Genomic DNA, 144,179 nt, shown 5'->3' on the forward strand with positions numbered 1-144,179 from the left:
TTTTATTGTTTTATTTCTGAAGTGGTAGCGCTGGTCCTTTCAAAGTCGTAACATTATGTTCTAAATATTGGCCAAGCAGACCCTAAATAGCAAAAAAAAAAAAAAAAAAAAAAAAAAAAAGGCTTTGCTGTTAGCCAAAGGAAGAAATTTTTTTTCCAGTTTTTGCTTTAACCAAAATGAAAACTCGTGATTCTGCTCATAACTTTTAAAGAACATTCCAGTAATGAAAATAATAATAATGGAGGAGCTTCCAAGGAGAGAGATCATTAACTTGTAAGACACTCCATTCATTGCTGGGCAACTGGAGTCGTTATCTTAAGCTAAAGTCTATCTGCAAATGACTTCCCTCCACTCATACTTTTATCGTCTCGAGCTTTCTTCTGCATGACAGCTCGTCAGATGTATTTGGACAGATTTTGTATCTTCTATAAGTCTTCAGTCCTCTTTTCTCTAGAGTAAGTGCTCCATCAACTTTTCTACAAGAAGATTATATTCCAACCCTATCATCATACTAGTCACCTTCTTGATTTTCCCTCGTTTCATATCCTTCTACAGAACTTCACCGAGAGATGAACACAATACACTGGGAATATTTTATTCTGGAGAACTGTTCCTTTTCATGACTTGTGAACTATATTTTCATTAATTCATTTGATCACTTTTGCCTTATAAGTGTGGTATCAAATAAAACCTCCATGTAGTTTTCATAGGACTTTCACTTCTGCCTGACCGTCATTCCCTGTACTAACATACCTGCAGGACTCTTCACTTAGCACTTATAGTGTGTTTTTCTTAGTTTGGGCCTAGTGATTCAAACTGCCAAAGTCACCTTCAGGATTTATTTTATTCATCATACTTTTGTGTCATGGTAAAAACTACAATCATATTTCATTTCCTCTGTCCAAACCATTAACAGATCTCTAGGAGGACATCACGGATGCAGCATCGATGGTAATCCTCTTTGGGAACTGTTGTCCAACCAGGGAGAAATCTGCTCAGTTAATACCATCTCTAGTACATTGTCACCGTTATGACTCCCCTCGCAACCCTGGGATCCCATCTCCTTGTATTCACGCCTTTAGGTGATCTCCTCCCCCCATGGCTCCATGACTAGCTTTGGACAACAGGACATTAGCAGATGTGTTGCAAGCAGAAGCTTACACTCACCCTTTGGTGCCTGTCCTCTCTTGGTGTCCTAAGTCTGGCACACAAAGAAGCCGAGGCGAGGATGACACCCTGTGGAGCAAAGATAAGCCATCAAGTTGAGGCTCCCCCCACCAACTCCCATCAGTCCATCAGAGGACTGCAGCCACACCGGGGCCCCCGGTAAGACCAGCTGAAGAACTGCCCTGTGAGCTAGCCCAAAATGCTGACCCACAGAAACACAGGCCAATAAAATGAGTGATATTTTAAGCCACTGCATTTGAAAGAGTTTATTTTGTAGCAAATAAATAAATTAATTCACCAGCCAATCTACAATAAAGCTTCTATCCAAGAAGGATATCATGGGAAGCATATCCTACAATCAAAATATACCACAGTACTTGTATAAACTTTAAACATTTAGAAGCCTTCTTTTAAAAGTGAGATATACATGGCATGACTTACCTTAGGTCACTTCATGTGGGCTCTTAGTGATCACCAGGCTTTTCAAAATGCTTACATATAATCTATTCAATCATGCATTTCCAGACTTTCACTAGGAATTGGCATTAAAATGACTATCTTATTGTTTTGAAGCCCAACTGGTACTTTGTAATTTTTTTCATATCTGTAGCGTCATCTGGGTGAAGAAACATTTTGATAGTTGTACTTTGCAAATGGAGCATGTGTCATTCATCTCTGAATTCCCAGTTCTAGTACAGTGGGCAACATTTGTTAGATGCATTGATTCACAATCACGAGATACCTTATATCTAGGGAGGGTGTCTTATGTGTTCTTTGTACAAAGCAATTGTGTTTCATCCTTTTTTCTATCTTTTATAGTATTTACTACTCCTTTCACAGAGATAGTACTCCATAAACATTTGTGGAATCAAATAGGAATTTCTTTGGAGGTAAGTTTTTTCTGGTTTTCAGATTTTTTTTAATGTCACGAATAAATGTACATTTTCATTAAAAACTTTTAAAAACTTTTATTGTCACTACTAATTTTTAATGTTTTAGTTGTTTCTATGTCTGTAAATCCTATGTTCCCTAAGAATTACAGAGGATGAAAAAATATAAATGGGAACCATAAAATATCCATTTGAAGGAAATGGATTGTTACTATTATTGCATATTAAAGGAAGATTGTATACTTTGCTATACTTAACCCAATTTTAGCAAGGATAATTTTAAACTTCAATCACTCATAGAAAAGTTTGAGAATTTGGACTTTTTCAGTTGCTGCACAGCATGAGGCTATTGACGTTGCTCCACTTTAACAATTCTAGAAAGCTGGTAGACCAGAGAACTCCGCAATTACACCCAGGAAAAAAAAAATCCCAGGCAGACTCCCACTTTTCTTGTTATGCTTTCATGGTCCTGCAGTGTTTAGAAACAGAGGAAACAGGAGTTCTATTAGCCAGAGTGGAGAAGGGATAATGAAGAAAAGGTGAGTCAGAAGACACACAAAAAAATCAGGTGAGGATATGGGGATAGGGCTGACAGCGGAAAACAGGACATTTGGGGACTTGCTGGGAGGGTGAAAAGATGAGAGGCATTATGGGTTATTGCTACAGAGAGCAGGGAATGGAGCGGTCACCGGAGCACTGACCATCGCTTCTCTGGAAGGAACACCAGGGGACTGAGACCCAGGAGACATGTTTTCTAGAAGCTGTAAATTTGAAAAGTCAAGCCTCAGTCTCAGTATCTAGAAAAGCAGAGGATTAAACTTGTTAATATCTTCAGGCACTGACTTTGACTCATTACTCCCACTTTGTATTTACTTCTGTCAATGCTCTGGCCGGTTTTTCTCCCTTTGGACAGGCTGCTGTGGTGCCGTCCAACTCTGGCGGTGGCAGTTTCTTAGCTGCTTCCAGATCAGCAAGAGAAATAGAGCAGCCTGGGCATGAATAAATGGGACAACAGCTACCCTTGTCTTCTCCCAAGTAGGACAGACTGAGGATGCTGTGGGCATCTGATTTGGGAAACAGCCCACCCCAAAGTGGTTCCATCCCGAGGTCTTTTGAAAGTCAGATGTTGCTGTGTGGCTTTCTCACCACTTAAAAGAAATAAGTGCTCACTTCACAACACATATACTAAAACTGGAACAAGACTGGTAAGATTAGCATGGTCCCTGGGCAAAGAGGACGTGCATGTTCATGAATTGTTCCATACTTGTAAAACCAGAAAACGGAGCCCACAGATACAGAGAACAGACTGGTGGCAGCAGGGGTGGCAGGTAATGGGCAGGTGAAATGGGTGAAGGGGGTCAAAAGGCACAAACTTCCAGTTATAAAATAAGTAAGTCATGGGGATGTAATGTACAGTTTGGTGACTACAGTTAACAATACTATATTGTACATTTGAAAGTTGCTAAGAGAGGAGATCTTAAAGTTTACATCACGAGGAAAAAATTTTATAACTATGTGTGGCAACAGATGTTAACTGGACTTGTGATGATTGCTTTGCATATGTACAAATATTGAATCATTATGTCATACACTTGAAACTAATATAATGTTATATGTCAATTATACTGCAATATAAACAAATAAATAAACGAAATGAGCATAGCAGTGGGTACAGCAGATAACCAGCTAGTTGGTGTGTGTGCGTGCGTGCGTATGTGCACCTGTGTGCATGTGTCTGTGTGTAATTATAAATTACAAATTTGAATATTCTCCATATGTTTGAATGGTGTGGGGCAATTTTCTGACCTGTAATTTGCCAATACAATTAGACGACCCACCTATCGAGGCCTATGGTACTCGATGGTCTTCGCCATCTGAGATCAGTGCACAATGTGTGGAGAATATGGCAACTTGGTGGTACATAGTCTATTCCAAACACCATCTGGTGAGCCCTCACATGCCTCAGAACCTAAAAAGCTAAAGACTACCAGACACCCTAGCAACTGAGGGTGTCATTTCGTTTCCACCAATCAAATGCACTCCCTCAAGACATGAATCAAAACGGAGTAACCTGGAGAGAGAGGTGGCCTGGGTGTGAGGCCTCCGTTTTCCTGCAGGGAGTCTAGCAGATGACGTTGTCGCTCTGGAACCAAAAATTCCATCAGTGGGGACTCCCTGACTCCCCCGACTCTCAGATAAGGGTAGGAGTTCCTCTCGGTGCCCAATTCTGGGCTGTGGAGGGAAGTCTAGAGCCTACTTCTCCATTCCTCTTAATGACTTGATAAGCACCTATCTCACTGCTTTCAATCTTTACTGTTTCGAATAAGGAGGATGGTTAAAACGTGAATGATATGCCACCAGTTCTTTTCTATTACATATCTTTTAAGGAGATGTATTTTTATGGAACTATTCAATTCAGTAACACTTCCTCCAAAAAGGCTTTCCTGACCACCCTACCCATGTCAGGGAAAGTGACCACACTGTCCCTCGTGTTCTCGCTGTGCTTTCTATATAACCCCATCACGGCCGCTGTAACCTGTATGGCCCTTATTTATCTCCCTTAAGTACATGTGACTGACCTCTTTGGAAGAAAAAATAACGATTTCTGTTAGCTTGGTACCTAGGGATTTCAAATATATTGAATTAATTTATTAGTCATTAATTCAGGCATCTTTTCAGGGTTAGCTCAGTTTTCCCCTCCACCGTGAAGCCTTCCCTGACCCTTTTTTCCCTCCCTCCTCAAACTATGATATATCCCTTTCAAGGGACAGTCTCACATGGGACTTTATTAATAGGGAATCATTTCATGCCTATGTGTTTCATCTCCCAGATCAGATGCTGACCTCGCTGATGGCAGAGACCATGTCCATCTTGGAGTATTTCATAAAGCTTGCCACAACCAATGGGTGATACTCAAACAAACAAAAATCGTCTGGAGAAGTACAGGTTAAGTAAGCTAATGGAAGAAACTGAACACACCAATTAAAGCACAGAAATACTTCAAAGACTAACCCAGACCACATAAAATACTGTCTTTCTTAGCTGCCCCCACTGCTCCTCATTACACATGTGGGCAGATGCACTATGCCCAGGGCCTAACAGTCAACTATTCTTCTATGACTGTCTTTCAGGTTTTCCCAGCTGCTTTCTCAGGACGTGGGAAGGCCCCAGCTGTGCTGAGAGGGAGACTCCCTGGATCCTTAGCAGCCAGGTGCTTCTAGCTCAGTGACACTCTCTTCGGAGACAAAGTCTGAGTCCCTATGGTGTACATCTGTGATAATATGTGTTTCTTCCAGTTGATGTAATTAAGGAACGAAAAGTGAGGAACTTCCTTACATGGACAAATGAACATTAGCACTCTTACCTACACATCTTCCAGGAAGAAACTCCAGGCAATATCATGTTCCTCATACTTCACAGGATGCTTCAGAGATTATTCTTTTTATTAAAGAGAGAGAGAGATTGAAGAAGGAAGGGAGAGAGAAGGGAAGAGGAAGAGGAAGCACAGGGGGAAGAGGAAAGGAGAAAAAGGAGAAGGAGAAGAAGAAAAGGAAGGAAAGGAGGAAGGATGACATGGAGCCCAGATCAAGGGCACTTTCTCTACTACCTCTCTTTAGAGAAGCATGAAGTATGGTCTATTTATAATGTAATGTAATGAGTACATTCTGCTCCAGTTGCAGTGGTCCTACAAGTCTTGGTTACAACTATCAACAATTCATTTATTCATTCAGCGGTTCTTTATTGAGTATCTACTGTGTGTGGCAATCTGGAACATACTGGGAATGAGCAGTGAATGAACAGAGATCGTTGCCGTCATGTAGTTTACAATTCTAATGGGAGAGACATACAGTAAACAAATAAAAAAGGTAATTTTAGCCTGCAGTAATTGCTATGAAGGCAATAAACATGGTAACTCAACAGGACGTAATTGAGCGGAGAATAGCTACTTTAGATAAGACTGGATGTGTATACACTGTTCTCAGTTTCCCCATCATTAACTTATTATCCTAAGTGTATTGATTTTTCCAAGGGATCAAGAATCCGAGGGATAACCGAGATGCTATGGCTTTGTAAGACAGGAGGAAGAAGAATGTAAAATTGTGCAGAGTCTTAAAAATGAGTTGTGCCAATGCATTAAACAAGAAAATATCTCTGAACTATTGACCCCAACATTTGGGAACTGGCATTCTTTAGGTAGATATGTAGTGAGTCTTTGTTTCCAGTTATTATCTAAGTTCTCTTGGGTAGAGTTAATTTAATACAAATTCAACTTTATTCTTGAGCCTGATGATTATGCCTTAAGGTCACATAGTGTCATTAGAGAATTATTACAGCATGCCCACAGGTGTATCCCTGAAGGTCCTAACTTCATGTAATAAGGCCCAGGGTGATGAGTCTGGAGAGTGGGTGCTTATTAAACTGAAGCCGGGGTCTCCTGACAAACCTCTTGCTCCAGTGTCAACATTCAAAACTCCAGCTTCCATTTCTGGTTCGTGTCCAGGTTTTGAAACTAATTATTTCTTTTACATCTTTTATTTTTTTCATGTCCATGGCCTTTGATTATTCCCTTCCCCAGTTTCATTCATTAAGATGAGTGAAAACAGGCAATGTTCTATATTTAGATGACTCACCCCTTTGAATGTCAGAGCCATTACATGTATATAGTACTTTTCTATGTACAAAGTTCTTCCAAGAATATCATTTTGATTCTTTGAACAGAATCCCTGTGAAACTGAATGTTCTGTCTGCTAACCCCTCTGGCCTAGGTTGGGTGTAGCACCCCTCCCTTGGGCATGGTGTTGTGAGGGGCTCTCACTGGCTCCCCTTTTATTTCAAGAGTGGGAAGTGCAACCTCCTCTCAGCCAGGTCCATTTATTTAATATGGGTGAATATTTCCTATGTGGGTTCATATACGGACTCCGGTAGTGATAAAGGCACATGAAATTACAATTTTTATGCAATGTGGACATGTCTTGCTTTTGTAAATATTGCACATGGTTGCTATGATTTCAGAATTAATATAAGTAGTGAATCAGTTTTTGCCTCGCGTGCTCTCCCCAGTGTCCAGTGTGGCACCTGGAAAGTGGTTTACCCCTTAGTTCAGGTCTCAGTCTTCAGTATGCTGTTTGGAATCATTTCCACCAGTAGATGGCTCTGAAGTGAGCCCCGGAGTTCCAAAACAACTTGATTGGATCACTTTCCAGAGCTCCCTCCTCTCCTGAGTCTCCCTGGTTCCTTCCCTGACGTTCTCCTTTTGGTCAGAAGGCTGAGACTTTATTTACCCTCCTTAGAAAGAAGTTTTTCAGGACTACATCATGTCTGAGTCCAGGTATCAGGAAGACAGGGCAGAGAAAAAAATAAACAGGGGTTCACCCTACCTTCTAGAAACAACAGTTCCTTTGGAGAAGGTACCCTCCCAACGAGTTTTAGGTGCCAGTAGGAACCACCGCCGCCATCGTCACCAGCAGGAGATCCCTGTCTCCATCTTCAAGTCTGAACTACAGGGTTCCTCTTGGAGCCCTGTCTATCCGTGGCAATGCCCACTGCTGGGTTTCCGGCTGCCTTGAGTCCAGGCCCAGGGATACTGGAGAGGGAACCAAAAAAGGGGGTAAACCAACCACCACTGCAGTTGTAGTTCTAATTCTGGTCTTCTTCCCCAAACTGTCTGTTACTGTTTGCTTTTCCGAGTCCTCGCATGGCTGCTCTTTGCTTTCTGTTCAAGTTTGACAACGGCATTCAGTGGGAGGGACAGAGGAGATTCTGCTTACTTCATTTTACCTACAGCCAGAACCAATCTAGACATTCCATTCTCATTGTACTAAAAGCTATCTCTCTCAGTTCAATTCTTCTTCTTGGCTTTTGTTTTACATCCTGGGGTCTCACAAAATCTTTTCTTCTTCCTGAAAGTCCCTATACATCTGCAAGTGTCCTGTTCTCAAGGCTAAAATTAAAAGTGTAGAGGTTTAATAGAGCTTGGATTTCTCATAGTCAAACCACAGATTGACCTGGTGGATACAACTTATGGAGTATGCGACTTTAGTTGTTTTTTTCATCTTTATCTGAAGTTGATAAGTCGACATTGCATGGTTTCTTTTCTATCATGAGATACATCAGGACTGGCAGAACTCCCACATTTGGAGATAGTCTTAGTCCCGCCCTCCTCCCCTCTCCTTCCACCTCCACCACCCCAATCTGCTCCTTGTCTTGGTTTAGAGATGATCATTCACTGTGGTCTCAGTCTTTCTCCACAAAGCTTCTGCAACAGCTCTGGTCCCTGGTTCTTAGTCTCCTGGAGAAAAAGACAGTGTGCATTCTTCATGGCTTTTGGCAATTCTGTATTGACCTTTTACTGATTTTTATCTCTACTGGAAGCTTCAATGGATCTGGGCTCCATGTAGTCCAATTCTTATGCCTGATTTGTTCAATTTGCCTGACATGTATTTACTACCTGTTTTGTTGAGTTGTTCTAATTCTCACTGTCATTTGCCATGTTCATCTTTGGCTCTTCTACAGTATCTACACCTAGTCTCCCTAGATTTTCCTATTGTCTCTAATTTTCTCATTAATTGATGCCATTTCCCCATAAAGTTTACTTCTTTTAAAATGTCTGCTCTACCAAGAGTAGTCCCCAATCTTTTTCTGTTTCAAAGCCCTGTTGCTTGGGGGACAGTACCTCTAGGTCCCTGTTTATTGTGTCTACTTCTCTGTTCAACTGCAAACTTAAATGCTAATACATCATCTGGCACAAAGAAAACACTCAAAACAGATATTCATTGAACAAATATCAACTGTGAGTCTCATGAATAATCAAGGCTTTCTAAAGTAGCTCTTCCCATATCTCCTGACCTTCTTTGATGTCTCACCATTTATGTGTCCGAGAAGACTGACTTAAGTTAACTCAAAGAATATCTATCAAGTAACTGTAAGTGCAGAATTAAAAAAAAATAAGTTTACCATTGTACTTGCCCTTAATCAGACATGTAGTGTAATAATTTTTAAGTACACAATTAATAATTTTTAAGTACATGATTACCTGTAAAACAGAATGCCATGAGAAAGGTTTATATAAAGAACTATAAAAGTTTAAAGAAGAGCCTATTCCTAATTACGCTATTGGGAGAGACCTTATCGAGAAAATACACCTTTAAGTAAGAATTTTATGATAGGTGAGTATTTGACAGGAAGAGATCATAGGGTATGTTCTAGCAGGATAGAATAAGATGAGCAAAGGCACGGGGGTGGGAAAGTGTGGACTTATTTAGGAAATGGCTTGATTAAAATGCAGAGTAAAATTGAGATTCTACCGGGAAACGAAATGAAACTTAAGAAGCAAGAAAAGAACTTATAGCGTGTCTTGAATGGCAATTAAGGATTTTGTTCTTAAACAATCAGATAACAGTGAACCATGGGACAGAAAAATAACATGAACAATTACTATTTAACATATAACAAATCAGAATATGGAGAGATTTTATGATTGGATAATTAGAGGTACTATTTTTTTTGAGGATCTACCACATAATAGACGTTGTGCTAGATGCTCTAAGTGGACATTAGCTTTCTTTCATTTCTTTTCTTTTTTTTTTTTTGTCTGCCAAAAAGACCTAACTCTAGATAAAAATAATTTGAGTGGATGTGATTGATATATGACAATGGTACAATTTGTGTGGAATACGTAATAGATTGAAGATCCTCTAAACATTCCAGATCGTTCTATAGTGAGCAATGTAGCAAAATTCTCTTTTGATACCAGTGAACTTCATATCATCCAAAAGATATACAACTATTTTTCAATTCCAACAAAATCCTAGAACCTACTGGGGACACATTTACCAAATATAAATTTGGAGCTTTGTCAAATATGTAATAGAAAAGTTGAGTTTGTCATCATGCTTCTAAAAACGCTGTAAAGCGGGGAGCTTATGAGATCTTGCTTCCTGGCAATTGTTGTCAATTTGGACTCAAATAAACTCATAAAAATTCTCAAATAAATAAATAAATAAATAAATACACAGTAAAGGAAGTATGCAATGCTCTTTAGAAAATTGCTGATGTTATAAATAAGGATATAGTTTCTAGAATGCAAGCCAAAGGTATACTTTAGAGAGTATCTACTTTTGAATTTACTTTTCCAAGTTATAATTTGGTACAATGTTTTATATAAATTAGTCTTTTAAGCAATACGATGCAAACACCAAAATTCATTACACATAATGCCCTTGGAAACAATTAAAGGAACGAATAAGTTCTTTTAAAAAAAAGTGACATTGACAAAATATATTGTTGATGCCAAGTGAATTTTTCAGTCTCCAAGTCTGATGGCAACTTCTCCAACCTAGAAAATTAAAAGAAAGAGCAACACTCATTTCAACTGTGATTTATGAATCCTATATCAGCTCATTTCCTATCTAAATGTAGTTTCAAATCAAGTTTTTTCTTTTTCTCTATTGATACAACAATATTATCTTTCAAAAAAAGGTTTATACTACTGAGAATTCTGTGGTCTTTTCAGTATCCTAGTTCACACGTATAATTTAAAGAATTATGAATAAAATACACTTGTATAGTCAGATGTAAAAATTTATAATTGAAATTAAGTGATGAACACAATAAGGAATGTGACATTGACATAAACTAAGTTATAGAGAATTAAAAACCTTAAGTAGTTTTCTAAACTGTAGTATGAGATTCCTGTTTTAATAGTGTAATATATTTACAGTAATAATTTACTAGATGCATTTTCAAATACTATCTAGTTCTCAGGATTTTTTAACTCCTATTTTTAATTTTGCCAGTATCAGTTACTAGAAGAGAACGTAGCTTCTCAAACTTAATATTAAAAACTTAAGATCTACAACAGCATTTGACAGATGACTGTCAAATCTAGTGATAATGTCTATACAAAATGACAATATTAGAACTAGTTAGCATTAAAATATTCATAAAAGTTTCATTTCCATGAAAGCAAGATGTGTAATATTTTATAAGAAATTATTATATCCCAGTAACTTTGAGTACATATTTATTGTAATTAAAAATCCAATTTTTCTCTTATTTGTCTTTAATAATTTGATCTGTATACTTTTATACAGAAGGAATTCATGTTTGTTCTAAATGTTATTGACAAATGATTTGCTGAGTTTAATTTTTTAACTTGAAAAAAAATCTTTTTTAAATTCAAAGATGGTTTATGAGCCAGGTGACCGTGAAAATAATCCTCTTCTATGGTTTATATGACCAAGAGAAATATGGAATTAAAAACACAACAGGTAGAAGGAGAAAAGATCACTAGAAAGAAGTGTCAATAGAATTAAACTTATAGAGCTTAATATCAAAAACAAGTAGGAACAATTATTACAGCCACACTAATACAGACTAAAGGCAACTCTATATAATAAAAGAAAGGGGACTTCGCATTATGCAACCTGGATTTCTGCCTTGCCTCAAGCACTGCACATTAATTAGCCTGGGTGAGTGTCTATTGATGCATCTGTAAAATGGGAATGATAATCTCAACCTCACAAGATTGTGTTAGTATAAAAGAGGAATGCAAAAGCACTTAGAAAACATTATATTTTACATATTCTGATATATGCACATTCTACATTATTTTTAAATGAGTATTTTTTAAAATCCACAAGAATTTGTTCTCCTATTTTTCTCCAACTTCTCCCTCTATAATAAAGGAAATTTTCAGTCCCTTGAAAATAGTGGTGGCATTCCCCTGTGGTGATAGCTATATCAAGCCAATTTTAAAACGAAGAAATAATGATTTCAGACGTTTAAAGACATACCCTAGAGTTGTGGCTACATAGCTTCATAAATATCTGAACAGCAATGAAATCATCAGTTAACCCCAAATTTTTCCTTCATCACATAAAATTTCAAGGTGCTTGCATCAAAATAATCATGTGTTTGACTCAATCTCTCAACCTTTACTTAGGTAATATCATATTATTTAATATGTTTTGTGAAAATGACACTAGTGATCTTACTCCAGAAGCACAAACCATTCGGGTTGTTGTTTTCTGGCTTAATGACACTATCATAGAAAATAACAGAGAAAGGGGATGACATCCTCAACAGAAAGGAAGGCTACTCTTTAAAAGCTACTAAACAGTAAGGGGGTGGGGGGAGGGAGATGAGGGTAAGGGGGATCAAATATATGGTGATGGAAGGAGAACTGACTCTGGGTGGTGAACACACAATGGGATTTATAGATGATGTAATACAGAATTGTACACCTGAAATCTATGTAATTTCACTAACAAATGTCACCCCAATAAATTGGGGGGGGAAAGCTACTAAACAGTGGCTAATAAGGTTTTTTGTTTGTCCTGCTTTGAATTTCTAAGGGCTCTAAACTACTGTTGGAGATGTAACTTCACCTGTGGGTTGTGAAACAATTCCTAGTGACCAGGTTCTGAAAGGTAACTGCCTCACGTCAAATAAAAGAGAGCAAGATGCAAAACTCCTGAAAAGACACTTTGACTGACAGAAATTCCTGGAGGTGAGTCTGACGTCAGAGAAGGAGCAGCAGTGACAAGGTGTAGGCCACGACCTGGCACTTGGTTGGAGGCAGGGATCTAGGAACAACTGCAAGGCTGCAGGAGTTGCAGAGGCTTTAGGACTGGGGAAAATCTTCAGAGATAACACTTGGATTAGAAGATAGGGTCGTCCCTCCTGAAGACGGTAAGTGCTCAGCCAATTCCAGCCTCTCTCTTAGCTGCCTTTTAGGGTGTCAGATTCCTTACCTCTGTACTCAAGAGCTAACTGGATGCAGATTGTAGGAAAGGAAATATACCATCAGAGTTCTTGATAATAACAAAGTGATCCTAATTATCCCTTAGGATAATAAAAAATTCAGTCTTTGTCTTTGATTTTGTGTAAAATCTGCAAAAATCTGGAAGATAGGCAGCACCACAGAAGTTTGATCTACATTTTGACTTTCTATCCAGATAATCAGTGACTTGTAGACCTGCCTGTTATCATGGGACCTTGTTCTCACAATTTAGTCCAAGTGAAGACAGACAAAGGGGATCAGAAAAGTTTTACTGTATACTGAACAATTTCCAGTTTGGGTTCACAGCAAAAAAAAAAAAAAAGGAACATCTCATAACTTCAAAATGAAGAAAACTGAGAGACCATGCATCTAGTCACAAGGAGAGCAATGATCATTTATTTCATGGGTAAAGAGGCTGACTCCTCAACCTCCCATTATTTAACACAAACCTGTGTGGTCCGAAGGAATCAGATGAAAATTATTTTGGCTTTACCTCCAAGATTCAGGATGTTCTACATAAGGTGCCTACTATTTTTCATTTCTTACGAGGATCAGAATAAGACCCTACATTGCACTAGTCTTTATAAGAACCTCAAAGTCTCCCAAACTATACTGTATATTCTTCCTCTTCCTGACATACACTCTAAGAAATCATTCATTCATTCATTCATTCATTCATTCATTCATGCATGCATGCATTCTTATGTGATTTCCTGTACTCTGCTGTATGATAGATGCTGTGTGTACAATGGTACACAAGATACGACAGCCATGAAGCCCTCCTTCTTGGGAGAATGTGAAATAAGAAAAAATATAAACAGCCTAAGCTATCAATTACAGTCATTAAAATCCAGAAAGGTAAAGATATACTAGAGACGTCTGACAGAGTACTTTTATGGTCACTGGAGTCCCTCATGGGACTAGACTGTCCTGGTTCAAATTGGAGCAGTAACAATGTCACACCAACATACTTTTATTTTCTCCTGTGAAGATAACCAGGTGCAGAAAGACACAAGATTGTACATGGAGAACTGGAAGCCGGAAAAATGATCATCAGGAATGTTACATCAGAATGAGAACTCATGTTGTCTATGGCAAGACTCACAAAGCACCATTAATACAGTTTTTGAAAAATCAATTATGGTAACAGCCAGCTTGTAATAATAATACCACCAGACACTGCACAAGTCACTTTATAGGCATTAGCCCATTTAATCTTCACAATAACTTTAAAGGATAGATGTTAATATTATTTGTACTTTGAATATGAAGAAACTGAAGTGTATAGAGACAAAGTTGTCAAGGTCACACAGCTGGTAAATAGCTAGGTGATGGTCCCAGGTCTGCTCGACTCCAGCACTCAAGTTCTTAATCCTACTAGGCTTTACTGCCAATTTTGTGGGCCAATCAGTATGATTGTGTTTTCAGAAACCAGAGATCGGTGCTTTTGGTGTCTGTAACCACAGCTTTAATTCTGAGCATACCTGAACTCTATATAGGATAAGCCAAGTCTCACCCATGTAATTTTTATTTGAATCAGCAGAATTGTTAGAGTTGTCCCAACCACAGAAACCTGGTAGATTCAGAGAATTAGCTAGAAATTATTCTGAGTGGAATTCTCTTTTTTCTTGTGGTATCATTGAAGTCATTCTTCCATATACCGAGGATGCCCAAAAAATGTATACAAGTGGACACTTTGGTCAACGTTGGTCACGCAGTAGTTCACCGTAATCAGAAGTGTCTGGATGCTGTTCGGAACCACTTTCAGCATCTCTTGTCATTGCAGAAGTCAAACGTGACTAGTAGTCATCTTTTGTTATTGGTATATATTAATAGTTTTTTCCTTTCTTAAAATGTGTATACATTTTTTGGCACCCTCTGTATATAAGAAGCTTGACCTGAGAAAAGTCATTTACTGGTTTGTCCACTGGGTTCACTGGGATTGTCGGTGACAAGATCACAACTGGTTCACCGTCCTGTGACAAGAAGCAAGCCGAGACTTATGTGATCACTGATAAGTACAAGGAGATCTAAGTGCTAGCCTCTCTTCCCTGCAAGATAAAGACACAGTTAGTTCCCTTTTCTGTGCTTTAGCCACATCATGGAGGAATTAATAGCTATATTCCTACCGACTAAAGATTTTAAGAAAATTAAATGAGATTGTGGAACATAAATACATTGAAAAAGCATAAAATGGTCGATAACAAATTGTCCCTGAGTTGCTATAAGACATTTAGTCATTCCCCAAGGTTTATGACTGGGTTATGTCACTCTCTCCTCTCACATGCAAAGTACTCTAAAATGTTCCCTCTTTCCAGGGCCTGAAACAGAAGCTGCTTCTACTTTTAAAATAACATTTTCCAATTTTAAATATAGTGCATATCCATTTAATAAAATAGTGAAAAACAAAAAAGTAGATAGAAAAAAAGTAAAAAATCAATTTTAACCCGACCAATTAAAACAAACCTCAGATAATATTTGGGCACTTTATACATTATATATATTATATTGTTAGAAGCTTTTATACCCTGTTTCATTCACTAACTTGTGATATAAACATCTGCCTTGCTGAACTAGCCTTCTAAAACATGATTGTCACAATGCATCCATTTATCTTTATTGATATTTAGATGGCTACCAATTTTTCACCATTGTAAGTATCACTGTGATAAACATGCTTACATATAATTCATTGTGTGTAACTGATTACTTCTTTAGGGTTAAAATATTTTAAACCCCTACTTACCCATTGCCAGACTGCATTCCAGACAGAAAGCCTTCTAATTTATACTCGCACAAACTACTTACAAAAGTATTCACCTTATAATGTCACGGTCAACACTGGACTGTCTTCCTTCCTTTCTTCTTTCCCTTCCTTCTTCCCTCCCTCCCTCCTTCCATTTCTTTCTTCCTTTCTCTCTTTTGTTCTTTTTCTTTCTTTCTTATTACTTGTCAATTTGATAGTTTTACAACAGCAACTATTTGTTTACATTTAATTAAATAGATCTTTTTCTGTATTTTATAGCCATTTGAAATTTTTGTGTTTTTCTGAGTCTTTGTATTTTTTTTAAAAGATTTTATTGGGGAAGGGGAACAGGATTTTATTGGGGAACAGTGTGTACTTCCAGGGCTTTTTTCCAAGTCAAGTTGTTGTCCTTTCAATCTTAGTTGTGGAGGGTGCCATTCAGCTTCAACTTGTTGTCCTTTCAGTCTTAGTTGTGGAGGGCACAGCTCAGCTCCAGGTCTAGTTGCCGTTGCTAGTTGCAGGGGGCACAGCCCACCATCCCTTGCGGGAGTTGAAACCACCGGCAACCTTGTGGTTGAGAGGACGTGCTCCATCGGGGAGCTCAGCGGCAGCTCAGCTCAAGGTGCCGTGTTCAATCTTAGTGGAAGGGGGTGCTGCCCACCATCCCTTGTGGGAGTCGAGGAGTTGAACTGGCAACCTTGTGGTTGAGAGCCCCCTGGCTCATGTGGGAATCGAACCGGCAGCTTTCGGAGTTAGGAGCATGGAGCTCTAACTGCCTGAGCCACGGGGCTGGCCCCTGAGTCTTTGTATTTTATGTCAACACTTTCTCTCTATAACGTGTAGAAAATATTTTTTCTAGTGTGTCAATGATACTATACACATATATTTGTTATCATTATGAAATTCAGTATTAAAAGTTTTGCTTTGTGATTTTTCCATTTTCATTTAAATTCTGAGGTTTTACGCTGAGATCACACAGTCACCCATGTTCTGTTCTTGCAGCTTTATGTTTAAAATTTTACATGAACTTATTTACCATGCTGGATTTTATTCTGGTGTATGCTGTGCTATAGGGCTGTAACTTTTCTCCCAATTGCTTCAGCATAATTTTCAAATCCTATTCCCTTTATCCATTGAATTGAGATGTTACCTTTATCATATTCTAAGTGCACATTTATGCTAAGTTCTGTTTCTTGGCTGCTTACTCTGTTCCGTAAATCAGTCTGTATATTCCTGCACCAATACCACCTTATTTGCATCACTGGTATTTAATACTCTCTTCCATCAGAAATTTGCCATGGTTAAAAGGTTTCGAGTTTACCTTCAAACAGGCTGTGGTGGTTTTAAAATATGTCTATAATTCTTTGATACTCCTCCTTTTATAAGGCTCCCCTAAACTCCCTCTTTTTCTGTATGGACTGTACTTAGAAACTTATTTCTAGCAAATAGAATGTGGCAGAAGTGATAACATATGATTATTGAGGCTGGGCCATAAAAGATACTGTGGCTGCAGCCTCTCCCTCTGATTACTCACTCTAAGACAAGGTGCCATCTCCTGAGAACAATCAAGAAACCCCATAGAAAGCTCCATGTGGGAAAAAGGAACTCTCATCCACTGTTGGTGGGAATGCAGACTGGTGCAGCCGCTATGGAAGGCAGTGTGGAAGTTCCTCAAAAAATTAAGAATAGAATTACCATATGACCCAGCAATCCCACTCCTAGGTATCCACCTCAAAAATCTGAAAACATTTATCCATAAAGATACGTGTGCTCCAATGTTCATTGCAGCTTTATTTACGGTGGCGAAGACATGGAAACAACCAAAGCGTCCTTTGCGTAGATGATTGGATAAAGAAGCTGTGGTGTATATACACAATGGAATACTATTGCCATAAGAAAAGATGAAATAGTGCCATTTGTGACAACATGGATGGATCTTGAGATCATAATGCTGAGCGAAACAAGTCAGACAGAAAAAGTAGAGAACCATATGATTTCACTGATATGCAGTACATAAAACTGAAAACAACAAAGGAACAAGACAAATGAAGAAACAAAAACTCATAGACATAGACAATAGTTTAGTGGTTACCAGAGGGTCGGGGGGAGGAGGTTGGTAGATGAGGGTAAAAGGGATCAAATATATGGTGATGGAAAGACAACTGACTCTAGGTGGTGAACACACAATGTGATATATAGATGATGTATTACAGAATTGTACACCTGAAACTTATGTGAATTTACTAACAATTGTCACCCCAATAAACTTCAATTTTTAAAAAAAGGTCCATGTGGGGAGGAATTGATGCCTCTTGCCAACAGCCATGTAAGCGAACCATTGTGGGCACAGATCCTCCAGCCCCAGTCAAGCCTTCAGATGACTGGAGCCCTAGGTGACATTTTGACTGCAACCTCCTGAAACACTCAGAGTGAGAAACACACAACGAAACTGTTCCTAGATGCCTGATCCTCCAATGCTTTGTGAGATAAATGATTTTTGTTTTTAGCTGTGTTTTGGGGTAATTTTTTGTGCAGGAACAGATAATAAACACAAGATGTTAGTGAACATAGCCACATTACCTTAGGAGGGATTGGAATGAACATAGCGACCACCAACAAGCTGATTTTTTTGGGGGGGGGGGGCTTCACATGCACATAGCTTATACTCCACCATGGAAATCAGGGCATGTCCTTACCAAAGATTTCATACACCCCAACATTACAAAGATTTCCCAGGTCTCCTCTAATTCTGTCCCGTCCTCACACACCATTATATAAACATAGGTAGTGGTGGTGGTGGTGGTGACTTTTTAAGGGGAGAGAGATATTTACCTTGCAAGATCTGACTTTGGTTTCAAGAGGTTTCTTGGCCTGTCTTATCCAAAAAGTCTAGTCTTCCACTCTTTGGCTCCTATGGCAGATGTATGTTCCAAAACTGACTGCAATGACATATCCCTTCCCATACGCTCTCCTCACATTGTGATGCTGACAGTCCGGAGGTGGGGTCCACCTTCTCTCCCCTTGAGTTTGGGTGGACCTGTAACTCCAGCAGAAGTGATGCTATGTCACTTTCGAGACTATGTCATAAAGGGGATACACCTCCAACCGGCCCTTCTGGGATACTTGCTCTTGGAACCCAGCCACCACGTTGTGAAGAAAGAAACCACATAGAAAGCCCACATGTAAGTAAGTGCTCTGGCTGAAAACCCACCAGGTCCCAGACAACAACGAGAACCAACTGCTAGATAATGAGTAAAACTTCAGATGATTCCAGCAACCAACCATGGAGTCATGGAGTCACTCCCAGGCTTCAAGCAGTCCCAGCTAAAGCCACTTGCAGCTGAGAAGAGTTGTTCCCATGGTGTCCCGGCCAAATTAGAGATTCACTAGAGAAATAAATTATTACTGTTATTTTAGTTCAGTAAATTCAGGACGGTTTGTTATATGCATTTGACAACTGCAACATCCCAAATTAACCAGCGAAATCCTAAATGCCTTGTGTTTTACATTATAGGTATCCTAACTCACCTAGTAGGAAAGAAACAGAAGAAACCCTTCATGCAGACATCCCCTCAATCAACATTTTCCTGTCTTAAATATCAGTTCATAGGTGAGGGAAGCAAGTATGCCTGAGTTCCTAAATATCCTTGTACTTTTTTACATCTGGCTTCTGTATGATTTGTTAATAGAATGCCTCAAGACTTTTAACAGAGTTCATGGAATTTTGACTAAGTTTCAGACTTTGTTGAACAAGCCTCTCTTCCCTTTGCAAGGTTTGTCCAAAGAGATACAGCCAAGGTCCCTCCAGTATAGAAGTCTCAGTGAACAGTCTGATCTCTCTTTGCTTTCCCTAGTTGCCCCAGGAAAAGACCAGAAGCTAGAAGCTAACCTCCCTTCCCTCACTTGGGTGTGGGGAAATACAGAAGTCCAACTAATGCCAGAAACACACCACCAGTAAGCTCTTAGACACAGGGAATGCCAAGGTATTAAACGGGGAGTTAGGCAGAGAGGCTGTTTAGGCTTTTATAGGATTTCTTCCCTTACTTCCTACCCTTCTTAGTGTTTCCCGTCACCTTCCATTTCTTTTTTTTATTTTTCCCCATTCTCCATTTCTTTAGGACCAGCTATTGCCAGTAAAATGGGCAAGGATATATTTTGAATGGGATGCTGCCACCCAACCCTGTTCTGGTGACTCTACAGCAACTACAAGAAACCAAGGCAGGGAGATACGAAGGATACTTGAGGAGGACCTGGGCCTACAAGGTGTAGTGTATGAAGACATTTCCTGCGAACTAGTAGGTCATTTTTTATTCTGCCATTTCTTTTCTATATATTGGTTTATGATTTAAAAAAACTCAGAAATGTTTGAACAATTAACATTAAGTGTGGAAGTAGATGATGAGGTGAGAAAATGTGGAATAAGAAATACTAGTTTCTGCCCTCCATCACTTCTTCTCAGTGGGACTGGCCCAGGAAGGAGGGAATCATCATCCCTTTCCTCGGTAATACAGATAAATGATGAGAGGAATAGTTCCTTATGCCCCTATCCCAGCCCTGCAATGCCAGAGAATCAAAAGGAAATAATGGAAGTCATGGCATTATAAGAACTACCCCCCACCCAGCAGCTCCTCTTACCAGTTCAGTAACAAAAATATGTGCTGAAAACTGTCTTTCTGCTTTTGTCTTCCAATGCCATGATCTACCCTGAAAAACCACATTTCCTCACCTCTAAGTGACAACCAATCAAATACTAACACAAGAGGGAAGTCCCACAACCTGTTCTTACGATCAAGGCCTGGTCAGCACTGGGCTGCCCTTTCTGGGATCTATGGCAGCAGGGTGGGCCTCCATGTTCTCATTCATTCGTGATTCTCCTTTTATGACCTTTCATAGTTTCACCTAGTGACATCTTCTATTTTTCTTCTTTAAATAATACACAAAACAAATAAACTTTAAAATATTTTCTCACTATACTACCAAAAATCATTTTGGATATCCCCCAATAATTAACACATACAGATACTAGCTGAAAAATGCCCCCAACGATATCCATGTCCAAATCCCAGAAACTGTGAAGACCACTTTATCTGGTAAAAGGGATTTTGCACGTGATTAAGGATCCTGAGATGGAGAAACTACCCTGAATTATCAGAGGCTTTATAAGAGGGAGGTAGAAGGGTGGGAGAGAAAAATATGACAACAGGAGAGTGAGATAGGGAGAGGGAGAGAGTTTGGAAGATGCTATGCTGCTGGCTTTGAAGATGGAAGATGCAGCCAGAAGTAAGCAACCTCTAGAAGCTAAAAAAAAAAAAAAAAGGTAAGAAAACAGATTCTCTCTCCAGAGGGAACCTAGTACTGCAACCCACTTTAGACACCAACCGACCTCCCGAACTTTAAGAGAACAAGTCTTTAAGCCACTAAGTTTGCAGTAATTTGTTACAACAGCAATAGAAAACTGACATACTACAGTTCAGCACTAATTCAGACCTTATAAACAACTTAGGTCTTGCTCATGACTTTTTGCATAACAGATTCTCAACATTTTACATAATAGATTTTCAACAAATACATACTGAATTGAATCCCCTAAAAAACCTTAATGTTCAATAGAAATAAGTTTGCCAAAATAAATAAAGTTTCCAAGTTAAAAACATGACTCAACTATATTATGGGCATGTGTCACTTACTTATCACATTAATAAGAGAACGAGCAGGATGATAAAGCTGGTTCTTATATTTTCAAGAAAGAATACAAGAAACTATGAACTATACACAGAGAAAAAAATGCTGTAATAACACTCAAAAATTATATATAATGCAAGTGAAAGTCTGGCAGGGCAATAAAATGTCCCCTTTGGGATTATCCTTTCTACCAAAATGAAATTATTTCCACTGGACAAAAGAATTCACAATTTATCAATCGTCGACAAATTAACATCTAACTTTAATGAGTCTGGAACCTCATTAATAATAAATACTAAGTTTAAATCACCTCCCCTAGAACGTCAACAAAAGGCCCTGCAGACTTGTTAGGTAATGCTGAAAGGGCACAAAATAATCCTTTTTCCTTATTTTCAAATTCTGTCGTTTTTCTAAACAGATTTATTCTTAGTGAGTAATAAACTACTCTAAAATTGTGTGGCTTAAAACCACAACTATTCTATTATCACGATTTTACGGGTCAGCAATTTGGAAAAGACTCAGTTGAGTAATTCTTCTTCTGATCTATATGGTGTAGAAAGGAATCACTTGATACTTGGCTGGTAGCTGAGCTGGTCTAGAGGGTCTAAGACGGCTTCATTCACACATCTAGTGTCTTGAATGGGATGTCTGGTAAGCTGGATACAGTTGGACTCCTCCTTCTCTCCATGAGTCTTAGGGCCTTTCCATGTGATCTTCAGCAAGGCAATTGAGCATCTTGCAAGGACTTATATAGTAGTCCTCATTTACCCGGTTTCACTTTCCACAGTTTCAGTTACCCACGGTCAACAGTGGTCCAAAAATATTAAATGGAAAATTCCAGAAATAAACAATTCATAAGTTTTAAATTGTGCACCATTCTGAGTAGCTCCGACATCAATCATAACTTTGTCCAGTCTCCACATTGTATGTGCCTCCCCACCCATGAGTCACGTATCAGCCAATCCAGTTTTCGGATCAACTGTTGCAGTATCGCAGTGCTTGTGTTGAAGTCAGCCTTATGTTACTTAACGATGGCCCCAAAACGCAAGAGCCGTGCTGCTGGCAATTCAAATATGCCAAAAAGAGGCCGCAAAGCACTTCCTTTAAGTGTAAAAGTGAGTACAGTACAATAAGATATTTTGAAAGAGACAGAGAGACCATATTCACACAACTTTTATTACAGTAAATGTATTAGTATAATTGTCCTATTTTATTACTACTTATTGTTAATCTCTTACTGCACCTAATTTATGAATTAAACTTGATCATAGGTATGTATACATAGGAAAAAAAATAGAATATATAGGGTTCAGCACTGTGTAGTTTCAGGCATCCACTGGGGGTCTTGGAACATACGCCCTTGGAGAAGAGGGGACTGCTGTACTGCCAATCTTCTTAAAGACTAGAGCCAGAACTGGCATAGCATCGCCTTGCCCATACTCCACTGGTCAAAGCAGTCACAGTCTAGTACAGATTCAAAGAGAAGGAGAAATAGAACCCACCTTGATAGGATTCTTTAGCGTTAAGAATCTGTGGCCATGTTTAATGCACCCCAAGTTTTGCCTTGTAAATTTTTATTTTTGTTACATTACTAATCCTTGTGTCCTAAGATTTGTTGCACCAATGGTTCCCATAACTGTCTGGGATGTCTGTCAGGACTACGTGAGAAAGGACCCTTTGGGCAGCCCACCATTCTCGCTCTCCCTCTCTATAACCCTCTGCAAGCACTTGAGGAAAATGTCTTGAAGCGACTGCTTTCCAAGTATAGTCCCAGAACCAGCAGCATCAGCACCATCTGGGACCTTGCAATTCTCAGGTCCTACTTCAGACCTACTGAATCAGAAACGGGATGAAACTCATCAGTCTGTGTTTTAACAAGCCCTCTGGGTGATGCTGAGAACCACTGTTGTAGAGCTGTATGTTACTTAATGAAAATTAATACTATCTTAAACTAGTCTCACAGGAAAGTAAAATTTATGTGGTTTTTACCATAATTTAAAAAAACAGAAAGATGTATCCAGTCTGTAAATACCACAATGGATTACTTGCAGCTTCCAGAGCAAGGACAGGCAATGTCAAAGAAAACCCAGTGGCTCTGATATCCTCTCTCAGCTGTCAAAAGCCTCTTCCACCTACCCAGCATACAGGAGAGATTTTCTTCCACCCACAGAAGGGATACTCTCCAGAGACATCATACCATATTTCTAATGAATCACTTGTGAAAAGAACTCTTACCTACTCCATCTTAATAATGGGCCTATTATACAGCTAAAAAAAAAAAGGTAATTTTGTTGATCCTCTCTGACATCTTGTTTTCCGTCTCTTTCATATTTGCTCTCCATTATTTCTTTCCTTCTACTTTCTTTGAGTTTATCCTATAGATCACTTATATTCAGGCTTTCCTACTTTCTTATATAAACTTATACGTGCATCCTAAAAACATTTTCTGCCTTCCACTATGTGTTTTTTTTAAGTAGCCCGTGGCTTATAGGTGTGTTTTCTTGTAAACTTCTGACTTCTAACAATAATGATCAGAAAACATGACCTGCACCAGCAAGGGTCAGCTAACTCTTTCTGTAAAGGGCCAGGTAGTAAACATTTTAGGCTATGCTAGCCCAATGGTCTCCAAGGTAAGAACTCAACTCTGCCTTTGTTGCCCTATAATAAACAAAGGCAGTATGTAAATAAATGAGGGTGGCTGTACCCAACAAAACTTTTCTTACAAAAACAGGGAACTGGCCAATCCAGCCAAGGGGCATAGTTTGCCAACCCTTGGTCTATATGGCAACAATCCTTTGGTCACTGTTAAGACGTGCTGTTCCCTAGCATAAGACGTTTTATAATATTCCATAAATGCTTGAAAATGAATTATCATCTTATCCTTGGCCTGCTCTACTTCTTTAAGGTTCAGATCTGGCCTGTGTAAATATTTGCTTTTGTTAAATTGTCACAGTGATTAAGAGATTGGGTGTTTGGAATCAGACCTCAGTTGCCAGCTTTGCCACTTATCATTGAGTGGTTGGAGGGAAATTATTTAACATCTCTAATCCTCAGGTTCCTCATCTATAAAGTGGAAAAAATAATAGTACCTACTTCATGTGGTTGGCATAAGGAAGGATTTGATGAACTAATCCATATAAAGCCCCTAGCAGATTGCCAGGCAGCCTTCCATTATCATTATTAGTAGTATTGGCATGATCAGGCCATTGAACTACTAGTCTGTGAGGCAGGTTTCATTAACCCGTTTAAAAAAGAAAATTAAGGCTCAGACATATTTAGATAGCTTGCCCAAAATGAAAGCCCGTGACACAAAGCACTGCTTCCCACCCGGAATGTCTACTTCCAAATCCAAAGTTTCCAGCACGGAGACTCGGATTAATCCAATCACACTAACATGAAAGGCATTTGCTGTCTACCATTCTAAGGCGAGGCTGCATTTTAAGACACCGGGAATGAGGAGTTGCTGCGAAAGGCACAGTAATTCGTTCTTCCCGGTGGAAGTGTAGTCCCTGGGGGGGGGAAAGAGATAATTCCGTGAGCTCAACGGTCTGAAAGGGCAGGAGAGGACCCGCGCGGACGTTAACAAACCATCAAACAGACTTCTGGAATCAGGATGCCCAGGCTGATCACCCGGGCAGTTTTCTGCGCTTGATCCACTAAGGAAGTGGTGTCACCCAGCGGCGCACTCAGGCTGGCGCTTCTCAGCCTCCGTGACCTTGCTGCCCAGGGCTGTGCTGCCCTTTTTGGCTCTCCGGCTCCACGTGCCTTGAGCTCCTGGCGCCTAAAAATATCATCCTTGGTCGAACCTTCCGGAATAAGCCTTCGACTTTTTTTTTAAAAAAAAACGGACGCCGTCGCCACTTTGAGACACATAAATCACAGCTCCGACCCGCTGGTGATGCAGCGGGTGGCGTGCCGCTGAAAGTGGCCACGCAGCCAGCCCCTTTGGATGCCCCGACCTTTAAAATTATTTTTCCCTCCACTTGGCGTGTATTATTTATCGTGAGGACCGCCGAACAGCCCGAAGACCGTGCTCGACGTTGGAAAAAGCGCCCAGGAATCTCCACGTCTCCTAGCCCAGACGAAGCCCGGGACTCTTCAAAGCCATATCCTGTGACAATCACAAGGGTTTCCTCCACCCCGACGGTGACGGAAAACTCGTGACTCCAACCTGAACGCTGGGGCGGGCACAGAGACACCGGGGGCGGAGCCGCAAGGCCGACCGCGAAGGAGCCCCCGACGGGCAGCGCGTGCGCAGTCTCCCGCCACGGGACCTCCTTCCCGCCGCTGAGACTAGGAAGCGGGACGCCAAATCTGTCCTAGCGCAGACGCCGCGCCGGGCGCCGAAAGAGGCGGACGCCCTCCCCTAGGCGCGCCTGCGCACGTTCCCACGCACGCTCCGGCGTACGGCGGCGGCCAGGGGTCGCGAGCCGGTGGAGGACCCACGCGCGGAGGAGCCCGGGGAGTCAACGCTTCTTCCCTCCCTCCCCCATTCCCCTCCCCGCTCCCTCCCCCCCTCCCCAAGAATGTTCCGCTACGAGGTGAGCTGTGGCGACCGGAAGTGGCCCCTCCCTCCTTCACGCGTCCCTTTTCCTCTCTCATCCCCCGCGCGTTTTTCCCGTGCTCCCGGGGAGGCTGGGGGCAGGCGGGGAGACCCCGGGGGCCAAGAGGAGTGTATTGGGCCTAGGCTCGTGGGTTTCATCCGAGAGCTGCGGGCCGGCTTCAGGGGGCGGGACTGTTGTAGCAGTTGCCGCTGGGGAGAGTTGGCCTCCGCTTGGGGGGGGGGGGAGGACCCGTTAAGAGCCGTAACCCGACCACCCGCCAGCCCCACCCCGGCAGGAGCGGCGGAGGGGACCCCATGGCACCCATCCCGGGGCTCTGCTTGAGGAAGAGTCCCCCGGGAAAGCCCAGGACGTTTCCCGCCCGGGACCCGGAACCACCTCCCTTCCAGTCACAGCCACACACACCGGCGACCGTCGGGTCCAGGGGGCCCGGACTTGCCCTTGGACGGGGGCCGTGGGCTGTTTACGGACTTGGGCCCCGAGTTGGGAGGGGGCGTGTCCAGCAGAAGTTCCTGCTGAGCGAGTGGGGGGGAGATGAGAGTTTGGTGACGGTCCCGGTAACGTAGCAATAGTTGCGAGTCCTGACCCTGTCCCTAATTCGCTGTATGACCTTGAGCGACTCCTAGTCCCTGCACATACACTGTTTGGATTTGTAGAGTAAAAGAGCTGGCCTGGTTTATCCCTAAGAGTCTTCCCAGTTTAAAAACCAGTGATTTGTTTAAGTCGATGGATGTGATTTGGGAAGGAGTGCTGCTGCGTGCTGCCTTTTATGTGGAGGCAGTTGCATGCCTGCTTTGTGTAAATTTGGACTTCAGCGGGGGAAGAATGGCCCTTCGGTCTAACCTTTCCTCCGGGAACAGCCTCGCTAAGAGGTAGCTTGGCAAAGGAGATCACGCTCTGCCTGCTGAGAGTGTGCGGTGCCGATTCGGAGTCTTTGAAAATTGCGGCCACGTGTACTTGATAGGACATGGTTTAAGACCCAACTAGCTTCATGTAAACGTGGATAGAGATGATGAGATGCGGTAGGCAGTTGCCAAAAAAGAAAAAAGAAAAAAGAAAAAAAATTCCTTGGCAAATAAATCAAATTGAAGTGGAGGGGAGGGGAATGTTTAAAATAGAACCCACCTAAATTGTGAGGGTCATATCTAGCATTGTTCAGCAGTCCACACTCTGCCTAAATGTGTTCCTCATTTGATCCTGGCAACGATGAGGTAGGTGGTATTGTTCCTGTATGAGGACTTAAGAGACTGAGGCTGAGAGCCTACCAAAGCCTGAGACACAAGAGGTGCTCCAGAGGTAATATTTAATGCATTAATCTCAAAGAGTGACTTGCCCAAGTTCACACCACTTGTAAGAGGGGAGCCAGAACTTGAACTTGCCATATCACAACTTTTTGAGGGTTCACTTAATTGTGGTTGAAATTTTACCTTTCTGTTTTATAACCAGAGTTTGGGCCTATAGGAAACAGAAGGGAAGAAAGATGGAAAATGAAGAGAAAGCTTTAAAAGGGAATAATAAAATACTTGAAAAGATGACATGAATATGGGGAAGATGAGAATTTTGTTGAAAAATACACATAAAACTGAAATAAAATAATAAAGTGTTCATTTTCTGTTGTCATTACTATTCTAACCAGTGATGTAAAGAAGTTGGCAGGCCATCAGGCCATAAAGAAATGCTCTTGTTAGATACCTGTTAAATAGAGAAATGGTATATTTTAGGGAAAAGGTTAAATGAAATAAGGTATAGGAAAGAGAAACTGAAAGAAGATACTGAAATTTTAAAATGTTGGAGAAATTGGGGGATAGAAAAAAATGCCATCTTTACAGAAAGTCATAATGGAACTATTATGTTGTTTGGGAAGGTAAGATGAACATTTTTAAAACATTTTCAAATGAGGTTGTGAACTTTATGAACAGCTAAATCTCTTTCTTTAGTCTTTGGAGGATTGTCCTCTGGATGAAGATGAGGATGCATTTCAGGGCCTGGGAGAAGAAGATGAAGAGATTGATCAATTCAATGATGATACATTTGGGTCAGGTGCAGTTGGTAAGTGACATCTTTCTCTTATAATATCATCTTGGTCTCTTGCACTTTTCAAATGTTCTCTTTTATAAGTGCTTTGTCTTATTAGAAGTAATCTTAGTCACTGATTTAGCAAAATATTCTATTCTTGGTTTTAGAATAGTCTAGTCTTGACTGGGAGCATGTACCGTTTTCCTCTGGGCCTCTTTTTGCCTCACTTATAAAACCAGGTGTTCTCTAAGCCCTGTCTCTTCCAGCTATGTGATCTATTGCTGTAGATTGACACTGTAAGGAATTCAAATGGTTATAGCAGTAGACATTTTACAAAGGTTAATATAATCCTTGAAGAAGAAAATTTTTATTTGTGGATCATGTAACTTAAGGAAAACTAGTGGACTAGGAGAAAACTCAGATGCGGATATGTATGTGTTAAAATTCAGTTGATCAATGTATATCGTATGACCCTACTATTATAGTATCTTCAATAAAATAAAAATCTTTTTATTCCAAGAATTTTGCTTATAAAAAGTCTTCATAAGTTAGAAAAGTGCTATGCACAGATGAAATTTTCCCACCCTGAATATAGATAAATATTCTAGGAATTGGAAAAGATTATAAAAAGTTAAAGAGCCAAACTATACTTAAGAGGCCATAGAGTTATCACAGAGTTATGATTACTGAGATGGGAAATTTAGAGAGCAAGCTTATATGATCAAGTTTGAAAATTAGAGATCCTAGAACAAGTACACTAATAAGTTAAACTTAAACTGTGCTTTTAAAAAAATGAATAGGTAAGACTCAATGCAAATATTTTTCCCGTGACTGTTGATATTGAAAATAGCAACAGCTCTTTTGGTTGGGATGTGTAAATATGTATGATTTCTTTAGAATCAAGCACTCTGTCTATGCAACAAATATTCAAAGTTAAGTAATAAGAAGAGGAAATTTAGCAGTAGTGGGTAATCCCCAAAAAAAGAGGTCTTAAAACAGTTATAATGGTTACTGGTTTTATAGTGGCTGAAACAGCTTAAACTTATTAAAACTTGACTGAGTTGAATGAACTGGCAAAAATGAAAGAGTATACTATTGTTAATCGGAGTTTACATAATTCAGCAGTGAGCTTGAAACTGCCACTACAGGGAGCAGCAAGAGAAGTGTTTAAGGTAGAAGATAGACCCATACAGAAGGGGAACCAACGACCTTTTGTATTATAGCCATTGTTTAAGACATAAGATTGTCCAAGAGGATGATATGATCTAAGATGCTGCTCTCTCTATGGAGATCACAGGGCAAAGCAATAGAATCGAGTGAGGAAAGCAGGGAACCGATGTGAGCTGCAAATTGTTTTTGGAAGTTAGTAATAACCTATAGAATACAATAGAAGCGGCAAGCATTCTGTGCTTGTTTCTAGAACTCTTTTTCTTTTAAAATATTGTACTGAATGTTACCATTTCTAAGAAAATTCCTCGGTATTAAGATGAAGTTGATGGAATTGCTTTGTAGATATTAAGGTGAGGCAGCGTAGTAATATGTCCTCAGTTTTGAACATGGATGGAGGAGGAATAGTCTTTCCTTCTCACTGATTTCCAGAGTTCTGTAGACAGTCTTTTTTCCCTGAGTTTCTGTGTTCCCCACAAGATGGGGGAAATATTGCCTTAAAAGGATGCTAGAGTGTGCAGAATTGTGTTTTATATGATAGAAAGAAAGAAAAGTCCACATGCATTGAAAAGCCCCTGGAGTTACACAGCAAAGGACAGGTAGTAGAAAGCAAAGGCAGTGAAGTAGTATGTGGTTAGCCCACTTTGTACCCTGGAGCATGAAGGTAATTAAGAAGGACTTCTTGGTCAACAAAGTTTATAATGCAGAAAAGACTTCCAAATGTGATCCCTTTACAATTCAATATACTTGAATTGTAAAGTTAAAACCTTAATTCCTGGTGACATCTTGATCTAAATACTATAAGAGTTTGTGAAAGGGAAATTGCTTTTGAAGTCAACCCTTGACTTGTTTAATACACCTCTACAAGTAGCCATACAGCGGGTATCAAGAGTTTAAACCAGGAGATAAAATGTCAGGCCTTTGACACATGCTTTGGTTTGATGGTTTCTAATTCAAGGAGTGACCGTCTTGAATGAATCCCGTTAGTACAGTAGTTATTTTAAGTCACTGGCTACAGATGCTCTGATGTCACCTTTCCTTAAGAAACTAGTCACTGTCTTCTGCATGGATAAATGTTTGCATCATCTTAGAGCAATAAGTGGACCACAGTAATCTCAGCTCATTCTCTAAAAATAAAAGCTTACACTTACAAAGTGCTTACTACTTACTAGGCATTACTCTAAATGTTTTACATGTAATACTCACAGCAACTTTGTGAGAGGTAGGTATTATCATTATCCTCATTTTAACAAATGAGGAAGGAAAGTGATAGAGAGGTTAAGTAAGTATAAACACAGTGTCAACTTCCAGTTATGTTAAAACAGTCTTTAAGGAATCTTGGGGAATGTCTTGCCTCCGTGTGGCATGGAAGGACTCCCCATTTGATCTACTTCCCTTTTGTTGATAGCTGCTGTAATCTTTAGGGACTGAGATTACTTTAAAGTTAAATCACTTCTACCACCTTATCATTTTGTTCTTATTCAAAAATATCCCTAGACTTGAGGAAAATTATTACAAGTGTGAAATGATAGGAGCAACCAGGAATTCAGTAACCCACGTAAATGTATGGATTAATGAGTTGAAGGAAAACAGTTATTCCTTGCCCTTCGTTTCTGTTATTCTTTTTCCTACCCTTTATTTATCATTTTAACCAATGTGGCTTGAGATCCAGCATTGGCATATCTAAGTCCTATATTTTTAGGTCATTTGAAAAAGATAGAGTGAAGGAAGTATTCTCTTGCAGTAAGGGCTTGCAGTCTCTGACATTGACTTTTCACAAAAGCAAGAAAAGCCTGAACCGATGATGATGGTATTGTGTGGCACAGATTTCTTTGCTTTCATATTTGAAACAGTAACACTTCGCAGCAGAGCCATTCTCACAGAATGTAGCTATTTAACCAGTGTTTTTAAAATGTAGACAAATAGACGGTTGATCTTTGGTAGGAGCTGGTAAAGTTAGTAAAGGTGAGCTTGGGAAGTGGTGAATGAAAACAATGCAAATCAGAACTCTTCTACATTAGAATCAATCCATTAACAAATTAACTTCTTAAATTTGGAACATAAATGTAAAAATATTCCTTACTCGGGATTGTAGACTCCCATTTTTTGGTATTGCTGAGTTAGTAAAATTACAAAAAAGTAATTCGTCTTTTAAAAACTTTCTCAGTTTACTCTTCCTTAGCAAACATGACACAAATATTAATCTCACACTTGATTTTTAATTACACTATTCTTTAAGAATTTTTTCAGATAACTGATAATTTAAATTAATATTATAATTTTCATCTAAGGTGGATTTTTCCCTTTACCACAAGTAATACATTCAAATCTACCACAGTGCCCAAAGACTACACAGTGGTTCTGAACACACCAAACCATAAATGTGGAAGTCCCCCTTCCCTTACGTTTTGGACCACTAGGTTGTGTGATGTGATACATTGTTATGTAATCAAAATAGCAAATGTTAAATGTTTATGGTCTGACCTTGAAAGGGACTTAGCCTACTTAAATATTTACTTAAGAGGTTAAGATGTGTGTAATATTCGTTACAGTTATTAATTGAAAATTTGCAAATAATCCAAGTGTCCATCAGTAGGGGATAAGTTAAATTAGTTTTATCTTATCAATAGAATAGAATCTTATATAGATATTGAAAAGAATGAGATATTCTCAGTAGTTACGCATGTGTGAAATGATGTCCAAGGTATATTGCTTAAGTAAAAAAGAAACAAGTTAAACTTTATAGTTTGCAATTTAAAAATTTTAACATGGAATTATAGGAAACTCACTTTCTTCTAAGTTACACATTTGTGTGATGTAACGTTGTTGTTGTTTTTTTAAGTATAACCATTTATTATACTCTTAGTATATACCACGCATTTTTTTTTCTTGTCATGGTGCCTCCAGTTCTTCCTTCTCCTTTCTTCTAATGAGGTACATGGGAAATGTTTCTGTGTTATAAAGGGAATCACCTGTTGCCGCTCTGTTGAAATTTATAAGACATAAGAAACAAAACAACTCAGGATACAATATATAACATACAAAAGAATACATGGGGTTTTTTTGTGTGGATTAGAAAGTAGTGTGTGTTTAGATGAGGTGAAGGTAGAATTAAAATGGAAAGATTATTTAGGGAAAGCTTTGGTGAAGAGGGAAAGGTGTCTGAATTTGAATACTGAGAGGAGCAAAATAGTAGAGCTTTTATGATGGAAGCAGAATGGTATGATGAGATTGAGGAACCCTGGAATAAGAGAAGTGATGGAAGTAAGGTCAGGTTCTAGAGAAACTGGTGAAGATACTCATCTATGCTATAGCGGGACTCAAAAATAATGCTGTGTCAGCATAAAAATGAGCCAGCAACCTAGTGCCAGTGCTACAGACTATATAGTAGTGTGCAGGAATAGCAGTGACATCATTACAACAGAAGAGGAGCTGACCCAGGGCCAACTCCCTATCACCTTTACCCTGGCGTACTTCAGTAGCCACCTGTCTGGCCTCCGAGCTTGCAGTATTGCTGCCCTCCCCTACCCCACTCCAATCTGTTTTCAGCACAGCAACCAGAGTGATTCTCTCAAAAAGTCAAGCCACATCAAAACCTCCAGTGACCTCTCATTTCAATCCATGTTGTCCCAAGAGGCCCTGAAGGAGCTGCCTCCTACTGCCTCTTTGACCTCTTTTTCTTTTCCTCTCCTCCCTTGATCATTCCAATCTAAACACGGTCCTTTATGTTTCTCAAAATTGTCAGCCTCTCATCGTTAGGCCTTTATACTGACTCCCTCTGCCTGGAACGTGGCTAACTATTTTACTCTTCAATCTTTTGCTCAGATGTCACCCTCCCAATGAAATGTACCTGTGACCATCCTATTTAAAGTTTTCAGTCTACCTGTCTTCATATTTCTGTAGCATTTCATCTTCAAATATAGTATCTAATTATTCATTAGGTTTACTGTGTATTATCTGTCTCTTCCCTGCTTGAAGGAAAGGTGTAGGAGGGCAGGGATCCTTGTTTGTTGTGTGCACTTATGTATCCTATGCAAATAAAACAGTGCTTGTCACATAATAGATGCTCAAAAAATATTAATTGAAATGAATGGATTCACGAGCTTGTAAAGAAGATGGCAGTTTTAATCTTAAGAGAAAGTTGTGTGCTAGTGCAATGAGCTTTAACTTTAAAATCTTTGCCTGAAATGTCATAGAAATTCAAAATGAACAGTTTAGAAATGGGTTTTAGAATATAGTTTGGACACCGTTGATAATGTATTAAGGTATTACTCTAAATGCTTGAATTTTATTCCTGGTATGATGTTATTTGCTCTTAATAATGAAAAGCTCACTTTAACGTGCCCCTTAGTTTAAACCTTATTTCATATCTCTAAGTGGAAATTTAACCTTCTACCTATCTTCTGGAATTGGAATTATTCACTTGGTTAACAGAAGAATTTTATATAACTTCTTGTTCCAATATGGACTATATTTCTTTTTTATGATTTCCTTATAGATGATGATTGGCAGGAAGCACATGAGCGACTAGCTGAATTGGAAGAGAAGCTACCAGTGACAGTCAACGAACAAACAGGCAATGGAGAAAGGGATGAAATAGATTTGTTGGGTGACCATGAGGAGAATCTGGCAGAAAGGCTGAGTAAGATGGTGATTGAAAATGAACTAGAAGATCCAGCTATCATGAGGGCAGTGCAGACCAGGCCAGTTTTGCAAGTAAGTTACTCTGGTTTGAGCCCTGTAGCAGACTAATAGTAATTAAAGTGAAGTATTGAGCTTTGCCATTTTATTTCATCTCCTATAATGAGAGAATTACATATGCCATAGAAAATTGTTAATATAATTCCTGGTAGCAGTTCTAGAGACGAAGTTGGGAAATAGTGTATATCCTGGAACACTATAATTTCTTATTCTTAAGCAGTTGAAGCTCTTTTGGAGCCTTACTCACCTTTTAAAAGCACGTAAGTCACCCAGAGAGGGCCCACAGTATTCCAGACTTTGTATATGTTTTCCTTTTTTGTTAGTCCCAACCAGGAAGTCTCAATTCCAGCATCTGGGATGGATCTGAAGTTCTGAGGCGAATCCGAGGACCGCTGCTTGCTCAGGTATCAAACATTTTATATAAAATTCTTACTGTGCGAATATTTCAAGTTTGCCCCTGTTGTCATCCTTTCCTTACAGAAACATAGAATTGGATATCATTAGCCAGTCTTATGTGGATTACTTTACCCAGCACTCAGTGTGCCGGTTGGTTGTACCTTTCCGGCCTCCATGGTAGTGCTTACTTGACTGTGCTTTACTTTGAATTGGTTGAAAAGAAGCTATTGGAACTCGCATTTTTCAGCTTATGATTCGAATTACTTCAAAAGTCATTTCTAGGCAAAACTGTAAGGATGGAGAACAGATCAGTGTTTGCCAGTGGTTGGGGTGATAGGAGAGGTGGACTACAATAAGGTGGTCACAATACGAAGGAAGTCTGGGGAGTGATAAAATGTTCTGTATCTTGATTGTGCAAGACTGAACTTATTAAAACTTGGAGAACTGTACAGGGCAAATTTTACTGGATATGAAATAAAAATAAATAAAATTTAAAAAAATAATTTCTTGGTATTTGTGGCCACTGTAGAGATTATTAAAACATTTCAAGTTAGCTAATGTGTTTCCTATTGCTTCAATTAGGAGATGCCTGCAGTGTCTGTATTAGAATATGCCTTGCCTCAGAGGCCCCCCCAGGGCCCAGAAGATGATCGGGACCTTTCTGAACGTGCATTACCAAGGCGGTCCACTTCACCTATCATCGGGAGTCCTCCTGTTAGAGCTGTCCCCATAGGCACCCCACCTAAGCAGATGGCTGTCCCCAGCTTCAACCAACAGGTACCTCTCATTAACAGGCACTCAGCCCAGGATATTGGGAATCTGGGCAAAATTATTTGGGAAATTGGTGATGCTGGGAGGAGGGTGGAAGTTTGGGTAGGCATTAGATTAGAAAGCAAACTAGCCAATTAGAGGAGAAGTTAGTGCCAATAAGAGACACATTCCCTAGTGCCCTTTGCTGGTGCTGCTCCTGTTGCTGCTGCTTTTTAATTGGGGGAAAAAGGGTAGTTAACCACATTTAGTGTATATGTCCTTTTAAAAGTGTTTTGCTGGCTGCCCAAAACATTGGCAGAGAGGTAACTGAAAGCTGGGGGGAGTGGGAACACACAGCATTGTCCACATCCCTTTTTACCTTTAAGATATCCCTGCTTTCCCTAGAGCCTGTGCAGTCCTGTTCCATAGACTTTCCTCCACCTGAAACCAGCAGCTGAAAAGGAAGGCCAATTTGGAAGGTATGGGGGGAGGGTGGTGTTGGTATGGCCTAGTTAGGCTCAGTATCCTATGAAATGGTGGAGTCACAATGTATCACACAAGAGCTGAGCATGGCGGCCATATCACAGGGGCTTCAGAATAGGACTTAGTTAATCCTCCAGCTTTCTTATCATTCCTTCTCCCTCACTGCTACCAAAATATATCCTCTTGGAGAGAATTTGCAAGTCCGAATATCTGCTGGTACCTCCCTCAGATAGCATGGAAGGGTGGGGATAACTGGAGAATTAGCTAAATCTTCCTCAGTTAAAAGTGGCACGTTGCTTGATATTTGTGAGAGGAAGTAACCAGAGGTTGTGTATGTGAGCCCATAGCCATAGCAATTTGCTTAGAAGTAGGGCTTTGCATTGAGTTCTGTGTCTGCCAGTACTCGAGGGGAGGGACTGTAGGTGGAGGAAAAACTGACCTCATTGAGTGTAGTTGTACGTATGTTTGTCCTGATAGATTCTGTGTCCGAAGCCTGTCCATGTTCGGCCCCCAATGCCACCACGGTATCCTGCTCCCTATGGTGAGAGGATGTCTCCAAACCAGCTCTGCAATGTCCCGGTATGTCACTCTACAACCTGATTACAATATGCAGTCTGTATTTTCTCATCACTACCTGTGTGATCACTATATTAGTATATTGACATTTCCTAAATTATACATATTTTTTCTATCTCCCTTCTTGAATTTCTGGATCTTCTGGTCCCCAGGTCGGAGACATGGTTTATCATGTTCAGTTGTTTCTTACCTCAGTTCTTTAAAAAATCTAAATTCAGCATGGTCATCTGGTTTCCTGCTTTTCTGTCCTTCATCCTCCTGCTTTCTTTTTCATGTAACATTATCATAGTACTTCATAATTTCATAATTACTCTCTTGTATTTTTTCAGTGGACAGCTTGACTGTACAATTTAAGAGCTTTTATATCCAAGTTTATTCTGCATTTCTGCTGAGTTCCTTTATTATATTGATTTACCTGTTTCATGGTGTGAGTATAATTTTTTCCTTTTTTTTTTTTTTTTCTAGAACTCTTCCCTCCTGGGTCACCCCTTTCCTCCTAGCGTTCCTCCTGTGCTCAGCCCCCTCCAGAGAGCACAGCTTCTTGGAGGAGCACAGGTAAGCCTGTGATTAGCCCAGCCCATAAAGAGCTCTCTTACTTTCCAAGGTTCGATACAAAGCTTTTCTTTGCTCTTTGATCAACCACTACTGCCTCGTATATTTTCCTTTACCTTTTCAAACAAAATTATAGATGGATACAGTTTTAATGTTTCTGTGGATAAAAGTAAGGGCACTTGCTGATTAACTAAATCTAAGATTTTGTCCTTCTGTATAGCTACAGCCTGGACGGATGTCTCCCAGCCAGTTTGCACGGGTCCCAGGATTTGTTGGTAGTCCGCTTGCTGCCATGAATCCTAAGTTGCTGCAAGGGCGAGTTGGGCAGATGCTTCCCCCAGCACCAGGCTTCCGTGCCTTCTTTAGTGCTCCACCCCCTGCTACACCACCTCCTCCACAGCAGCACCCCCCTGGCCCAGGACCTCACCTGCAAAACCTAAGGTATGCAAAGCAAATACCACTGTTTGTTTGTCCATTGTCGGCCAAGTCTCTTGATATTTGCAAGTGACATGTTTTGAGCTGTTACTAGATCCTTAAGTTGCCAAACACAGAAATGTCTGACAGTCTCCAAGTTCTCTTATGACTCACACTTCCCTCAAGTCACATGCTTCCTATGTACACTTGCACATTACTGGTTAATCACCTCCATTTCCTCTCAGGTTTTATGTCTCACTTTATATTCATTTTACAAACACACAAGTACCATACATACACGTATATGTATATGTAGTATATAAATTAGTTATATATACATGCAGAATATATATATATGTATATACATATATGTGCAAGTAAGTACTCATCCTTCTCCTTTGGTTTCATTCAGCTTTTTTTAAAAGATTTTATTGGGGAAGGGGAACAGGACTTTATTGGGGAACAGTGTGTACTTCCAGGGCTTTTTCCAAGTCAAGTTGTTGTCCTTTCAATTTTAGTTGTGGAGGGTGCTGTTTTCAGCTTCAAGTTGTTGTCCTTTCAGTCTTAGTTGTGAAGGGTGCATCTCAGCTCCAGGTCCAGTTGCTGTTGCTAGTTGCAGGGGACGCAGCCCACCATCCCTTGCGGGAATCAAACCAGCAACCTTGTGGTTGAGAGGACGCGCTCCAACCAACTGAGCTGGGAGCCCCGTGGCAGCTCAGCTCAAAGTGCTGTGTTCAATCTTAGTTGCAGGGGGTGGAGCCCACCATCCCCTGCGGGAGTTGAGGAGTTGAACCGGCAACCTTGTGGTTGAGAGCCCACTGACCCATGTAGGAATTGAATCGGCAGCCCTCGGCGTTAGGAGCATGGGGCTCCAACAGTCTGGGCCAGCCCCTAATTCAGCTTTCAATTTTGACAGTGTAACAAGGTGCTTTTAATTTATATATTGAAGTATAAGTCTTTAGTCTGAAGTTTGTAGGGTAGGCTGGCAGGCTGAAAGCTCAGACAGGGCTTCTGTGTTCCAGTCTTGTGGCAAAATTCCTTTTTCTCTAGAAAACCAGTTTTTGTTCTCAATGCCTTCGACTGATTGGGTGAGGCCCACCCACATCATCAAGGGACATCTCTTTTAAAGTCATCCAATTGTGAATTAGTCTCATCTACAAAATACCTTCACAGCAACATCTAGACTAGTGTTTGACCAAACAACGGGACCATAGCCTAGTCAAGATGACACATAAAATTAACCATACATGCATATTTTCCATGTTATTCGCAAATAGTTGAAATTAATTACATTAAATCTATGTAGAGACTTCTGTTTAACAGGAGCAAAAAGAATTATACTCTTTTACTCAAATTTTTTGATCATCATCTTCAGAGTTGAGAATTGGCCTTTGTGGAAGACATGAAAATATGACTATCTTTTCCTTCTACATGGTTTCCTTAGAATAGTTTTAACAGTCTCTTGGATGAGCCTGTATGTATCTTCTACTGACAACATTTTTGAAAACTTCAAATCATCAAGACAGCAGAATTGAAAATCTCTTCCCTTTTTTCTTAGATCTCAGGCCCCAATGTTTAGACCCGACACCACTCACCTCCATCCACAGCACCGTCGACTCCTGCATCAGAGACAGCAACAGAATAGAAAGTAAGTTCTCATCCTTCTCCTTTGTGGTTTCTTAATTCAGCTTTTCTTTTTGACAGTGTACCAAGGTACTACTAATTGAGTTTACTTTTTAAAGTAAATTTAATTAGTATTGAGCTTGTTTTATTGGTAAAGTCAGATCATATGTGCTGTCGTTTTATGTTTTTGATACACTAGCTTTAAATGACAAGATTTTATCAACTAATTTCCCAGAATTGCTATAAATCTTTTGATCCTAAATCAGAAGTAAGTTTAGGTCTGATCTTTTTTTTAGTTAATATTTTATACTCACTCATTACCGAGTTCATACTCTTAACTACCTTTTGTCTACCATCTCAACTCTGAGGTAATCTTGAAACACAGTGGATAGCCTTACATTAGGTTCTTAAGTAAAGCCAACAGTCACTCTTTAATCTTACCTATAATTATTTAATCGTCATGCAACAAATACAAGTATATATTTATATATGTGACCCCAACTGTACACCAGGTACTGTGGTAGATTTTGGGAATTGAAAGAACCAGACATACGAGTAGAAAACCGATGCCTTCGTGGAGCAGATATTTTATAATCATTCATATATATACACATATATATATAAATTCATATATATGTGTATATATATAATAAGAAAATAAAACTTTGGGGTTTCTTCAACCTTCCGTTTTACAGTTCTCAATGTGTAATTCCTTCTTTCAAAGAAGTTCTAGAATATTTTTTACAGGGAAAAAGCGGTATGGGCTCTTAAAATATTAATTTTAAAAATATTGTATTAAAATACTAAAATTCTAGTACCTATCATTAGCGGCATGGGATTGTTTACTTCAGAATTTGTTAAGAGGATAGATTTCATGATAACTGTTCTGTATAATAAAAAACATCATGCACAAACATACAATTCCCAATAGATCCTACATGGCTCATAAAAAGGAAGAGAATTTCAATGTCACTTGTAATCAGAAAAATGCAGATTAAAATTAGACAACCATTTTATATCATCAGACAGGCAAAATTTGAAGTGTCTCATCATCATTGTTGGCAAGAATGAAGTATATAGCCTCTTAAGAGAGAATTTGGCAATAAATCATAAGGTTGAAAATGTGAATGCACCCACATCTTAGCAGTTCTACCTTTTAGTATATATCTTGGTATATTATCAACATGGGTAAATATGAAAAACATGGTATGAATAAGAAACAAGGAGAATTACATGTCTAGTACCATTTATGTAAAACTGAAAGGCACACAGAATAATACTATATAAAATTCAAAGATGGACACACAATTAATATAAGTATAAAGACATTTCACGGAGGTTACCACAGTCGCTCCTCTGGGAAGGGAAGCTGGAAACTGGGATCCAGAGCAGTGTAAGAGGGCCTTCAGCCTTAACTGTAACACTGTGTTACTCTGATACTACTTTTTAAAGATAAAGCGAATTTGGTCAAATACGTTTTTTTCATTATGTCTAGGTGTAGGTAAATGGACGTTTATTACAGTATTTTCTGGGTTTTTGAAATGTTTCATGATTTTTCAACAAGTTTTTAAAAAAAGTATATTGATGAGGAGTCAAATTGGCCTGTGTTCAAATCTCTTACTCTGCCACCAGGTGTATGGCTTTGGGCAAATTGCTGATTTCATTTGGCCTTGGTTTGTTGTCTTAGGTGGAGAAAATAAAACCACCTACCTCATAGGATTATTACAGGGCTTGTGCAGAAGTCCACAGGGGAAAAGTACTTAGCATATGCTAAGGAAGTCAGATCTTAGTTTTATTTCCTTGATTATTGTGTTGCATAGCACTTTACTGTCAAATTCTATTAAGATTTAGCTCTTTTTCACTTCTCTTTTAATAAAAGCAAAGGGGAATATTTTTTTTTTAGTTGTCCTGGTTTATCCCTGTGTTATAAGGCATAATTAATGCACCCGCTTGGAGTGAATGTGGCATATGTTTGTTTCTCAGTCAGCATCGGAATCTCAATGGTGCAGGGGACAGAGGAAGTCACCGGAGCAGTCATCAGGACCATCTCCGAAAGGACCCATATGCCAATCTCATGTTGCAGCGAGAAAAGGATTGGGTCTCTAAAATCCAGATGATGCAACTGCAGAGCACTGATCCCTACCTGGATGATTTTTATTACCAGGTGAGTAAACACTGCTAGTTTTCAGGATAACAGTTTAGTCCCTTATTCTGGTAAAGGCGCTCGTTTAAATAGTGGTAGGATTAAATATTGATAGAAGTTCTTTGAGGTAGTCTTCAAGTGGATAAGAATTAACTCAGCAAGTTCTGTCCTCTTTTCTAGCTGGAGAGCCTCTCACACCGTTCACTAAAAGTTTTGCATATGTGCCTTTTATTTTTCACATGTAGAAGCTCTCAGACAAATGTTTTCAAATTCCTTTGGCGTCAATAATGTGGTTCTTTCGATTAAGAATAATAGCAGTCTAACTATAAAGATATTTCCATGGATGATTAGCTTTTTGGAAGGCTGGCATTTTTTGATAAAGTAAATTTATAGCAGTTTAACAAAAATTAGAGATCAATATATTTGTAAGAGTGCAAGTTGTTACAGACACTAGTGCAAGTATTTATTGCTAATTATTTAACGATAAAGAGCTGCCATATTCTGTGCTTGCGTTGCAACTGAAATCATCTTCCCACACTGCAGAATTACTTTGAAAAACTGGAGAAATTGTCAGCTGCTGAAGAAGTGCAAGGTGATGGCCCCAAAAAGGAGCGCACCAAGCTCATTACCCCTCAGGTGGCCAAACTGGAGCACGCCTATAAGCCAGGTGAGGTCCTCACCACAGGTCCTAGTAAAGGGAATTTGACAGGTTGCTGGTGTGATACAATATAAATAAATTGTAGAGATGAGTGGACAGAGATGTTTGGAACTGATTTGTAAAGTACCATTGTCCTTATTCAGTGCAGAGACCGGCCTTATTGAAGCACGGAATTAATGGTTTGACAGATGACCTTTTAGATCATTTTCTACTTGAGAACCCATAACTTAAAACCTGTTGCAATTTCTAGGATCCCTAAAATAGACAAGGGCGAAACACTTCAGATTTTTATTTGACTATTATTGCAACAAAAAAAATGGGCAAGGATAGATTTTGATAAGATTGCTTTAGATGATACATGGATTTTTGTAGTAAATTGTTAGCCTATAAATAAAGAATAGAGAATAAAACTCTCTGAAAGCTGCCTGCGTCTTCATTGCTAAGTTTTTGTTTGTTGGAAATTTTTTGTCCTTGCAGTGCAGTTTGAGGGCTCTTTGGGAAAGCTTACTGTCTCTAGTGTGAATAATCCCCGGAAAATGATTGATGCTGTTGTGACATCTCGGAGTGAAGATGATGTAAGTGTCAGCAGAACTGCATGGTTAAGAAATTCTGGGTCATCACTAGTGATTTGGGGGTCATTGTGGAAGGATTGGGCATAATGGAGCCGGGTGTAGTCTAAACTTACCTGGAGCTTCTGAGTCGGCTGATCATGCATTCTCATTCTCTTCAGGTATGCTGACACTAACACCTTCATCCCTAAGGCAGCCAGGCAGGACCCGGGGTGGCAAGAGTCTGTCACTAGATAGCTGGCTGTAAACAGTGTCAGCTATTTACTCTAGTTCTCTAAATTACCATTTTCTATGTGTTTTGAGATGTTTCTATGATATCTTTATCTTCTGCATTCTACGATTGCCTTTTGCTTATCTGTGAGGTTCAGTTCAGTAGTTTGTGTGTGGGTTGATTCAGTCAGCTCTATGACCTCTATCCACATTAGTGTTTTTAGGTTAACTTTCAAAGAGTCAAGATTCTATCCTCAAATTATTGTCACAAATGAAATTACATATGCACTTAGAAACTTGTTTTTACAAAGCTAAAGAGTTCACACTAAATAGTCTTTTCTATTTTTAGGAGACAAAAGAAAAACAGGTTCGGGACAAGAGACGAAAAACCCTTGTCATAATTGAGAAAGTAAGTTATAGAACTTGTTGCTATAGTTAGTTTCAAATAAGGAACTTTCAAGTGTGTATGTACCCAAGAAGTGGAAAAGTAAGCAATCAACCAGTGTTCTGTGATTTTAATTAAAGGATATATTCTGTTTAGGTGCCTATCATGTACTGGAGCACAGTAGGAAGGAGTGTTGTATACTTCACATATGGCCTCATGGGAAGAGCACTGCAGTTATGGTTAGAAGTGCTGAGGTTTTGTCCAAGACGAACAAACAAAAACTCATAGACAGAGACAAGAGTTTAGTGGTTACCAGAGGGAAAGGGAAGTGGGGTTGAGGTACAAGATGGTAAAGGGGTCAAATGTATGGTGATGGAAGGAGATTTGACTTTGGTTGGTGAACAAACAATGGAATATATAAGTGATGTATTACACAACTGTACACTTGTAACCTATAGAATTTTACCAGCCAATGTCAAACCAATCAATTTAATTTTTTTTTCTTCCCCCTTTCTTCCGCCTCCCCCCACTCCGGTTCAAGCCATTGTTTCTCAGTCTAGTTGTGTAAGACACAGCTCTGTGGCCCATGCTGGTGTTATGAGCCTTGCGCTCCCCCTGCCTGAGGCGGTCAGTCTGTCAGCCGCTCACAACAGCTCACAGCAGCTCTCACCAGCCTCCGGCCACTCACGCTGGCCACCGGCCACTCATGGCAGCCCACGGCAGCATAGCAGCCCAGCAGCCCACAGCAGCTCACGCCAACCTCCAGCTGCTCACGCCAACCTCCGGCTGCTCACGCCAAACTCTGGCTGCTCATAGCAGCCCAGCTCCAGGGAGAGCTGTTGTTCACAATCTTAGCTGTAGAGGGCACAGCTCACTGGCCCATGTGGGAATCGAACGGCAGCCGAGCATGGCGCTCCAACTGCCTGAGCCACCGGGCTGGACCTATCAATTTAATTTTGGAAAAGATTAAATTAAAAAGAAGTACTGGGGTTTTGTCCAAACTTGTTCAGGTCACAGCTGAATGCTTTGGGTAGGTCACCTTTCTAAGAAAAATGAGAATAAAAATTAGATTGTTCTACTTATGAATTAATTTAATCAGTTTAGTCTGTTCACATATATTGGGCACTCCCTGGGCGCTGGACACTGTGCTGGCTCCTAAGAAAAACAAGGTAATATACAGGCAGTTACTTTGTAAAGCATAAATCCCATGTGGCAGGTCCATAGAGCATAGTGGTTAAGAGCACAGATTCTGCAACCGCCTACAAATCATGTCTTTTTCATTTTTGAATCAATGACTTGAGGCAAGTTAGTTAACCTTTCTGTGGTGTCCTCAGTTTCTCCATGTGTAGAAATGGTGATGTCTCTTTCTCACTGGGCTGTAGTGAGTATTCAGTGAGTGAATGCGTATGTGCAAAGTGCTTAGAACAGTGGCTGACACACAGTAGGAAAATGATTCCCATTTTTCTAAATGTAAGGCAGAACTTGGAGGGGTGATACAGACTGTTTATATTACAGTGCTGTTGCTGCTGGAAATTTTAGAAAGTGTGTAATCATTTCGCTGTCGTTACCTTCTGGATCAGAGGTCAAGGGGGGACAAAGAACGGTTTTTGAAGAATTGTTTAAGTTCTTTCACCATGTTTGATTGGATTTAAAAGAACACCTTTTTTTTCTCTCTGTCTTACTCCAATGAGTTTTCACTTGATCTTTATCAGTAGTCCTAAACTGTGAACTTGTTGATCTGATACTCTGACCCTGACCTACCTTGCTGTGTCCTGCTTTATTCACGTAGACCTACAGCTTACTCCTTGACGTGGAGGATTATGAAAGGCGTTATCTCCTAAGTCTGGAAGAAGAGCGACCTGCCCTGATGGAAGAAAGAAAGCACAAAATCTGTAGCATGTATGAAAACTTAAGGGGGAAATTGCCTGGACAAGAGAGGTAGGAATTGTGTACTTCGAGGAAAACATGGGACTGCCTGGACTCCTTACTCTGCGAAACAACTTTATACATTGCTGCCTTATAAATAGTCTTCCTTACCATCTCAGTAAGCTCTGAGTCTTTCCTTTTGTCCTTACTCAAGTGCCACTTCATATAAAACATTTCAGAATCTGTCCAGCCAGGGAAAAAAACCTCTTCATTCTGAATTTATTTTTCAACAAATACCTATTCAGTATCTGCTAGGGAGATGCAGTGGAGAACATTATTTCTGTTTTTGAGCTTACAGATTTTACCTGGTTTATGCTTACTAGCATGTGCAACCTTAAAATCTTTATGTACCTTCTTTCCTACTAAGCTGAAAAGTATAAACATTTAAACTTCCTTGGGATTCTGTAGAATACTCAATATGCTATGGAAACCAGTCACTTTCCAGTGGAGACTGAGCTCCTTAATATATCTTTTTTTCTATATCGCTGTCATCTCTCTCCCACCCAGCATCTGGAATAGAGTCTTGCTAATGATCAATGTTCTGTAAATCCCAAATATTTATTTGCTGAGTGTAAGAGGACATCCACTGATAACTCCCTTTTTTTTTTGCCCCTTCAAGAGAACTGATGATTCTTCAAAGCCAGGACATACACAAAACAGAATGTAAAATAAGCACCTTCTTTTCAACACGCCTTTTCTGGAGTTGGGCTGGCAGGGAACTGGTTAAATAAATGTGGGTTTTTCCATAGATTGCATATGTTTATGTCATTAAAATGTATATCCTTGAAGTATATTTATTGATGTGGGAAAAGGGTTCACAAGAAGCTGTTGGAAAAAGTGGAATAAAGCCATCTGAATTCTATAGGCCCTTTTTTTTTTTTAATGAAAGATAAAAATACACAGCAAAAATTTCTTCAAAATGGTACCACTAATAAGTCTGAGATTATGAATATTTTTATTTCCTTTTTGCTTATATATTTTTTTCAGATTTTGCTGTATTAACCATGCTATTTGTATTGTTACTTAAAAGCTGTAAAGGGAATTAGTGCATATGTAGTTTGACCAAGTTTTTTTGGCATACAATTTTTGAGATGATGTTCTACATTTGTGAAACTTGAAAAATTACGTTTTATTACTTGGTTGAGAGTTGAAGTAGTAGTTCTCACTATTTTGGAGTACAGATAATTGTAGAGTGCAAATGAATGCAGTATATTCATTCAATAAATGTAAGATTCAATAAATTCAGTAAATTGTTCTTGCTGACCTAAGTTAGCATTTTTCTTCTCCTGCAGGCCAAGTGATGACCACTTTGTACAGATCATGTGTATCCGGAAAGGGAAGCGAATGGTCGCCCGTATTCTTCCTTTCCTCCCCACAGAGCAAGCAGTTGACATTGTCCTGACAACAGTCAGGAACCTCCCTTTCCTTATCAAGAAGGATGTACAAGATGAGGTGACCGAGCACGTGGGACACCCTTCCTTTGGGTCTTCATAGTTATTAATATTTCTAGGGTCCAAATTTCCTTTCCTTCCCTCTTCCTTTTCGTGTTGTGTTGTCTAACCTTTGGCAGTATGATTTGATTATTTAAAGCCAAACTTGACTCCAGGCCTATATTTTTAAGCCCATGTTTTGTCCAACAGACTGTGTTCCTAAACATAAGGAAAGCAGTAATTCCATTTTATTTGACATAGTTGTAAAGCTGTGGTCTCTATTCAAATTATTTGGGAAGCAATAATTCAGTCCTACCCCAAGCATGCTGAATCAGAATTTACAGAGGAAGGATCGGGGCTTCTGTATCTATAACAGGGCCCCCAACTGAATCTGATGCTCACTAACATTTGCAAATTTGTGCTCTTGGTTAATTTTCTGCATATAAAGCATCACTCACTGGGTTGTTGTCAGTAGCTTCATGTTCACCTGTAGACTTAGTTGAATGGTATCCTGCCCACAGGAATCGGGCCAGTGCTTTTAAATAACTTTTATCATGATCTGAACTAGGCTGGAATTTGAAACATGGCTATCAAGTTTACAAGTTAACTCTTGGTAACAATTGCTCTCTGCTTGTCTCTGTCATAACACTTGAAAGAATAGCAAAATTCAGAACAGGCTTAGAAGTTCAAAGCAAGAAATTTATAAAGGTAGCACAAAAAGCTAGTATTAAGGGCGAGATTCAAAAAAATAGAATTAATGAGAGTGAATCTGTTAGACTGCAAGTTGAACATTAACCATCTGGTAATAGTCCCCAGGAAACAAACGATCCCAAGATGTCTTATCAGTGACTTGAAAATTATTCCTTCTGAAATATGAGTTGAAAAAATTCCATCTTGTAATTTTAGCATCTACAGAAGTGAATGGAAGTGTAGGCCTCATCATTGGAAAAAGTGAAGTGGGACAAGACAAGTACATTGTTTTAAACATGTCAAGAATGGAAAATGGGTTGGAGGAAATATGTTGGAGGTTAAGGATTTAAGGTTTATCCTAGTAAATAGAAGACAAGACTGAAAGGAACAGTTACCTTACAGCATATAAATTGTTGTAAGCAATGAGACAGGCGCTCACTCATCATGATCTCAGAGGAACTCATCAGTGGAAACAAGTTTGGGAAAGCTTTATTCATTCAGCAAATGTTTACTGAACAATTCTATGTACCAGGCACTGTTCTCAGTTCTCAAAATACAGCACCCAATTCTGAAAGCTAGGAGTTAGGGATCCAAACAAAATGCCTGCCGTAGCGAGCTTACCTGCTAGTGAGGAAAACTTGGTTAGATACAGAGGCCAAGTTTTTAACCACTATGTATTAATGAGTACTAGACCACATCTTTACCATTTCCTTGAAGTAATAGCTAGTTCCAGGTCTGAGGCATAAAATGTACAAGATAACCCTGGAATATCTTGTGCCAGAAAGCAAGGAAGCTAAAAGATTACTAGGGTCCTCTGTAAAAGATGCACAAACCGACTTGAAGGGACTTCTATTGGTAAAAATGAGATTATTTGCATCTTAAAGAAAAATTACAGCAGTGGATGGAAATATATGAGATATATTTAACGAGCTTATGATGATACCAAAAATATTTTAATCACCTTGAGAGATTGCTAGGCCATCAACAGATTATTCTGAAAACGTAAATAAAGGAAAAGAGTCAAGCATTTATTCTGTTTTTCCATTACAACCAAATGTCATGGTGACCAGAGAGTTGATAATATAAAGTTCTTTAGAGAAGAATTTCAGAAAACTGCTAAATGCAAAAAAATATGATAAAATTAGGAAATCATTTCATAGCCCCTAATGGAAAAGCAGTTAATCTGGACAGCAGTCATCACTGGTGCTAAAAGCATTACATCAAAGGTGGGTGGGGAACTTGACAATGGTTGGAGCAGCTAACAACATCTGGACCCACTAATCCCTGTTAACACCACTAGGAGGACAACCAGACACTATGTGCATCTTGGTGTGATACAGAAGAAAGCACGCAGTTCTACCCATCAAGTTGTCTTGCTCCCTGTCAGCCTCTACCAACCCCCCGCACATTGAACTTGAATCTAATCAAACCTCTAATTCTAACTATCAGTTTTTATGGGGAACAAAAGAGGACAGAGGAACCTGTTAAATGACACCACAGAGGTGCAGTTAGCCAGATCCAAACTATGGGACAAATGACCCAGTTTCTTCAAATAGAAAGTATGAGAAAAGGCGATGGACAGTGACAAAGGACCTGTAAACGGATTTTAAAAGCCTTACCAGCCAAGTACAATTAATGTGTGGATCTTACTTGAATCATCATGAGACATTTTTAAGACAATTGGAGAAATTTAAATTTGGAGTAGATATTAGATCTTAAGGAATTAAATTTTGTTAGGCGTGACAATATTGTTAGAGATACAAAGTTTTTATAGATGAAATGATACAGGAGGAACATAGATTTAATGAGATTGGCAAAATATTGATTAATTGTTGAAGTTCGGTGATGGGTACATGGACTTTGTTATACTGTTCTTTATAGTTTTGTGTATGTTTAAAAACACTTTAGTTTTTAGAGCTTTTTTTATTTAGAGTAGTGAATCATAAAAAGTAGTCTACTCTCCATCCTTGGATGCTATTTAAAGTAAAAGCAATCAATCATTTTTTATACCATGGGCACTGAGTGCTGGAAGCACGTATGATTTCCTTTCATGTGTTATTACAACCTCATTATATTGGTAGCTCTGCATTTTAACTGTCCTATCTGGGCCTTACAGCAAAAAGGAATGAATGACAAGCAGGCTAGAATCCAACAGCCTTGGATTCTGGTTCTAGCTACTACCTTTGTAACTGAACACTGAGCCTCTGATGATTTGGATTTAAATTGGTTAATCAGTGCTCCATTTCCTCATTGAGATTTTGTAAAGATAAAACAAGTTAGAATTAAGCCTGAAAATACTTCTCAGTAATTCTGTGGTACTCAGAACTTACCTATCTTAGAGTGCTGCTCATAGTATATTGAAATTGCCAATTTACTCATCTTCCCCACTGTTTTAGATCCCTGAGGGGCTCTCCTTTTAACTTTTGTTTTTAGCCTACAATGCCTGGCACATTGTAGGCATTTAAATATTTGTAGAATAAATTAAAATACTGGTGTTTGGTCATGATACTTGTGTATTTGAGAAGTGATTTTATACCCTTGGTTCACACAAGTCATGATGTTTCCTATGCACATGGAGTTGAAAAAGTTCTCAGTAGATACCTTAGAATTCATTAAGACTCTGGTAGTGCCTGCTAGACTTGTCAGCCCTTTTTTTGTTAAAGCTTGCCTCAGGCAGTTGCATGTGACAGCTGATCATCCTTTCATCTGCGCCCACTGATGTAGGGTCACTGGAGTAACAGTTGCCAGGATCTAATGCCTTTATTTCTTTTTTGTAGGTGCTGCCGTGTTTATTGAGTCCCTTCTCTCTGCTCCTCTATCATCTTCCATCAGTGACCGTCACTGGCCTTCTGCAGCAGCTGATGAACCTACCTCAGAGTGCAGCCGCACCAGCCCCCTCTAACCCCCACCTCGCTGCTGTGCTCCAGAACAAGGTGGGTTTGCCCTTCCATGGCCCTGAGCTGCTGTGGCCTTGGCAGCTTGTAAATAAGGTTTCCTTCAGTCAGGAGGTACATTGAGCTGCTTAGGCTAGAAAGAACAGTGGTTTCAACAAAGTAGAATTTGATGTATTTCGTGTGAAATAAACCTGGTCCAGTGGCTCCACAGCGTTGTCAGGCACGCGGGCTCCTTCGGTTTGCTCTCTCTGCCACCTTAGCAGGTCCTGACACGCTCAGGACTCCTCAGGATCCATGATGGTCGTAGAATTCAAGGCCTCACCTTGCATCAGAAGAGAGGTGCGTGTGGGAGGCCAGCGGGTGTGGATTAGCTGTCTGTCTTCGTTATTTGGACCTTTTCCAGGAGTTCTAACCAACAACTACTTAATCTCAATAGCCACACTTAGCTGGCAGGGCAGGCTGGAAACATCTTTCAGTTCACACCATTGTCACCACAAATAAAATCAGAGTCCTGATAGGAGGAGGAAAGCATGTTAAGTGGATAAGTAGCGGTCTCTGTTTTAAGACTGTAAATAGTAGAACATCCCATTTCATATTTCATTTGCATCAAGCTAAAGAGCCAGAGACTCAGGGGGAGCATAATACGGGAGAAAGAATATGAACTTTTAGAGTGAGTTTTCATTCCTTGCCTGCCACTTTCTAGGGTTGTGACCCTGACCAGATTATTTCACTTTGCTCAGCCACCGTTTCCTGATCTATAAAGTGGGGGCGATGATGTCGATGTCAAACAGTTTTCCTATCAGATGATAGGACAGCTGTGAACTATTCATTATAATGCCTGGGACCCAGAGGGCTCTCATTAGGGGCCACCTGTTAGCAGCAGTGAGCAAGTAGTCTCCTTCCTTGCCCCTGAAAACCTGCCAAATCATGACTCTGAAGGGCAGTACATCAGCAGCTGACAGAGGTGGGTTCTGGAGTGATCAGTTAGTACCTTCCATGTAGTTTGGGCTCCTGGTATTAATTTGGATAAAGGCAGAAATTCATGAGGTCAAACGAGATTATATAGCCCAGTGTTTTCTGACGCGAAGGGAACTTTTAGGAAAAGGCAAGATCACCCTGTATGAGGGGAACTCAGAAAGGTGGGATAGAATCCTAAAATATCCCCATCTTCTCTTTGTGATCCATTATAACTGTGACTCAGACATGAACCTAGTAGTTTTTGTCCCATTTTGTATTTTCATTCTATGCCCCCTTTAACTTTTGCTACCCACTAAATGAAACAAATGTAATAAAGCAAATCTTTATCTATTTCAGTCTCTAAAGCATGTTGCTACATATAATCCTAGATATGATTATTATCTGTTTATCCTTTCTCACTTTTAATTTTTTTTAGACTCTTACTAACATCCTATACATGCCTTCATATTTCTAGATGGGTGTGTCCTTTTTTAAGGAATTTTTTTCTTTGTATTCTGATCATTCCAGTTATTTTTCTTTGTACATTTTCTCACGGGTCTAAACCCCTTTTTTCTTAATTCAAAATATCTTATTCTATTGAACGTTTTTTATTTTTTCCATGAACCTTAATTTTCTATAAGTCTTCACTTAACTTTCGTTTTTTAATCTATTTCTGTTCTCATAAATAGGAGAAAAACTAAATCCCACATTGTCCATGGCAGGGAACAATTATCTTTTTATCACAGGGTGGGCTGGGGAGCGGAGGGGACTGTTGGACACTGGGACTTCCCGTTTCCACTGATTGTGCTTTTTGCTGCTGTGCAAGGAGACAGACAGCCTCCCTACTCGTGGTTGTCTGATCTTTGCCCAGTTGCACAAAGAAGCACAGCAGTGGCGTCGTTTGGATTCGATGCCACGCCCCATCCAATGCTGGGATCCCTTCAGCCATGCTGGAGGAGGATGAGATGCAGTGTTGAGTTTGACTCCTTCTGTCCACTCTTGTAGTTTGGCCTGTCACTGCTCCTCCTCGTCCTGAGCCGTGGGGAAGACCTTCAGAGTTCAGACCATGCTGCAGAATCAACGGAAAACAGCCAGTGGTCAGTCTAGGCTGTATTTCTTCTTTTGTTTTAAGTTCTTTCTGGTAAAGTTTCCATTCATTTTCTTACATTGTTCTTACCGGTTTTCCCTGTCAGGGCGGAGGTGATGTTCATGGCCACCCGAGAACTCCTGCGGATTCCCCAAGCAGCCCTGGCCAAGCCAGTCTCTACCCCCACAAACCTAGTATCCCTCTTTTCTCGCTATGTTGACCGACAGAAACTGAACTTGCTGGAGACAAAACTGCAGTAAGTTTGTAACAGGAGAGTTCCCCATCTCACTAATGTTGGCACTTTAGAAGTTGTGATGAGGAGGTCTGGGGGCATGAAACGGAATTATGGTGGAAGAGATTAAAGACTTGTATCAAATATATGTGTATCTGCTAGATATAAAACACTGTCCTGGGTGCAGCAACACCCTCATAGCTGACTGAATGCTAAGGGTAGAAATATCTTAGTAGTTTTGTTATAAAATTCTTACAAAGATGTGATTTTAATGCAAAAGATTGCCTTCTGTTTTAACTCACTTATACAAACAAGTTTCCTTTCTCTCTTTCTTTACACCTGTAGGCTAGTTCAGGGGATACGATAAAAGATCTGCACATGTGTCCTGTACCTCCTTTTGGCTGTCACCTGCACTGCTGCCATCATCAATGGAATGTTTTTAATGAGGGAGGGAAGGTAGCTTATTCCCCAAAGCATCTGTGGGACCGATTCCTGTTCACAGGGGTTGTCTCTAAATGCCAGGTATTTCCTCACTGCTCTGTGAAATTGGCTGGGTGATACTTCTGTTGGTTTCTTCTTACTGTCTGTTACAAGTTACAATTCTGCATGTCCTATTTTTATTCAATTCTCAATTTTGCATTTTCTTTGCCCTAGAGCCACAAATATAATCTCTCCCTTTATCCCACCACCACTACTCCAATTCAGAGTAGATTGTAGCCTGCCAAAGTGTTTCTTCCCTCGTCCTATTGAAGTCATCTTCATTGCCCCGTATTAATATGACTATAGGAGAACCAGTTATATACAATTAATATATATGTATATGCGCGCACACACCCCTCTACATATGTTTATGTGGTCTCCAGAGGATCCTTAAAGAATAGGTTAGATTAAGAAATCTTAGGTTGACGCATCCCTCCTATGGACACAAACCAGCTGATGTATTTTTAATGTTTCTGGTCCATTTTGTAATTAATTTGGTGGGTTCTACTTGTTTTAATATAAACACAGGATATGCAGCACATTTAAGTAAATCAGAACTCTTAATTGGCTGATGCCCAGCTCTAGGCTGGGAAGTCGTTTTTCTTCTCCCCACTTGACTTTCCTTTGTTTCTGTCCACCTCAATGGAAACAGCACACAGTTAAACCTTTTTCCTGCTACGACTACGGTGTACTTGAGCCTCTCCCCTCGAGTGCATGGAAGATTGCCCAAGATGATTCTAACATAGAGTCTGTTTCCACAGTGTAGCTTTTGTCTTCCTGAGACCACTTCAGTAAGCCGTGCTTTTACTTCTCTCTTCCCGTTTTTATTTGGTGTCATGGTAGAAACCTCCAGATGTGACCATGGAAGCTGCGTTTGCTTGCTTTCCTCTTCGGGGCGGAACTGCTGCCCTTGCTACTTCATCCCACCCAAGTCCTGTCTCAGGAGCCAAGGGCCTGGGTGTGAATCCCAGCGGGCACAGCCACGACCCTTTTCACTTGTCCCTCCCCCACCCAGCACTCAACCAGGATGAGGGGTTCTGATCCCTAGTGATTACAGAAAATTAAATCTGAATTCATTTTACATGACTGTCCTGATATACTTTCTACTGTTCTCACCTTTGCGAATGTAGTGGGGGGGGGGGACACAGACTATGATATTTAAAGAGAATAAACATTTTGCACATACAAGCATTGTACAACAGTGAAGTCCTCCATTATAACCAGCTGTCGTCGTTCTCCATTTCTTCCCTTTCTGTAGCCCCAGGCTTCACCAGCTGTCCCCCAGTGATATACCTAGCCTTACTTACCTCTGCCATTACCTACTGACTCTTTCCACCATGGGCCTTTCCTGCCTTTCCACTTCACAGAAGATCAAGTGAATACTTGATTATTCTTTCTTCCTTTCTGTGCTTTTATCTTTTTTGTTTCGTTCTAATAAAAATTAAAGTTTCTAAATTTACATTTTTATAGGGTATTGTAAATAAAAACAAATTGTATACTTGAAAAACAAATGTGTCCCTACATTTCTCCTTTCTTGTTACTTCTGAAAATGATTTATTCCCCCCCCCCCGTTTTTTTTAAGCTGTTGTTTCTCAGTCTAGTTGTAGGGCGCAGCTCTGCTGGAGTTACGAGCCTTGTGCTCCCCCCCGGCTGAGCAGACAGCAGCCCATGGCAGCACACAGCAGCTCACAGAGCTCTGGCTGCTCACGCCAACCTCCAGCAGCCCACAGCAGCCCATTTCCAGCGAGAGCTGTTGTTCACAATCTTAGCTGTAGAGGGTGCAGCTCACTGGCCCATGTGGGAATCGAACCGGTGGCCTTTGGCGTTAGGAGGACAGTGCTCCAACTGCCTGGGCCACCGGGCCGCCCCTGAACATGACTTTTAATGTGTTTCAAGCATATTTAGGTAGACTGGCAAACCTGTTGGTATTAGGGACCAGTAAGAATATTACCTATAAACATTTTTACCTTTTTAATTATGTTGTAAGGGAGATAGATAAAGATCTTACGTTTACATAGTAACTTTCTTTTAAAAACCTAGAGTGCTTTCAGTTCCCTTCCCCATTTTAACTACAAAATGGAATTAGGAATTGTGGTAGATACACTGCAGTTCATCTTCTCCATCTCATCTATCTCTAGGCATATGTGACCTTTTTAAGAGATTTCAGGTAGCCTAGTTTGACCTTAAGCTGCCCTCATGGTCAGCTCTAACCTAACATCTCACAATTCATCTCAGAGGAGATGGGGAAAAGTTGGTAATTCTTTATAGTAAATTTATGTTATTTGAGACTTGGGTATCATTTTTACTCTCAAATACTCAAGAGATTCAGCTCTGTCCCCCTTTCTCTGCCTTTGTAATTAACTCTTTTCCTCACCATGCCTTCTCAAGACTTTCAGGATCAAAGGATCAAGCAATTCCTGGCCAAGCAACAAAAAGCAGAATCATCCCACCCTCCAATAGATTCGGATGAAAACTGGTAGTAAAATCAGGTAGTAAAATCCAAGGACACACTAGGGAAGAACCAAGGTGAATCTATAAGAATCACATGAGATAGCACACATTTATGCTGTAGCAAGCTCACTGGCATCCTACCATATCAAGCTGAAAACATCACCACTACCTGGACACTGGGCATGTTTTACTGGGAAAATTGTTTTTCTCTGTTTCTTTGCTTCTGCACTAGTTGATTGGTTCTATAAGAAATATGCGAGACCTTTTATTTGAAAAATGATTCGGCAAACAAGTAGAGAAAGGCAGAAAATTAAGAATGATCAAAGGGGAGTGAGATAATTTAACATTGGGTACCCACTTAACATGGAGCTTATTTTTCCCTAATGAGTGGACAGGCTCCTTGAGGTTAAAGAACTTGCCCGCAGTGACACAGCTAGTGAACAGCAGAGCAGAGGACTCATTCAAGGTATTCTCATTGCTGTGAAGGAGTTAAACTATGTCCTAGTAAAAGATTCATTCTCACCTCTGATGTGAAAGAACGTAAGTCTCATTATGTAGTTCTGCTTGGCTGGGGAGGAACTGGCTGGAAGGTGCCCTTGTGTTCCCAGAAGCCTCGATTCAGAATGTCAGTAGTGAGGAAAACTTGAGAGAGCTGGTGTCCACATGCAAAGGAGCTGACGCTCTGGCTGGGAAGTGACTTGCAGAAGGTCCCATGGCTGGTTAGTGGTAAGGCCAAGAAAAAAATGTACTGCTCCTCTCTAGGTCACCGTTCTCTACCTCAGTTTGAGAAATACTGGTCCTAGTCTGGAAAATGGTAGTAATGTTTCTTGTGAGGAAAAGACTGAGTTTAAGAAGTGCTTCTGCTTTATGACTATAACAATAGCATACAGTAACTTCCAACTGATTTTGAGTCGTGAAGTACATACAAGATACTGTTTGTTTTGTTTAAGACTGAGTAACCAATGAGAGCAATATTAACCTCCCTGCTAATGTATATCAAAAATAATCATATTAGGTGATGCACTAAAATAATTTACAACAATATAGCACAGTTAAAAACCTACATCAATGTATGTAATCATACATAAGACCCTGATAAGTAATAGGTAACAGACTTGTAAATAATTTTCACAAATGAAAATGCAAGTAATATTAAGAAGTTCACCCCCACTAGTAATGCGAAAAAAATATTTTTTACTTAAGAAATTAACAAAATCTTTAGAAATAATGCTAGTGAGAATTTGGGGCTGCCTCTCACACTGGTGGGGGGCGGTTAGTATTTACATTTCTGGAAAGTGCTTTGGCAATGTGAAGCGCTTTGGAATTATTCGTAACCTTTGACTTATTAGTTTGGCTTTAGAAATCTAAGGAAATATTCCAAAGTAATTATATATCACAGCATTATTAATAATAGAAATAACCTAAATGACCAACATCACAATAATGGTTAAGGAAAGATAATCCATGTGTCATGGACAAGTAGAAAGGCAGAATACTTAATCATGAAAAGTGTTTATGATACAGTTTGGGGGGAAAGCATAAATGTATATGCTTTGAATCCATTGTTTAAGAAAATGCATGCATGGTGATGTAAATATGGGGCCCTTTCTTTTCCTTTTAGTATTTTTCAAATTTTCTACACAGAGAAAATGCATTGCTTATATGCTTAGGAGAAATATTTTTAAAGACTAATTGTTTTTGAAAATTTTAGTTATATGGGAAAATACTACTAAGAATATAACGTTAAGCATAAAATAGATTTTCTCTATGTATATGACTTAATCTGTGTGGAAAAAATCATGGGAACAAAAGTGTAATCAAGGGTGACCAAATAGCAGTGATTGCCTTTAAGGGGAGAGGTTGTGAAGGATTTTATATAGAGGTGATTGTTCCTGCTTTTCCATTATTTTCCAAATTGTCTTCAATGAGCATGTATTGCTCTTATTACCAAAACGGGGGTTATTTTCTAGAAATTGAAAATCGTCCTCTATTTAAAGTGAGAAAGTTCTAGCAGAGCAAAAGTGACTAGTTGTGTTTGACTTCCGAGCCAATGCATTTGACTTTGTAACAGAAGAACAAAGGGGTCTGAAAAAGTCATGTGAAAGTAATGCAATTATCCTGAAAAATGTGGTCAGTTATTACATTATTGAACATTTAAAATAATATACCATTTCAGAGAGCAAAGAACCACTTTGATAAGTCCAAGCTATGTCTCCCAGTAAGCTTCTGTATTTACTCTAAATTCCATTTTTTCCAAACTGACTTTTGAATCAAGATGGATCCAACTCCATCTCCAGAAAGATCTGGTTTGGTCTAAGTGTCAGTCACCTAGGTTTCTCTCAAGTTGCCCTGTCAATCATTAGGACGACCAAGACATGACTGAGTTTGATCCAGAGAACTGGGTGCCATCTGAAATACCATCTACTTTTAAAGGGCCGAGAAGTAGAAGTGGAGAGGTTGAAGGCACCTTATATTTTGTGTAACTGTGTTTTAAAATACTGTGATCCTGAAGAAATATGTGGGTTTTTAGGAAACAAGTCTGTAACCTGAGGAATCAGTATCTTAAAATACACTTAATATCATTGTTTTGGCCCTTTTCCTGGCCACAGAGGCACAGTTGTGATTAGATTGCAGGTCTCATAACAGCCTCCACTTTTTATTTCCCAAATGTTGCACATCAGGCTGTTTTAAGGAGCTTGTCATTTATTATTCATTGTGACTCCCCAACTTAGCCAAGTTCATTCTTCAAGGCAATATTAACCTAAATCAGACCTGAGAGCAGGGAAATGTCTATAAGGGAACTAGGTAATCAGTGATGTGTGTACTTTTGCCAGTTGTAAATAGAATACCTTAAATTGCCTAGATTTCATACCAATCTAAAGAACCAGAGAGAAACATGCATATAACTTACAAAGGTATCTGCAAGTTCCACCCCCCAGAATAACCATTGCTAACAGTTTAGTGTATTGTTCTCCAAGTGATTTCTGTATGCATATGCATACATAGTTACAATTATAGATATTTTCACTTTTTTCCCCCTCAATACACCATGGAATGGGATTGGGATAAAGATATATGAAAGTGATCATTTTTGTATTTTTTATACAATATTGAATGGTGGGTTAATGGGTATTAGTTTTACTATAGTACTTCATAACTCATATATCATAGGCATCTTGTGTATGTTACGAGCTGAATTGTCTCAAAACTCATGTTAAAGCCCTGACCCCCAGTACCTCAGAATATGACTGTTTGGAGATAGGACCTTTAAAAAGGTACTAAAATGAGGTCATTAGGGTGAGCTCTAATCCAGTATGACTGGTGTCCTAGTGAGAGATTAGGACACAGACATGCACAGAGAGGAAACCATGTGAAGACACAGGAACAAAACAACCATCTAAAAGTCAAAGAGGGAGACCTCAGAAGAAACCAACCCTGCCGACACCTGATCTCAGACTTCCAGCCCCCAGAATTGTAAGAAAATAAACTTCCATTGTTTAAGCCACCCCATCTGTTGTATTTTGTTATGGCAGCCCTAGCAAACTAGTAAGTATAGGTGTCAAAATATTTCATTAAAATTTTTAAATTCTTAAAATCCATAAGATAGAAGAATACAGTGGTACCTCGGTTTTCGAACATAATCCTTCCCGGAAGACCATTCGATTTCTGAAACGTTCGAAAACAGCCTACAGCTAGGCCTTAGGATCTTGCACTCAGCAGAAGCCAGGCGACAAGTTCGACTTCCAAGCGTGTTTGAAAACCGAAGCATTTACTTCCAGGTTTATGGTATTCGTAAACCAAAGTGTTCATCTACGGAGATGAACCGAGGTACTACTATATGTGTCAAACTATTAACAATGGTCATTCCTAAACATTTCTCCAAATTTAAAAGATGTGTTCCTTCATATCCATCATACCAATATTATAGTAAACAAATGTAAGTAACTGTCTCATGTAATACCAATTTTCAAATTTCCCACTTATCCCCAAAATGTCTGAAAAGCTGGGTGTTTTTTTTCAGAACCAGAATCCATCAAGCATTTGGTTGGCTTTTACGTTTTTTGAAATTTAGAACAATCATCACTTGATCTTGTTTTATGACATGAGTTTTCCTTAATCTTACCTTCTCTAAAACCGGTTGTCTTAAGAATGTCTCATGTGCTTCATTTATCTGATTGTTTCCTTGGGGTGTCTAACTGGTTCCTCTAAGCCCCTGTAAATGGGAGGTTAAATCTAAAGGCTTGATTGGATTTAGGTTGAACATTTTTAGCAAAAGAAACTTCATCATGTGGTGCTGTATACTTCATGCTGCAGCATACCAGGCACATTATAAAACAATTTGGTTGTCCGAGGGTTAATGATGCTACATTGGGTAACTGGGTTAAGGTAGGGACAGCCAGATTTCCCCATTGCAAAAATATGTGTTTCACCTTTCTGATTGCCAAGTAATCTGAGGGGTGTATTTGGTAACTCACATTTCTGTAGCTGTTTGCAGTTAATCAAACATGTTCAAATACACTTAATCACAACAGCATCCCTGTAAGATTTTATTCCTATTTAACAGAAGTGAAAACTGAATTTTGGAGTGCCTAAATGAATGACTTTCCTTAAGTCATAGAACCAGTAAGTAGCAAAGGCAGGACTGAGCATAAATGGGTTCACTTTAGTTCAGTTTAAAAAACAAAAACAAGTAGCCGACATTTAACTACAGTTTCAAAATGTATTCTCCTGAATTCAATAAATATTTCCTTTTAAAAACATTGTCTAAAAAAGGATCTTTTACTTTCTTCATACTGGGGAGCACGTTGCCAAAGAAAAGCAATTTTACAGTGTCTAACAGCTGTTTCTATTACCCGTCTTAACCAGCAAAATGTAACAGGTTCCCCGAAGCTCCATTTTAACAGTAGTTTACAACATCTAAATGTTAAATGAGGGTCTGAATTTGTTACTTTCACAAATGTGTGAACAAAGTCAATTAGTCAAAAATAACTTTTCTGAACAGTTATGCAGACACTTGCGCTTATGGCAAAACCCACAAGGGCATTTAAAAGGTGTGGGACAAAATTAGGTGAACCATATGACAGCCTAGAATCAGGAGATAAGGGGAATGGTGCGATGATGAGCAAGCCAGAGAAGGGAATTAGGAGAATCTTGGATCCAGGAGGTAACTGGGGAAGCTATTTTGGGGCTCCCCAAAAATCTGGGCCTCCAACTTGGAGTCAGCGGCTGGAGGGGGGCCCTAGAAGGGGCAGAATCAAGCAGAGCCTGATTGCTGAGAATCTTCCTAAGGAAGGAAATTGTGGAGGTCTTAACTCAGAAACAGGGACTCCAACGCTGCACTTAGCATCAAAAACTCTTTTGCGAAACTGCCTCGCTTTTATCTCTTAATTTCCCCAAAGCTAGAAGCAGACGGGCACGCCCCCCACGCGCTCATCCAGGATTTTATTGGCTGCCCCCGGCCTGCCCGTTCCCAGTAGGTTTTTTCTTTCATTGGTCAGCATGGCTTTCACAGACAATTTCTGAAACCTATCATTGCTCCCAACATGTGAGTGATGTGCATGCCAACCAATAACAAATGAAAGTGAGGATGCGACAAGACTCCTCCTCTTTTTCCTCAACTCGTTCAGTCAGTGGTAGAAAAGGTTGAGCAGCTGATAACCACCACCAATCCGTAAGGGCGGAAGAGGGCCGCTGAGAAGAATGATGGGAGGGGGTGACGTGGCGGTGACGGCAGCAGAAACTGAAATGAGTGGCGGAAACACTAGCCAATCAGCGATCGGATTGGCCGGGCAGCCTACTTTCTCGAGTCCTCCCCGACAGACCCCGGGCTCTCACTGGGCAGTATGGAATGACAGGGCCCAGAGGAATGCCAATGGCTTAGGGGGCTTCCGCAAGTGACAAACAGCAGCACCAATCGACTTCCTCCTTCCCGGGACCAAGCCCTCCTCCCCACGGCGGGCCTGGAGGGGCGGGGACGCTGCGCGGCGGCGGCTGATGCGCTAGCCTTGTGGGGCGCTTCGGGCGGCGACGCCGGCTCTCGTAGGAGGTTCCGGTCCTGTATCTGCGGGCGGCGGCGGCTCATGGCGGCGACGGAACTGAGAGGAGTGGTGGGCCCGGGCCCGGCAGCCATTGCAGCTCCGGGCGGCGGCGGCACCGGTCCCCCCGTGGTGGGAGGAGGCGGCGGCGGCCGCGGAGACTCGGGGCCAGGCTCGGGGGCCGCGCCGGGCACCGTGGCCGCGGCGACGGCGGGCGGCACGGGTCCTGGGGCCGGGGGAGTGGCGGCGGCGGGCCCAGCCCCTCCGCCGCCGGCGGGGGGCTCAGGCGGCTCGGGAACTGGGAATTCGGGCTCGGCCCGAGAAGGCTGGCTCTTCAAATGGACCAATTATATCAAAGGCTACCAGCGGCGGTGGTTTGTGCTGAGCAACGGGCTCCTGAGCTACTACAGGTAACTGCTTCCGGGGCGCGGTCTCCTGCTGTAACCCACAGCCCCCGCGCCTCACCCTCCAGCCGGCACCGCAGCCAAGGTCGCCACGGGCCCTTTTTCGTCACCTGCGCGCATTGACAGCCCGCGACACGAGCCCACCATCGCGAGTGTGTGCCCCAGGACTTACCCTCCACCTGGGTCACCCACTCTTGGTGCTATCCCTTCCCTGTCGGTCCCTGGCCTTTCCAGTCGTTTGAAGAGCATCTCCTCTTCCAATATGTTTCCACGAGCACACCGGTGCAATGATTAATTCTGCAAGGAAGGCACTGTTGGAGGTGCCAGGGGGCGCACATGGGAGAACAAAGCCCAGGCTCTGCTCCCAAGGAACTTACAGCAAAAGTCCCAAGGCTTAACTGTGCCCAGCCTCCAAATTTCAAGGTTATTAGCAGCCCTTGTACCCGCCTCTGCTCGCTCCGCACCCAGGCACAAGGACACCACACACAGGGTGGCCTCTGTATCTGTCCTGTCTGCCTTATCTCTGCAAGACGTGTCTGTGCTTCCCTTCTAGACGTCTCAGAATGGCTGTGTGCACGCCAGTGCTGCTTCTGTTTTTGCTTGTCTCACCTCTTCCCGTGGGAACGATGAAGTGTTCTGTCCAGTATTTCTGGGGTCCCGGGTTAGTTAGGTCACAGTTTTATTAAAAGAAGAGTCCATGTCTTTGGAATGATTACTTCTGTTCAACGATGTGTGTTTTGGTGGAATGTTTAATGTATATTTATGGTGTCTGACAATCTTGCCATTAACCTAACATGCTTTTGGCTACTCCTGTTAATATAGATAGAGGGGTTAAGATCCCGGATTTGGGCATAGGGTTGGTGTTTATCATACAGTGTTTTGTTGAGTCCCAACAATCCTGGGAGTTAGGAGGTATTCCCATCTTACTGATGAGAAAACTGAGACTTAGCTTGGGCAACATTCCCGGGGTCTTGAGGAGTCAGGATTTGAAATTAGTTCTGTTCACACCAAAATAACCTAAAACCCAGGTTAGTGTTACATGAATCAGATACAGATATACTTAACAATAGCAACTAAGTTTGTAGATCATGGTTACTCTGTTTATACAAATTGTATAAAAGTCTCCTTTAAGGGAGACTTTGCTTATTTTAATGGCATTTCTAATTGAAATATTTTTATAAAGACCATCCTATTTGAGACCCAAAACACGGTTGTTAAGAGCAGCTCACTCTGTATTTCTTCTCCTCTGCCAGTAGTCACTCTGCCACCAGGAGAGTTAGGGTGCACAAATATCTCTTGTATCAATTCCATTGGATTGACTCTTATTAGAGAGTTTTGAGGGGAAATTGAAGGCTGGAGTTGCAGGTTGTTGAAATAGGAACAGTGGGAAATGCTTTAGTGCATCCTCACTGTTTAAGCAACATTAGTTGTGAACAGTTGTGTATATCATTTGCATTATTATATTCAGAATTGATTTTAGTTTTAACCCCTTCTAATTACTTATCCAGGACTTTAAGATCACAAATCTAAAATTTCAGTTTGCTCCAAAGCTTTTCCCCATCTCAGGTTCATTTTTTCCTGTTACATCGACCGTCATTCTAACGTTCAGTTGATTCATACTCTAACTTGGCTTGTAAGTTACTATTAACACTGATTCCCCATTTTCAAAGTTGTGTATCAGCTGTGATCATTTTTCCTCATCCAAGTTCTTATCAGATCCGCTTTCCAGGCTGGTTGATTGTTTGATCAGTACCAGTCTTGATCAATTTTATCTTCACTAGACATTAGTAACTATATGTTGTCTCTTCAAGTACTTGTAACCACTTTTGATTTCTCTCTTACAAGAGCTAATGGTATCTGTCTGACTACAAATAAAACTACTTCTAAAACGTACCAAAACCACGTGTGGGGAAATATGCCATAGGCCTGTCCTGGCTTAGTGTCACCCACAAACCACACAACAGAGTTATCAAATCTATGCTCTAGCCTCAAAATCACATTAAAGTGCTTCCGACCAACTGTGGTGGTAGTTTATTCTTCTAATAGAATTCTTCGGGTCCCCATCTCCCTAGCATTAATTGAGCCAAGTTGTCATTCCTCCAAAACCTGTCATTTCCTATATATGCCTTTTACAAAATACTGTTTTCTTTTTAACTGAGATTATGTACTTCCAAGACCCATCCTCTGATGAACTTTCCTAATGGCTTTGGCAATACCACTTCCCTCTTTTTACATAACCTGTTCTTCATTACATACCCAGTTACATAGATGTCCAGGTACTTAAAACCATATGTAGAATCCCAGCTCTCCCAGACATATCATGACAGGCCCATGGTATTGGTTTCCCTGGCTAGCTTCTAGAGATTGAGTTACTGTTTTGGCTGGCCTTTTCAGGGAAGAAATTTCTAGCCAGAAAATACCAGTTAATACTGCCACACCTGAAGAACTTGAATCCTGAAAATCATCTTTCCAGCTTTTGTACTGATCACTTGCAACCATTGGTGTATTTTGCCCAAACCCAAGAGCTCCGAGATCAGGCCTGCCTTACTCCCAGGCAGGGTTCCTTGGTATTTTTAAAACTGCTACAGACTTTATGTCATTTGAGAAACTTCTTTAGTTCATGAAGATGACCAGGCAGAGGAGATTCCTGGGAAGTGATTTGTGAAAAGTACCAGCACATTGTGAGGAATGAGGTAGAATACCCAAGTAGCACCTTTGGAGTGGAATGCAGGGCCAGTGTGTGAAGGGTGAGCCGCCCGGCAGTGGGGTTTGTAATTATGCGTAATGTAACCGAAGCTTGGAGTGGGGGAGGGGAGGGAAGAACAGAAAAAACGGATTCACGTTACAGTGTGGCAGGTGCAGGGGATGGAAAATGGCCCAGTCCATTGAGACCCCCCTGGCCATCCCATACAGCTCATTTGTGCATTTGAGGAAGAAAAACCAGTTTCATGTGACAAACTGAACAATGGCAAATCTGTCTTCCCAAGCACAGTAAATCGACTTTCTCAAACATACCAAATTTTAATTTCAGGAGATGGGGTACGTGTCATTTCTGACATGCAGGAATTGTGGACGTGCCAGGTGTGTTTGGCTGCTCGGCTCCGGTGAAAGGGAAATGGCTCTGCTTTGCACTGTGGCAGTTGGCAAAAGACTTTGACCTCTTTATGTTCCAAGTTGGTCAGAGAAAACTGCTGTCTCAACAGGCAGGTCCCTGAGCACAGCCAGCAGGTGGTGGTGAAGCACGATTTGCACTGTAGACTAAGTTGTGCTAGCAGCTTGATATTTTATGTGAAGACTCTTGCAGCTTGTTGTCACCAAGTTGTGTTGTAAAGTTCAAAAGTTAGTCTATTAATAGAATTGTCAGTCAGTAGAGATGGGGAAAATTTTTACACCCAGTCCTCTGAGAACAGATTTGCTGAATCTTGCCTAGCTATTAATAGGATGGCTTAGGAGTTCCCACCAGTAGAGGTCAGTGGACCTCGGGAAAGAACATACTCCAGAAAGATTATACCACCTGATGATTTTTTTATGATTATTCTTTCTTTGCTCCCGCAAAAAGCTAGTTATTCCTGTTTCATATAATTTGAGCTGTAGTCAATATTTAACACTCTAAACAGCTAAGTGTACATTTCTGCAATACAATTCTAAGCATAGTGTGACAGTTCTCATTTGGGCTGGCTTATAGTTGGGGAGGGGGGTTATTCAGTATATGTAAAATGGAACTATTCTTTCTCTTAGGGAAGGAGATTGTTATAGGAAATTTTGTTGCATGAGCTTATAAAGCACTATTTTATAATTATAACTTGCTAAATAAAAAGTAATCCCTGACTGAAATGGCACGAGGGGACTTTTTGGAGTGATGGAAATGGTCTATCTGTTGATTGTGATGGTCGTTAAAACACAGTTATATACATGTGTCAAAACTCAGACACTTAAAATTGCTGAATTTATATTGTATGTAGTTATAGTTCAGTGAAGTCTCTCTTGAAAAAGCTAAGGGTGAGAGGAGCAGCAGAGCAATAAATTCTGACTCAGAAACAACACTTAGGCTCTGAAAGGAAATCCCCACTGATTGTTTCTTGAATTTTAGGGACCCATTGAGGGAAATATTAAAACTTGCTCATTCCCAAGACTACTGTATTTTCAACAGGCTTAGAGTTATGAAAAGCAATAGAATGTGATCAAGGATAAACCACCCATCAGCTTTCTACTTAGCATGTCTTTGTCCCGTTGTTACAGGTCAAAGGCAGAAATGAGACATACCTGCCGTGGTACCATCAACCTCGCCACAGCCAACATTACTGTGGAGGACTCCTGCAACTTCATCATTTCCAACGGGGGTGCTCAGACCTACCATCTGAAGGCTAGCTCGGAAGTGGAGCGGCAGCGCTGGGTGACAGCCCTGGAACTGGCCAAGGCCAAGGCTGTGAAGATGCTGGCAGAATCAGGTAGGGAGCAAAAACACTATGTCTGGGAAACTTTCCACTTGCCCCTCTTATGCACAAATCTTATTTTATGCCTCATTGTCATTTAATTACCTACTATCTCCTTGATGCCTCAGGCTTGCAGTATTTCTCCTGGAGGGGTGCTTTTTAACAGGGCGGTTCTGCCCTGCAGGGGACATTTGGCAACATTTTTTTTGTCACAGCTGAGGGGTGATGCTGCTGTCCTGTAGTGAGTAGAGGCCAGGGAGGCTGTAGGTATAGCAGCCTCCAAAGCAGAGGGACAGCTGCCCACAACAAAGAGTTATCTGGCCCAGGATGTCAGTAGTGCTGCAGTTGAGAAACTGTCCTACAGGAATATACAGTTGTCCTTTGGCTTTTAACACCAATTGACTTAGAAGTTTTTGTTTTTTTTTAACTTTCTTTTCTTTTTTTTTTTTCAATTGGGGAAGGGGAACAGAACTTTATTGGGGAACAGTGTGTACTTCCAGGCCTTTTTTCCAAGTCAAGTTGTTATCCTTTCAATCACGTTCAGCTTCAAGTGTAGTCCTTTCAGTCTTAGTTGTGGAGGGCGCAACTCAGCTCCAGGTCCAGTTGCCGTTTTTTTCTAGTTGCAGGGGACACAGCCCACCATCCCTTGCGGGAGTCGAACCGGCAACCTTGTGGTTGAGAGGACCCGCTCCAACCAACTGAGCCATCCGGGAGCTCAGCTGCAGCTCAGCTCAAGGTGCCGTGTTCAATTTTAGTTGCAGGGGGCGCTGCCCACCATCCCTTGCGGTAGTCGAGGAATTGAACTGGCAACCTTGTGGTTGAGAGCCCACTGGCCCATGTGGGAATCGAACTGGCAGCCTTCGGAGTTAGGAGCACGGAGCTCCAACCGCCTGAGCCACCGGGGCCGGCCCTTGACTTAGAATTTTGAGAAATGATTATTTTATTGCTAGGTCAGTCTTGGGATTATTACAACTCACAATTTGGATCTATCCTTAGTTTTTTTTCTTTTCTCCTGATGTCTTCTTGCTTAACTATTTGAAATAATCTTCGTAGGCTATCACAAACATTATATGTGATGTTTTCTATGAAAAGTCATCACTTTGCTGCCTTAGTTTCACTAATAAAAGCTATCTACTTATGTTTTGATTTTTCTTCAAGGAAAATGGTAGGATTTCCCCCAGATGTTGATAGTTTAATCATACTGAGCTTGTTTACTCAGAGCTGACCAAGATAGTCTCCTGCTGACTTTTGTTCATCTGTTGTTTTTCTTATCCCCTGTCATTTCCCATACTGCATTTAATATCTGTTAAGCCATGAAAGGAAAATTCACTGCTTTGTAAATTTGTCTGTAACAGGTTATGTTTTCACTTTGGCCCTGCCTCTCTGTGTAGCAGATAGGGCAGGTCTTTTCATATTCCTTTTGTTTGATTTTAGTGCTGATGTTACCTCCCCCAAAGGAGGTGACACTGCTGGAAAAGCACTTTGCAGTTACAAAAGTGTTACGTACAAAAGTGATAGCGAGAGAGGTACAGCATAGCTGTCTACTACACTGATTATTGGAGAGTCATTTACCATAAGGCTTTGCATTTCTTCTGCGTAGTGGTGGCTTTAGTGTCAGATGAGGTCATCCTGAAGTTCCTGAACTCTCCTTCAGAAAAGATAAGTTAATGAATCTTTTGGTGATGGACTGTGCTTCTCAACCCGTTCCACACGGGGCCCACCAGTCACCCAGCAGGTGATGATGGATTTGCAGTAATAATCAGCTTGGACTGGATTGGAACCCTCAAGCTAAAGTTAAAAGGCTTGATAATTCATTCCCAACCCCAAGAGCCAGCTAGCTTTTCCATCCTGTTCTCTAGGTCGTTGGTTCTCAACCTTCAGTGTGCATCACGATTGCCTGGGCAGCTTATTCGGATGCATATTCCTGGGCCTTGCCTCACACCAGCCAAATCAAAGTCTCTGGGGGTGGGGCCGGAGACTGCACCTGTTCTCTGTTGTTTGTGATACAGGTGGGCTGTGGACCACACTGTAGAGAAGTCATCTGGTAAATGCAAGTGTTGGTCAGTCAGAATGCACAGTGTGTGAGGAGTCAGCTTGGTGGCGGGCAGAATTGGTGGGGTTCAGACTTCACTCCTGGGCCTGAAATCCTGTAACTGACCTTCTGCCTCTGCAGATGAGTCAGGAGATGAAGAGTCTGTCTCACAGACTGACAAGACGGAGCTGCAGAATACCCTCCGGACCCTGTCCAGCAAAGTGGAGGACCTGAGCACGTGCAACGACCTGATAGCCAAGCACGGCACCGCGCTGCAGCGCTCCCTCAGTGAGCTGGAGTCCCTGAGGTTGCCTGCCGAGAGCAACGAAAAGATCAAGCAGGTCAACGAGCGGGCCACACTCTTTAGGATCACATCCAATGCCATGATCAATGTAAGCGCACATGCTTCCTGTGTTGCTTCCAATTCTTTCCCTCTGCGAATGTAGTTCTTCCCAAATGCGGGGAAAAAGGTAATGGATAACACGCAGAACCTTAGGTCCTGCTTCACCGCTCAAGGGATTTCGGTTACATTGTTCGTTGCATGAAATAGAACAGGGTGCACAGATGGAGTGACTTTCATGCGCTTCTCAACTGGTTAGGAGGACGCTACTCCAGCCGGGCAGTTAGTTAGGAGTCCAGAGTTCCAGCTCTGTTTCTGCAACCAGTGGGGCATCTGATGGTGATGTTACCGTATTTGCCGGCGTATAAAACGACTGGGCATATAAGACGACCCCCTAACATTTCCACTCAAAATACAGAGTTTGTTATACACTCGCCGTATAAGACTACCCCCTCTTCCGCACACCTTCCACACACCAAATAACTTTCAGTTTAAAATTTGCATCATACTTCTTTCTTTTGGCTGGTGCCATGATAGGGATGATAGGGGTTTGACTGGTCGACATTTTCTATGCTGTACTGTACAATGGTGCAGTATTGTGGTTGGCTGTTGGCTGTATACAAAGCCTGATTTGATTGGTCCCTGCTCCCTGTTTGCCCGCCCTGTCACTATAGCAGTCTGGTCCACCCTTGCATCAGCATCTCCCTGGGACCTCACTAGTGCGCAAGTGCGAGCTCTTCAACATTCTAACAGGCACCATGATAGCACAAAATCGCGAATCTTCAATGCATATGTAAAGAAATATACGGTAACCCGAATTTACCACACTCGCAAAATCGCACACAACCGACCATACACCCAGTATGGTATCGCGATTCGCGATTTTGCGCTATCTTACTGGGTGTATGCTCGGCTGTGTGCGATTTTGCGAGTGTGGTAAAATCGCATAACAGCAAAATCGCATAACAGCCGAGCATACACCCAGCAGCGCTGCTGATGCCTGAACGGTATGTGGAATGAAGTGGGCGGGCATCGGGAGGCCACTATGGCACGGGGCAAGCACTATGGGCAGTCTATCTGAAGTGTACCTGGCGTATAAGACGACCCCCCCACTTGGAGGCATATTTTTCGGGGCCAAAAAATCGTCTTATACGCCGGCAAATACGGTAATTGCGTCCTTTAAGCTCTCTGGTGGCGGATTTGTTTGTATATGTATATGTATTTATTTATTTTTAATTTATTTTGAGCTAACTTGATCTGTTAGAATTAAAAGATCTCATGGGTCCTTTCTACTGTCAATTTCTTGGAGCCTTAAGTTGGAGTCTGATCCTTACATTACTAACATATTCTGGCCTACAGGCTGGATCAAATACTAGTGAGAACCTTATAGTGCTGTTTAGTCCCATTCTTAGTCCTTGATTTCAGGGGTCATTTTGGGTGATACAAAATGTTCAGCTTTGGGCATTTTCTGCTTAAAAAGAAGGGGCCAAGGTTCTGCCTCCTTGGGACTGCTTTCTCGGTGACTGTTACTGGTGTGTGGAGCACTTCCGCGGCTTGGGTACGAGGCTCTAAGGAAAGCCAAAGCACCACTGGTATTAGTGGTGTACCGCAAATACTGGATGATGGGTATGAAATGAATACACCGTGTAAACCATGCTGTGTTTCCTTTATTGGTGACTGATTCTCACCTGGCAGGTTGTTTTAGTAGCTTCCACATGAGAACATGAAGGCGTTACATAATGCAAGTGAGAAGGGTACTCTGAGAGACAGCTTAAGCAGGGGTTTATTTCTATCTTATTAAACGGGATGAAATTACTTCACTAGGGCCAGATTTTCCCTTGTTGGGCGAGTGATAATAAGACATTTGCTTAGAACCGGTTTGGCTCACGTGGGTCCTAGAGAGCAAAAGTTTCTCTCTGTGCCCACGGGAAAAATGTCGTCCCTTGCAGGGAGATCAGCTGTCTTCAGGCTGCTCTGCTCATCAGCACTGATGCTGTGTTTCTGACATCTAGTCGTGTGCCCTTTGTCCAAACTGCCACACTTCTCAGTGACTGTGTGCCTGCTTCTCCGGTCCTCTCGTGAGCAGGGAGACCTTATACATCATACAGCTCCATTAATCAATACTGAATAAGTACACTTTTTATATAGAACAACTCAGGACACAATCTCCTGATAGCGGATGTTGCCTTTTATCCCTGTCAGGTGAATGCACCCTGCTCCACGATAACTTTTTTCTACTCTTGATATGAATATTTTGCCAAATAAACCACCTCTTGATTGAAAGATTTCTCATAAAAGTGGAACTTTCATTTGGACTTGACTCTTGAAAATATGCTCCTCCTCCTCCCTCAGGGCAGTTCTTTCCTAAGTCTTGAGTGTCTAGAGTTTGGTCAAAGGGAGTGATTTCTTGGAAGTAAGAGGAGACTTTTCTCCTTCTGTTGTCTCCTGGTACTCTGCCCGTACCCCTTTCATAGCTGGTTGTTGCTTAAAATGTTTTTTATTCCTGCTTTGTTTCCTTTATACCTTTTAGGTGATGATGGCAAGGTCTTAAGTGTAATATGCATGTTAGAAATTAACATGGTAGCATGTCACATCTGTAAAGGGGCAGTTATATCAAAGGAAGAACACATTTCACTCAATTTCTTGATTGCTTAGGATATAGCTTTTCTTAACTACCACAGTGGATCTAACCAGGGGAGTAAATTTGACAGTCTGTCCATTTGTGAACATTTATTGAGCACCTTCTGTGTCCTAGGCACTATGCTAGGGGATATAAAACAAATGCGGAGGTCCCGGCCCTCGGGGAGATAACTCTCTAATGAAGGGACAGAGAAGTAACCAGATCATTATGGAGTGTGCTAAGTGTATGATGAAATGAGCACAGGCTGCTGTGGTATATAGTACATTGGATGTGTCCGGCTCAAAGTAGGAAAATTAGTGAAGGTAACACCTTAACTAAATTCTGAAAGACCAGAGAGAGTCTCCCCATGCAAAAAGGCAATAGAGAGATTGGGGCCCTGAAGTCCAGCTGCCTCCGTTATAACCTGGGCAACCTACTTTCTCTGTGACCTCACTCCTTTTCTGTAAATAGTGACGATACTGGTAGCCAGCCGCTCACAAAGTGAGCTAATTGATGTAAAGTGTTCAGCCAAGTGCCTGACATATAATAGTCACTCACTAAATTTTAGTTACGATCAACATCATTAAGAGGCAGTGAGGGAGCAGAGTTGATCCAGGTGGAGGTGAGGCATATGCAGGTCCTTCCCTCTCTCCTAAAGTCTGGGAACTGCTGGTAATTGACTGTTAATTAGTAGAGCAAAGTAGTAGCTCAAGTTGAGGCTGGAAAGGAGCTAAGTGTGGGGAGGGGATGGGATGCAAATCATACTAAATGGGCTTGGTGGTAGTGGATGAAAAGAGGACATGACCGGTTTTGATGCAGGCTTAATATAATAGCTAACACTTTATTGAAAGCTCACTGTGAGCCCATATGGTTCTAGATGCTTTACATGTAAAGCAGCAACTCGGAGGTAGTTACTGTTGTCGTTCTTTGTTTCCAGATGAGGACTATGAAGCACAGAGACGTTGTGTCTCTTGTCTAGAACTTCATAGCTAGATAGTGGGATGGAGCTGTGGTTAGAGCCCCAATAATCCAACTATGGGTATGCCTGTACTCTGTACTGCCTGTGAGTGTGAAGGATGAAAAGAAATGCGCAGATTCCAGAAATGTTAAAGAAGAATCAATAGGACTTCATAAATAGGAATCAAGGATACCTGAGTGTTCTGGCTTGGGCAGGTGGCAGGTGGCACGGGGAACACCAAGGGAGAAGCAGAGTCAGAAAGGAAACACAGTGAGTTCTGTTTGGGACCCACTGGTTTTGAGATTACTCTGAGCCACTGAGTAGGCAATAGGACATTCTGTTGTGAAGCTCCGTGAGCCCAGAGCTGGAATTGCTGATTTCGTAGTCATTGGCCTATAGGCAATAGTTGAACCGTGGGAGTAGATATTTTATTTACCTTACAGTTTCTCTATAACAGGGCATTGAATTTTAAGATTACATTGCTTCCTTTTTTCATTTATTTATTAAGCAAACTTTACCAGGCTCCTAATCTATACAAAGCACCTAAGTTAAGAGCTGGAGATATGTATGCAGATGAACTATAAACTGTCTTCAGGTTGCTTGTGATCCATCTGGAAAGAGAGAAAATCAGTCACGATACTGCTGTGGCTGGTGTAAAATAGACATGTGCCAAGTGCTGTGGAAATGTAGAGAAAAGACTGGCTGCTTGGGAGACTGGGGGAAGTGTCACAGAAGTTACATTTGCCATAGATCTTAAAGAATGAAGAGGACTTGGCCAAATAGAGAAAAGGGGGTGGGAAAGGGCATTCTAGGCAAAGCGGATCTATGGCAAGGCAGGCCTGAAAGAAGCCTGTCAGTCCACGAAATGGTGACAGCTCAGTGTGGCTCTGCTGGAATGTGCAGGAGCAGGTGCTGGGGAAGAGGATGCAGGTGGTGGCCCGACTATGGAGGGCCCTTCACATTCATAAGCAGTAGTTACGATTTGGTCCCAGTACCCGCAGGGAGCCAGTGAAGGGACTGCTGTGATCAGATTTGTGTTTTGTCTCCAGAGCCCTTCTTTGGTTTCTTCAGGTAGACTTCTAATTTTTAAGGTCAGTTGTTTCTCTTAGTGACTAAAATAACAACAAATTAAGTTTCCTCACATTTGGTCTAATTCAGTACAGATTCTCTGTTCTCAGTGTCTGAATTCCTCAGCTTTAGGTGACTCGAGTTTAGTTAAAAAATTTTTGAAAGCAATTACCCTATGCTTTTCCTCATCTCTTAGTCAATAGATTTTTGTTTTCCTTTTGGTGCAGTTCCCATAGCTGCCCTTTGTGATATTGCCACAAATACTTTGTCTAGGTTTACTGCTCACTTGGCATTTGTTTGGTCCTCATGACCAGGAATAATATAAAAGAAGCGTGACAACCATGCATTTTTTTTTTTTCTGGAGTTGACCTTGATTGCATCACAGAGCTGGCTCTCCCAGATTCTGTGGAATAACAGGGAAAGTCTTTCATTTATTATAATCTGCCTGTTAAAGTTCCCAGAATAAAGTTACTTAATGGGCCTGAGGGGTATCTCTCACTAGTTGAGTTGATGTGACACATATTAACTGTTTCCCCCGATAGGCCTGCAGAGATTTCCTCATGTTAGCCCAGACGCATAGTAAAAAATGGCAGAAGTCACTACAGTATGAGAGAGACCAGCGTATCCGGCTGGAAGAAACCCTGGAGCAGCTGGCAAAGCAGCATAATCACCTGGAGAGGGCCTTCCGAGGAGCCACGGTGCTGCCGGCCAACACTCCTGGCAGTACAGGTTCTGGTAAAGGTAAGGGACTACCTCGGCGTAGCCTGTTCCGATAGGAGCCAGGTGGTTTTCTGCAACTGACAGAACTCCAGATTCTCCAGAGTCAGTGACTCAGCAGAAATGTAGTTGGAGCCACTTATTTCTTCTGGCTCCTCCATCACTTTCTACCATTTGTAGCTATCTTTGTGATTAGGACCGAAAAGATCCTGCTGTGCCAGGTTTGGGTAAATATAACCAAAGGTAACGAATGAGGCTTTTCTCCTCGTAGATCAGTGCTGCTCTGGCAAGGGAGACATGAGTGATGAGGATGATGAGAATGAATTTTTTGATGCTCCCGAGATCATCACCATGCCTGAAAATTTGGGCCACAAGTAAGTTATCCTTGACTCCCTGAAAAAAGTGAATGTATCTGACCATCAACAGGTTAGAAATGTTTCAATGGGAGTACCATAGTTGTCAGTGTTTATTGACATCTGGGCTCTTTTCCTTAAGGAAGTACAAAACTGTTAGTTTTTTACCTGAGCAAGTTGTCCAGAGATGTTTAAATGAACACATATTCCAAGGGTCATTCCATCGCCCATTAATAAGTTTGTGGAGTGTGCTTAGCAGTCTGCTTTGTAATGACATGGTGGGGACCACATTCTAGTTCAGGTCTCTGTTCTAATGCTTGTGTTTCCCATCCGGGTAGGCGTACTGGCAGCAACATCAGCGGAGCCAGCAGTGACATCAGCCTTGATGAACAGGTAACTCTTATTCGGGTGTTATCAGGAATGAGGGACTTGGGTGTGCCTCCCAAGGATTTGCTGTTAAAGCGCTAAGAGAAACAGAGAATACGGATTTTTATTTTATTTTATTTTTTAGCATGGGGAAAGGGATGGTTATAAATACTGGGTTTTCTGTTCCTTGTCGGAGACTGAGTGGCTTTGTTTTTGTTCTTAGAACAAGCATCAGCTGGAAGAGACCAAGAAGGAAAAGAGAACTAGAATACCGTACAAGCCAAACTATAGCCTCAATTTATGGAGCATCATGAAGAACTGCATTGGGAAAGAGCTCTCTAAGATCCCCATGCCGGTGAGGTTCTGGCACGGCCTGGGTGCTGCCAGCAGGCCATCCCCTCCCGAGCCTCGGTGGGAACAGTGGTGCCATGACAACCCCACGCACACATGTGGCAATTTGTGGCGTGGTCTTGTTACCCTTAGCATCATAAACTATTCCTTAAAATGATCTGCTTTCATGTGGGCTGTGGATCTGGTACGTTCCCGGATCACTTAGGGCCCGATGCATTTATTCAGTAAATTACTTAAGAGCAGATTCCTGAGCTAGCTGTGCTGGGGGCACGCAAAGACAAACACAGCATAGCTTCTGTTATCAGGAAGCATGCAGTTTAAAGGAGACAGACATGGAAACAGGTAGAAAACATTGTTTTCTAGGATAGTGTTGTTTGAAGTACTGTACGGGAAAAGGTTTGGGGAGCACAGATGCAGAAACAGTTCATTCCGACCAGGAAGATGAGGGCCATCTCCATGGTGTAGGTGGTGTTTGGGCTGACTTCCTGCCGCCTGTCTTACCATTCCAGTCTGTCCACACTGTTGCCAACGTGATGTTTTTCAAATTGAAAGTGTAGTCGTGTCACTCCTTAGCTTAAAATCCTTTACTGGACCCTTATGGCTTTGAGGGTAGACCAGATTCCTTGGTGGGCTTGGTACTTTCTCCCCATGGACAAGACTGTGCCCACACATGTCTAGTGTTTTGGTCATTGGGCGTTACCTGCAGGCACTCAAGGCATTTGCACACACTGAACTTTCAACAGCTCACTACCCACCCTTGCCATGGCCAAAAACCCTTTTTTCAAGATTCACTTATAGTACCATCTCTTTCGGCACAGTTTCACCCAGGCATCCGGTCAGGGTGGGATATCTGTCCTGTGCTCCAGCAGGTTCCATTGTTTATGTCTGGGCAGTGGATATCACTTGCTCATTCATTCCACAAGCATTTCTGAGTACCTGCTATCTGCCTAGTGGTGTACTAGTGTGTCGGTTGGGTATAGGTTCAATGTAAAGAAAGGAATTCAAAATATATTGGTTTAAACCAGGGGGCAGCAAACTATGGGATTTGGGCCAAATCAGGCTACTATCTGTGCAGCCCTCAGGCTAACAGTCATTTTATTGTTTTAAATGACTGGAAAAAATCAAAAGGAGGATAATATCTTGTGACATGAAAATTATATGAAATTTAGATGTTAGTGTCCATAAAGTTTTATTGGAGCACGGTGACATCCGTTTATCTATTGTCTGTGGCGGCTTTCATCCTACAAGAGAGTGTTGCGTGCTTGTGACGGGGGCCCTCAAAGCCTACATATTTCCTATCTAGCCTTTCACAGAAAGGGCTGACCCACCCCTGCCTTAAACAAATACTAGCTGAACTCCTTCTCACGGTCAAGTCCAGAGTGTGTGGCTCCAGGCTGACTGTATTCTGCAGTGTCAGGACCAGGCTCTTCTGCCCTCTTGTCCTGCTCCCTGTGGCCTCAGTTTCTAGGTCCAAAGTGGCTGCTCTAGTTTGGGTCATTAGGGTCTCACTCTAGTAAGCAGGAAGGAAAGAGGAGGGCATGCTTTTTCCTTTTATGAGTGCTTCCTGGAAGCTGCATAAACCATTTTCACTCCAATCTCTTTGGCCAGAACTTGGTTGTATGGCCATAGCAAGCTGAAGAAGAGGCTGGAGATGAAGACTTCTATTCTGGATGGCATCACCTAGTTTAAAACTGAGGGTTCTACTACTTGTAGAAAAAGGGAAGAATCGCTAGTGGAGGATGGCTGCAGGTTCTGCCCACAGCCGGGTACGTGGCATACAGACACACAGAAAGCATTCTCCCCCCTTGGGGCTTACAGCCCAGTGTGTGGTTTCTGTCTCGCCATAGATTGCTCCTTGTGGGCAGAGACTGTCTTAGTGGTCTTTATAACCTTGATGCTTCCCCAGGGCCTGGTATGTACATACCATGCAGCAAATGTTGACGTAATTAGTTAACTGGTTCTTGGAAAACAAATAGATTTATATGTAAATGTGTAGGACTTTTGTTAGAAAAATCTTGATCTCCAGACAAGAAAAGCCCATGAGCAAACACACTGCAGAAACTTAAAATAATTGGTTCACTGGGGTCCTAAAAGACACCCCACTTCGCTGATGCCTTGGAGGAAGTGCCTTGGGAAGGTAGTCTGGAAAGGCAGATCTCTGCCGCCTCGAAAATGCGGATCCTGCTTAAAAACAGCTTGCGTCTAGGTGACCTCTCCATCCGCCTTTACCATTAGTTCCTTGTTGACCTTGCCCCTAGGAATGTACAGTCCTGTACCTGTTTGCTTCAGATCTAGTCCTCGCCCTTCCCCTGCTCTGTGCTGCGTTACAGGAAAGCTGGTCCCTCTAGGCAGTGTTTCTTGGGCTTCCATGTCTGGTGGCATCTGGCTGGGCTCCAACAGTGCAAGGCACCAGTAGAAGTTTGGAGTGAGGAGGAAGGGAGAAACCCCAGGGTCCTTACAGGGATTTTCGCTTCTGCTGGATGCCTCCGCCTCTGGGCTGCAGTAGTAGTGTACTTTGCCCCTCTCGCTTACCAGTGGTCATGGCTTCCTACTATTGCTAATCTCTAGATTGTCTTTTCTGGCTGCCCAACTCTCCATCAGGTATATAACTAATTTCCTGCTTCCTTCCATTTTAAATTTACAGATTCATTTGTGTGCCTATTAGTCCTCTGAGTGATCAAATGACCAATAGGAAAAGCTTGGAAAAGCTTAGAGAAATTGCCGTTCCTGGAGCAGTTGTTGGGGGACAGGGCTGTATGTATGAAAATCAGTTATAGTGCAAGGACGCACTGATTCTAGTCCCAGGCAGCATTCATATGTCTTGTAGTCACCAGTGGGGGATACCACCCATCCTCAGTTTTCCTCAATATGTATGGAAATATTACTTAATGTTGCCTGAAATTCTGCCAGTAATAGGTTTTGTTGGCATAGTTAAATATGCACCCTCTTTAAAAAAAACCTGTTGAGGATCCAAGTTTTATCAGTCTGTTCCCCCTCGGCGTGCATTTTTATTATCGTAGTGCTCTCCTCTCAGTGTCAAGAAGATGGTTTTAGAGTGTGACACACTATTTTGGTTGAGGGACGATAGATCCTACTTCCCAGTAAGTGGGATATTCTAATGTTTGTCCTGTGGTTCTGTCTTAATTGGGAAATTTTCACAGAGAAATGCTTGGTATATTTCTCAGAGCAAAAGCAGGCTGTAGTACATTTTTAATTTTTTTAGAAATGTACAAATGCATAGAAACAAACATGAAAATCTTAATAATGATTATCTTTGGGTGATGGCATTTCAAGTAAATTTTTTCCTTCATACTTTATGTTCAATGTTTGTTATAGCAAAAATTACAAGATATTTAATAATTGGGAGGACAGTAAATATTAAGGGAGTATGTGACGCAGGGATTGGTGGGTAGGAAGTTGGACAAAACTGCAGAAAAAGAGGTGGGACCACAGGAAAGAAAAGTGTTTTTATTTGGTTTGTTTAACTGAAATGTTGCTTCAGGCCAGCACCATTCAACAAAGGAAATTTTTTTTCCCCTTCTTCTGTTATCAGGACTCAGAACTTGGGCTAGTGAAATCCAGGCCTGTTCAGCTGTATTGCAGATTAAAGAAGCTTTAATGGGCTAGGCTGGAAACCTAACCTTTTTTATAATATTTTATAAAATACTAGTGTCATCTTAAATTCTAAATAGTCAATGATCAAAAAAAGAGAGGGTAACTCTTTTTTTAACGGGCGAGGGGGAGAGGGTGGGGACACAATGTCTCTTTTGTTCACTTCTCTATACTGGTGAGTAGCTAGGGTCTGGCATACATGAGGGCTTAGTAAATATTTGTGGAATGAATTAGTGAGTGAATGAATGAATGAACAACTTCTCCCCAACAGAAGCTCACAAATACCCAGTGGTTGAGTGCCGTAAGCTGGCCCTGAACCTTGAAAGGTAGAAGCACTCACAGCCCGTCTCAGTCCTCATCATGAGTCCTTCAGGTCCGAAAACCAACCGTCCAGCCTCAGAGCTAAGAACCCAGAAAGCTGGCCGGCTGGAGAAGTGAACCGACACTTAGCGATCGTCTAGTCCAGGGGTGGAAGCTGACTTTTGTAATGTTTTCGTTTCACTGGCCGGGACATGCCTGTACTAAAACGTTACTGCCCTTTCTTTCCTCCCTTAAGAATTGTAAATATTTAACTTTCTCTCTGAGTATACTCGTGCTAAAATATATTCCCTCTCTTATTCATTCGTTCAGTACCTATTTGATACGGTCTCCTATGTGCGAGGCATCGATGACTTTTGCCTGTGTGGTGATGAACAGAAGAGGCATGTTCCCATCTCAAAGAGCTTATCGTTAGTGAAATAAATGAAAATGGCAGTGTAGACCACTCACTGACATGAGCAGTTGACCCACGAGAACAGATTGCTTGCAGATCTTACAGCTGCTCCACTGAGCAGAGGCCTCTTCTCTTCCCAGTGATTTGCTTTCATCTCCACACCTCAATATGTTTCTCCACCTGCAAAAATTAAGCTGTCTTTTGCAGCTGTGTGGGCAAAGTTTTTATATCTGTTCTTTTCCTGACAGGTGAACTTTAATGAGCCCTTATCCATGCTTCAGCGCCTCACTGAAGATCTGGAATACCATGAGCTGTTAGACCAAGCTGCAAAATGTGAGAACTCTCTAGAACAGCTCTGTTATGTTGCAGCTTTCACCGTGTCCTCCTACTCCACTACTGTCTTCCGTACCAGCAAGCCCTTCAACCCACTCCTTGGGGAGACCTTCGAGCTGGACCGATTAGAGGAGAATGGGTACCGATCCCTCTGCGAACAGGTAAGGGCACCTGGGACTGTGACACATGTCCTTTTTGGTGAAAGGCGTGAGTTTTTGGTTGCTCCCCCAGGTGTTATGTTTCCAGTCCCTGTTAGCCCGACTGCCTTTTCCTCCAGGGCTTCCACACTGGAGGCCCTGCTAGTCACCTACTATTGTGGGTGTGAACGTGTCAAGTGTGATTTTGGGTGCTTACCACCAATTAATAAGCAGTATCTTTTCCTTCTCCTTTTCTTCCTTCTTAATTTGAACCACTGATTTCTTCAAGGTGAGTCATCATCCCCCTGCTGCTGCACACCATGCTGAGTCCAAAAATGGCTGGACATTGCGTCAGGAAATCAAAATCACCAGCAAGTTTCGAGGCAAATACCTCTCCATTATGCCCCTCGGTAAGGCCACTGTCTTTGTAAGAGTTGGTGCTGCAGGAATGAGGGAGTTTTCCGCATGGTAGAGGAGGTCACTGGTTCCGGAGTCAAGAGACCAGGAGTCTGATTTGGGCAGCCTTCTAGCTGACTTTGTGCCGGTCATTTAATTTCTCAGTGTCAGCGTGAGGAGGCATGGGACTCTTTAAGGACCCATCCAGTCATCAGTATTTTGTTTCTTTAGCTATATTTAATGCATCTTTAAGTAGTTTAAAATAGAAATTCTAACCTGCGAAATAAAAAATTCTGTTAACTGATGTTGTTTCTCCCATTACCCTAGAAATCAGGTTCTCTCTATAAATCAAAACTCTGGTGATTACAAGGTTAGGTTTCTTAGCTACCCTTCCCCCTTCTCCTTTCCTTTCTCTCTCTTCCTCTGCCGGATGCATCAGGTATCATTTATGTAATGGCTGAACTCCAGGTAAGATGAAACTTTATTTTTAAAGATCTTATGGGATTGCAAGTTAATTTTGCAGCAACATCAAAAAGATCAATCCTAATATGCAGTGTTAGCGAGTGTGTAACTTTAAGGGAAATGAGATTATTCAAAAAGTGTAGCAGAGATTCTTGATACTCTTGAACTAGAGCAGCCGCATTTGGCCATGTATGTACTGAAGAGTGAATGCTGGTCTACAGAAAAAGAAACACAAAGCAGGTAGAGAGAAACCAAGTAGCTCCCTAGAGACAGAGCTGACAGTGACTGTCTGAACTCCGATGGCTTTCTGTTTCCTGGTTCTGGTCTTTCATGAGGCATAGCCATGCTGGATTGTTGCAATATAGTTGTCGTCTTTGATAAATCTCTCTTTCTCTCAGAAACACAAAATGAAGCAGGTATAGTGCAAACTAGAAATTAGCCAGAAAAAATCCAGGAATGTTTGCTGTTACAAAAGGAGAAAAGAAACTAGAGTGTTAACTTCCAGGTCATGGTTAATATGCAGAAGGCCCGTAGTTGAAAAGGAGACTAAGTGATTTTGGTCTTGATCTTGACTGAGGACCTAAAAAGTTTCTAATTCCTTAACTATCTTTAAAGCTAATAATTTCATAAGTACAGAGGGTGCCAAAAAAATGTACATACATTTTAAGAAAGGAAAAAACTATTAAAACTGTAATACTTGATAAACACTGATAACAAAAGATGAATACAAGTCATGTGTATGCATTTTTTTTTGGCACCCCTGATATTAGGTTAAGAGCAGTAAATGCCTGGGATGTTCACACCTAATTTGCTTAACTAGGGTGTCAGTGGTCATATTGCGGTATGATTTCCACGCGTGGAAAAGAGTTTCAGAGGCTGTTTGAGGATCTCTAAAGAGAGGGATTATATTTAATTGTAAGGAGAGTTGTATATACATTTTAAAAACAGCAATAAACCTAATTTACCAGTGATGTGTTATACATTTCTCTGTAATTTGAGTAATCTACAACTCTTTAAGGGGTAAATAACTGGATGAACATGGTCATAGTGGTGATCAAATTTTATAGAGTTAAGAGTCTGATAGGATTTCATTCCTATGGTTATTTAAAGATTCGGGTCACTGGATGTGTTGTCTGAAGTCCCTTCATTTCTGTTAGATGCTGAGTACATGCCTTGTACCAGGCATGGCTCTGGCTGCCTGGAAAATACAAGTGAACAAAACAGAGATATCAGCCGTTTAGGGAGATGGAACAAAGAATTGACATAGTGACAGGACACTGAACACAGAAGGATAAAGAGTGGGATTTCCAGACTTTAGCCCTGGGGATGGCTGTATTGCATTTTTTTGGATCAGTGACTTGGAACAAGAATCATGCAGTGGAATTTTTACATTTGCAGTGGCACTCATCTCTGAGAGGGTAAATTGTTAAGCCAGTCGATGTTGCTGAAGAGAGATACAGGAACAAGTTTGCGAGTGATAGGCAGTTAGATGGTTTTTTGAGGTGGTAGCAGGGGATCTGAGTCTCCCTATAAAACAGACTGAACATGTTAGAAGTCTTGCAATCTGGAGAGAAGAATGCTTTTAGAAAATATGATTGAAGTTTGCAAAATGACGAAGACTATGCTAGAGGATAAATATGAATTTTCTCATCAAGTTCCAGGATATTGGAACTAGGTAATAGCCTTGAGGTTTAAAGAGATATATTTAAATAAGAAAATTATTTTTTAGTTTTGGAGTTCTCTGGCCCAAGAAGAATCACAATTTGAGAATATGAATAAAACAACCATCCAGCCTGTCCATCTCTGTGTCAGTGACACTACTGGGCTCCAAGGACCTTAAATTTGCCCCTAAGTGGTACTTTAGTCGAGAAATTCCCCTCATATACTTTATCAATTATTCCAATTTGTAAGTTTGTTCGATCGGAGTCTTTAATCCATTTGTATTTATTATTATCAATAAGGAAGGATTTACATCTGCTATTTTGGTATTTGTTTTCTGTACATCTTTTGTCTTTTTTGTCTCTCTTCCTCCATTAGTGCCTTCTTTTGTGTTAAGTAGATGTTTTTCTACTTTACCATTTTAGTTCTCTTGTTATTTCTTTTACTATATTTTTAAAGGTATTTTTATAGTGGTTATCATGAGTGTTACAATTAACTTCTAATCTAGTGCAGATTAATACCAACTTTTTTCAATAGTATACAAAATGTTGCCATTTATATAGATCCATTCCCCTTTCCCTCCTTTGTGCTTTTATTTTCATACATATTATATTGTTTATATTATAATCCCATCAGCATAGTTTTATAACTGTTGCTGTATGCAGTTGTCTTTTAACTCATATAGGAGAAAAAAGTTGCAAGCAAAGAATGCATTTATAGTGTCTTTTGTATAGTTTAATTGTAGTTTATTAGTCTCTTTATTTCTTTGTGTAGATTTAAGTTACGGTATAGTGTTTCTTCATTTCAGCCTGAAAGACTTTAGTATTTCTTAAAGGGCAAATCTGCTAGCTATACATTCTTTCAGTTTTTGTTTATCTGGGAATGTATTGAGTTCTCCTTTGTTTATGAAGAATAGTTTTGCTGGGTACAGAATTCTTCATTTGACAGTCTTTTTCTTTCAGCATTTTGAATGTATTCTCCCACTGCCTTCTGGCCACCATGGTTTCTGATAATCTTATTGAGGATCACTTTTCTCTTACTGCTTTCAGGATTTTCTCTTTGTCTTTTAATAGATTGATTCTGATGGATTCTGGTGTGGTGCTCTGAGTTTATACTCCATGGAGTCCATTGAGCTTCTTCAATGTATAGACTAATATATTCATCAAATTTAGGGACTTTCTGGCCAATATTTCTTCAACTTCAACTACTCCAACCATTATCACCACCTTAGGCAGCTGCTGTGCTAAACACTTGCTGTGTAAACACTGATGGTTTTGATAATAGCCCCAGGGTAAAGGCTGTTTGAGGTGCTGAGTCAAGACAAATAAAGATAAGCCCTGTGAGTGGGAGTTTACAAGGAACCACCACAGAGATCACCTAGTGACAATTCTTTGAGGATGGGGCTTTTGGGGAGCTTCATACTTGCTGGTGAAGTGTGAAGCTCCCTAAAAATGTTTGTGAGGCAGCTTGCTGGTTTTCAAGGCTACGGCCAAGTGTGGAGGAGGAGGATGGGAATAGAACAAGTTGAAATGCCTGCCACAAAGTTCATTTTTCTTACTGAGATTCAGCTATTTTTAATTTTATTTATTTATTTATTTTTTAATAAATGCCTCTGGGATTCTTGTAAGCCTTTGGTTAATGTCCAGAGTTCTGAAAAAGTTGATTCTGATCATTTTTGTTAGTGTTGTTGATTTTATTGAGGGGCAGATATATGGAAGTCTTACTCTACCATTCTGGAAGTGGCTGTCTTCCTTCCCCTTCATACATTTTAAATGGCTCTATTTTTAGATCTTTAACATAATGTCAAGTTTTCAAGACACAAATATTATATAAAGGAAGTCAGTCATAAGGCTTTCTTTGTTTTTCCACTATCCCTGTGAGCTGGAAGGGACCCTCCAGAACAACAGGTACATCATCATGGTGAGATGGAAGGGTTACAACATTGGCTATACAGATGTTCTGATCTTATTTTGAACTTCACCTCTGGTACTCTGTAGCTGTATGACCTTGGGCAAATTACTTAACCTCTCTGAGCTCATAGTATGCAGTGGTGAAACAGGGATGTAGTAGGCCCCCCCGACCCCCCAAATATGTCCACATTCTATTCCCTGGAACCTATGAATATATCACTTTACGTAATGAAAGGAACTTTGTAGGTGTGGTTTTGTTAATGATCTCGAGATGGGGAGATAATCCTGGGTTATTCTGTGGGCTCAATATAATCACAGGGGCTGTTAGCAAGGGAGACTGGAGGATCAGAATCAGTGACAACAGAAGCAAGAGATTTGAGTGATGCTAGAAAGAGATCACAAGCCAAAGAATGCAAGTGACTGCTATAAGTTGGAAAAGGCAAGAGAATGGATTCTACCCTAGAACTTTCAGAAGGAACACAGTTCTTCTGACACTTTGATATTAGACTCTGACCTCCAGAACTATAAGAGCATAAATTGAATTTTTTTAAGCCACTAAGTTGTGGCAATTGGTTCCAGCAGCGACAGGAAACAAATATAGGGGATAATAGTGCCTGCAGCTGAGGCATCAATAGATAAATTTGAGTGTCACTATATGCCAGAAAATATTCCGGGTACCCTGTGTACATCCATGAATAGAAGCCACTTTGCTCTCATTTAGCTTGCATTCTTTTCTTAAGTAGACAACAAAGTAAATATATAAATAATTTAATTTTACATAGTGGTAAGTCTATGAAGAAAATAAAGTGGAGATAGGGGTTAATGGAGAAACCGAGTATGTGTGTGGTTCCTTGGGTGGGGTAGTCAAGGAAATCCTCTCTGAAAAGGTTACATTTGAGCAGAGACCTAAATAACAAAAAAGAAACCAACTGAAAGCTATCTTGAGGGAGAGTGTTACCCAGGCAGAGAACCCTGAAGGTAAAGCCCTGAGGGGGGAGCAGCCTAACATGTTTGAGAAACAGTAAGCCAACAACAGCTGGCTGGATGAGTGAGGAGGGCCGTGGTGGATGAGTTCAGAGGGTGTGTATTCTAACTGCAGTGAGAAGTAATCGAGAGATTTTATGCAGTGGGCTGAGTTGATACGACACATTTTAAAAAGATCATTTTGACTTTAAGGGAGCAAAAGTGGAAGCTGGGAGACCAAAAACGCAGTTGTTAACAGAGGTTCAGGCGAGAGATGGTGGTGCTTAGACTACAGTGCTGGAAGAGGTATTGAGCCAGCGATATATATTTTGAAGATGGTTGTGAAGGTTCAGTGAGATCATGTGTGAGGAGGACATAGCACAGTGTCATGCACAGCACTACTCTCAGCCCCAGAGATGCTATTATTGTTAACATCACTGCTGTCAGCATCGTCACTGCTGCTGCAGCTACCAGGGCCTTTAATCTTTTGTGCAAGAAACACAACCTAAGCCAGTGTTCTTTTCACTAGTGGGAGCAGAGGGAGCTTAGAGTTATAACATGACTGGACTTGACTGTTTTATTTAGAGTATATATACGATCGTATATCCCCTCTGTTCAAACCACTGATTCTGGTTTGCTGTTCATTTGAACATGTTCACAGGAACATGAGAAGACTGTATCTCCTGAGTCCCTATTATTTTTCAAGCATTTTACTGGGTAAACAAACAGACATTTAAGGCACAACAAGACGTGGTTACCCCAAGTTTACAGATGGATAAAGAAATACAAATAAGTAAATTCAGGGGATTCCACAAATCCTTCGGGTTCGATAACCAGGACTCAGGAAAATGCTATACTCGCTATTCCATTTTTATTATAAAGGGTACAAATCAGGACCAGCCAAAGGAAGAGAAGTATAGGCTGAGGCCTGGGAGGGTCCTGAACATAGAACTTCGATGCCTTCTCCCCATGGAATCGGGGCATATCACCCTCCTGGCACACTGATGTGTTCACCAAACAGGAAGTGCCACCAAGCTTCGTTGTCCAGAGATTTTATTGGGGTTTCATTATATGGGCATGAATGATTGAACCGTTGGCTACAGGATTGAACTCACTATCCAGGCCACCTTCCCTCCCTGGAGGGAAAGGAATATCATTCCCAGGAGGTCCGGAGGTCCAACCCCTATCAGGTGACTAATTACATGGTTGGTCTTTCTGCTGATCCTCAACCTGCCCCATCTTGTTAGCATACTTACCTAGGGGCCCACCATGATGATTGACTGGCATAAATTTTCAGGACCTCTATGAGTATCAAAGACATTACTGTCGCTTGGGAATTTCCAAGAATTTAGAGGTTTCCTCCCAGGAGCTGTGGACAAAGAGCAGACAAATTCTTTATTATACAACACAGGGTCACACATCTGATGAGTAGTGGAGCCAAGATTGAATCCAGTCCTGTCTGATTGCAGAGCCCCTTCTCTACTACTGTTTCATTGTTAAGGTCCTTAGATAAGTGGCCTTAAGGTCAGACAGCTAGTTACTAAAAACAGGGTGTGATCCCCAGTACCAAGGAGTGCTCCTTCCCACATTGCAGTTCTATTTTTTCATACTGGGTCAGATTTGACCTGTTCCTATAAATTTTGCAGCTGGTATGGCAAGCATAGTTGCTGAAAATATTGAAAATCTTGCTTTCATTTTTTATTTCTACATTGCACAACATTGCCTCCTAGCTAAGCTGTATCATTTGTCAGTTTTTGTCATCATTTAGTTATGTTTTATTCATACATTTAAAAATCAAATTCAGTCTGTACTTCCAACATTTAAGGAGGTTATAAATCCTTTTTGACTTATTGTTTTCCTTTTAAAAGTAAGAAACATCAAAAGAAGAAAATCAACCCATGATTTCCAGCTAACATGGTCCTATTTTTTTCAATATCTGGCTTAATGTGTGTGCCTCTTTCTGCTTCCAGGTAGCATCCACTGTATTTTCCACGCAACCGGGCACCACTACACTTGGAAGAAAGTCACCACAACAGTGCACAACATTATCGTGGGCAAGCTGTGGATAGACCAGGTGAGCAGGGGTGCCCAATGGGCTTTTCCAATTGCGAATACCTTCTTAGGTACATCTTTGCAGTATTTAGGACATGGCATCTGGCCCCAGACCATGGTTACTAGCTTATCAGTTTCTCCTAAGGAGTTTCTCTCAGGCAGTACCTCTATCCCAATCTCCGTGAGTGTCTGTAGCACAAATTATTATAAACGACCAAGGTATGACATTCAATCAGGGACACTAGGACTGTGTTGGACACTATAAAGGATACAAGAAAGTAATAAACATGGCTCCTACTCTTCATCCTTTCGTTGTTCATTAGACGTTTACTGCCAGGCAGACGTTTACTGTTAGACGTTTACTGCCAGGTCCTAGGGATACAAAGTCAGATGAGACATTGTCCTTCAAAGAGAGGTTGTATCATTGGAGACATGTGACCAATACGTGTAAGTTGAAAAGTATTTAACAAAATACAGTAGTATAAGAGATGTACTAATACCTATTTAATTATCAATATGCTCTTATGAAAGTGGGTGCAGAGGAGAGGGAATGTCTGAGCAGTCAGGAAAAGCTTCCTGGGAGGTGTGGGAACTAAGCTGTGTCTTCAAGAGCGGTTTGCATTCAGAAGAGAAAGAGGGAGAAAATGAAATGAATAAAGTGCAGAAAGGCCTGCCGTTTGCAGCCTTGAAATAAGGCCTGCCGTTTGCAGCACAGAGTTCCTGAAAGGTACAAGTGGAGGACTGTTTTACAAAAGTAAATTATTATGTAAATATCACTGTATATGCTGACACACAATTAAAAAAAAAAAAAAAAAGGTCATTGGTCTTCATCCCAACCTGGGAAACCAAGGTTACAAAGGGATTCCACAGTCTCTCAAGTTTGGCAAAGACCTGAATATTAAGCAAGGCAGTGCTAGAATGTAAGACTGAAAAGTAAAGAATCATGAGGCATGGATGGGGTTGGCAGTTATTCAGGTCATCCAGTCTTAATAAAACTAATCCATGATGCTTTTCATTTTAGTCTGGTGAAATTGATATTGTGAATCACAAGACAGGAGACAAGTGCAATCTTAAATTTGTTCCTTATAGCTACTTCTCTCGGGATGTAGCAAGAAAGGTAAGAGAAGTTGGAATTTAAATTTTTTCATTTAGTGTGTATCCCTTCAAAAGGAGTATCTTTGGGGCTGGGATGGGTGGATGGATAATCTAAATATATATACAGATATATATACAGATATATATACAGAGGGCACCAAGAAAATGTATACACATTTTAAGTAAGGAAAAACTGTATTATAATTGTAATACAGTGAATGACGCTAGCATTCGATTAACACCATCTTTTGAGCGAACGTCAGACTACACATTGCTACCATAATTCAATTCAAGTTCGAAAAGTAATACATAGATAGATAACATCTCTTAAAATGTGTACATTTTTGGAGCCCCCCCCCCCATATCTATATGGTGATTTCAAAAACAGGAGCGGGAAGGGAGAAAGTCAGCAAGAAAGGAGACTATGTTGCATTACTAAATCATATCCTTCTCTTTTCTGGGAAAGAAGTTAGAAAATAAGTCAAGAGCATTGAGAGACTGAAAATGGAAACAAGAAGAACTAAAGGGATTACAGGAAGAGGCGTGGTCACTTTGACCTGTGATTGAGTCTGAGTGAGAGCTGTGTGTTACTCCACAATGGAATTAACTGTGCCATGAGTTTTGTCAATGGGAGAGTGAAGAATAGTTGGGAATTTAAATCTGTTTGTGCCTCTTTCTGATTTCTGGAGAGAAGAAAATACTGTAATTCTCAGTACCAGCCAGATCCTTATCCTACATATCATTGCAACAAAAACTCCTATACAACAAAATGATAATGAACCCCCCCCAACTCATGGTTCAGTTATTTTAAGCATTTCAAGAAAATTTAAATAATTTGGATGACTCCATGGTATTTGTCATAACAGGATTTAACCAATATTGGTTTCCAGAAGAGTCAGGTAAGCTAGCCTACAGGGACTCTGATCTGTACTCCAAAACCATGTTCTTCATCCTTACAGGTGACAGGGGAAGTGACAGATCTATCAGGAAAAGTTCATTTTGTCCTGCTGGGGACATGGGATGAGAAAATGGATTGTTTCAAAATACAGCTGGTCGTTGGGGAAAATGGGGGTGATGCTCGACAGAGAGGCCATGAAGTGGAGGAAAGCAGGGTCATGTTATGGAAAAGGAATCCTTTACCGTGAGTATGAATGCGCATGCTGCCCAGGTAGTACTCTGGCCTCCACCTCGGATCAATATTGACGGCATTTCTGCTTCCCTTCCCATTTCATTATGTGAGGGATTGAGCCAGAGAAACCCCAACCTTTGGAGAGGTTACCAGAAGGTTGTCACTGTATGATTGAAGTTGTAGCATGCTTTGTCCCAACGAAGTTCAAACTGATCAAACTACATTTGGTGCTTTCTGTCAGCTCCTTTGGATTCAGAAGGATATTTTTCTATAATTTAGAGCAAAATTATTCAGAAGGGTCTAGAGGAGAAAGATGCCACCGCCTGTTAACAGTTTGGCATAAAGGCCCAGCACTAATGTAAAGCTTCCTGAGACGATGTACAGGACCTGGAAATAAAGTAAGATACAGACCGTTTGTCTCCCATCGTCATTTAACATGTTCAGTCTGTAGTAACAGCCAAGATTATCCCAGAAAGTGGCTAAAAAGAAAGCGAGGATCCAGGAATAAGGAATTTTCATTTACTAGAATGTTTCATTCTTCCTAGTGAGTTTCTGCTTTCAGCTGAACACAACACAAGCCCAGAAAACTATGGAATTGAGGATGCTGGGGAGAGGATGAGGAATGGTTCAGATTGGGTCTTTTAATTAGGGGAAGGGGACGTGGTCCCTGAGCCTTTGCACTTGTAGAACAGCCTTGGTGATGTAATCTGTCGGCAGTGTGCTTACTTGTTGCTCCTTAACTAACTGGGGCCTGGGCTGTGGCATTACCCTTTCTCTTTCTCCTCTTTTACTTTTAGGAAGAATGCAGAAAACATGTACTACTTCTCAGAGCTTGCTCTCACTCTCAATGCCTGGGAAGCTGGCACTGCCCCCACAGACAGCCGGTTACGGCCCGACCAGAGACTGATGGAAAATGGGCGCTGGGATGAAGCCAATGCTGAGAAGCAACGCCTAGAGGAAAAACAGAGGCTTTCCAGAAAGAAGAGAGAAGCAGAAGCTATGAAAGCCACAGAGGATGGTAACGCAGCTGCCCTTCAGTCGATTTCTTGATGTGTAGGGAATACTGCTGTGCTTTGGGCTCTGATTCTGTTTTTCTCTACGCTCTTTCCCATTTAGGCACTCCCTATGATCCCTATAAGGCACTGTGGTTTGAGCGGAAGAAGGACCCTGTTACCAAGGAGTTAACCCATATTTATAGGGGAGGATACTGGGAGTGTAAAGAAAAACAGGACTGGACCTCATGCCCGGACATTTTCTGAGCTGGCAGTAATGAAAAGGAGGAGCCAAAGGCGAAGAGGACAGAGGATGTGTGGGAAAGCTGGCACTTGGGACTCCCTTACTGAGTGCTTTCCTCAAATTTGTCTGTCTTAACCAATCATTTTTTCCAAATCAATCACCAGAAGCAGACACCAGTGGTGGTGATTGGCTGGTTGCCTTAGCTGATTGAAACTGAAATCGACATACTAGATACCTATGTTTGTACGGGAGGGGTTTAGTGGCTGCAAGTTAGTGTTATTCCACTTCTGCAAAGTCAAGCATTCTTGGCTCTTCTTCTCCCTCTGCCCCCATTTAAGATGATGTCATTCACCCTCCCCTTTTAGTGTCCTGCTCAGCCAAGATCTACGCAAGATTATGAATCGGGCATTTTGGTGCCATTGAGAACGAGAGCTGATTTTAGAAGTTCCTTTGAAAAGAAGCGTGTAAGACTTACCAACAGGCATCGTGAAAGATTGGTGGAGCTTAGGCCTGAAATATGAAATACGTTTACCAGTGGGATCGGTTTCATGGGGTGTCCGTACATAGACAGCTGCATATTGGACCACTCACCAGGGGGATTGTTCTGTACGGTTGGAATATTGTTACATTCTTGGAAGTTTCTATCTTCACTCACGTAAAACACCCTTCTGCTGTTCTCTGTCTTCTTTGACAGCAACCAGAGGCCACTTGGCTGGTTGGTAGGAGGGTTGCGGCATCCTCACAAAGGGGTTTTACGGACTTGCTCAGGCAAAGAACTTCTGAGAACACAAGGCAGGATGGAAGAAGACTGCTGGCCACTTTGCTTTCCCACTTCCCCCTCATCTCCTCATCCCCATCCTTCATTGCCTTTCTTGCTTCTCTTCTCTTCTGGCGCAATACCACTTGGGGTCTGTGCCCCAGTGGGGAGCAAAGCATTACCTATCCCGTTCTGATTGACATCAGAATCTGAGAGAAGGACTTCATCTGGAATAAAAGTTGTCACCATCTCTCAAGCCCCAAGGACTGGAGCCACCTATGGAATAATGTGTTAAATATCTGTATATTATATATATGTAGAGAAAAATCTAATTTTTTTGTTTGATTTTCCTTCTTCCCATTAAGAATCTTGTTTTTTGATATCACTTGTCTCCCCGGGATGCTCTTGGATACGTACGTTCATGTGGATCGCAGCCTCATCTGCTTTCTGTTCTTTAGGGCCAGACAGGCTCAGACCCTGATTAGGATCATGTCTGGCAGCTACTGAACATGGTTTGTATCATGGGGTGCCCACTGCTGTCTAAAGTCTGCTCTCCTAAGTACCTGACTCTTGGAAATGAAATCCTGATCTCTTTCCTGCCTTGTTTCCTTCTCTTGTCGGAGAGTCTGGGTCGAAAGTCAGGAGGGTAATTTCCAGTTTAACATGGAAGCAAATGCAGTCCAAATCACAGCACACAGCTGATTCCCAAAAGAGCCTTCTTCCTAGAATATGGGGCTGAAAGCACCGTCTCACAGGGTGGGTAAGAGAACTGCTTCTGTTGGGCCCTTGGCTGCCTTCATTCTGTTTTTGTTTTAGTTGTCTTGTTCAGAAATCTCATCCCCCTGCAAGCCACCCTTGGTTGAGGATCACAGACTGAGGTGCCTTCCTTGTATGCTTTCCATTCGTATTTTTTTGTTTCTGTTCCTTAACTGCTGAGCCTCAGCCAGTGTGGGTCCTAGGGGGCAATGTCATTCCAGAGGAAGCCAGCCCTCCAGGGAAGTTGGATTTATACTGGGTAAATGAGTGCTCCTTAGGCCCTCCCACCCTCCCTCCCTTCTCAGCTGTGATGAACTTGAGACAGGCAACTGCTCTGGAATTTCCTCCTAAGAACCAGATTCTATTCCCAACATAAGCAAGGGACTGTGTTGGGGCTTCTTTCAAGGAGGCCCATAAAAGCACGACCTGATGAATTGTGGCTTTAGACAGAGTGGGAATCCCCCAACTGAACAACTTCCCTGCTTTGTCTTCCCCTTTCTTACTCCACCGTCTGCACTACATTTCCAGCCTGACCCCAGTCAGATTCCTACTAATGAAAGAAGCTTCAAGCCCTTCAGGTGAAATAAAGTCAAATCGAAACAAAACAAAACTATATATATATATTTTCAGTTTTTTGCCTTACTGTTTTTTTCCAAGAAAACTACTAAATTAAATAATTTTTAAAAAGTCATTGTTTGTCTGATTCACTCCTACTAAGTAGGAAATGGTGGTGGGAAGAGGTGGAGAACTGGCCCAGTGGGGAGTTCTTGGCAGTCTGGGAGGCTGATCTTCGTGAGACACTGAAGGAAAAACTGGGCACAGATCTCCAGATGTTTCAACTGTTTGACAACATCTGGAGGGCCCATGTTCAAAAGAGTAGTTCGAACAGCACCTACCGCTTCAATGTAATGTAATCGTCAGTGTCCCACCTTGGTATACGGAAATTGTATCTAGTGTTATTGATACTGGGCCTGTTTCACCTCAAAAAATAAAAATCTTGAATTTGATTCCTCTTGCCCATTTGCAGTCTCCAATTCTTAGCTGGTTTTGAATCCCTACATGAATACTTCCTACGTTGAGTACTGACTTGAAGACCTTGGAGAGAAGTAAAGATGGTAAAAATGCCAGTTTAGGTCTTCTCTGTAGAGTTCAGGGGAGGGAGGCGGGGGCAACTAATCAAAGGGGCTTGAGAGGCCACAGATCAGCACCAGCACACTGCCGGGTGGGAGGGCCACACACTTCCTGAGCATCTGCTTCTGTCAGGGGAGCCAGGACAGAAGGTCGGGATGTTGTCTGGCTTACACTTAAACAATCTTAAGAGGTAAGTGTTAAAACAAATCGTCACATTGAATATGAAGAAAGGCGCAGCAAACAAGTCACCTAACGTAAATTGACTCAAAGTCACATAGCTGATTCATTAGTCACCCTGTTGGAATTCAAAGCTGGGTTTGTTTAACCCCGAAGTTTGTGACCTCTCCAACCTTGTGTTCTGGGAGAAACTGGGTTGGAAGGCAGCTGATAGTTACATTGTTTCCTCCCAAGTTAGTATATCACACCACAGGGAAGTGTGCATTTCTCTTTGCAGAGGCTTATGAATTCGGCTAGTACTGTTTTGTAGGTCCACCTGAAGGAAGGAGCATTCTTGAAGTTCAGCCTCCAGGCTCCTTGATTTCTCAAGGCTCTCATGTCCACAGACATAGCTCTATGTTGTCAGGGATTGTGTTTCTAGCCTGTTTCTTGGGAAGGCCACTTACCTGTTCAAGTCATTTGCCTGATGCCCATTGCTGGGCTTGATGTTAAGTTTCAGCAATGTTTTTTGTTTTTGTTTTCTGGCAAGCTTGACATTTGTGAGAGCTTATCCTGCAATCTTGAATACCACTGTGGTTTATAATTTCCTCCACTAGGAGCAGTAAAATGTACCTGAAACATTTTAATAATCCCTCCTTTAGCCCTTTAATGGGCCACTGTGACATGATGGGTCCTGAGGGTGCAACCACACTCATGATCAAAAATTATGACTCAGCAAAATTATAAATTACTACACTCATCAGGACCTGAAGTCCCACAAAAATGTTAAACCTGTACATTACAAAGGTCTCTTCTACTTTCAGCAAGATGAGTGAAAACCAACCTACAGTCTAGTGCTAAAAGGAGACAGAAAAATCTTTGGAATTTATTCACTATAAGGTGTATACCTTGTGAAACTCTAAGATTGTGATCAAAATTTAGAGCTTGCTTCTGTAAATTCATAAAGCTTTTGCACAGGACTCTGCTCTGCCCTGCAGAAAGCATTCCAAGCCTTTCATGGCTTTCTCTTCCAAAACTCATAAAATAATCTGTAGTTATATTCTCAGGCTTTCCACCCTACCAGCTTTTCAAGTAGCATGCTCCTGTTTTGGTTCACATTCATCCCTCAGGGGAAGGAGGCAGGGTGGCCAGATGAGGCATCTTTAAAGGCAAGAACTAAAGAGCTCAGAATCTTCTATATATAGCCTTGCAGAGATCACATCTGAGTTTGACCAGGCGATTTTAGAAGTTAGTAAAGAACTGGTTGGCCCTGAGATATGGCTAGACATGTTTTCATTCACTCATTGAACATTTACTCCAGCCTGTTATGTAACATACATTGTGGATGCAAATGGCAAGAAAGAGCTCAGATAAACAGGCAATTACAATCCAGTTTGATAAGTGGTAAGAAAGCCCTACAGAGGGGCAACTAGCCTATAGGAATGGGGAGAAGATTTCTAGAACTTAGGAGAAAGTAAGTTGAGAGTTGCACATTTAATGGGGGTGTTGAAAGGGCAGTGTCAAAACTGCTTCATGGAGAAAGATGAAGAGCCAGGTCAAGGAATGCATCCTGAGTGTGGGTGCCTGCATGGATGGTTAGAGTTTTGGGTCAAGGAGAGAGCACTAATAAGGTGCTGGAAAGAGGTAAAGCCCAGGTTAGGAAAGTCTTTATATACCGTATAAAGAGGCCTCGATTTTTGTTTTCAGCTAAGGAGCCAGTGAAGGATTTTAAGTAGCATGATGGATTCCAGTGTGGAAAATGATTCATACATAGGAAGATCAACTAAGGGGTTAGAAAAGATTTGAGAATGAAGAGAAGTGGAGGGATTCCAGAAATATTGAACTGGAATGACCAGCACTTAGGTACAATTATGGGTGAAGAACAGAGGGAGGGAGGGAGGAAGGAAGTATTTTTCTGGCTTGGGAAACTTAGATGGAAGGTGGTAGTAAGATACACAAATTTAGAGAGAAAGATTCCTATTTGGACATTCTGAGTTAGAGGTGCCTATGGACAGATTGAGTAAGCAATCTAAAACGTGGCTCTATATGTATAACTACACTTCTTGTGAGAACTGAGAAATGGGATGCTGGGAGACGTTGCACATTAAAATCACTTGAACAGCTTAAAATATATATATGTAATCCTGACCCCAGCTGCAGAGGATTCTGATTCAATTAAGGCTAGTACTACTGCAATTATATATATATATATATATATATATATATATATATATATATATATATATATATATATATATATATAATACACACACACAGAGAGAGAATGCAAAATTATAAAATGGGAGGAGGTAGGAGACAATCAGGTTATTAGGGGATATTATTAAACAGGAGCTTGCTTCTCAGAGTTTGAGAGAGGCCTGAGCTAATTCCACTTTTTGACAATGTCTATGTATTTCAAAATGCCAAGATAGAATTATAAAAATTGAGGTATATTTAAAATATTTACATTTAGCAAATCAATACTTTTAACATACACGTACAATGATTATGTATACCTCTTCTGGAGGTAACAATGAAAGTCCACATTTGAAGCCTGTACAAATAGCCTTGCTGTCCTCTTCCATACATTTCTTGAGTCCAATTTGACAATATCTGAAAAATTCAAAATGTTCATGTCATTGACCTTGGAAAAATCTGCCTTCTCACAAGAAAAACAAATAAATACAAAAGGATAGTCATTGCAGTATTTTTTTAAATAATGAAAACTAGGGGAAAATATCAAAGTGTCCATCATTAGGAATCTGATTAAATGGACTGTTATATCCATAAAACCCCATACTGCGCATAGGTTAAAAAGAATGAAATAGGTCTACATCACTGACAGGAAAAGAAGTCCATGATTGTCCATGATTTATTTTTAAATGAGAAAAGCAGATTGCAGGGCAGTTAAAAAACAAACTGAGAAAAGTAAAATTAGTTATCATTTCCAACTTATAAACTGTGGCAATGTCTCAGCACTTCCATAGTATTTATTGAATGCCTACTTCCCGCTGAACCTCTGAGCTGACCTATTTTGTAATGAAACAAATATTAACTCATGACAGATATATGGAAAAAGATTGCCCCACACCCCAAGAGTTGCTGAAATAGCTCAGTTGGGAGAGCCTTAGGCTGAAGATATACAGGTCTCTGGTTCATTCCCGGGTGTTGGCAGCAGTTTTAGGTGCCACCAACTGCCTTTTCAAGCGGCCGAAGCAAGCCTCTCTACTATAAAATCATGTCGCCTCCCTGTGGACATAGCATTCCCACTCACAAGTGGTTGGTAATGTGCAGTTGACACGGTGGACTGATCTCTTTTTTTTTCCCTCTGGGTGGGAGAAAACTGAACACCAAAAGGGATTTTTGTTGTTGCTTTTAAACTGTTTCCTGTAAAGTCAGTATGCCTCCCTGGATCTTGGGTCTGGGCCACACCACTCGCCGCTCACTTTTTTCTAGACCCTCTCTGTCCTTTTTCCTGTTTCCGAGTCCACGTTAGGGGCTCAGGCTCCACTGCCTCCTCCGCCCGCTGCCACCTGGGGTGGTGACAGCCTGCGCCCCCCTCTCCACCAAAAAAATCCTCGATTTCCGCGGGGTCCAGCTGGTTTAACAATAACAAGGATTTGAGACAGCTTTTGGTGATTGTGGGGGTGAGGGTTGAAAGCCCTTTCTGATTTATGACGAGCATATTTTTAGTATAGACGTCTCAAATATTGCATGGAACATGCAAATTACATATTCGTTGTTTCTCTGAAATTCTAATTTAACCGTATTTTTATTTGCTAAATAGCAAACCACTACCGTTCATGGTATCCTCCGACCGCTCTGAACTTGATGCACACCCTCTTACCCCCGACTCCCACCTGGGGCAAAGATACTCAGAAACTCCACTCAGGACCAACTGGATTTCACAGCAGACCAGTAGTTTTTTATTCTTATCATCTGTCGGTTTCCAAAACGCACATTTACATACATCAGCTGATTTGTTCTCATCACCACTGGACAAGATGACAAGACCATGGGGGGATCCCCAGGAATCCCCTGGAGTCAGTCATTCTGAAGGAGGGCCTGGTTGTGACCCCCGTAGTAGAGTCTTGGTAACTTCTAGGCCTCACCTTTCCTTGACCTATAGTTTTGTTTTCTTTTTGTTTGTTTGTTTTGTTTTGTTCCATTTTGTTTTGTTCCGTTTGGTTTTATTTTACCACCTTTCAGAGGCATTTGTTTGAAAGAAAAGAGTCGACATTGTTTCATATTCTCTTCCTTGACTTAGTACATTCATTGGGCAAGGGGCCCTGTGCCTGGCTTTCTAGCTTCCTATAGACAATTTGACTCTTTTTTGGAGGGTGAATGAGAAATCATGCTCTTAATATTGTTGTAGTCATATTTGGACAGGTACTAAAAATGACTGTTGGTGGTGACACAATGGATGAGGTGGTGATCTCCTTGACCGATAGTTTAACAATAATAAATCATCCCCCTGTGGCTTAAGCTCAGAAGGTTCCCTGTTCCAGTTCCCTGCTTCAGTAAATTACCCTGAAATGTATGATTCATACCCTTGGGCTTATTCAATCTCCATGGTCTAGCTTTCTTTCCAGGCTCCTCCCATCATTGTTCTTTAGTTGCTGACATCACTGGAGAACCACATTGCCAGAAGGAAGGCTCTGTGCAGACCTCTGGAACCTTCACAGAAGCTTCTGGAGGAATGCCCACATTTTCCCTTATATACCCTAAGCCAGTCAGAGAATGTTAAGGCAGTTTTTGAAGGTGTTACCCTGCTGCCTTCTCAGATCACCGGTTCTCTGACAATAAATGCTTATCCTATTCCTATAGCTCAACTCTGGTGTCTGTGTATTGGCTGAGTGGCACAGGCAGCATGAGCCCTGGACTCTGTTGCCCTCTAGTTTCAATCTCACCTGTCCCCAGGCTTCCAGAGTTGTCCACACTGGTCAGGAATGGTGATACAGGAGAAGAAAACTTGGAGACTCTGGACTGGATCCTAACTAAAAAAGACAAACAAAAAAAAAACAACAAAAAAACCCAACCTTGTTAAGATGATGAGCCACTCCACTCAATGTACATGCAATGGAACACATGCCTAGGGAATGTCTTCTCTCCACCTCCAGGCCAGGCTGGGCCTGGGGGTGGTGGTGGGGGAGGGAAGGAATGAGATCCAGTCCTCACATTCTAAAAATGTGGTATGGTGAAAGGCAAAATGGAGAAACATTGCTTTTGGACCCATTATATACCCTCCCTTTTCTGTTAATCGGTGCCAAGATGCTAGCTGATGAGGGGCTTCATCCCCTAAATCTTTGGGTTCTTGGATGGAAGGATGCATTTTGATAAGGGACTCTTGAAAAACCCAACTGGTACTGTGCTAAGGGTCCAGCTGCCTGCCGCTTGAGAAAGTTAAAAATCGAGAGACAAGGTTGGTGGAAAGAAAAGCAGGCTTATTCAGAATGCCGGCACTCTGGGAGAATGGCAGACTCTTGTCCAAAGACCATCTCCCCATTCCTAGACTGGTCAAAAGGTTTGTAGGTACACAAGAAGAACAAAGGAGAGGGGGAGTCGGTCAGGCAGGTCCCAGGGCTGACATCGCTTTCTGGGGTCTGGTCTGTTTTAAGATAATGTTATCTACGGACTCCGCCACTACAGCCTGGGACTTTATGCATTACCAGTGAAAACTGCAGGTACAGGAGTTGCAAAATGGATTCCAGTGTCCGGGCACCTAAGGATTAAGAAATGGCTCTTTTCAGGTTAGGATTCTGCTAATTAAATGGATTAGCAAGGTATGTGTAGCCTTAAGAAAGAGAATGAACAAAACACAGTTCTTAAGTCCATCAGTGAGGGGAGAAACAACGATAAAATAGCTAAATATCAAGGTGGATCTAACTGCAAACTAGGTAGGTCTAACTATGTTATTGATTCCCCAAAATTCACCCTTACACAATGATGATCAAAAGGAAAGAAAACAAAATGGTGGACTAAGAGATTAGGCAGTTCAAACTAGGCATGATGTATGTCAGCATGTGTGGTGGTGAATTTTGTGTGTCCATTTGTCAAGCCATGGTGCCCAGTTGTTGGGTCAAACACCAGTCAAGATGGTGTTGTCAATGTGCCTTTTAGATCTAATTAACTTTTAAATCAGTAGACCTTGAGTAAAGCAGATTACCCTCCATAATGTGGGTGGATCTCATCCAATCATCTATAGGTCTAAGAACAAAGACTAGGGCTTCCTGATGAAGAGGAAATGCTCAAGACTGTAACCTACAAAACCTGCCTAACTCTCCAGCTTGCTGCCTTGCTAAAGTTAGACTCAAGTCTGCAACATCAACTCTTACCCTGAATTTCCAGCTTGTTGCCCTACGCAAAAGATTTTAGACTTGCCAGCCCCCACCTTCCAATTTATCTATCTATCTATCTATCTATCTATCTATCTATCTATCTATCTATCTATCTATCTCTGACAGCATGTTTTAAAGTGTTACATACAGGTAAGAGAGAAAGGTGAGATTGTTATTATTGCTTACCAGGGAAAAGTGCACTGAGCAAAGGTCAACTACCTTGGGACCATGAAGGACCATACTCTTAGGAAAAGTTGGGCCTTTGCTCTGAAAGGGTGAACATTTCCCAGATTTCAGCTTGAAGACAAAAGGGGCAATCCCTGTGGAAAGTACCTAGGATACCAGGAAGAAGATCGGAGAAGACAGGGTGTCTCTGCTTGAGTCACCATTCTTGCCTGCCTGGCATACTCCTATCTTTCAAGGCACAGTACTAATGCCTGGTTTTTTTTTTTCCTGCCAGGTTCTACTCTGGCTGCCTCTAGTCGTTCCTCTGTGTTACCAAATCACTTGAATGTCTCTATATTAAAGCGTTGGCTATCGGGTTCTCAAAGGTTTGCTGCTCACACCCTTGCCTGCTCGACCTATAGTTGATCGACAGTGCCGGGGAGAAGAAGGTCAGGAGCTTCCCAGGGAGGATGACAGTTAGGCTGAGCTCTCAAAGGTGCTTGGGAAGGACGACAGGGAACAAGTGATAGGGAGGTGGCCTTACAGTTAGAGGGCAAAGACTCAGAGGATTGAAAGGGCTCGTACCAGCGACAAGTAGGGAAAGTGGCTTCAGCCGGCTAAGAGCGGTGTGAGCGCGCGTGCGCCGAGGCGGGGCTGACGAGGGGCGGGGCCGGCGAGGGGCGGGGCCGGCGAGGGGCGGGGCTGGCGATGGGCGGGGCTGGCGAGGGGGCGCGGGGTGCGGAAGGGTGCGGGGGGTGCTCTAGGAGCCCGAGCCAGGGGGGGTTGCTATCGCTGCTGGGCGAGAGCGCAGGTGGGTCTCTTCCAGCGAATGTGCTCCGCGCTCCTTTTTGAGGTGGGCACCTGCAATGGGGAATAGAGACTGCCAAGTGGTGCTTTCGGAAGAAAGGGCAGCCTGATGCCATGAACACTGAACTGTGGTCGCCGACCCGGTGTGCTTTTGGTTTGGGACAAAGAAACGCGCAGCGGTGATGACCGGGAGTAGGCGGCTTCTCCCTTCGCAGAGTGTGGCAGAACTTGGATTCACGTTTGCCAAGGGATCTCTGCATGAAACGGGGCGTGTTTTATTCTATTTCACAAATCTGCAGCTGCCAAAGAACGACTCACTACCGTCCTTCCAGACTCCTCGCATTGGAACCCGATTGAATCACACCACGCAGAGGACATCGGGAACTCCGTTATCTCGCGGCACAAAGGATCACACAGTCTTCATTGATTCAAATGCACCTCCCCCTGCGAGCCCGGATAGCTCAGTCGGTAGAGCATCAGACTTTTAATCTGAGGGTCCAGGGTTCAAGTCCCTGTTCGGGCGTAGCTTTTTTTTTTTTTCTTTCTTTTTCAGTTTAATTTAAAAAATTAGGCCCAGCTTTAAGGCGCTACCCTTTTTAGCTGGTTGCCTTTAAAGAAAGGAGTAAAATCCTGGCGCTTGTACGCTTCCTGCCCAACCGCTTTCCGGGGAAAAGACGGGGCCCTCCACGAGGACTGATACCCCGGTCCTTTGTGCAAAGCTCTCCGAAGGCTGCAGGTGGCTCAGGAACTAAGTAGGCTGATTTATTCTGCAACCACCGGCCCGCCTGCGGGGTCGCAACTACAGCCTGTAATTAGGGGAGGGGAATAGAGACACCTTCAGGAAGTGCCCGGGTCCCCTAACCCCTGTGTCCTCCCTTTCGCTCTCGTGTCTGCGGCTACTGAGAACTCTTCCCCCGGCTGGGTGCCTGCGGAATATGACACGGATCCTGCACCTTTGCAGGATCCACCTTCCTACGCTTCTAGAGAATATTTCTGCACTCTGAAAAGGAAGAGATGACCCGCCAGAATCCGAGCCACGAAACAGAACCCACACCCTCTCTAAACGAGGTCAAATCTCTCCCCCTCCCCCCAAAGTGTGACCCTGAATACTCGAAGGAGTTGAGGTTGAGATGGCAGCTTCTGCTGAGGGGGGGGGCAGGAAAGATACGTATCGGGAAAGTGCATCCAAGGGATGAGACAAGTCCCAAGGTTCAGAAGGCAAACAAAACAAGTTCCCACCGAGTACAAATTAATAAAGGAAACATTCGGCTCCTGAGAGGTTTTGAGAAAGTTGGGTTGTGGACATCAAGAAGCTGGGTTCCCCAAGACTAATTTACCATTCTTTCTTAGCTAGAGATTGAGCCTTCCTTCTTCCTTGCTTCTGCCAGGGAACAGAGGAAAGTGGGTCTTGATCTCCCCATTCAGAGTATGGGGGGGGGGGCTGATGCCCTTCTAGCTGATGGACTGTGGTACCCAGGGGATCCTGGCAAGGCCAAGATGGAGGTAGCACTAAAGTGGGAGGCACGGCCCCCATCGTCCTTGTAGGAATATCTTGCTCTGGGCCCACACAGACCCACAATTACCCCACCCTCTCCCGAGGCAGTTTCCTCATCAGGAGAAAGGGAATAGTACTAACAGCATCCATCTCATAAACTTGTGGTGATTAAATAAAATAACATACATGTGCTTAATAGATTCTTTGCCTAAAAGTAAGATTTCAATCAATTGTGGCTATTATTATTAAAGAACTTTCTAGGCTACGAAGGAAACATACAGATTGAAACAGGTAAGGAACCATTTCAAAGAAATGTATTCCCAATATGTCCAAGATCATAAGCCCATATTCGTGGGACTTGTGTTGGTTGGTATATATGCTCAAGGGACAGCCAAGGGTCACTGATCCAAGGAGGAGTGGGCTGGTTCGTTAAGACAGGCTTCTTTCTTGAAGAAAGTGAAGCATTCCCGGGATGAAAACAATATAAGTTCTGGCAAACAGTCTAATTTTTCTTCTTCCTGAGGGAGTCCCTTAGAAAGTGATCAAGTACACTTTTGACAACCTTGAAAAATGAGTTTCTTTGCTCCATGTTCTGATTGAATGACAAAAGAACAGGCACCGGCAAGAAGAGGACAGTGTGGAGAGCACTGAGGCCTCCTAGTTCTTCTTCCTCTCTAGTAATTCACTCCCACTCCATCTATGGTTTTCACCCTTTTGTGAACAGTGAGAAAAAACCTAAAGCCTGTCTCCTCCAAGACCTTTCCAGCTTTGGAGCTGGATTTGTAGCTCTGGTTCAATGCTGGATGATTTGGGACAAATTAGTTATTTCATTTAAAAATAGTCATATTATCATATCAAGCTGGCAGCGCGGGGTGGGCGGATTGAATGCGACCACGTGGATCATGTGCTGGGCACACAGTAGGAACACGTAGTAAGTGGTTGTCTTTATTCTTATTAGGCCCCTGGGAGAGGAACAGAAAAGCATTAGGAAGACGATATAAGATAACCTGGGACAAGGCAGGCCGCGAAATTCTCCTCACATGACAGGAATTTTCTCATTCACGGCCTAAATCGCAGGGCTAACCACAATGCTATTTGGAAGGTGAAATTAAGAATTAAGAAAGTGAAAAAAAAAAAAAAAAAAAAAAAAAAAAAAAGAATTAAGAAAGTGGAGAATACAAAAGAAAAAGAAAAAAAGAAAAGTGGAGAATACGTCTTTCTTTTCCTCCTTTTAAATTGCCTTAACAGCCCAGAGAACAGCCTCCGCCTCGCCGAAATAGCTCAGTTGGGAGAGCGTTAGACTGAAGATCTAAAGGTCCCTGGTTCGATCCCGGGTTTCGGCAGAGGTTTTGCTGACCTATCCATGTACAGGACTGGGCTCCGTTCCTTTCCTTATACTAGTGCGTAGAGCCTCTCTTGGCGTCCCTCCTTCCCATTCCCACTGCACGCTTGTACCTACATCACCCACAGCCAACATCTCGTAGTGGGCACGTGACCACAGGGTTTAGTGCAGCACTATGAGAAGAAAGATCTTAAATCCCTAAAGGAAATCATACATCATGTAACGATTGTCACCCGTCCCGGAACCACTCCATCTACATAGACTACTGGATATTAGGTGGTAACGTGTGGCGTGAGATTTCATAGCGCGGTGGCCGATACATCTGGGTGACAAGCAGAACATCTTGGGTTCGGTTCCCAAAGAAGCCCCATCTGTCTATACAGCAGAGACTCCAAGGCCAGGGACCCTCCGGCGCCATAAAAATCTGCGGACGGGTGGCTCCCAGCTGGGGGCGTGGGTTTACAAGCACGTGTCTCGGTTTGAGATATTTCTTAGAAGCTCAGTTTTCTCACCGCGGTTTTAATAAAATGTCTGAGCTGCACAATTACTGCCTTACTGTCATGACTCTGGTTACAGGTGTGCCATTTTCTTGGTTATGTGTTTATTGACGTTTTGGGTTTTTTTTTATTTTTTATTTTATTTTTTTTCTCTTTTCTCGTCGTGTTTATTGATGTGTTGAATAGAAAGTAATACATGCTAGTTTTAAGGAAAAAATGTCCGAAAACAGAGCAGCACACGAAGGTTGAAAGAGAAAGGAAGAGGTGGTTATTCGAGCACTTTCCTCGCCTTCCACCTTTTCAAATCCACGGGAGACCCGGGTTACCAGCTCCTGGAGAGCGGGACCCTTGTGCGTTTTGCATAACCTCACACCTGCTGAGTGACAGTGGTCTTGACACTTTAAATTGATTTCGCAACTTAAAACACCCTGCACCGGAACAGAGACTCGAACCCCCAACACGCAGGTTGAAAGACTGCTACGCTATCGCCCGAGCTAACCCGACTCACAGAAAGCGTTCTTTCTTGCGCCAACCCGTAGTCAAGAGGCCAAGTGGCCGATGACTCCCTGAGTTGAAAATGCAAAATCAAGGTCGAGCAGGTGTTTGATACAATGGTCTTTATTTCTCTCTCTTTTTTTTTTTTTTTTTTGCTGCATCAACATCCCGCCCCCGGGCAGCGTCCCAACCCCCGCCGTCCTAAAGGGAACAGACGGTTTACGAGGAATTCTCCGCTTTAAGATTTCAGCGGGCCTCTGGTGAGCAGCGGGATTTCCAATCCCAATCGTGGTCTTTGAAGAGCCCCGCAGCGTCTTGTGGGTGGGGAGCATTATCAATAATGGATTAAGTTTTCACTCACCCATTGGACAGACAGTCATGGAACGCATGCCTCACTCCGGGACCGAAGCAAAGCCTGCGGGGCTGCAGAGACCCAGTCCCGGTCCTCAGTGGGGCGGGAAGCCACGCAGCACCGAAACCCAGTGGAGCGCTTTGAGGGTGGGAAGCCGGCCTCGGCCGGCCCGGCAGTCAGGGGCCTCCGAGTCCCCCAGCGGCTGGGGAGGCCCCACTGACATGTGCCTGGGGCCTGCGCCCCCGAAGGCTGGGAAAGAGAATCCTGAGCAAACGCGAGGGGACGTCCGCTGGGGACTCTGCACTTTTGCCTGAAGCTTCCATTTGGAAGGTTTGGATCAGGCAAACGACAGGCTGGATTTTATGTTTTCAGGAGTCCTGTTAACCTGGGTAGCTGTGTCCTGTACATAAAGGATGAGTCAGCGTTCTCATTCGTCCTGCTCCTTCATTTCCATGTCACCCCTTGAGGCATTGGATGAGAGAGACCCTCTTGAAAGGAAGAGAGTCCTATGGGGCGGAGCCTCACAACCATTTCAGCCCTTCTGGAGTGCAGGACCCCGCTACCTCGGGGAACCACGAGCTGGGCATTCTTTTATGAAGACATATATCGGGAAGTATGAGCAAAGTTTAAAAAGTGATCCGTTATGGAAAGATATCCATGTTACGTGAAGCAAAAAACAAACCAAGGGGCTAAACAACATGTATGATATAACATGTATGAAAATTTGAAAGGATATGTATATACACCCTTAAATTATGTATATTTGCACATTTGGTATTTGCATATATATCAGAGATGTTTAAGGATAGAAAAAAAACCTGATAAACATTTTGAGGAATGACAGTGAAGTATGTGAGCGGAGGCTCTTACCATGTCCTTAGATATTATACATCTGTATTATTGGATTTTAAAAAAGCGTGTATTTTTTTCGTAATAAATTACATGAAGAATAAAAAAATGATGTAGTGTGTTAAATTATTCCACCCTCTGGGATCGCATATCCTGTGTTTTCTACAGATCCCAGCAGAGAAGGTTATAAAAGCACAAATTTCCTTCCCACCACGCCTCATGGTTATTGGAGGAGAATTGCTGGTATTGAAAAATCAGAAATTACTTAGGTACAGTTTTCACAAATGAAAATGTGGAACCCTAAAAATCAGGTGACAAGTCTGGGCTCAATGGAGAACACTAAAACCAGCTGTCCCTGCCCCACAGGAGCCTCCTGTGCCATGAGGTCAAACCTGGGGGGAGTTAGTGAGCCTTTGGCCTAACCTCAGCTCTTTACAACAGAGCTGGGGTCACATTGGCTGCTGAGTGGAGCTTCAGTGAGCAGAAACACCTATTTCCTGTTCTCCTAGGACAGACTAGATCGACAGGCACCAAACAGAAGAAAAATCAAATTATATATAATCAAATGTTAATAGTATGGCACAGGCCTGCTTGGTATAAAGAGAGTTAACTAGAGCTGTTTGTATTTCATTTAACACAACCATAGTGCTTTCATTTCTGTCCTCCCCCCACCCTCATCTTGACTTGCCACGTTGTCCCGCTTTCTCAGTTCCTTTGGTTTGGGAAGTTCCTGCTTATCTGTAAAGATAGGAATCTGGGACTAGTCCCAGAGATTCCTGCTTGATCCTCTTCAGATGGAGTTAGTTACTGGGGGCTCGGAGCCTGTCTCTGCACCCACTATAACCAATCTTGAACACCTGTTTAATTGGTCTGTCCTCTAGAATGTTTCTGCTTTAAAGACAGAAACTCCTTGCATATCCCCAATGCCTGGGTCAGTGGCCAGCACAAAGCTGTTGTTGAATGAATGAATGGAGAGTTGAAAGAGGGCCGTAGATCTGGGAAGGCTTGTAGTGGAAGACATAGGGCAGAATTGGTCCTTGAAAGTTTTTGTTTGGGAAAAGGAAAGAACATTCTGGTTAAGGTGAATGATTTCCATCATCAAATGGAATAAATTTGTCCTGAGAAAGTTCTATGCCACTCAATCGGGCCACCCCCTTTTATTTTCTTTATAGAGCTTATCTCTGAAATTCTATTTATTTGCTTGTTTAGAAACATGTCTTCCCTCTGCCACTCTGTGTCACTAGGCAGTAGCTTTCTTGGTTAGGACCTTGTCTTTTTTGTTGCTATTCTTTGTTTAGTTTTACATAAAAATTTAAAAAAAATTTGCATTTCCACAACCCCAGGATTTAGAACACTATTTGACCCATAGGATCTTAAGAGATAACTGTTGACTACTTTCAGAGTGAACGTGTTTCTACGGCACAATGTGCCCGCTGCGCCCTCCATCCCAGTGCCCCTTCCCCACAACGTAGTATAGTTTCACGCAGACCTTTTCTTTGTGATATTTTCCAAATCAGCAATTCTGAAGTTGTTGCTATACTTTCCATGTCTGGCAAAAAAAAGTCATTCACTTGCAGATTTCACTGCCATTTTAACCCTTCAGATTCTTTTTGCCACTCTCATCTGGCCGCCTAGGGTTGCAAGATAGAGACGCAAACACTGCACCGTGGTTAAATCTTCAGGCATTTGGAAAGGACTGTTCTGTTACTGCTTGGAATAGCAAGGGGCACCCCTCCCAGAAGTGGGATGCAAACCCACCAGGTATGAATGTACTGGATCCTAAATTCAACACTGTAACCACTCAGCTATTCTGATACCTGACACGTCCAACCTTATTTCCCAAAAACCTGAGCACTATTGAGCTACTGAAAAGTTTCAGGACAATTAAACATTTTTATTCCTGATGCAAAAGAACAATACTGTATAGAAAAAAAAAAAAACATTAGTCAGTAGTATTTATCGCATTCTGCTAATTTCTTCATCTCCAGTTACCAGAAACTCTGGAGCCACGTGAAAGTGATTGAGAAGATTCACGTAATGGTATTCTTCACACCTTTCCGAGTGAGAACAACGGCCTGGAATGAGTCTTTCCTTTTCATAGTGGGCAAATCGGATCGGAAATTTTGAATAAGTTTTTCTTTTTCTTTTTACGTCCTTCCATTCTTTTCTCCCTCAATCAAAACAAAAGCGACTCTGGTGGGACTCGAACCCACAACCTTTGAATACCTCTGGTTTGTCTAGAAGTCCAATGCGCTATCCATTGCGCCACAGAGCCACGTGTTCGCAGTTTTTACTGCGCGACTTACATCAATGCAGGAACCGTGCCTGTCTGGTGGATCAGGTCCCTCTTTCTCCGAGAAACTATGTTGCCCGTGTTGCCAAAGAGAAGCGTGGATCGGAGTGCACTTGAGAATCTGAAATTCTTTTGAAAGTTTCCGTCGGTGAGCGAGCGTCGGGGATCAACTCTCAGCTACATTCTAAATCGGAAAGAAAAACAGTCTTCATGTAGAGGTACCATTTTCTGGAAAGGCCCTGAAACATGCGGTTCCATAGTGTAGCGGTTAGCACGTCTGCTTTACACGCAGAAGGTCCTGGGTTCGAGCCCCAGTGGAGCCAGGAGAGAGTGATGTTTTCTGTTAGAGCGACATTAAGCCTCTTGGGTGATGTGGTTTCCTTTTGCCACCCAGATCTCGCGTTTTGCTCCGGGAAGCGGGAGACGCTGCGCTTTGGAGCCGGGCTCCGCGCTGTGCTAGCGGTGCCAGTCCCACTTGCGTGCGCGCCCTCCCAGATGGTCGCCGAGGCTGCCCCCGTGTGGCACTTCTCGGGAGGTGCAGGGTCCCCGCGCACGGCCGCGCCTGCGCCCTTCCGACTGCTCAAGCTGCTCGCGGGCGGGTGCTACGGGGTGCGTCCTGGGCCCTCCTCCTGCTCCTTCCTAAACTCTGCTTGGGGCTATTTTTACTAAAAGATGCTGCCACCACTTAGTTGAGGAATATCCCGAAGTCTGCCTCACTCCTTTGTTGATTAACTCCAAGTCCACTGACCTCGTATTTTACTTAAATTAAAAATACCTTTCTTTCCCCTTCTCGTTATCACCTTTAAAGAACGGTTACTCCCAGTCCCAGACAGTTTGGATACAACTTCGGTAATGCTTTCCTGCCTTCAGCCTCAGCATCGGTAGAACTGGAAACGCCTCCCAGCCCCCATTCAGTTCTGTGGCGTTAAGACCCATGAGGTCAGGGCACCTTGTTCATTTTTCTATCTTCCCCTCCCGCACCCCTAGGTACTGTTAAAGGCAAATGTTTTCCAACACTTGTTGAAATGGTAAGGAAGACTTTACACAGGACTGTGGCAGTAAGGGTCCAGACTCTTGCAATAGAGGAGATAGACTGGGCTCGGATCTGAATACAGCGAAGTCAGCTGGGGATTTATAGGCCAGGAGCAGAGTGAGGGAGGCGGGGTCAGACGCCAACAGCTAAGAAGAGATGTCACTAGTGGATTCTTGCCTTACTGACTTAACAGGATTCTTGGTGAAGGCAGGCAGGGTGATCAAATTCAACGGTGGGGAGTAAGGGATTTGATGTCTATCAAAGGTGATGAGATGCCAAGAGTAGGGAGAGTCTTGCTAACTGACTTCATAGGATCCTTGCTAAAACTGGGCAATGCAGGCTGAAGACAGGATGCGGGCCGAGGGCCAGGCCTAGTGGAGCAGAGGGCTCAGAGGAAATTGACTCAAGTTTGGTCAAGGACAGAGTCTCAGTGAGTACCCCACCCAGTTCCTACTCTGTAATAGGCACGTGATTCGTGCTTCTTGAATTTAATGTATGAAAAAAGGTCTTTTTAAATAGCGGTATTTAAAATTTTTGATCTTCTTGTGAAGAAAATTTAATCCAATCTCTTTTGTGTTAATTGAATGATATCCAGGAAAGAGAAAGATCAGGCTTTTTGGAGTTCATCTTTCAAGGTTTACAGACAGCACACACTTTGCAGGGGAATATCTAGCCAGAGATTTTATATTTTAAGCTTCAAAAGGGCAAGGTTCATCATAGACCAAAATGTAAAACCTGAAACTACCAGGTGTTTTTTCTAGAAGAAGATATAGGAGAACACCTTTGAGATCATTGGTTAGGCAAAAATTTCTTAAATACGATGAAAAAAAAAGTAGTAAATTTGACTTCATCAAAATTAAAATCTTCTACTCTTCTAAAGACACTCTTAAAGGAAAAGACAAGTCCCAGATTACTAGGAGAAAAATATTTGCAAAAGGCTTCTCTGATAAAAGTCTTGTATGTTGAATTTATTTTATTTTTTTTTAAAAAAACCTCATGGTGTAATAACAACAAACAACCTAATTAAAAAAGGGGCAGAGATCTGAACAGAAGATATACCAAAGAAGATACAAAGATGGCAAATAAGCACGTACAAAGATACTCAACATTATTGGTCATTAGGAAAAGGCACACTAAAATCACAATAAAATACCACTACATACCTTCTTTAACATACCTCTTAAAAAACAAAAGCATAAAACCAATAATACCAAGTGCTGACAGGCACGAGGAGCAACTAGAACTCCCATATATTGCTTGTGGGAATGCAAATGGTATAGCCACTTAGGAAAAGAGTTTAGAAGTTTCTCATAAACGTAAACTCTTACCGTAGATGCAACAATCCTACTTCTACCCAAGAGAAATGAAAGCACACGTTTACACGCAGACTTATATGTAAATGTTTATACCAAGTCTGGTCATAATCTCTCCAAATAGGAAACAATCCAGTGTCACTAGTTGGTACCACTTTAATAACTTGCCCTGCTTCACCAACCTACCTCTGAGCTTTTGGTCTTCAGGGACTACTTTCCCTTTAACAAGTTGCAAGTTGTGTGTAGAAATCACTGTTTTAAAATGGTTTGGTGCAAATTTTCATTTCTTTAGCAAAGGTGCATGTTTCCTTTGACTTCAGTTGTTTCTCAAAGGCACATGGTTTTATGATGTGATTTCTCAGGGCCCTGAGGTTGGTTCAACACATAGTTGCTCATGAAGGTGTGAAGGCCCTTGGTCCTTGGGGACCTCACCTTCCCCTACTTCCTTAGACTTTCAGATTGGTTGGAATGAACTGGTTTATTCATAAAGGCCCACGGGCTTTCAGGATCCAGGACATGGCTCCTTTTGGTGGCTGTTACACGTTTCCTGAATGTTGACATTGGACAGATCTAGGAAAGGTGCTGGAGCAGAGCACGAGGCATGCCTCTGCATATTAAGGGGACTGAGGGCATGATAACAAGAGAGTATGTCTTAGCCCAGTGTCCTTCAAACATTTGTCACTGGAGCACATGCTAATAAATAAATTTTATTTACATCAAGACCACTGTACTCGTGTGTATATCTGAAATAAAGGTTTCAGGAAATAATACTTTTAAATACATTTGATGAGTTGTGTGCTTTTTATATTCTACCTCAGACTATTCTGTTTCATTTTTAAGATTGCATATTCAGACCGACTAATGACATCACAATGCTTACAGTTTTAGGATCTGCAGTTTGAAAACACTGACCTGGAGTAGCGTTTCTCAAAGTGTGGTGTTACACAGACCAGCTACATCAGACTCACCGGAAGGGTGGGGGTGGGGGTGGGGTGCTGCTAGTTAAAAGTGGAGATTCCTGGTATCCATGACAGAAATATTGAATCTACTGAAAATGGTGTCTGGGATATTGCATTTTGATTAAATCTCTAGGTGGTTCTTATGACCACTGAGGTTTGGGAACCATTGGCTTGGCAGCATGCAAGGTGCCCTAGCAGAGGTGTTTCTATCTCTGATCTGTGGAGCCCCAGGGAACTATACCAGAAGCACCCCAGGGAACCTTTACAGGCTGCTCCTCTTAATTTGTGTAAGAGTTTATGTGTAAAGTTGCTTCCACTCCTAAGAAAAAGATGTGAAATCTTTGGGAGAGAAAATGAACATGAAATGGGTCTCGAGGCTTCATCTCTGGAAATCAAAATCTCAGTTAAGTTTTTAAATGTCTGTCAAAGGGAGAAACATGGAAAAAGAATAACTCTCTCTAGTGGTAAGGAAACATTACAAAACATTTTGCTCAGTAGACATGGCTCCTAATTCAAGAGGGGGTTCATTAGAAATACAATAGTCCCCCTTTATCCTCAGTTTTGCTTTCTGCCACGCTTTCAGTGATCTGTGGTCAACTGTAGTCTGAAAATATTAAATAGATAGTTCCAGAAATAAGCAATTCATAAGTTTAGATTGTGTGCTGTCATTCTGAGTAGTGTGATGAAATCTCATGCTAGTGTGGGAACAGAGTCTCAGAGAGCAGTTTCTAGGCTCTCGGCCTCATGTGGAAAGGTGCTGGCTCGGGTAGTAGATGGCCGTCAGCTGTGATCAGATGGCCATCAGCTGTGGCTGGTTGGCCCTCAGCTGTAACCAGTGAGCCATTGGCCACTGATGTAACTGCCGTAGCTATGCCAGCAAGGGCGGATTGTTAGCAAGTTGCTTGGTTAGTTGGCAGAGAAGTGAATGGTGGATTGTAGCTAACAAGGGGGGTTGTTTGGCAGAGGAGTAAACGGCAGGCTGCGGATCATGTGGTTCCTGTGTCTCCAGCCCAGCCGCCAGAGAGAATATAGTGGTATGACTCCCCTATCTATGACTCCGTGGGTGTTCCTTTTTGGCCTCACCATGTCCTGCGTTCTTATGTGGGGAGCGGGAGCAGAGACCCCACATGACACTACCCTTCTCCATCCTGTCCTGGAGTGAATCATCCCTTCGCCCAGCGTCTCCATGCTGTAGACGTTCCCCGCCCGTTAGTCACGTAGTTGCCATCTTGGCTATCAGATCCACTGTCACGGTATTGCAGTACTTGTGTTGAGGTCACCCTTATTTACTTCACAATGGCCGCAGAGTGCAAGAGTAGTGATGCTGGCAATTCAGATATGCCAAAAATAGGGTTTCCAGGTGGGAATTCCCATGCATTCTCAGGAAATTTTTTCTCTTTCCCGTTCTCAAATCCTGAGACATAAACTGTTTTCTGTTCTCCACGATGAATCGTTTCCACAAAGTGACGGCCGATACTACCAACCACCTGCGTTCAAGGAGCTGATTTTCCCAATTTCCCAACCGACTTTTCTTGGGATTCGGGAACGGAAAAGCGAAAAAATTCCCAAGAACGGGCAGGAATTCCCGCCTGGAAACTGTAGCCAAAAAGAAGCCTTAAAGTGCTTCCTAAAGTGAAACAGTGAAAGTGCTCAACTTAATAAGGAAAGGAAAAAAAAAATCGTATGCTGAGGTTGCTAAGATCTATGGTAAGGATGAATTTTCTATCCATGAAAGTGTGAAGGAAAAAGAAATTTGTGCTAGTGTTGCGGCCGCACCTCAATACTGCAAAAATTACAGCCATAGTGTGTGATAAGTGCTTCGTTAAGATGGAAAAGTCATTCAATTTGCGGACGGAGGATGTGGACTGAAAACATGCTCCAACAGATGACGTGTGGTGCCAGAAAATGCTGAGCCTATGGGAAAACTTCAGAAGGGATCTCCTGAAACGAGTGATGTCCAGCCGTTACTACAAGTGAGGAATGTTTACACGGATTCCGGAGTAGGTTTGCCATTGTATCATCTCACATCGTCGTCAGGAGAAGGGTGAGTACAGTACAATAAGGGACTTTGAGACAGAGAGAGGGGGGGAGAGAGAGAGACCATGGGCACTTAACTTTAATTACAGCATATTATTATAATTGTTCTATTTCATTATTAAGTATTGCTCTTAATCTCTTACTGTGCCTGATTTATAAATGTAGCTTTATCATAGGTATGTATGTATAGGAAAGGACAATATATACAAGGTTCGGTACTATCCATGGTCTCAGGCATCCATTGGGGGGTCTTGGAACGTATCCCTGTGGATAACAATGGACAGCTGTACAGCTTCCCAATGTGGGAGATGTTGAACAATTAACAAAAACCTAAATAATCCTGTATTAAAATTCGTATGTTAAAAGATTGTTGTCAAACCAGATGCTCTCATCACCTTGAAGAAGGAACATGTTCTCCTAGGAAATGGATTTCAACGTATACTACTTGTCTCCAAAATAACAGTCTTTTAGAAACACCATAATCAATTAATTGTCTCTTAAAACTAAGTGTGTGTGTTTTAAAATTATCTATATGCTATATATTTTCTCATGTTAAGCAGTTTATATATAAACAAACATGTATATACACAGAACACACACACATAGTATATTTTCTAGAACTAAATAGTCTCTTGTGAATCCTCAATTTATTATTTGGCGCTAGAAAGTAAAGACTAAATGCTAAAGAAAGGAATAAGCAAGTTTAATTTTAAAGCAAAACATGAGTTTTTTTGTAATAAAAAATGATTTACAATGAAGAAAATATCTGCTGCTGTTGACAGATGGACAAACATCCTGGTTACGGCAGAATGATTCTGTACTTGGTTCCAAGGGAAGTTTCAATTGTTCTTGATGTTTTTGTTACATTGGTAATTAGATACTTAAAATTCAATGTTAAACTCAGAAGTGTGGTGAATGATTTTAATTCTAGGCAGGAAGTAACAACTCAATAGAAGCAAATGGTAGATTTTTAAAAGATCTTCCAACTTTAGTGAAGCATGCAGGCGTCCTGAATCAGACATAAGCAAATCTACGTTTTGTCAATCGTGTCTGCCTTGCTTTGCCTAGGCGACCATGCTGAAATATTCCACCCTTCTGTACCCATGTCTCTTGTGCTACCTTTTGGTACTCTGCTAAGGTAGGCTGCTTGCCACTTGAAAAAGTTAAAAATTGAGAGGTTGGTGGAAAGAAAAGCAGGTTCATTCAGGATGCTGGCATTCTGGGAAGATGGTTGTGCGGACAGAGTCCCCAAGAGCAGTTTCCAGGCTGTTGGCCTGACATGGAAAGGTACTGGCTTGGTTATTAGATGGCCACCAGCTGTAATCAGATGGCCATCCGCTGTGGCTGTGTGGTCATTAGCTGTTACCGGTTAGCCATTAGCCACTAATAAAACTGCCATGGCTAAGCTAGCAAGCGCGGATTGCAGCTAGCAAGGTTGGTTGGTTCGTTGGCAGAGAAGCAGACAGCAGATTGCGGCTCTTGCTTCCTGTGTCTCCAACCCAGTGGCCATCAAGAATATAGTGGTATGATTCCCCTATCTATGGCTCCGTTGCTGTTCCTGTTTGGTCTCACCATATCTTGCGTTCTTGTGCAGGGAGAGGGGGCTGAGACTCCATATTAGAATGGTGCACTCCTGTCCAAAGGCCATCTCCCTGTTCCTAGATTGGTCAGAAGGTTTGTAAGTACACAAGAAGAACAAAGAAAGAGGGAGTCGGTCAGGCAGGTCCAAGGGCTGACATCGCTCCCTGGGGTCTGGTCTGTTTTAAGATAATGTCATCTCTGGACTACAGACTTGGCCACTGCATCACCCGTAAAAACTGCAGGGAGTTGCAAAATGGATTCCGATGTCTGGGCACCTGAGGATTAAGAAATTGTTCTTTTTAGGTTAGGATTCTGATGATTAACTGGCTTAATGAGGTATGGGTAGACTTAGGAAAGGGAACAAAAAAACAGCTCTTAATCAGTGAGGGGAGAAACAAAGAGAAAACAGCTGACTATCAGGGCGCACCTAACTATAAACTAGCTGGGTCTAACGACAGACGGCTAGATAGCGAGCTAAGAGGTGAATCAAACTACAAGCTGATGAATCAACCACATTATTGATTTCCTGAGTTTCACCCTTACACTTTGAAACCCCAGGCTTGAACTTATCTCCCTCAAGTCCACCACTGCAGCTTTCCTGTTCTACATTTCCTCCGTTCTGGGATGAGAGCTGATGCCTTTGACTAGTCACATAGACCATCTGAAATTAATCTCTAGGAAGGACTTAGTCACGTCCCCTCCTCACCATCACCACGACCAGATTGCTATGGCCTTCTAGAGATGTATCTATCTTCTGAAACGTTTGCCTTGTATAGTCAAAAGCAAGCACTGTAGGCCAGTACCAAGGGAGGAACAGGAGGCAATGATAGCACTGGACAACTTAAATGCATTTTGCTGAGTGAAAGAAGACAATCTGAACAGGTATGTATCATATGATTCCAACTACCATGACATTCTGGAAAAGACAAAACTATAGTAAAAAGATGAGTCGTTGCCAGGGGCTGGGTGTGGAGGTTGGGAGGGATGCCTAGGTGAGACACAGGGAATTTTTAGGGTCGTGGAACTATTCTGTATGACACTCTAGTTGTGGGTACATGACATTATGTATTTGTCAAAACCCATAGAATGTATAACTGTGGGGACGGAGCCAGGAGAGCAGTTTCCAGCTCTAGGCCTCACGTGGAAAGGTGCTGGCTCGGGTAGTAGGTGGCCATCCGCTGTGGCTGGTTGGCCGTCAGCTGTTACCAGTGAGCCATTGGCCACTAATATAACTGCCGTGGCTATGCTGGCAAGGGGGTTGGTTGGCAGAGAGGTGGACGGCAGATTGCGGCTAACAAGTGCAGTTAGCAAGCGGATGGTGGATTACGTTGCAGATCATGTTGATCCTACCTGTGCCTCGCCCGGCTGCCAGCGAGACTGTCAGGAAGACCCCTCCTTGGGGTACTGGTGGATGTTTGCTTTTGTGTCTTGGCCAGCCGCCATTGAGAATATAGTGGTATGGCTCCCCATTCTGTGGCTCCGTTGTTGTTCCTTTTTGGCCTCCCCATATCCTGCGTTCTTGTGCGGGGAACGAGAGCTGAGACCCTGCATTACAATAACACTAAGAGTGAGCCTTAATGCAAACAGGAACATTGTACAGTAATAATGTATCGATATTGGTTCATCAGTTGTTAACTAATATAGCGCATTCATGCAAGATGTCAATAAGGGAAGCTATGGTAATGGTGGAGGGAGAGGGGGTGTGTGGGAACTTTTTATACTTCCTGTTTAATTTTTCTGTAAACCTAAAATTGGTCTAAGAAATACAATTTATTAATTTAAAAAAGCAGGTAAAACAATTTAGAACAAAATGTAAAGAAACAGAATTTTTCTTTTACTTTTATGACCAACCTTCACTTCCTATAAATCCTAATTCAACACTTGCACCTGCTTCCCACCCTGTTTTAAAGAGGACAATTAAAATAAGTACCATTTTGGGAGTTAAGAGGCATCTGACTCTTGTGGTTTTGCCAACTGCTTAAAATGAAATTGCCCTTTGCAGGTTTTGGGGGGAAAAAATTAAATCAGCTCTGTCGAGGTGTAAATTGCACCCATTTAAAGGGTACAATTTGAGGCATTTGGACATACATATGTACCCATGAAGCCGTCACCACAATTACGATAAGGAACATACCTAAAAGTTTACTTGTGCTCCTGAGAATTACAGAATTCTCAGCACATAATGACTCAGTGCAAACCTCTGCACCAAGAGAGGACCAAACTTTAGCATGGCCTCTGGAAGAATAAAGCATGTCCTTCGGATGACCCCAGTCTCCCATTAAAATGCCTGTCTGCGACAGCACAAAGCTGCCTGGAGAATTTACTGTTTCTTCCACCCAGCACTGAGATAGGCCCCTGACCTCTCTTTCTTAGAGCATTCACTAAAAAGGCCTTGCAATTGTGAATCTGTATCTCTCTCTTAAGGACCTGGGAGCCATTCCTTTGAATTAGAAAGGACAGGCCTGACTCCAGCCTCTGTGCTAAGGTAGAAGTCTAACTTCCATAACTGCCAGCTAACAGACACAACTGGTCTAACTGCAGTGACATTGACCAACTCTGCAATTTCCACTTCTCTGAGTTTATTGAGCCGCGGCTTATCCCTCTCTCTCATTTTCCCTTTAGAATGCCCAGTCACCTCCGTACAAATTGGAATAGCACTCAGCTCTCTCTCTCTCATGTGTAGTGACTGAATACAGTTGTTTTCACTCCTTTGAAGTCTGGCTGTGTTTATCTTGGACACTTCTTTGTGCTCCTTCCCTCCACAATCTCCCCGTATTGAAACCAGCCTCTCATCCTGCTGCAGACTACTGAGCCCTCCAGACCTCACTGTCCTTTATCTCTCATGTTCTCAGCAGAGCAGAACTTCTTCGCTAACTTTCCTCCTGTTCTCTTTCCTCTGAAGCCCAAGCAGCACAAAGTTAATTTTCTAGGCTCATTCCCAACAATCTATTCACCCACCAATAACTCAGGGTTTCATCACCTTCAAATGTTTCTAGTTTTTATAAGGGCCAGATAGTTTCTTCAGAGTAACTAAGCAGATTTTTAATAAAATGATCAACACACATGCAGTTTTTAGATAATGCATGGAGACTTTTGTTTTGTTTTCATTTTGAACGAGGGTAGGAAGTAATGTGGCCCAGAGAAGGGACACCAGCTTGGGAGAGCATTCTCCTTGTCACAAGGGCTCAGTATCTCTGAATTACCTCTGACATGCTCCCTTACCCTCCTTGTCTTGGTTTTTTTTTTTTTTTTTTTTTTTTGCCCCGGGGTTTTAAGCCATTGTTTCTCAATTTAGTTGTGGACACAGCTCCCTGACCCAAGCAGAGCAGCTCCATTCTGAGCAATCTGGACAGTGCTTTTTGGATCAATCAAACTGTGAGGATTTGGATGGGTGGCAGGGATGGCTCAGTTGGTTACAGCGTGAGCTCTCAACAACAATCCCATGCGGTTCAATTCCCTCATGGGATGGCGGGCTGTGCCCCTGCAACTAAGATTAAAAACAGAGACTGGACTTGGAGCTGAGCTGCGCCCTCCACAACTAGATTGAAGGACAACGACTTGGAGCTGATGGGCCTTGGAGAGACACACTGTTCCCCAATATTCCACAGTAAAATTAAAACACAAAGCGAAAAACAAGCCCATTGCATTCCTATATACTAACAATGAAATCTCAGAAAAAGAAATAAAAACAAAACAAACAAAAATACTGAGGATTTGGAGTCCTCATTTGTATGAAGACAGACCAATCAGGGTCTAAGGCAGGGATTTCAGTCAGCTCTATAAGCTATAGAAGTCAGCTCCCCTCTGGCGGGGGAGTACACTTTCCCTTTCTAGTGAAGACAGGAGTCTGTGTTTTCCCTGCTGGAGCTGAAACACCAAAAAATTCTCACCTTAGCAAAGCAGAGCAGACAAACTGGTGCAGAACAGGTGAGGGTGAAGTAGAGCGTACAGGTACAGGTAGAGCAGAGCAGTGCTGCCTCTCCCCAGCCCTCTAACTTCACAGCCCTGCTCACCAGCCACGCTGCTTCATAGTTGAGTTGTGACTCTGTTGAGCTATTCCAGAGCCATGCTATTCTCACAGATATGCTGTATCACAATTAGCTGTTTGCACTGAAAAAGAGTTTTCTTTACTGCAAAGAAAAAAAAGTTTAAAAAAAATATTTTTTATTAAAAATATAGCTAACATACAATACTATGTTAGTTTCAGGTGTACACCATAGTTATTCAACATTTATATACCTAAAGAAGTGATCACTATGATAAGTTCAGCAACCATCTGACACCGTACTAAGCTATCACTATATTATTATTATTATTTTTTTTTGACTGGCATCTATATTTTAATGAGAACACTTTCTCACCATCTTTACATACAAAGGGTTTGCACATGTTAATCTGAAACCACTCTGGCATTAGGACTAGTTGTGTCCTGGTCCACGGGACTTAGACGCCACTGCACGACTAACTCCCCAGTACTCTTCAGGCACGTGTGAGCCATGTCCTCCTCTGCTGAAAGTCCTTGTGGCAACTTCAGGGGCTTGATTCTGATCAAATGTTTCACCACTTTCAGTTTGGCATTCACTGAAGGGATGTTCTTGTGAACTTGGGGAGTATGTGCTTTTTGTAATCCAAGCATCTTTATTATATCTTCTTCCCAATATGGACGTCTTTTTGTACTTTTTATCCTGGTAACAATATGCAGTTTATGAGGGTGCTGTGGATCCCCACCATATTTTTCATGATCAGCAGGTGACGGCTGAAACACTTTATCTGGAATTCTCGACTTGGTAAATTTGTGACGAATCCAATCTGTACAAATGAGAGACTCCACACCTTTTGTCACAGTTTGTAGTCTGCCTGGGGGCCTCTGAACTAGTGAGCGTAAAATCCCCGCCATGAGTGTGGTAACTGTTCTCTGTACAGGCCGTCGACAGGAAGTCAAGCCTATCACTATATTATTGACTATATTCTGTCTATGTAAAAAATATCCAATATCCTGTAGAGAAGTTTAATGAGTTTATTTGAGCCAAACTGATGACAATTGCTGGGAAGAAAATCTCAACAGTTTGAGAAAATGCTCTGCCAACTGGTGGTTTTGCAACTTATTTTATATATTAGAATCAAAGGAGGAAGATTACATGAAATCCATTGGTGGTAGATTAAAGTGGTGGGAGACAGCAAAGTGGGGACATCTCTGGGATTGAATGAATAGTAAATTGGAGACACAGATACTTCTTTTACATTGGTGAGTACAAGATAGATAATAGTTAGCATTTTACAGCACATAGAGATAGTAATAAGAGGACACGAACAACTCTGAGGGGTTCTGTATTTTCCTGCTCTGGTGTGGTGGGTTGTGTGCAGAGGAGTCCAGAAAAATGGATTGCTCTGACATTCCAAGGGTATTTTATCTTAGAGGAAAGAAGACAATAGATGGGCTCACTTAAAGTAAGGATTGACCTTTGTCAAGGAAGCTATAGGCCAAGGATGTGACTACCAGCCATGACCCTCTTTTAGTTAGGAATTGTTATGTTCAGACCATCCTATGTGGTTAAATTTGGTCTCTGAGTTTGTAGGGCCTGTCATGCTGGCCTCTGCTGAGCTTGTCAGATTTATTATGTGGACTTTTTTTCAACCACAATTCCCTATGCTGTATATTACATTCCCATGATTTATTTGTTTTATATCTGGAAATTTGGACCTCTTATTCTCCATCTTTTCCCGTTTTTTAAATTTTCAATTATAATTGCATTCAATATTATTTTATATTAATTTCAAGTGTACAGCAGAGTGGTTAGACATTTATTATAATTTAAGAAGTGATCCTCGTGACTAGTCTAGTACTCACCTGGTACTATGCATAGTTACTTCCATATTATTGACTATATTCCCTATTCTTTACTTCACATCCCCATGACTATTTTGTAACTACTAATTTGTACTTCTTAATCCCTTCACCTTTTTCACCCTGCCCCCCAAACCCCTCCCATCTATCACCCCAACAAATCTAGTATCCATCTGTCACTATACATAGTTATTACAATATTATTGACTATATTCCTTTTACTATACCCAACATCCCTATAAATACTTTTTAACAACCAATTTGTACTTCTTAATTCTGTCCCCTTTTATCACCCACACCTCCAGCCATCCTCCCCTCTGGCAGCCATCAAAATGTTTTCTATATCTATGAGTTTGTTTCTGTTTTGTTTGTTTGTTTGTTTTGTTCTTTAGATTTCACATATTAGTGAAATTACATTGCATCTATCTTTCTCTGTCTAACACTCCACTTAGCACAGTACCTTGCAGGTCCATCCATGCTGCCACAGATGGCAAGAACCCATTCCCTTCCATAGCAGAGCAATAGTCCGTTGAATATATGTACCACCTCCTCTTTATCCGTTCTTCCATCGACAGACACCCAGGCTGCTTCCACATCTTGGTCATTGTAAACAATGCTGCAATGAACACATGGATGTACGGGTCCCCTCAAAATAGTGTTTTGAATTTCTTCGATAAATACCCAGAAGGGAGATTACTGGATCCCTCTTTGTTTCTTGTTATAGCCTTTGTTTTAAAGGCTATTTTGTCTGACATAACTATTGCTGCACCAATTCTTTTTGTTGTTTCCATTTTCATGAAATAACTTTCCATCCCTTTACTTTCCATCTGTGTGTGTCTTCTAATCTAAAGTGAGTTTCTTGTAGGCAGCATGTGTAAGGGTTTTTGTTTTCTTCTCCATTTAGCCCTCCTATGTCTTTCGATTGGAACATTTAATCCATTTACATTGAAAGTAATTGTTGATAGATGTATAGCTATTGCCATTTTATTATTCATAATTTTGTTCTCCCCCTCTCCCCTCATCTTAAAGACGTCCCGCTAACAATCCTTGTAATACTGGTTTGGTGGTGATGAACTCCTTTAGCTTTTTCTTGTCTGGGAAGCTCTTTATCAGTCCTTTGATTTTAAGTGATACTTACTTGGTAGAGTACCCTTGGTTGTAGGTCCTTGCTTTTCATCATGTTGAATATTTTGTGCCAATCCCTTCTGGCCTGCAAAATTTTTGTTGAGAAATCAGCTGACAGTCTTATGGGAGCTCCCTTATAAGTTACTAGTTGCCTTTTTCTTGCTGCTTTTAGGATTCTCTCTTTGTCTTTAATCTAGGCCATTTTGTTAAAATGAGTCTTGGTGTGAGCCTGTTTCGGTTCATCTTGTTTGGGACTCTCTGCACTTCCCAGACTTGTGTGTCTATTTCCTTCACCAGGTTAGAAAAATTTTCAGTCGTTATTTTTTCAAATAGGTTCTCAATCCCTTGCTTTGTCTCTTCTCCTGGTACCCCTGTGATGCAAAGTTGTTATGCTTGATGTTGTCCCAGAAGTTTCTTAAACTATCCTCGTTTTTGGGGGGAATTCTTTTTTCTTTTTGATGTTCCAATAGGGTGTTTTCTGCTACCTTGTCTTCCAAATTGCTGATTCAGTCTTCTGCTTCATCTAGTCTGCTGGTGATTCCTTCTAGTGCATTCTTCATTTCAGTCATTGTATTCTTCACTTCTGACTGCTTCATTTTTATGGTTTATATTTCCCTTTTTTATGCTTGTAAGTTCTTTGTTAAGTTCTCACTCAAGTTTCTTGAGTATCAGTTTCTTGAGTATCCGTATAACCATTGTTTTGAACTCTGTCTCTGGTAGGTGTTTGCCTCCATTTTGTTTAGTTATTTTTCTGGAGTTTTCTCCTGTTCTTTCATTTGGGATGTATTTCTTTGTCTCCTCATTTTGGCCGCCTCTCTGTGTTTGTTTCTATGTATTAGGTAGATCTGCTATGTTTCCCAGTCTTGGCCAGGTATCCTTATGTAATAGGTGCCCTGTGGGGCCCTGGCACAGTCTCCCTGGTCACCTGCTCCAGGTGCTCCAGGAGTGTCCCTTATGTGGGTTGTGTGTGCCCTCCTGTTATAGTTGAGCCTCAATTGCTATTGGAATGTCAGCAGGTGGGATTGAACCTCAGGCTGATTGGCAGTTGTATTGATAAGTATTATTGATTGCTGTGCACAGACTTAATTTCAAGGCCCAATACGCAAGACACACCACCACAAGCCGGGATGAAGGGGTTAAAGAGTTTTATTACAAAGTGAAAGTAAGACAAGACAGAGATTAGGGGAATATATCATCATACCACTAACAAGCAAGGAGGCAATTCATCATACCACCAGGGTCCAGTCAATTAGAGTTGTAGAAACAGCACTGGCCCTTCATCAGCGTAGGCAAAATCCAAGTCAAGTAAAGTCATCAACACGGGCGGAATATCTTGCAGCAGCTGAGGTGGCCTGGGGAACAGCAACTGCTGCTGTGTCTGCCTCGGCTTTCTGGGGTTTTGAGGACTTCACTAACAGCGGCAAGGAGCCAATAAGCATATGTGTTAACAACACAAGGAACTGGTCTTGGATCTGGCTAGGAGCTGGGGCCAGTCCTTGGTACGAGATTAGATGTATCGGAGCTCAGCCCACCTGCACCAAGGCGAAGGCCAGGCTCCACATCCTGTAAATATTTTCTTGGTCCTTGGGAGGATAGCCAATCCTTCCAAGGCCAAGCACGTACCCCAGCCACTGTGAGAGTTTACATCCCCCAATGTTCCCTGGCAGAGCTTCATATATTCTATTCCTTACAGCTGTGTAGTTTGGCCACATCCACAGCTCATAGGCTGCTGTGCAGGAATCTTACCCACTGAGTGGGATTCACCCCATTGGGCTCTGGTGCCTGTTGAGACCACCTTTTGTATATGCTGTTTGTGGGCTAATTGAGTGATGCTCTGCTGTGTTCTGAAGCCAATCTCCAAGTATGTTGGTTCTGGGGCCTCTTGGAAGAGGCTCCAGTGCAGGCTCATGTCACCCACTGGCTATGACTAGCTGGGAACTACCTGGTAGGAGCTACAAAGTGATCTGTGGTTTTTTGCTGCCTGTGCTAAACCTAGAGATATGTGGGAGAGGACATACTGTGAACTGAGGATGGCTGCCACCAGTACTGGGCCTGGGGTAGCTCCACAAAAAGCCAGGACACCTCAAGCCTGGTTGCCACCTGCCAGCTCCCTTAAGGTTTAGCCACTGGTAAAGTCTCGTGCAGTACATGAGTTGTGTGAGGCAGGGTCTCAAGCAACAACTACAGTAGGAAGAGTTGTGGTCAACAGGTTAACGTAAATTCTGGTTTGGTGCCAGTGCTGAGCCTGGAGCTACTCAGCAAAAGTCTCAGCGCACACTGAGGCTGGTTGTTGCTCACCTGGGGCCCACAAACTCCAATAGTTTTCCCAGAAAGAATGCAATGTGGGTCGGGTGGGCTGCCCAAGAGAAAATGCCTCCAGGCGTTGGGTGAGTTGGGTGGGGTGGTGTCCCAGTGGACCTCACCAGGCCAATCAGATTCAGATTTAGCCTGGGGGAGTTGGCTCAATGCAAGAAAAATGGCCCCCATTGATGACTGCACAGGAGAAGGAACCCATGCAGGGAAAGTTCTGACTGTCCTCCAGCACTCCCTTGGAAGCTACACACGTCAGGCTTCCCCTCATATGCCTCCGATGCCCCTGAGTCACCCTCCCTTCACCAGAGCCCAGGTGAGTGCTTGCTAGGGAATGAGTCTATGTGTGGGCCCTTTAAGGAGACATCTGGGTTTCCCATAGCCTTTCGTCTCATCCAGATGGTTGGAATCCCCACTGTCTTTCAGATACTGTGAAGGCTTCTCTTCCTGGCACCAGTACTCCAGGCTGGGGAGCCTGGTGTGGGGCTGGGGTCCCTCTCTTCTTCTGGGGGGAACCTCCACAGTTGAGGTATCCCTCCTATTCTCAACCGCCACACAGATGCTTGGGGCCAGCCTGTTTCACATCTCTGCCCCTCCTACCAGTCTAAATGTGGCTTCTTCTTTATGTCCTTAGTTATAGAACTTCTGTTCAGCTGGGCTTCATGTGGTTCTCCAGGTTGATTGTTCTATAATTTAGTTGTAATTTTAATGTGTTCACAAAAGGACACAGGCCCAGTGTTTATCTACTCTGCCATCTTGGATTCTCCATAATGTGTGTTGTGTTAAGCTATTAAATTTTGGGGTAATGTGTTATGCAGCAATAGATTACTGATACAGTACTGAAGTAATAGTCTACTTTAGTGAATAAGAGCGATGTTGACTACATTTCCTTTCAGACTTGAAAGACAAGTTATGCAACAAAAATAATAGCAGTAAAACTCTGCAAACCTTTCCAGGGTAGTGTTTTGTGATGAATTGTATGGATGCTTAAATATAGTTTTGTGGTGCTGACTATACTAGCATCTTAGAAATTAAGCTGAAATGACCTGAACCTTCTTGCAATTTCTCAAATAAGCCCAGAATTACTCCTAAACCAGCCAGTTTGTGTATATAGATGCATTTATTTGCTTATGAAAAATATCGTGAAATTTAAAATCAAACTTCTTTACATAGAAAAAAATCATAGATGGCAAAATCAAGTATACGTGGCCTGTACAGGATAAAATAGAATCAGTTTAATATCTAATAGTTCCCTAAAAAAATGTCTACCTGAAGAAAAATGTAGATCAATCCAAATAATTATTCTGTGTCATGTTGAAAGAAAAATAAATTTAATAGTGTTCTCCTGAATTCAACTCACACTCCAAGGCAGCTTCATGGTAGCTTTTTTTCGGTTGGTATCATTTGTGTCCAAAAAGTCTGATTCCTCAGATCTTTGATTACTTAAAACTCTGCCCAGTTTTGCTGGAGGGAAAGTCAACAGAGTAACGAAAAAAAGGCATCACTGAAAAAATTCCAGAGGATCTGGAGAACAATGATACCAGAGCAAAGATGAAGCCAGACTGTAAGTGGTGACGTGGTCTGCAGATGGATTCAGATAAAGACAAATTTATGTCTTTCGTGGGATTTTAATGCTTGAGTGGAGTAGGTTTAATATTGGAAAATATTTCAGAACATTTTTGAATAGTGGGGATAGAAGAGAACACAGGAAAGGACAATTGACAAGGAAGACACTCATGTCTACAGGAATTTTGGCATGAATAAACCTTTTGTCTACAACTAGCCTATGGAAAGTATGGGAATAAATGAGAGTTGTCTTCTTGGCCATTCTTCTTTGGGCACTCAGTGTTCTGTCTTTTGGAACCTGACCTTCTAGTCTACTGTCATCCTAATCCTCAGGCTTACCTTGATCATCTTCCTTTTTCTTTAAATTAAAAAAATTTCTCATATTTCCTTCATTTCAGTTTGGTTCTCTGTGCATTCTAAGGGTCCAAGTAGGCCTTTCAGCAAACATTTCTATGTATTAAGAGAATCCTTTTAGAGATAATGTCTTACTCCTTGCAATCTAATCCAATCATGATTTTTTTTAACCAATGAGTTGTATATGAGGAAGAGATTGCTAGACTTTACCATTTTTCATGGTCTCCTCTTCATTCTGGGAACAGAGTTAGATAACATTCTCCAGACTCCTTTGCAGTTCATTGGGGCTATATGACCAAAGGCTGGGCAATGGTGATACACACCGCTTTCAGGACCGGCCCATAATGACCCCTTCCCTCCCCCCCCCACCCCACTCTCCCCATAATTCTTAATCCTCTCTCCCTTTCTCCATTTGTTGGATAAATGGAGAGAATTCTGGGGATCTAGAGAAAGGTGGAGCCCAAGATGGAAGAAGCACTTCTCTCTAAAGGACTGCATGGAACCACTTTTTCTAAAGACCATTGTTGGCCTGTGACATGAGCAGCAAATACACTTTCATTGTGGTTAGCTACTTTGATTTTGGATGTTTTTGTCAAAGTGTTTGATCTACTCTGATTAATACATGAATACCAGCTGCTGTGGCTTGAGCTTTATCCAATGGGAGACGTTGTAAAGTCAATAGATCTTAGCAAAATAACAGTTGGATTGTTAGATAAACATTTCTCCTAGCACCATTCTCATTGCTTTCTTTGCAGAGATCAGCAAATTCTGATTCACTGATTAAACCTGCATGCTTTTTATTACCCTTTCTTTACCTTCTAGTGGAATGAGTGGAAAGTGGAAAGGAGTTGTGAAGTCCTGTGTGCAGAAACAATGAGAAATTTGTATATGAGGAAGAGATTGCTAGACTTGACCATTTTTCATGTTCTCCTCTTCATTCTGGGAACAGAGCTAGATAACATTCTCCAGACTCCTTTGCAGTTAATTGGGGTTATATGACCTAGCTAGTCTGAAATTGAGATAATCCTGTTCTACAACGAGTCAGTTTCTTCCCCAAAGGAATACTTAGCATGTGTTCACTTCAGTCTTTCACAAGTCCAGGTTAGCTGTCCACAGCCTCTACCCATCAGTGTTATTTCTTTATCAATCCTCCAACTCACAGCATCACCTCCTTCTGCCCAGGAAGAAACCAGGATTTTGAGGATCCTCTCTCCCTCATGGAAGTCATGGATTTGCATTGTTCAGAGGACCACAGTGGAGTTCTTTCCCAGTGTTCCTTTCAAATGTCAACTATTCACTCCATGAGTGTACTATGTCATGCCTACACTGAGCTCCCTGTTGCATAAACCTGGCACGTTCTTACACAAGTCTCTCCCTCTGCACATATTGATGTATTTGCTTGGATTGTCCCCCTCTGTCTCTTTCCCCTTGAAAAGGTGTACTCACTGTCAAATGTCTTTTGAAGCTTTCAAGTAAAGTGACTACAGTATTTCCAGCTACAAGAAAAGTGACTACAATATTTCCATAGCACTTTGTTCGTATCTTCATTAAAGCATTTTGGGGCATGCCTCTCAGCATTTAAATCCTAGCACTGTCAGGCACATAATATGTGTTTTGTAAATATTCGCTGAATGAATAGGCCAAAGTGAGTAGAGGAAGACATGAATGTGGTCTCACCTTAAAGCAGTACCACCTATAAGCCCCCAGCACATATAGGACCAACCTCTGTTAGGGTTCCATGACATCCAGAGACATAACTTTGTGTTTGGCATTAACGTGATCTGTCCCCATTTCGAGAAAGTGAAATTTAATGTCTATCTTTACATTTTGGTGTTATATCTCATTCTCATAAAATATAAATCCTTTCTGAATGCCCTAGTTGTTTCTTCATGGTTGACTTTATTTCCTGATTTCTCAGAGTGTAGCTCATAGGATTGAGCAGAAAGGAGATGACAGTGAAGGTGACAGAGATGGTGATATCTGTTGAGAGGGCAGGGTAGGGCCGGGCGTAGACGTAGGTGCAGGGCCCCAAAATGCAGGGTCATCACACTGATGTGTACACTCTCTTATTTTGTTCATATAAAGAACAAAAATACACAAAACTAAACGAAACACGAGGGAGGCTTTTGAGATGCTGATAATTTGAGTGAAATCATATGGTTAATGAGATGGTCTTTTTGAGGGAAATGTGACTCACCTATAGTTCCTCTCCTTAAGGACTTTACAGTTGAGACCATAAGAGTGTTGCAGCTTGTGGAATCAGTGGGTGTGGGGAGGGGGGAAAAGACGGGGGAAGGAAGCAAGGAGGTCCAAAGTCATGGGGATGGGATCTGTATAATAAACAGTCCTGTTTGGGTGTGTCATGTTTGTAAACCCTGTCCAGGAGGTGTGTTGAATAGTATCATTTCCCACACCTGCATTTTGGATACACATGTGTGGGTTATCTGGAGCATTCATGCAATTTGGGTTTTACCGCTTCCCAGCTGGTGTGATCTTGGGCAAGTTACTCAATAATACTACCAAACTCATGAGAAATACAAATGAGGTTCACGGGGCATGGCTTAATGTCAGTTCTTAGCATGCACCCTTATAATTTAGCTACAAAATGATGATAATAGGACCTAACTCCTACAGAGGGTGCTTCTAAGGAGTAGGTGAGATTGGATATCTGTTTTGAAAACTGAAAGCAGCTGAGAAATCTGATACTTTGCTCACACATGCCAGGTCCAGCTGTGAGGGCTTGTCTGAGACAGGCTCGTCTTGCTGTTGACCCTGATTCAAAGCCCTCTTTGATATAAGTTGAAAATGCCATCTGCCCTCTGGGGATATTTTTATTTTTTGTTTAGGAATTTGAGCTAAGACATGTAAAAAAAAAAATCAGAGTATTTTATCACACACCTGCTTATAAACATAAATAATTTTTGTATGCAATTGTAAATATAGGTATTTATATTATAAACCTTTATAGAAAGAACATAGAATCTTCAATTACAAATGCAGTCATATGGCTATCAGGCCCCAGGAAGGTCTATGCAGTGTTCAAAGTCAAAGAATTTATAGAACTGTGGGCAGAATAATGGAGCTCTGCTTTGCTTATTTTTTGCTTGGTTTTAGCAAACATTTATGGATTGATTCTTATGTGCTCTACCAACTGCTCCATTTTATCTTTTCCAAAACTTATAATATCCATGTGAAATAGCTATTATTGTCCTGACTTTATAGATGAGAAAACCGAGGCACATTAAGATGAAGTAACTTGCTCAATTTTTCACAGCTGGTAAAGGTCTCAAACCAAGACCTGTCTTATTTCAAAGACGTATGCTCTCAACTGCTGCAAATAACCTTCTTCCCAGTGTTGATCAGCCCTTCCCGGAAAAACCTGCAAAAATCGCTTCTCGGCCTTTTGGCTAAGATCAAGTGTAGAAAAACCTGTAAAGAAACGGGCTCAGGAAAATCATTTGCAAATCAAGTAAATGCAGGTGTAAGAAGCCTGCACATGATGAGTAAGAGGTGCGTCTGACGGTGACTTAGCATGAGACGTGTCAGAAGTGACTTTCGAAAAAAAAAAAGAAGAGTTTGAAAAAGCAGACTTTGCAGTCCTTAGAGGTACCGTCACCACAAGCCTGGATCAACTACATAGTTCTCCATATGAGGTACAGAAATAAGTTCTCAGTAGCATTACCTTACATTCCTCTTGAAAATAAGGGTCTAGTGGGTTCCCACGGCTGCTGTCTTTTTGAAAGTGCAGGATTATGCACATTGCATTGAAACGCATGCACTTATAGAGGGAGAGGGGAAAATGGATAAAGAAATACAATTCTATGTGTTTTTTTGCAAGGTGGAAATTAAGGATCTCAAGGATTTCTTACAAATCAACCCAAGGGGATTGTCATTTGCAAGTAAGCTTATCAAACATCTTGGACAGAGCCTGCAAACTGAGGGTTACCCTCGCGTGCCAGCTTCCCACTGAGCAAATGCTGCTCCATTCTCTACGTTGAGTCGAGTCTCTCAGAGGTCCCTCATGGCACAGGCTTCTCTTTCTCAGTACTGAAAAGCCTCTACTGTTGATTGAATCCCTAAAAGTTGTAGGAGCATTAATTCATATTTAGTAGCACACGACGGCACAGATAAGTTAGCTATTAGAACACGTGACTCAGAGCCCCCCAAATTTCATTTGCAGCCAAGAAGCAAAGTTGGCCCGACCGCATATAATGAATTCAGGAATTGCTGTCTCCAAGTGCTGTTTCCCCCCGTGGTCACCCTCCTGAGAGCTGGGGGACATCAGCACCTTTTCAACTACTTTCAAAGTACTTTGAACCTCAGCACCCCACCAAGTAGAATACATGACATCCTCTGGAGCCAACTGACTTTCTTTCTGTTTTGCAAGCCATATCTCCCTTCTTTCTAATAGTGAAAAGCTACTACTTTTTTTTGCTTCATTTAAGAGTTTCGGATTCCATATGAACAGTCTACACATTGCAGCTTTCTAAAAAACAAAAAACAGTCAACACTAACAGCCTTTCAGTTTCAGAAGTTCACACACACCAACTAACTGACTTCAGCCTTCAAGTGGGACATGGATCCTCTTAGGGTTTCCCACTGCATCTCAGAAGAAGTAGGTTCTGGGGGAATTCTATGTTTAATGGACAGCCTACCTCAAGCTAGTGATTTTGTTCCTGTCTTCCTTCAGCTGGGAAAAGGCAACCTCAGGGAATCACTTATCCTGACTCCCACATTGCCTTCCAATGTCTCAGCTACCTCTATTAGTCCCTCAGCCACAAGCTCAGTAAAGGAATTAGCAAGGGGAATATTGCTGGGCATGAATGGGGAAGCTGAGTGACCGATTCGTGGGGTTTCTGTGGGAGTCATTAAAATGTCACCAAGCCCTCCTCGCTCTTTCTCCCTCATCTCCTCTCTGCCTCATCTCACATGAACATGCAGAGGCACTAGTGAACATTTAGGATATGTCCTTTTCTCTAGAGAAAGTATTTGAGACAGTGCATTAGCCCCCTTGGCCTAGGAAGAAAGTGTTATGCTAAACCACACCAACGATTGCAGCTTTTCTCCTCTCCAAAATCACTTTGCCTGCAGTTGGCTAGGAAATGAAACTTCAGCAAAAGGGTAGCAATGGGAAAATCAAAGCTTTCTGACTACTCTCAGAGCAGCTCTCAGAGACTGGGTGGTTAGATTTGTATGTGCAATTTCTGTTTAATGTGTCATGTACATTGCCCCTATGCAATTATTTTAATCTATATCTCTGAGATCCACAGTTCCCTTAGAATCTAGGGAGGTGGCATGGCAACAGCTCTTGATATTCGTCTATTTAATTTCTTCAGAATTATTTTATGTTATTGGGTTCACGGGTAGCTGAAATGTTTGATTCAGGGAGTGATGTAGGAAAGGGCAATTTGAAAGCTGTGTGTGTGTGTGCAGAATGAATTGACTTTTCTATGGCTCTTAGCAGAGCTTAAGAAATAACAAAAACTGACTTAAATGGGAAAAATGCAGCCCAGCGTGTGATTTTATGTCATCCAGATAAATGATATGTGTTGTAATCAGATGCAATTGTTTTCCCCTTCCCCTGAATTATTGAATCAGGGTATGTTTTGTGTTGAGACATGTTTTGAGGACGTCTCAGTGATATAGGATTCTGTTGTTTGGCACCTGGAGATCGTGGTCTCATGTACTCAAAGAATAAGAATGTGAACTAGGAAGGAGAAGTAGAGGAGTAAAGATTTTTTTAAAAGTAAAAGTACAGCTCTCTTACGAGAGGGGCTACCTGAAACCGGGATGCCCACTGGCTAAGGCAAAAGGCTCTTACTTTTATACTTTCTCTTGCATGCTTGGGGAAGGGAGTTGGCACCTTCTGATGGATTTTGTCTACTGTGTTTCCCCGAAAATAAGACCTAACTGGACAATCAGCTCTAATGTGTCTTTTGGAGCAAAAATCAATATAAGACCCGGGATTATATTATATTTTACCTGGTATTATATTATATTATATTAACCTGGTCTTATAGTAAAATAAGACCCGGTCTTATATTAATTTTTGCTCCAAAAGACGCATTAGAGCTGATTGTCCAGCTAGGTCTTAATTTAGGGGAAACATGGTATCAGACACTCTGTTGCCCAACCTAAAGGGATTTATGAGATAACGCATTTACCCACAGAGTGCAATTACATTTTTGCCCTAGAGCGAATGAGTCATTTTGGAACCTCGAGTTCTAAGACATGGCTGCCTTTGTTTATTCTACCAGGGACTTCCCTGTTTACCTAACAACGTGCTGGCCAACCTGTCTCATCAGGGGCAATGATGTGGCAGGGGTTCCTGCTCCTAGAGATTATGCTTCTGAGATGTGATGATTCAGACTCCCATAGATCTTTGGTGCCACCCAATTCTGACCTAGCGATACAAATATGATTTGAGTGAGTCATAAGCGATAGGAAGGAAAGGAAAAGACACATTTGAATGCAATGGACTAAGAAGTGGTGTGTGGTATGCATTTGTCATTGGCAATTTCATAAAGAAAAGTGTTAGGCACGGCCAGAGGAATGAGTCATAGGAGACCAAAACGGGTCTATTAGAATTTATTTGGTGTGTTTGAGCTGCGGGAGATCAGGCTAGAAAAGACCATAACCTCCCCAGCCAAAAGGAGTATGGAATTTTATTGGAGGCGGTAGACAAGGTTGTTCTCCCTTCAATGCTTCAGGGTTTTTTTGTTGCACATTGTCTCTAGTAACAAAGGGTTTCAGGGCATGACCAAGCCCTCCGGCTCCACACCCTGGGCCCCAGGGCTCCATCTGGACTGCCTAGGCCCACCTAGGCCCACTGATCACAAGCCCCTAGGAGACAAACAAAGTACAAAGCAAAGTACAAAGCAAGTACAAAGTACAAAGATAAGATGGTTTCTACATTCCAGGTGGCTTCTCCAGGCCTAAGGCAAACACAAGCTGGCAGATACAAGGCACAAAGCAACACAAGATGGCTTTTTAAAATTTCTTTCTTTTGTTTTTTATCTTAGTTATTTTTTTTTTTCAAGATGGCTTTTAAGGTAAGGTTCCTATTCCTGGCCTAAATATGGCCTAACAAAAAGCCTAGCGACTCTTGAGACCAGAGCTACCTGACTGAGCAAACATAGCAGGACTCTAGGAATGGTGACTTGACAAGAGTGAATTATTAGAATTTGCGTGCTAGGGGAAGAAAGTTAATATTGTAAAACGTTAGGCTTGATTGATCAGGAGACAAGACGTGGCAAACAATTGAGCCAGTTAGTTTATGAATACTTGTGGGGCCTGCCCAGACCCAAGGAGGGACATAAGGAAGTTTGTCTTCAACATTCACTGTTCTTTGGCTAACTCTCCTTGAGTTCTTTTCTATTCCATGGAACTGACTTCTTGGTCTAATCTCTATCTCTAGTCTCAAAGTCAGGGTTTATCTTTAAGCCATTATCTTCTTTTGATAGAGCAGCTCTCTTATGCTCCATCTCATCAGTTTCAGAATGACTCTTTAAGCTGTATAAATAGCAAGCAAGGAAACCTACTGTCATGTTTTAATGACAGAAAGCTAGAAATTTTGAGATAGTAGGTGGTTTGAATTCAATGTACATTCTCATGTTGTTTATCCCATCAGTTTTTTTCCCTAATAATGAGTATGGGCCATATAGGAGAAGAGTGTAACAGAGCAAGCAATAAGGATATTAATAATGACATTAGCCTTTAACTGAGCATTTGCTAACTGCCAGGCATTGTATATTTCACACACAGCATCTCATTTTAACCTTCGCAACAGCTCCATGACATGGATATTATAAGTACCTTTGAATAGGTGCACTATGACCAGTGAAGAGGTAAAATAACTTGCTCCATATCATACAGCTGGTGGATAGCAGAGATAGCATTTAGATCCAGGTTTGTATGACTCAGAAGTTAGAGCTTTCAGCAATAAGGTTTTACTTTTTCCTTTGCTTTTACCATGCTTAGACAAAAGCACTAGCCTATATGGCCTCTTCACAAATACCAACAGATTGGAAAACAGACTGGTTAGAACTTTATCTTCCTTAACGTCCTCTCGCTCTCTCTGGTGGGAAGAATGTAAGCCCTCAATGGTAAAGCCAGTAGAGATTGGCCCTGATACGGCTGCAACTGGAAAAATCAGTTCTTACATAATGAGAATAAACTGCTCGTTGTGTAGGATCCCTGAGGTTCTGCCTTTGTCTAAACTTAATCACAAGAATGTGACTCTGACACGTCTAGTTCTGCATAAGATAAATCCCTTTAGGCTATTATGGGAAATCTTCTCAAGGAGATATTTTTCTTTCAGTGGCAGTAATAGTGGGCCAGTGGGTGGTGACAGCGTGTGATTGTTAAGCGGAGTGCTTGCTTGGTTTGGCTTGTCTGACTTCATTTTAGCCGACCAGAGAAATCTGGTGTATGGTCTCTGCAGCAAGAGCCACCTGGGCTCAGGTCCTGGCTTTGTCACTGTGATTTGGGCGAGTAAGAGACCTCATTGAGTCTCCACTTCTTCATCTATAGAATGGGGATCATAATACCCACCTCACAGGGACGTTATGAGGATTAGGTGAATTACAGGCCACGTCTCAGTGCACACGGCTGATGAAATGCTATGTTTAGTACTATGCTGAGTAGATTTACCACTGGAGGCTCATCTGTAAATGCAGTGTGTTGAACCACATGGTAGTTGAGCTATCCATCCTGACTGGGTTAAAGAGAGAGGAAATGATCACCAGGAAACACCAACTCAGTATTGGTACTAGAGATACTAAGGAGATCCAACCTAGTTATGAAAGCCTTCCACAGGGGCCCCACGTAAATAATAGACTATGGTTTACACAGAAGGGTAGAAAGTACCAAAGCCCCCAGGTCAGGTCTATTTGTCAGAAAGAAATAGATCCCATGTTCACAAAACTACCGTTCATAATTCAGATAACATCCACTAGCTTCTGTTCCATCTTTCTGTTATTTTCAGTCCATCTAGTTATTTAGCAAATATTGATGGAAAATTGCAGAGTTTTAGGTTACTTGAGAGAAAAGAATATAATCTAGAACCAGTGGAGAATTAAAGTCTAATAATAATATAGGAGTGATGGGGACCATCTAAAGACAGTATGAGAAAAGGATAGTTTCTCCCTAACACGCTCATAGAAACCTGCATGGAGGAGGGGACATTTATGTTTGGGGCACATGGCAATGGAGAGAAAGGGAGCTCTGGCTTTAGGGAACCATTTGAGTATATAAATATTGCTTATATGTGGGAAGTTTTGATGTAGGGTATTTTCTTTCTGAGTGAGTGCCGGGATTGTGTCTCATGAAACCAAAGAATGGAAGCACGGACCAAGGAGAGGCAAGGAGTTATAAAAGAGTCTATTAAAAGTAAAGAGTAAAGAGTTGCAGCTCTTGGAACGAGGGGAGGTCCCGACCAGGTTGTCCAGTGACTGAGGTAAAAGTTCTTACTTTTATACCTTCCCTTGCCTGCATGGAGAAGGGTGCTGGTGCCTTCTAATGGAATTCTTCTATCAGGTTTATCCTGTTTGCCCACCCTAAAGGGATTAACGAATTCATCCCTATCAGATCTGCTCCTTTGTCCTGCCAAAAGGGATTTATGAGATAATTTATTAAACTTCTTATATCTTTGTCCTGGAGTGAAGGAGACATTCCAGAATGTGGAGTTTCAGGATATGGCTGCTTTTTGTTTATTCCGCCAGGAACCTTCCTGTCTACCTAACAACATGTTAAATAACCTGTCTCAGTTTGGCTGGGAAGAAAGGGTGCCGACATGAAGGTGTTGAAAGACATAGAAAAAATTCATTGCTATAAAATTTTTATTTTTGATAAATCTAAGTAAGTGTATGTAGATATTCATTGTACCATTCTTTCAACTTTTTTGAAAGTTTAAAATATTTTCTGTCTAGTTTTACCTTTAATATAAGAAATACCTCTGTAGATTTCAGTTTGAGGGGCACCATCTACAGGAAATAAGCTTGAGAAAAGTGTCTTCTTTGTGTAATTCAAGGGGTCCCAGAAAACAAAAACTGCCTTTTCCCCAATTCCAAACTGAACTCTTTTCTGTCTGTCATTTCACAATATTCTCTTTATTAATAGTTCTTAACTATACTGTTTGTCACCAAAAATTACCCCTGGAATGCAACATCGTGTGTATATACTCATATTACATTATTTTTACTCAAAATGTATTTATGAATGTTAATGATTATATCTAGATTTCAATTTTTCTCATTCTCAGACGTAGACACTCAGAACCCACAGGCATACACACTGATGCAGAGTTGTGTTTCTTATCTAAAATCTGCAGCCTTTTTTCAAGGACTCCAACGACTTAAATAATGTTTACATGAACCTTGGGATTCATTCAGCTTCAGAAAATTCTGTTAAATAATTTAGCCCCTTGAAGGCCAGTGATTTCTGTGACTTCTCTTTATGTGGAAAAGAGTAGACTCAGAGAATAACATTTTCTTGGTTCTTCCATGATGATTCATAGTTCTCCATCATATGTACCTATTCCTTAATCCCAGAACAAGTGTGAAAATTATCAGAGGGCGTGTAGTTGGATGTGGCTGTGGAAAAACTGCTGATGGTGAAGCGGTGTCAGTGGGAGTAATTAAGATGTCACTCAGGCACAAGTGCTTAGGAACACACATTTTTTTTTAGGGTCTAAAATTTTCTAGCAGTGACAAAGAATCTGTCCTTAACCAAACTCTGCTCATTCTCCCCTGAACTTTTCAACTAGACTTCAACATTTGGACCTCTATGTTTGTCTCTGCATTGTCCAATTTTAGCAAAAATCCTGCTAAGTCAGTTTAGCCAGAACTTCCGACCCTCCATATCTGATCACCCTTGATATCTAATCAGGTTCCTCATCCTCCACCATCCCTGGGGTGATATCTTATCACTCTGTCCTGCCTTCAGCAAAAATCCTGTTAGGTCAGTTTAGTCAGAATTGCCCCCTTACCCTGATATTTTCTCTTAGTAATTTTCCTCTTGGGAAATAAATGTCTATTCTAAGGAATTCTGGACAACTTCCTCAGGCAGTTTCACCCATGTGGGTGAAGTGTGATGCACAAGTATTGGAAGGAACCATTGTATCTGAAGGGGTTACATGGGCGAGAGTGAAGGAACTCTCAATGGCTGATGACTGAAGTGGATGATGGAGTTCTCCTAGGGTGCACACATAGCCAGGAAACCCACCCTGGGTGCATCAGCAAATCCCACTTGCTCAACCTTGAAAGTTTTTCAAAGTTCTCACCACCTCCACCATTACTACCCTAAGTCATGTTTTTGTTATTTCTTTCATGGGACTATTGCAGTCGTCTCTTACTTGGTCTGCCTGTTTTTGTCTTTACCCCTCTTCAGTCAATTCATACAAGTAGCCCCTGCAATTCTGTGAAAACATGCACCATTTTCCTGCTCTTTGAAGCCTTCCACATTCATCTCATCTTAATGTGAAAGTCAAAATCCGTACAGTGATCAAAACAGTCCTAATTACCTGGTTCCATGGCACCATTATCTTTTGGACCTCAACTACTTCCTCTCTCCTCCTTGCTGCTTCACATCTAATTATGAAGTCCTCTTTGCTGTTTCTTGGGTGCTCTGGGTACATCCTCTCCTCAGGGCCTCTCACATCTGATTTGTGGACTGAGATTTGTACCATGACATTCACATTTTTCTACTTTCAAAAATTTAGATCTAGGATCTACCTCCAGGAATAGGCAGGAGGAGCTCCCCCAGCAGCTGTAAATAGCATAATAAGTAAGTAAATACAAGCCAAGTCAATATATTGAATAATGTTTTCCACTTCATTCCAACCTTTTTGAATATATATGCATAGTCTGAAACATCTTCGTAGGTTTCTGTCATTTTTAGGGAGTCATGTTGTCAGAGAATAAAAACAACTCAGTTGTTTTCTTAATCATACTCTTCAATGATTTGTGGAACAGAAATGAGTGAGAGGCAATAATAACTCATTGAGTTTTTTAATTCACCAATTTTGGGGCATGTTTTCTGTGTTCTGCTTGCTGTGCCAGAGGCTGTTGATATAACAATAAGTCAAGAATAATCCTACTACACACAATGTGATATATAGATAATGTATTACAGAATTGTACACCTGAAACCTATGTAACTTTACTAACCATTGTCACCCCAGTAAATTTTTAATTAAAAAAAAAAAAAAAAGAATAATCCTACTGGGAGAGATAGGAAGAAAGAGAACAGGGAATCGGAAACAGGGTCCTGAGTACTGTGCTGGAGCAAACTAAGCACAGGGCACTGAGGGGTGGGTGTGTGGCCAGCGGCCTGGAGTTCAGAGGAAGTTCAGGATGAGGAAGGATCTTGCACGAGGTCACAGAACTCACAATTGGTGAGGTCCATATTCTAATTCAAGCTGTGCTATCTTCAAGGCACCTGCTCTCAGCCACAGGAGTGTGGGCCTTAAACGGAAAACTCTTCAGGTTGTTACCCGAGGGAGGTATCCAAGGAGAAACTTAAATTTCGAATTGTTGACTACATTAAGATGTGATTAGTTCATGAAAGACATTATAGAATCCAAATGCCCAAGCTGCATTATTTTCCAATGTGTGCCTCAGCTCCCTTAACAGTGGAGCAATGTAGTGCGAATGTCTGAATACATACATATATATATATATACATATTCTTTTTCTTAACTGAAAATTTTATTTGAACAATTGCAGGTTCCCATGCAGTTGTAAGAAATAACACAGAAATATCCCACCTTAATCCATTCCTCCAGTGATCATTTCACTATATATGTATATCAAAACATCAAGTGGCACATCTTAAATATATTTCATTTTTGTCCATTATACCTCAGTAGAGCTGGAAAAAACCCACAATTCCAATGAGACAAAATGGTCTGAGTGTATTTCAATTTCGTTTTCTTTATTTCTTCCAAGTCTGTATTGGAAAAGCAATATCCATCTCCCTGGTTAACAATTTCTCTTCTTTTGTAACATGCAACCCATCTTTTTACATTACTATTTCATGCTAATTAGAATCTTTGAAAGTGATGCGTATCTTAGTGGAAATATAAACATTAACTAGAAAAATTTTAGTAAAATACAGTTTATTTGATAGACAAACATTTTCAAAGGTGGTGAGAAGGAGCGAGCTACCTGTCTATACCGTGTCAGAAGGCCTGAGTCTCCTCTTCAGCCTCCTCATGGCTGACTTCATCTCCATGTTCCTCAGAGTGTAGATCAAAGGGTTCAGCAGCAGGGAGATGACAGTGAAGGTGACAGAGATGGCCTTATCCGTGGGGAGGGCAGTGAAGGGCCTGGCGTAGACTTAGATGCAGGGCACAAAATGCAGGGTCACCACAGTGATGTGGGAGGTGCAGGTGGAGATGGCTTTCCTCCTGCCCTCCCCTGTCTGAGACCTTACTACTACTAATATGGCCGTATAGGACACCAGGAGGAAGAAGAACCACAGTGTGCTCACCAGTCCATTGTTGGAAATCATCTGCAGCTCAAGCATAAAAAGGTCAGTACAGGCAAGTTTGAGGACCTGGGGGACATCACAGTAGAAAGTGTCAAGAACACTGAGTCCACAGAAGGGGAGAGGGAGCAACAGGGAAATCTGCACAATGGAGTGGACAAAATCCCCCACCCAGGCAGCCACTATTAACGCAAAGCAACGGCCTGGACTCATGATGGTCATATAGTGCAGGGGCTTGGAGATGGCCACATAGCGATCTAATGCCATCACCGACAAAGAAAATACATCCACCCCGCCCACAAGGTGGAAGAAAAACATCTGGGCAAAGCAGCCATTGAAGGAGATGGCCTTTCTCTGTGACAGAAGGTCCACCAGAACTTTGGGAGCTGTGATGGAGGAAAAGCAGATATCGGCAATGGATAAATTACAGAGCAAAAAATACATGGGGGTGTGAAGGCGAGACTCACAGGTCACAGTGACCGCGATGAGGAGGTTTCCCATCAGACTTGTCACATACACCGAAAGCAGGAAAAGAAATAAGACCAAGCTCAGTTCTTGATTCTGGGTTAGGCCAAGGAAAATAAATTCTCTTACTCTGGTGCACTTTTTTTAGCTCCATTGAGTCATCTTCTTTTTCAAGTGTTTGTTTCAAACTACTTCATAGGAAAGTACTCGGCTATTTACTCGGTTTCCTTCCTAAGCAGTAAGCACACAATTCAGAGTGTTTCCCACATGGCTGTAGTGTTTGCAATTTGTTGAGTTGTGCAAATTTTTAAGGTTGTAAACAATTTGGTGATCACATCAAATTATCACATGCAAAGTCATTCAATAATTCTTTTCCTATAAAACTGGTTTTGGAGAGAAAATACATTTGTGTTAAGTAGCGATATTTACGTAGCATATTTTAATGAATGTATTTTAGTTTTAAATTTGTATTATTATTTTATTCCACAGCTATTTGAATGTCAGGAGCTATCTGAAGCATTCAATACAAAGACAAGTAAGGCATCGTTCCAGCCAGTGTAGACTTCCAGTCCACAGTTTTTTTTTTTTTTAATTAAATTTATTGGGGTGACAATTGTTAGTAAATTTACATAGATTTCAGGTGTACAATTCTGTATTACATCGTCTATAAATCCCATTGTGTGTTCACCACCCAGAGTCAGTTCTCCTTCCATCACCCCTTTACCCTCATCACCCACCCCCAGTCCACAGTTTAATATTCAGATTAGTGAATCTTCTGGTGACTTCAAGAGGGTGTTGTCTTGCTGAAAAAAAAAAAAGAAAGCATGTTGTTTTGTTTCTTGTTTCAGTGTTGCCATGGCATGAGTCAGTTTTCTTGCTCTTGGCTGTTTAATGTTGAATTTCTGAAAATTGCAGCCTATTATTCCATGTAGGTAACTTGTCATTGTGATTATATTCGTCAGATTAATTGCTTAGTAATTATTTCAAGATATTTATAATTTGCTATTGGGAAACAGATTGAAATGATGCATAAATACAGATCTCAAAGAATATTATTTTTTATACTGTGATAACCACACTTAGACGTGAGAGCTACCCTCTTAACAGATTCTAAGTACATGATACAGTGCTGTTAACTATAACCACACTGCAGTGTAGAGATTCTCTAGAACTTACTCATCTGGTCTAACTGATGTGATCCTTGTTGGAGTGTGGGTCACAGAGGAAAGGTGGTAACCCGATTCTGAGAGGTGGTCCACACTGCATCATCCACACCCTTCCTCTGCTTCTTTCCCTTCGTGGATCTCAGATGAGAGAGGGAGGGATCACACAGCCGAGAGGGACATTGGTATCATCAGAATAATGCCTGCTTTTTAATAAGCTATTATTGAGCATTCTTAGGTACTTTACAATGATTTCTTCTATTGCATCTATTGCACTCTCCAAATGTATATGGATAAATTGGACCACATTGTCAAAGTGCTTGCAGCCGATCAGACGTGGGTGATTTTCGTAAATTGCTGAACATAATACATAACAAAGTGTGAAATGTGTCATGAGAGAAGTAGAGGTAGATTTGGGTGGGACAGAAGATATGATAGGAGATATAATGATTTCCAGCAATAACAAAATCTACTATTTTTTTGAGTGCTTACTACGTGTGAAGAGATATGAAAAGTTGAGTTATTTAATTTTTCACTACCATCCTTCAGTAATTATTAATGTTATTCTTGTTTTTCATATGGAATATATTATGTATCTGTGTTTGGCTGAAGGAAAGGAAGAGATGGTAATAGGATTGAAGAAACAGTTGTCTTTTCCCTTCAATCATATATATATATATATATATTCCCTTCTATCATAATATATATATATATATATTGCCTAATTTTGTACAATAAGAATGTTTGATAAAGTCTGTCTTAAGATAAGAATTCGGCAGAAAAGGGCTCTGGAAGCCCAATTTACATTGACCTGAGTCTGAGGCAGCCTTACCAATAAGCAACTCAAAGTGTCACAATGCGTGATCCCTTCTCTGATACTGAATAGACTGTATTTCTGAATCCCTCTTAACACAACATCTCTCTTCCCAATAGTTAGTACCCACCTGTGTTGTTTCTGTCACTGAGACCATCTCGGCTCTGAAGCATTTAATATACCTGGAAAATAACAAAGTCAAAGCATTTATACATTTTCAAAATAATAACATCTCAATTCCTCTATGCATAACCTTAGCCTTCGCTAGAAGTTTAATGTCTTTACCTAATTCCTTTGATCCTCAAACTCCAATTACAAGATGTGTGCTGTTAGGTGCCGTGCAGAACAGAATACTGGTGACATTAATTCTTGAAAATTTTGTTTCTGAAAGTAAGACCTTGTGGAAGACTAAATATCTTAGTGTTTTTGCTCCCCTTTCGGGAGAGAAAGGGCAGATTCAAAGAATCACATCTTCAAGAATTCCCACTGTGTTCCTGTCTTATGTACAAATCCCTCAGCTTCAGGCCTAATATAAGAATTGCAAAGGGAATAAGTTTGGACAAGGAAGTGGAAGCCAAGTGCCGGATTCTGCTATTGGTGATGAAGCTTCAGTGGGAGTTATTAAAAAGTTACTGACACACACACACACACACACACACACACACACACACACACACACGGACCTATTTTGATTAGTATCCAACTTATTATTTAGAGGCAGTCTAGAATATCTATCCCCTTATCTGTGGCTAAATCAGAACATTGTTAAAACATGCCAAATTTTGTGCCCAAGAGACTACAAGTGTCAATTTTCATGGCGTGCAAGGCTCATAGGACACTATATACAAGTGAGTTTCAATTTGATTGCCAAAAAACCAGAAGAAGAGAACTAGACCTCAAATCCTTTGTTACCAGTTCAGTTTCTAATTGTACACAAGATGATTATAGTCTCACGATGTTGCTATTAGTCTCCACACGCAGAGAAATGTGAATTAGATGATGTTTGGTGAATGCATATTTTCCCTGGTTTCCAACATTCTACTCATGGCAGCTCTCAATTCAGATACAGCTAAATTAATTGTGTAGACAGTTCATCTGTAATTTAAGATACAGTAGTAATTTAAGATTAAATTGATTCATTGAATGGTTTTATCTTATATATGCATTTCCCCTGTTTCCAGAATGATGATGGCTTTGGATTTAACTACTTTTCCCTTTTATTTTACTACATTAAACTAGTCTACAAAGAACTGTAATGAGGCAGGTTGTGTGTTTGAGATGGGTAGTTCTTTTTCCCCCCAGCTTTACTGAGATATAATTGACATATATTATTTTGATGTTTAAAGTATACAATGTATTGATTTGATACATTTACATATTGCAAAATGATTTTAATTGTTGTGTCAGCCAAGAACTCCAGCACCTCACATATTTACCAATTCTTTCTTTTTGTGGTGATATCATTTAAGATTTACTCTTTTAGCAACTTACAAGTATACAACACAAGGTGTGATCAAAAAAATACAGTGAATGTTTAAATAAAAAAATTTATTACAGTAAAAGACACATGGCTATTAATTCCCCTAAAAATACTTCCCCTCGCTTCGAACACTCATCCCATTATTCTTGCCACTTTCTAAAACAGTTCTGGAAGTCCTCTTTCATGAGTGTCTTTATTTGTGCTCTCGTGGCTGCCTCGGTGTCCTGAATCATTTTGACTTTAGGGAAGAGCCAGAAGTCGCACAGTGCCAGATCTGGTAAATAAGGTGGATGAGGACACATCATAATTTTTTCCCCAACTTTTATTTATTTTAAGTGTGTTTTTCCAGGACCCATCAGCTCCAAGTCAAGTGAGTTGTTTTAATCTAGTTGTGGAGGGCGCAGCTCACAGTGGCCCGTGTGGGGATCAAACCAGCAATCTTGGTGTTCAGAGCACCTGCTCTAGCCAACTGAGTTAACCAGTCGCCCCCCCTTCCCCCCGCCTGAATGTTTTTATGTGACAGAAATTGCCGTACCTGAAGTGATGTGTGACATGGAGCCCTTCCATTGTGATCACAAAATATGTTGAATGCTGCTGCCAAGTGCCATCCAACAGAAAGGCAGGGATCTTCAATATGGGAAGCAGCGCCTCAGACCTTAGTAACAGTGTGTGCAAGTTTCCACTTGTTCCATGCAGTGAGTTGGGTGTGAGCTGCAGTTGAGAGAAGGTATGTTTTCAAAGTGTGCTGTAAATCATCCTCCATCATGACAATGCTCCGCATCATACATCACTTACAGTATTTGTCTTTCTCTGACTTATTTCACTTAGCATAATGCCCTCAAGGTCCACCCACATTGTTGCAAATGGCAGGATTTCCTTCCTTTTCTAAGGCTGATATTATATGTGTGTGTGTGTGTGTGTGTATATATATATATATATATATATATATATATATATATATATATGGCTGATATTATATATATGTTTTATGGCTGATATTATATATATATTAGATAATAATACACACACAAAATCTAAGTGTCCATAGAGGGATGAATGGATAAAGAAGATATCTGTTCATCCATCGTTGGACACTTAGATTGTTGGCTGTTGTGAATAATGCTGCAGTGAAGATGGGAATCCCAATACCTCTTTGAGATTCTGATTTCATTTCTTTAGGATAGATACTCAGAGATGGGATTGCTGGACGATACGGTAGC

At 41.5% G+C, this 144,179-nt stretch overlaps 4 protein-coding genes across 4 annotated transcripts; 2 read left to right on the top strand and 2 right to left on the bottom strand.

The window, feature by feature from the left end:
* Positions 1-25,506: 25,506 nt before the first annotated feature.
* PATL1 (PAT1 homolog 1, processing body mRNA decay factor) lies at positions 25,507-53,671 on the top strand. The gene is made up of 19 exons (XM_081063808.1): positions 25,507-25,809; positions 27,768-27,879; positions 33,512-33,729; positions 34,038-34,118; positions 34,693-34,887; positions 35,821-35,922; positions 36,385-36,474; positions 36,692-36,912; positions 38,444-38,533; positions 40,492-40,672; positions 41,195-41,318; positions 41,787-41,884; positions 42,438-42,497; positions 44,263-44,411; positions 45,692-45,851; positions 49,297-49,452; positions 51,376-51,467; positions 51,564-51,713; positions 52,035-53,671. Exons 1-19 carry the CDS (start codon positions 25,795-25,797, stop codon positions 52,054-52,056), a joined length of 2,316 nt encoding a protein of 771 aa, XP_080919934.1. The 5' UTR covers positions 25,507-25,794; the 3' UTR covers positions 52,057-53,671.
* A 6,927-nt stretch (positions 53,672-60,598) lies between these two features.
* OSBP (oxysterol binding protein) lies at positions 60,599-92,513 on the top strand. Its single transcript, XM_081063807.1, has 14 exons — positions 60,599-61,065; positions 65,299-65,507; positions 67,666-67,916; positions 73,053-73,251; positions 73,499-73,601; positions 73,919-73,973; positions 74,170-74,301; positions 78,870-79,115; positions 79,381-79,501; positions 86,452-86,555; positions 87,555-87,650; positions 88,588-88,769; positions 89,555-89,775; positions 89,874-92,513. Exons 1-14 carry the CDS (start codon positions 60,701-60,703, stop codon positions 90,014-90,016), a joined length of 2,427 nt encoding a protein of 808 aa, XP_080919933.1. The 5' UTR covers positions 60,599-60,700; the 3' UTR covers positions 90,017-92,513.
* A 26,226-nt stretch (positions 92,514-118,739) lies between these two features.
* LOC308503333 (large ribosomal subunit protein uL30m-like) lies at positions 118,740-119,287 on the bottom strand (the record flags this gene model as incomplete). Its single annotated transcript, XM_081062658.1, has 1 exon — positions 118,740-119,287. The coding sequence occupies exon 1, from the start codon at positions 119,244-119,246 to the stop codon at positions 118,740-118,742; it is 507 nt and encodes a 168-aa protein (XP_080918784.1). The 5' UTR covers positions 119,247-119,287.
* A 19,432-nt stretch (positions 119,288-138,719) lies between these two features.
* Positions 138,720-140,302, bottom strand: LOC308503334 (olfactory receptor 4D10-like; the record flags this gene model as incomplete). Its single annotated transcript, XM_081062659.1, is given in 2 exon segments — positions 138,720-138,887; positions 138,891-140,302. Coding segments are annotated over 2 exon segments (816 nt in total). The 5' UTR covers positions 139,539-140,302.
* Between the last annotated feature and the right edge of the window lie 3,877 nt (positions 140,303-144,179).

Source organism: Rhinolophus hipposideros (genome assembly GCF_964194185.1).
Source record: "Rhinolophus hipposideros genome assembly, chromosome: 10".
Lineage (NCBI taxonomy): Eukaryota > Metazoa > Chordata > Mammalia > Chiroptera > Rhinolophidae > Rhinolophus > Rhinolophus hipposideros.

What these genes read in the sequence shown, in the direction of transcription:
- PATL1 (XM_081063808.1), top strand. An exon ending in AGCTTCTTGGAGGAGCACAG is followed by an intron (nt 36,475 to 36,691) that starts GTAAGCCTGTGA and finishes CCTTCTGTATAG; the next exon opens with CTACAGCCTGGACGGATGTC. An exon ending in AAATTGCCTGGACAAGAGAG is followed by an intron (nt 44,412 to 45,691) that starts GTAGGAATTGTG and finishes CTTCTCCTGCAG; the next exon opens with GCCAAGTGATGACCACTTTG.
- OSBP (XM_081063807.1), top strand. Translation starts at nt 60,701, where the DNA reads ATGGCGGCGACGGAACTGAGAGGAGTGGTGGGCCCGGGCCCGGCAGCC. An exon ending in GAAGATGCTGGCAGAATCAG is followed by an intron (nt 65,508 to 67,665) that starts GTAGGGAGCAAA and finishes CTGCCTCTGCAG; the next exon opens with ATGAGTCAGGAGATGAAGAG. An exon ending in CAGTACAGGTTCTGGTAAAG is followed by an intron (nt 73,252 to 73,498) that starts GTAAGGGACTAC and finishes TTCTCCTCGTAG; the next exon opens with ATCAGTGCTGCTCTGGCAAG.